Here is a 144,179-nt window from a genome sequence, read left to right as displayed (position 1 = left end):
ATGTTAAGAGCTATGAGCTGTGCTGTGCCCGCTCTGAGCAGCAGATCCTGAGTGATAGGGGCAACTGTGTGTTTTTAATACATTTTTGTGTGTGTGTGATTGTGGTATGTGGACCACTCTAAAGTACCCCTTGCTTAGGTCTAAAGGAGGTTCTGTATATACCAGCCATAATCAGGCTCCCCAGGAGAACCTATGGCTAACATTTTGGAATATTTCCTTCTCACTGTTTTCTATACCTTGTTTTCACTTATGAGAATATGCCCCATGAACAGTCTTGCATCCTGCTTTGTTGGTAAAACAGAAGTTAGCAGTCTAACTTCTGCATTCTATAAATTCTGTAAGGGCACATATTGCCCAGTCACGGAAGTTCACACCCTCAGTGATGGAGGAAAAAGCACATTGCTCTCATTATGGTGACTACAGTAGAGATTAAACATAAGACACCAGTCAAAGAAATTAAATAAATAAAAATCTGTAAATATATCCAAAGCACAGTGTTAGATGCAGCAGAGGGCTTTCAGAGAAGTATAAGACAGTCTCCATCTTCATGAGAGCTAGCTTACAAACCAGTTACCTGGCTTTGTTCTCAGCAAAAAGATGACTAAAGACTAAACTCTCAGCAAGAGGGATTAATAGAGCATTGGAATGGTCTTGACTGTTCTGCCAAATGATCAGCTAATCTGTAGCACAAATTTACAATGGAAAGTTGGGACTTTTAGAGAGAATATAGTCCTAGAAACTGCTTAGGAGGATGTTAGGGCTTTGTCAATTTGTACCAGTATGAGGAGCTACTATTTACTGGGGATATCACAGACGACATACTTTATATTTCTTTCATTTAAAATCTGACCTTGAAATGCAAATTTAAAATTTCGTTTGAATTTGATATTTGAATACTTATTATTTTCTTTGATCAATAACCTCATATGGGACTATCTACACCCCAATTTTTAAAATAAAGACTCAATATTTTTTAGAGCAATTTTAGAATCACAGCAAAACTGAAGAGAAGGTACAGCGATATTCCATATACCCCCTGCTCCCAGACATGAACAATCTCCCCCATTATCAACATCCCCCACTGGAGTGATATATTTGTTACGACTGATGAGCCTACATTGACACAGCATAATTACCCCAAGTCCATTGTTTACGTTAGGTTTCCCCCTTGGTGTACATTCTGTGGGTTTTGGCAAGTATGAAATGATATGGATCCGTCATTATGGTATCATACAGAGTAGTTTCACTGCCCTAAAAATTCTCTATGCTCTGCCTCCTTATCCTCCCTATTGGTCAACCTCTGGCAACCACTGAACTTTTTATTGTCTCCATAGTTCCACCTTTTCCAAAATGTCATACAGTTGGAATCATATAGTATGTAATCTTTTCATATTGGCTTCTTTCATTTAGTAATATGCATTTAAGTTTCCTCCATGTCTTTCCATGGCTTGACAGCTCATTTCTTTTTAGCACTAAGTAATAATCCATTGTCTGAACGTTCTAGCATTTGTTTATCTAATCATTTGCTGAAGGACATCTTGGTTGCTTCTAAGTTTTGGCAATTATGAATAAGGCTGCTATAAACATTCTCATAGGTTTTTGTGTGGACATAAGTTTTCAACTCCTTTGGGTAAATACCTAGGAGATGGTTGCTGGATCATATGATAAGGGTATGTTTAGTTTTGTAAGATATTGTTAACGTATCTTCCATTTAGGACTGAGTTCCCTCTTGAATTCATTTTTGTGAAGTACGTAAGGTCTGTGTGTATACTCATTAATTTGCCTATGGTTGTCCAGTTGTTCCATTTGTTGAAAAGATTATCTTTGCTCCATATATTTCCTGTGTTCATTTGTCAAAGACCAGTTGACCCACAATCAGTTGTTATTCCTATTAAGACTGACAGAAAGCATGCATTAAGTGCCTAATTGTATACAGCATTGTTTTGGGTGCTGCCAAGGTGTCAGGCCTATGCACTATGCCACATTCAGGTGGAATAAGATTTGAGGTCCACCGAGTACAAAGGAAAAGAAATGCCTTGCCAGTTTTAAACATTTGTCACCAAATTATTCCTAAAGCAGGATCATTGCTTGCTTAACACTAGGCACAATTTTGAAAAAATGAGAATGACTGCTGTTAACCCATTACCTGCTGTATTAGTTACCAATTGCTACTGTTACAAATTACCGTAAACTAGTAGCTTAATGCAATGCAAATTTACTCTCTCACAGTTCTGGACATCAGGAATCTAAAATGAAGGTGTCAGTGGGGTTATGTTCTTTCTCAAGACTTCAGGGGAGAAATCGTTTGTCTTTTTCAGCTTCTAGAGGCCCCTTCATCTCATCACTCTGACCTTGTGCTTCTGTCTTCACAATTCCTCCTACTCACTCTGATCCTCCTGCCTCCCTCGTATGGTGGTGAGAGGAGCAGCAGAGGCCAGGAAGCCAGTTTCTCAAAGGGTCTCACATGCCTTGATCCACAGACACCTAGGCTGTGCTCTACCTGCCACCAAAATGCCCAAGAGGAAGGTCAACTCCACCAAAGGGCAATGAAGAAGGAACCCAAATGGAGATCAGCAAAGTTGTCAGCTAAACCTGTTCCTATGTAAGTGGAAACATAGCCTCAAAAAGGCAACAGGAAAGGATAAATCTTCAGACAAAAATACGTAAGCAAAAGGGAAAAGAAAAGCAAAGGGAAAACAGAAGAAAGTGGTAACTGAGAAACTAAAGATTAAACCATCACCAGCATAGCTCAACATAATAAAGGCCATATATGACAATCCCACAGCTAACATCATACTCAATGGTGAAAAGCTAAGAGCATGTCCTCTAAGGTCAGGAACAAGACAAGGATGCCCACTCTTGTCACTTTTAGTCAACATAGTCTTGGAAGTCCTAGACACAGCAATCAGAGGAGAAAAAGAAATAACAGGAATCCAAATTGGAAAAGAAGTAAAACTGTTTGCAGATGACATGATACTATACATAGAAAATCCTAAAGAAGCTATCAGAACTACTAGAGCTCATCAATGAATTCAGTAAAGTTGCAGGGTACAAAATTCATACATAGAAATCAGTTGCATTTCCATACACTAACAACAAAATAGCAGAAAAAGAAATTAAGGAAACAATCCCACTTACCATCACATCAAAAAGAATAAAATACCAAGGAATAAACCTACCTAAGAAGGCCAAGGACCTGTACTCCAAAAACTATAAGACACCTATGAAAGAAATTGAAGACAACACAAACAGATGGAAAAAAAACACCGTGTTCCTGGATTGGAAGAATAAATATTGTTAAAATGGCCATACTACTCAAGGCAATATACAGATTCAATGCAATCCCTATGAAATTAGCAATGACATTTTTCATAGAACCGAAGCAAAAAATGTTAAAATTTGTATGGAAACATGCAGGCCAGTGGCATGCAGGGGCACAGCTGGAGGGGCTCGCCCTGAGTGCGAGCACAGCAGTAGAGGTCAACTGCAGGGATCTAGTCTGGCATTTTACACTCAAGCAGCCTCAGAGGCCTAGGCTGGCTGCTGGTATGGAGCCTTGGCAATGATCGGGGTGGGGAAGAATGAAAGGAAGGGACTCAGGTGTCTGATATCAGCGATGTGAATACCTGTGGGGCAAAAAAATACCCTGTGAAATCTGCAGAAGGGTGCACAGCATCTGTGCTGGCCATTGGTTTCTTCCGTGGCAAAAGCTGCTGGGGTCCTCTGCAGAGCAGGTCACTGGGAACCATGGTCGATTCTACTGTATGGCTGATATTGGTAGCCCCTGCCTTTCCTTGTTCCTAGCTGTTCTCTTGTGTCTCACGTTTACCGATCTCTGGGTGGTGTGAAACCAAACCAGCAGGTCCTCCACGCTGTGCAACAAAAGGCTGGGCAAGCTGGTTACTCACCCTGATCTCCCTTTCCCAGTGAGGGGAACTCTTTTCTAGCTGGGAAATCTCTTCTTGGTGCTGAGCAACGCTGGCTTGGGGGATGGGATGACACAAACAAAATGAAGCTGTCTTCCTTCCCGCTTTGTGAGGTTATTCTCAGGTATTTTGGTCCACAGTTTGCTAAAGTTTCTTAAGTGGTCTCCTGAGCTCTCCCAGAGGTGTTCTTGTTAGTGGATAGATGCTTAATTGTTGATTTTGTGGGTGATAGATGATGAGGTCTCCTACTCTGCCATTTTTGGTCCACATGCAATCTTTTCTTTGGCATTTATTTTTTATATTTTTATTTTTAACTTTTTAAAATTGAGTAATAGTCAGTTTTCAACGTTGTGTTAATTTCTGCTGTACAGCATAATGTTTCAGTTATACATATATATTCCTTTTCATATTCTTTTTCATTATCAGCTATTACAAGGTATTGAATGTAGTTCCCTGTGCTATGCAGTAGACCTTGTTGTTTATTTTATACACAGTAGTTAGTATCTGCAAATTCCAAACTCCCAAATTATCCCTCCACACCTCCTCTTACCCCCACTGGTAACCATAAGTTTGTTTTCTATGTCTGTGAGTCTCTTTCTGTTTTGTAGATAAGTTCATTGGTCTCATTTTTTTAGATTCCACATGTAAGTGGTATCATGTGGTATCTTTCTTTCTCTTTCTGGCTTACTTCACTTAGAATGACATTCTCCAGGGCCATCCATGTTGCTGCAAATGGCATTATTTTATCATTTTTTATGGCAGATTAGTATTCCATTGTATAAATATACCACAACTTCTTTATACAGTTGTCTATAGACGGACATTTAAGTTATTTCCATGTCTTGGCTATTGTAGTGCTGCTATGAACATTGGGGTGCACGTATCTTTTTGAATTAGGGCTCCCTTTGGATATATGCCCAGGAGTGGGATTGCTGGATCATATGATTAAAAATAAAATACTCAGGAGTAAATCTGACCAAGGAAGTGAAAGACTTATATGTGGAGAACTACAAAACACTGATTAAGGAAATTAAAGATGACTTAAAGAAATGGAAAGATATCCCATGTTCCTGAATTGGAAAAATTAGTATAGTTAAAATGGCCATTCTACCCAAAGCAATCTACAGATTTAATGCAATCCCTATCAAATTACTCAGGACATTTTTCACAGAACTATAACAAATAATCCCAGAATTTATATGGAATCACAAAAGATCCAGAATTGCCAAAGTAATACTGAAGAAAAAAGAATGAAGCTGGAGGAATAACCCTCCCAGACTTCAGAAAATACTACAGAGCTACAGCAATTAAACAGCATGATATTGGCACAAAAGCAGACATATGGATCAATGGAACAGAATGGAGAGCCCAGAAATGAACCTACAAACTTTTGGTCAATTAATCTTTGACAAAGGAGACAAGAACATACAATGGAGTAAAGACAGTCTCTTCAGCAAATGGTGTTGGGGTAACTGGACAGCTGCATATAAATAAATGAAATTAGAATACTCCATCACACCATATACAAAAATAAACTCAAAATGGCTTAAAGACTTAAGCAAAAGGCAAGACACGATCAACCTCCTAGAAGAAAACATAGGCAAAACATTAGCTGACATAAATCTCAGCAGTGTTCTCCTAGGGCAGTCTACCCAGGTAATAGAGATAAGAGCAAAAATAAACAAATGGGACCTAATTAAACTTATAAGCTTTTGCACAGCAAAGGAAGCCATAAGTAAAACAAAAAAACAACCTACAGAATGGGAGAAAATATTTGCAACAGATGAGACAGACAAGAGTTTAATTTCCAGAATATATAAACAGCTCATACAACCTAATAAGAAAAAAACAAACAGCCCAATCCAAAAATGGGCAGAAGACCTAAACAAGCAATTCTCCAAGGAAGACATACAAATGATCAAAAAGCACATGAAAAAATGCTCAATATCACTAATTATCAGAGAAATGCAAATCAAAACTACAATGAGGTATCACCTCACATCAGTCAGAGTGGCCATCATTCAAAAGTCCATAAACAATAAATGCTGGAGAGGCTGTGCAGAAAAGGGAACCCCCCTACACTCTTGGTGGGAATGTACTTTGGTGCAGCCATTCTGGAAAACAGAATGGAGATTTCTCAAAAGACTAAAAATAGACTTACCATATGACCAAATACTTTTTACAGTTAAAAAAAAATGTATTTCCTTACCAAGTTCTCAACTTCCTCATTTCTCTGAGTGATATTACCACTTTTCTAGTTTTCTAAGCTTGCGATCTTGATGTCATCTTGGTCTCTTTGACATTGATCTCTTCTTATATCTAGTCTGTTATTACCATTGTTCTTTTCTTCAAAGTGTCCACAGATTGGGTTCCTGTCATTAACTCTGCCATGACTCTCACTCAGGTCTGATCACTGTGGGTTACTCCAACAGCTGCCTGACAAAGCTCCATGCTCCCAGACCATTCTCCCACCAACCCTCCAACATCATTGTCACAGTGATGTTCCTAAGAAAACAACTTCATTATGTCACTCCCTGCTCAAGCTCCTACAGTGGCATTAAGTTCAGGCTGCTTTGTCTGTTTTAAAGGCAGTAAACTACCTGATTTCTTCTCATCTATGTAACATTATTTTAGGCTTCTTTCCCGCATTCTTCTCTGCTCCAAGGGCTGTCTTCAGTGTTAGTCTTACAGTAAGTCCACTTATACCACTCTTTTAAAATCAAACTTTCTTTTTGTTTTATATTTTATCTCAGCTGGTATAATTATACATGCTCAATGATCATACATTTGTTTTCTATATCATGTGTCTGATATGCTGTTTAAAAAGGACAACATACCATTTGAATTGCTTTTCAGTTAAGATTTTTTTAGTGTTGTCAGGAAATAGAGCTTCTCAGTTTTAATGTGGAGTTCAGTTAACAAAAGGTGGCATTACCTCACAGGAAGTAACAAGGTATCTACCCAGGACCCCGTGAGCACTTCTAAATATGTGTTAACGGCTCTGCCAGAATCTGGAATTAGATCTGTTCCATTTGTTTACAATTCATTCGTTCATTTATGATTCAGCTTTTACAAGGCCAAGAAGATATATGAATAAATTAATTTGGCAATGATTTAAAAAAATTGTTAGCCTTACAAGGCATGCTGTTTCTCTAATCTATGCCATTGCTTTTCATTCATGTAATGCCTTTGCAAAGCCATTTCCTATTGCACTTCAAAGCATATATGGTCTACTTTTATTCCCTATGTTTATTAGTTTTTACTTCCCCCAACCACATGCTAAATTTCTTGAATACAGGATCTTTGGCTTGTAATTTTGTGAGAATCCTATGATTTGGGGTAGATGAGTGCTTGCTGTTTTATGAAATAAGACAAAGTAATAGGAATACACAAACTGAAATATGTGGAGACAGATTTTTATCAGAGCCCTTAGGAAGAGAATGCTTTGCACCCAGGAAGAAATCTCTCATAGAAGTTGTTAAATACCAGAATAGCAAGAGTGCAGCTATTTAAATAGTTCCTTATGCATCTTTTGCATTGCGGTGTGCAAAATCAGGCCAGCATACTTTCAGGGCAAAATGCTACCCAGGTGAATCTGTTTCTCATTTTAAATAATTCTCAAAATACGTGAAATACTCAATAAGTATTCCCTCTTCTCCTAAGGATCCAGATGACGTTCAAACCCTAGATACCCACTGGTGCAGGGTATATGAAATGCTCTTACTGTTACTAAGTTTAGAAGCTATTTTCAAAATGGGCTTTAAGTCTAGTAATAAACAGAAGTTTTTCACTTTTTGGAGGGCTTAAGAGGGACAGTTTCACACCTTATAATAGTTTCATAAATGGATAATTTGACACTAAGTTGGGAATGCAAATCATACTACTGTAAGCTGATGGGGCAGCCAGAAGGTTAACCCTAGCATCTGGTATGCCTTTCTCTTGCATTTGGGATGGGTATTAGAATTGTAACATTGACCATTGTATGTTTAAGAACACAATATGTCAAAGAAGGTCAGGTAAACAAGAACTAGAGAAAAAGAGAGAGATAGACATAGAGAGACAGAGTTAGAGATGGAAAGACAGAGAGAGAGAAGAGAGAATATAACATCAGAGGAAAATGCAATGATATCTCAGGCCATAGGAATATTGAGAAATTTTATAGAGAAGTACATAAGTTGAAGACAACAAGGATTTTTTTGGTTATGAATAATAAATAAATAAAATCATACAAATTAGCTCATTTCCCTCTCCTATTTATAGACATTTATTTAAATAAGTTTTTCACAAATAAATATCAAATTTGTAGCTAACATGGCCAAGTGCATCTCTACTTTCTGTTCTCTTCCTTTTCACTAACTTTAGATGAGTTAAATAGGCATGTAGGGTCTTTATTTAAACTGATACTCCTCTAATTCCTGCTAAAGCAATCTGGAAGAGAGGCGTATTAAAAGTGTTTAGAGGACTCCTGATAGTAAAGTGCTATGCTAGTAATGAAAGTTAAAACTTAAAAATATTCACAATTGCACCACATTTAATTAGCAATGCCACATCATTGCTGGCACCAGAAAGCCTTGAATAAACTATTGTTGTGGGTTTGCTGATAGACAGCTTGTCAGGAAATGATCAGTATTGGCAATGATTTGGGGCTAATTTCATGGATGTTTTCCAGTTTCCGTGATCTTCCTTTCCCCCTTTCCAAACAAAAGTGCTTCTGAAAATTTCTGTTTAACATCTTTCACTTCGAATAAAGAAAACACAAAACATTCGCCTTGCAGCTGGTATTGGTGAAATTACTTCTCTGGAGGGACCAGCAGATGAGGGGTCTTGTTTGAGAAGCACCAGGCAGAAGGTTGCATTCTGTATCAGAGCCCATGCTCAGACCTGCAACTTGAGCTCTGTCTCTTGCCCCTCTTTCTGTCTACACACACACACACACACACACACACGCACGCACGCACACGCACACACACACACACACACACCATCTAAATGAACACAGATGGCTGGCACCCAGAGTAGGCATCTAGCAAAACAGCCTCAGGCCTCTCTGGTTGCTGTCATTTCATTCTACAAATAGAGTCCCTTCAAGATGCCTGTGTTGTTTCTTAATCTGAGATCACTCCTGTTTGGGTGTTTATCTACTTCCTGTTGAGAAATGTACCAGAAGCATCAGAAAGATACACAGAGATTGATTTGACTAAAATAAAACATTCCTTTAAACTTACTGGTTATATAGTATTATATTTAATGAAAGTCATATTATGATAAAATCCATACCAGTTTCTAACAGGCAATATTTTTTTTTCCTCCAGACCTGTATAACGTCACCTGATCTATTTGTTTCTCTGTGTGAAATAAGTTAATTCTTCAAATGTAATATAAAAGAGGATAAACCCAAACTTCACAAAGGCTGAAAAGCAATCTAAATCTTTATACCCCCCCAAAACCAAATGGAACATATGTTTTTCCCCATTTTTTTCTGTATAAGGTATGCAAACAATTACCTGGATTTGGAGGGCATAATTATAAAGGGGTTGATATCTAAAAGGTTATTATTGATTTATAGAGTTCTTTAGTTTAATCGAAGACAGATTCAGAAATAAGAAAAAAAATTACTGCTTTCCCCAGGAACAATAAATGTCTCAAAGGGGAAATGTAAGATCTGAGTAATTTTTATAAGACATACGTAGTACAGTTTGTGGATCTAGGTGTTTCTCACTTGAACAACTTCTGTGCAGTGAACATTTGGTAGGGCCAGCTCACTCACTGTAGTACATTTACATGCCTCAAAATGCAGCGATTAAATTTCTAGGGTAATTTTTGTTAAATCTGAATTCCTCATTTTCCATTATGAATTTATAATCCTTAGTCAGCGGATTAAATACATATAACAAGTATAAAATATTTATTTAAACAATAACTTCAGTTTAATTCACTCCCCACCACATGTGAATGTTCTCTCTGTGTGTCTCCAGCGCACACCCCCCCCACCACATGTTCGTTCATCTAATGTTGGACAATGTGATATTGCTTAATATTAGCATATGATTGTGTAATAAAAATTAAACCTTGCTTGAGTTCAGTGGGCTAGGTTTCTTCACCTCTCTAATTAGGGCATTTTAGTAGTATATAGACCTTTGAAAGAAAGAACCATCATTTTAGATTAACCATTATTTTGAAACTAATGAGGATGTTCCCATAAAGGCCTTGAATTCAGGGATGATAAGTGCACCCCCATTGTTAGAAAAGACTAAAAAACCATCCAAACGTGGCAGACACTGGGCTGTCATTGAGCTGAACTATTTTAACTAAAATTTATTTGATGCTAGTAAGTGCCTCATAAATACCCAGTGAAGTATAGGTTATATTATTACTATTATAATTTTGTGTGTGTGCCAAACATTCTCCTAAGGACCTTACATGGATTACTTCACTTAATCCTAAGAAATGCTCCCTGAAGTAAGTACTATCACCTCCAGTTTAAAGTCAGCTTAGAGAGGCTGAGTGACCTCTCAGGGTCACTGGCACGGCTATAATTTAACCCCCTGATTCCAAAGCCTATACTCTAAGCCACTGTAGAATATTGCATCTCTATCACAAAGAAAATTTTCCTTGAAATGGCTTCACAAAGTAAATGTGGATTTTTAACATAAAGGTTTTTGTTTGCTTGCTATGGATAAGTAGAATTAGTATGGAATACTGGTTAAGAATGCAGATCTGGAAGTGAGACAGCCTGGGTTTAAATCCAGGCTCTGTCACTTACTACCTAGGTGACTTTGAGGAAATGACTGAAATTCTGTGTGCCTCAGTTCTCTACCTGTAAAAATGGATCATAGACTTGTGAGATCCACTTAATATGTAAAACGAGTTAACACATGTAAACACACATAAACCCTGAACATGTAAATACATATAACACATGTAAAGGTTTAACACATGTAAAATGTTAAGAACAGTATCTAGTTTCCAGCAAATGCCCAAAAAAGCACAAGCAACTATTATCTGGGTTATGTCAAATATCCTGATATGTTTTCCACTCCTGTATTTTCCAGTGAAATAATAAATTGCAGGTCAACAGAAAATGATTTCATGCTCAAATCCATTAGCATTCTATAGTCATTCATTCAACACATGTCTGAGTGCCTTCTGTGTGTATGACATTGTACTTGGTACTGGTCACAGTGTTCTGAGTTAGGTGCCAAATGAATGTGGACTAACTATATTACTCCACTGTAAGAGACATTCTACAGTAGGTGATTCATTCTGATTCAGCCCTAGAAATGACTTGGATTTCTCAGTTTCTTTAAGGCCTCCCCAATCTAAGACCCAGCAGTGCTATTTCCATTAAATAATAGATTGGCAAAGTCTCCGAACACACAAGCATTGATCAAATGCCAAATTAAATAACTCAGAACAGTTAGCAGCAGACTATGCTGACATTATTTCTCTCCCAGAAGCATAAGCTTATCATTAGTTAAGCAAGGTCCCCAAAATGGCTATGATCAGTTCACTTATTAACAACATGCCTAGTAAGTTGTTATACTCTTTGATCCCAATTATATAAGTCCTTCCAAGGACTTATCAATGTATGCGCTGTTCTGTTTTATAGTTATTATTGGTTCTGAACAATAAGCATTTGGTGTCTAAGTGAGCTCTGGATCTCTGTGTCCACTGTATGTTACAGCACAGACTTGAACATGAAAACCTGTTTGCTATTCTGAAAGCATCTTCATGATGGTTGCCCATATCACCACTTTCACTCTTATCCCAGTAGACAAAAAGCACTAATTACCTTTTGCAGGAGAAAACGATTAGTTTAGGAAAACTCACTAGTTTTGTTTTCATCTTGGAGAAAGTACATTACTGATTACATAAATCATTGAGACAGATAAAACATTGAGATAAACTAGCCAATGTAAATCTTCCTGGAGGTTTCCATTTCTCTTAGGTGTCTGGTATGCTGAAGTAATACAGTGTTTCCTAAACTCTTAGCATCATTTTTTTTAGCATTAGAAGGATCCTTAATGGCCAGGGTCTTCAAGAACATTAGAAATTCCAGGACCAACAGATATTCTGAAAGTGCTTGCCTCAAAATTTTCTTAAATAAGGATCATTGCTGTGACAACTGCATGAACACTGACAATGGTTGTTGTTAAGTTTGCATAGTGTCAGGGTTCACCACGATCTTTTTTTTTTTTTGCAAGAAGACAAGGGATGAATTGACCATTAATACTGCCTGTGGGTACTCCCCAAGTCTCTAATCCTGCAGTGCCTAGAACTGCCAACTTCCTGTTGGGTTTGCCAGGGAGCCCACTGGTACATGCTTACAGTTTTCTTCATGTTCCCCCTCAGGGTGTCCACATTAAGAATTGTTATGCGTTTTTGGGAAACTGGCATCTTTATCATTATGTAAGGCTCCTCTTTTACACTGATAATTTTTTGCTATAAGGTCTACTCTGTCTGAAATTAATATAGCTCCTCTCATTTTCTTTTGATTAGTGTTAGCATGGTATATCTGTTTCTGTCCATTTACTTTTAATATACCTGTGTCTTTATATTTCAGGTGTGTTTCTTATAGACAATATACGGTTGGATCATATTTTCTGATCCATTTTGACAATCTTTGTGTTTTCATTAGTGCACTTAAACTGTGGATATTTAAACTGATTACTGATATAGTTTGATTAACATCTATCATATTTGTTACAGTGTTCTATTAGTTGCCCTTTTTCTTTGTTCTTATTTTCTTCTTTGTTCTTTTTCTGCCTTTTGTGGTTTTAATTGAGCATCTTATATGATGCCATTTTCTCTCCTTTCTCAGCATGTCTGTTGTAATTCTTTTTCACTTTTTTAATTGGTTACCCTAAGGTTTTCAATATACATTTACAGTTCTTTCATGTCGACTTTCAGATAACGTGATACCACTTCACAGGTAGTGTGAATACCTTATAACAAAATAATCCTAATTCCTCCCTCCTATCCCTTACATTGTTTGTCTTTCATTTCACATGTATCAGTTTACATAAGTGTATATGCAAGCATCACAATCAAATACGTAGTTGCTATTATTATTTTGATCAAACCGTTACCTGCTTAGATGAATTAGGAATAAGAAAAATATAAATTTTTTATTTTAATCTTCACTTGTGCCTTTTTTGATGTTCTTTCTTTCTTTATGTAGACCTGAGGGCTTTTTTTTAAACCTGTCTCATTTTCCTTCTCTCTAAAGGACTTTTAGCATTTCTTGCTAGCTAGGAAGAGCTACTGGCAACAAATTCCCTCAACTTTTGTTTGAGAAAGTCTTAATTTCTCCCTCACTTTTTAAGGACAATTTTGCAGGGTACAAAATATTAAGCTGTTGGGTTTTTTCTCTCAACACTCTAAATATTTCACTCCATTCTCTTCTTGCTTGCATGGTTTCTGAAGAGAAGGTAGGTGTAACTCTTGTCTTTGCTCCTCTATAAGTAAGGTGTTATTTCCTCCAGCTTCTTTCTAAAAAAAATTTTTTATCTTTGATTATCTGTGATTTGAAAATGACACACAGCTATGTAGGTATTTTTGTTCTGTTTTTTCTTATTTATCCCACTTGCATTCCCTGAGCTTCCTGGACACGTGGTTTGGTTTTGACACTACTTTGGGGGAAGTTCTCAGTCATTATTGTTTCAAATGTTTCTTCTTTTACTTTTCCTCTTTTTTCTCCTCCTGGTATTCCCATTATGTGTATGTTGCACTTTTTTGTGGTTACCCCATAGTTCCTGGAAATTTTGTTCTGGGTCTTCAGTCTTTCTTTTTCTTTGCTTCCCAGTTTCAGAGGATCCTGCCTGACATATCCTCAAGCCCAGAGATTCTTTTCTCAGCTATGTCCAGTCCACTAATAAGTCCGTCACAGTTGTTCTTCATTACTGTCGTAGTGTTTTTGATCTCCTGAATTTCTTTTCAGTTCTTAGAATTTCTATCTCTTGCTTGTGTTCTTTACCTGTCCTTACACGCTGTCTACTTTATCGGTTAGTCCTTAGCATAGTCATCATGGTTGTTTTAAATTCCTGGTCTGATAATTCCAACATTCTCACAATATCTGAGTCTGGTTTTGATGCTTCCTTTGTCTCTTCGAACTGTGGATTTTTTTTTTTTGCCTTTTTATATGTCTTGTAATTTTTCCTTGACAGCCAGACATGTTAAACTGGGTAAAAGGAATTGCTGTCAATAAGCCTTTAGTAATGTGGGTGTGGGAGGAAGAGAAGTGTTCTGCAGCCCTACAATTATTAGATATCAGTATTTTAGTGAGTCTGTGCCTCTGGATAGTGAACTCTACGCATGTTGCTCGGTTCTCTCATTCCCGCTGGGTGGGAGAGGACGGTCAGCACGGCCTGGGGGTGAGTATTTCCCTCACTCCTCATGGAAGTCTAGATCCAGTTGGAGCTGGGTATTTCCCCTTCCTCAGGTAGGTTAGTCTCTGATAAAACTCTAGCCTGTTAGGCTCTGGTTAAACTGTTTCTCCTGCGGGCAGATCTTATTCAGAAGAACAGAATGCCCTGGCATATTACAAAATGCTTCCTTTTCCCTTCCCCCTGCTGGAAACATGAGAGGATTTTTCTCCAAAATTCCCTCTGAGGACCTGACAGAGCTCGTGCAGGTAAAACTCACAAAATTACAGAGGCTCCCCCATGACTGGGCCCCTCTGGAGTTGAACTCTAATAGTTGTTCACATTGAGCCTTGAGCAGTTCATCAATTACAGTGCAGGTTTCCATTCTATGGCCCTGGTTTCCATACAGGTTGCTACTTTGATTCTGCCCTAGTAAGCTGGAATGCACTGTATTGCCTGTTGGTCTCTCCAGTTTTGGTTTGCCTTGTGACTTCCCTTCTCTGACGGCTCTAAGAAGAGTTGTTGATTTTTCAGTTTGCTTAGCTTTTGACTTATTTATTGTTAGGACAGAATGGCAATTTCTAAGCTTTATTGCATGTCAGCCCAGAAACTGGAAGCCTACGATTGTGTATTTTAGAAGAGTATTTTGTGGTGGCATGTGGAACTCAAGCTGGTGTACACAGGGAAAAGAGGGTGGTGCAGAATTGGGAAGAGTCTCTACAATAAAAAAATGAATGAAATAAAAGCAGAAGGAAAAGGAACAAGATTAGAAACAAGAGATGGAGATGGAGAGGTGTTTGGGATTGGAAAAATGAACATTCAGGGGGAATCAACATTACCTTTAACTTAAAAAATAAAATGTATTTATGTATTATTTATATAATATAAAGTTGCTACAATTCAGTGAGAAATAGGGAAGACTAGGAAAGAAAAAAGAAGTAGAAGGAGAAGGAAGAGAGGCAATCATATTACAACTAAACATAGTAAAACACGTTTGGTGGCAGGAGCAGGATGGGAAACAGTTTAGGGTCAATAAGAATAGTGCAATTACAAAATACCCCACTCATGTATACATGACCTAAGTGATGAAGCCAGGAATAAAGCCCAGATTTCCCAGTTGCTGGCCCTGGGCCTTATGTATTAAATCATGTTGCCTCTGCTGTCAGATAATCATCTTGCATCTGGAACATAAATACAGCCAATTCAACTGTGCATCTTGATCTTATCATGTGGTTAGCAATCCATGCTGTTATTATTGCCAATAGGACTGCATCCCATTAATACCAGTTCCCTTTTTGGCAACAAATCTAGTGGCATAAGGTGCATAAATAGAATATAGAATGTGGTCAAAGGAAATCATTGTCATTCCAAATACCACAAGCCATGAGAGGAAGCTCCCAGGTAGTGCTACTGTGGAGAATCATCAGGAAGTCAAAGGGAAAAACTGGGAAATTTTCTTGTAAGTTAAGATTTGTTCAGCTTTGGTAACTCTAAATCAGGTGGGAATTTTTTAAAGTGTAATGATTTTATTAGAAGTCTAGTTTTTAATTAAATGCCAGTCTTTACTATAAGAGATCATCTTTACTATCTTCAGTGCTCAAGTGAAGTCCACACAATCTGCATTTACATTGCTTAGATTTCCTTTTCACATTACTGACTACTGGATGCCACACACACTGGAGAACTGATGAGCAGAATTAGTTATTTGATGCATGATGAGTGATCAACATCAGTGCAAGTTTTGACATGGAATAATAAACTCTATGGCTTGTGTTTCCCCTCCAAATACATTGCCTCCATGTTCAAAATGCTAAATTGTCTTGAAAACCTAAACTAAACCTTGTACACCCATGTTCATAGCAGCATTATCTACAGTAGCAACCTAAGTGTCCATGTTGGATGAATGGGTAAATAAAATGTGGTATAAACATACAATGGAACATTATTTAGCCTTAAAAAGCAAGGAAATTCTGATACATGCTCCATGAATGAACTTTAAAGACATTATGTGAAGTGAACTGAGCCAGTCATAAAAGGATGAATATTGAATAATTCCACTTCTGTGAGGTTCCTGGAGTAATCAGATTCACGGAGATAGAAAGCAGAATAGTGTTTTCCAGGGAGCTGGGAAGAAGAGACTAGGGAGTTAGTGTTCAATGGGTACAGAGTTTTAGTTGGGAAAGATGAAAAACTGGAGATGGATGATGGTAATGGTTGCCTAACAGTGTGAATGTACTAAATGCCACTAACCTGTACACTTAAAATGGTTAAAATGATAAATTTTATGTTATGTGTAGGTTATCACAATTTAGAAAACCCTAAGGTACATTTTATCAATCACTTTTCATTTTAACATATTAACTCTTCAGTTGGCCACAGGAAGTTTGATTTTGCTGTTTATGACATTGATATTCATACTACAAATAGTTTCTCAATGGCTACATAGCCTTTGAAGTTTTTTGGTTGTGCAAAGGAAACCAATACTAATACATCTCAAAAGAGAAGCTAGGAGTTGGGTCAAAATCCAAATAATATAATCTGGACCACCATATAGCATGCCAATATCAGGAAAGATAAAATTAACATGATGTAATTTTATGACATAAGGTCTGTTTCTGAGGTTCTTGCCCGGAAATGCTATTTTGAAAGTCCAAATGAGATATTTTGGAAGAAGTCATTGCAAATAGTTTGGGTGTTTCATCTCCTGGCATTGTCTTTCTTCCCTCAATGCTCCTTTGAGATCTCTGAATTAAAGAGAGTATTAGTTGGGTGAATTTATGCCCTAACAGCTGACTGGCCCACAGTAACTGGGTGAACCAGAAGGGCTCTCAGTACACAAATCATGCAAAGATTGCCTCTACCTAGAAGCACCTGTGGTCACTGGAGCCACCATCAGTCTGGGCTACACGTTAGACTAAGGAAGACTGACATTATCTTGTGTTTCTGATTCAAGCAAGTGTCCCTGGCAGACTCTTAATTGTTGCCTGAGAGTGTTATGTGAGAGAGAGCTGAGCATCAACACCTTGGGAATTAGAAAACAAATAGAATCATAATTCTTAGAATTTAACTGGTCTCAAGGAATAATCTGGTGAGGCCCTGACTTCACAGATTCATTCATTCATTCAGTCAGTCAGTCATTTTATTGTTATTAATCACCTACTATGTATTGGGCACTGTGTTGGTTCAGTCTAGGGGGGAAACAATGATTATAATAAAGTAATATTACCAGTTTAAGAGAGATACAACATTTTATAAGAATTCAAACAGAGATCATTTTTGACTGAGGAATAATTTTTTAAAAAGGCTTCATGGAAAGGGACATTGCAATTAGGAGAGAGTATGAGAAGACCACCCCCAGGAAATTCACTTAGGAAGAATCCATGGTGTCTGTTCAAGCTGTCCAAGGAATATACCTATGGGTTGAAGTACATAGTAAAACTTGGAAGAGGCAATATGGCTGGAAAGTTAGGTTGGGGGACATGGAATGTCCAACAGAAGATTTTTCAAGAATACATGGAATTTGTGAAAAAAAAAAGGGGTGATTATAGCCAAAGGTATAGCTAGCTGAGTTCTTAAATCAGGGAGCAAATGAGAAGAGGGGTTGTAAATGGATGGTGGTGTGGAGAGTCAATGCATAAAGGGGACATTTCTCTTTTGATTGTCTCCTCTCTGGATCTCATAGTCTGACTGACCATTGATGTCAGAATCACATTTTTAACACATTGCCCCGTGCTTTCACAAAACAGAGCTTTCCTCTAAAACAGCATTTCTCAAAAAAAAATTTTTTAATGCATCACCCAGGGATCTTGTTAAAACTCAGATTCTGATTCAATAGTCTGAGGCAAGGCCCAAGATTCTGCATTTCTGGAAAGCTCCCTGGTGCTGCTGTCATGGCTCATGGATGGATTTGTTGAGTAACCAGGCTCTCAAATCATATCATCAGAGTCAAGTTCTCAACAAACATCTCAGCCACATACTCCTTTATAAGTTGTTAAAAAGAAATAACTTTTGGAAAAAGTGCTCGTGGGGCACACAATGATTCCTCCTACAAGCACAACTGCTCCTCTCCCCACTCCTGGCTCAGGATCGCCATTGACTAGTGTGTTCTGTGTCAGGAAAATGAATTGGGCTTTGGTAGAATGGACTAGAGCAGGAAGAGCCTGACTGTAGAGGCTGTTGTCCAGGTGAGAGATGACAAGGGCCCCTTGATGAGGGATCACAGAAGCACACATAACATGGGATGCTTGGAAGAAGTGAGATTCTTGTGGTAGACTCCATCTGAGTTTTATAACAATTTAAAAAATCAAATTAGCTAGCATACATGAACCACTATGCTAATGAGCCCTCACCACCTGCCTCATTCCACCTCAGGCTGCAGGTAGCCTGTGAGCAGGCTTGGATCAATTAGTCAATGTAATTGAAGCCAAATATAATTAATTATATAATTTGGGGCTGTTTGAGTTTAATTTCACTAAATCACATTATGAAACTGGGGCATTATGAAGGATTAGTGAGAAAAGGGAAATAAGCTTGAGTAAAGTTTTCCCAGGAGCTATAATACATGTATTATTTCTTGACCTGATACCCTTAGGAGAAGTGCAAATGCTCTAAATTCCCTCATTATTATTGATAAAAATCCTGGTGTCCTGTACACTTAGAAGTTTGTGGTCAAGCAGTTCCTTGTGAAAAAGCATAGATGGGTTGTTGCACCTGATGGGATGGGAAGCTGGTGAGGAGAAAGGGCAGGACAAAGAGTCAGAAAGGCATCTGGATTTTAATATTGACTCACAAGGAGCCATTAAAATAAATACAGAAGGAAGGCAAAGAAGTTAGAGTGGGAATGAAGTGCATAAATTGGACTTTCTTAATTGCTTCCATGATATAAGCGGCACTATGGGTTGAACTGCATTCCCCCAGATATTGAAGTCCTAACTCCCAGTTGCTGTGAATGTGACCTTATTTGAAAATAGGGTCTTTGTAGATGATCAAATTAAGATGAAGTCATTAGGGTGGGCTGAAATCCAATATGGCTGTCTCCCTATAAAAAGGGAAAATTTATATACAGAGACAGATAGACACACATAGAGGAAAGATGAGGTGAAGACACAGAGAAAGTGCCATCTTCATGACAAGGAAAGCCTGAGGATACCAAAAGGCAGGAGAGGGGCATGGAACCGATTCTCCTTCACAGCTGTCAGAAGAAATCAACCCTGCCAACACCTTAATTTTGGACTTCTAGCCTCCAGAAATGTGAGACAATGATTTTCTTGTTTATTCCATCCAACTTGAAGAAATTTGTTATAGCAGCCCCAGGAAACTCATACAAATAATATGTTACTATACAAAAAACTCCAATACTAGAGAAGTACAAAGTACAGAAATTAAAAGAGAAACTCTTGTCCTTGCCAGATAGTTTGAAGGGGCTGGTGCTTCTTTCAGGACTTTACATACTTAAAAATATCTTTGTTATAAAAATGAGATTGCACCATAGATATTACTCTTTAACTTTTTTTTTAATTAAGTAAATATATCATGGACATTCTCCCACATCATCCATATAGTTCTGCTCCTTCATTTTAATGGCTACCTGGATTCCATTTTATGGCTGTATCATATGATTTATGATCTATATTAGAATTTGCTACTACAAACAATGCTGCAATTAATGTATTTATTCAAATACCCTTATGCTCTTCTGAGAGTGCTGTTCTAAGATGGATTGTAGAAGTGGAATTGCCAAAGGTTCTTGCGTTTAAGAGATTGATAAGAATTGTCCAATTGCTCTTTAAAAATGTTGCAATTACCCTCCAGACGTGGTATGAGATGGCCCTTATCCCACACTCTTTTTAACATACATATTAACAATCTCTTTAAACTTTTGCCAACCTAAAAGAAAAAGAATCTCATTATTTTTAACACCATATGTCCATGGTCACTAGTAAGACTGAGAAACTTCTCGTATTTTTGGCCATTTGAAGTTCTTATTTTGAGAATTTCCTATCCATGCTCTTTGCTCTTCTCTAATAGCTTTCTTTTTTTCTATTGATTAACATAAGTTTTTTTATGTGTGGGATAGTAACAAATAGTTATGAATATTTCCTCCCATATCTATAGTTAGGTTTGTTAATTATAGGGCAGGTGTTTTCTCCATCATAATGTTTTGTGGTCTTTTACTATGTTACAGTGTGTTCTGCCTGTAGTATATTTAATTTGACAGTAGTCACATCTATCAGTCTTTCCGTTTGTGATATTTACTTTTTATGTCATACTTAGGCTTTAGATGGATACATATAGAGGCAAAAGCATACTTGCATACACTTTAAATGTGTAACTACCTGTACTATAAGGAACTGAAGGCATTAGGCCAGGTGGTACAGGGACAGTTGTCATGTAGGATGGTGTTAGAAATTAGAGGAACGTAGTATAAGCTAGTGTCAGAACGGTGATTTCTCTGGTTGAGGCAAATCACAATCTACCAAATGTGTATAATGTGTGTTAGTAGCCCATTCTCTAATGTCATTGGATATATATACTGAAGATATGTGTTGAGGGGAAGTCACCCCATATTCCCTCTACTCAAATGTCGGCTGGGAGGAAAGGGTCTACTACTGCCTACTGTCACCAGTTAGCAACAGGCATAAAGTATTCCAGCCTATATAGTAAACTGGGAGTTTATAAACTGAAATATTTAAGTAAAATCCATGTACATATTAAAATGAGAAAAGAGTGATAGAATGATGAGAACAACAAAAGCGTCATCTTACTAAGTCAAGAACAAAAGGGTTAAGGCTGGCCAACAGAGCCACAATGTCTGCGGCAGTTGCAGACACAACCAAGTGACTTCTGGTGTAAACATCTGCCCACTGTCCACAACTCTAGTTACTGGAATTGGGATATCACTGCTGCCAGTCACACACCACCAAGTTCCTTTGCTCTGAATTTATATTCATCATGCAACCTTCAGTTCATAGTTTTGTTTCCTAAGTAGATTGCCCTACTCGGAAGACAATGCTCAAATTAACCAGCATCAGTATTCTGATTAGCTTGGCAGATATGTGTCTCTTTGTGAATTATTCAGTCCTTCACAAATTGTTCCTATAGTCACTGGGAAAAGTTTGTAAGTGAATAGATGCAATGTCCTGTATGGTCCATTATGTGCCTCCATCATCCATATGCCTCCATCACATATTATTCTGTCCTTATGCTATCAAACACTACATAGCTTTTCCTTTTCTTTTGCACAGCATTCCGTGTAATACACATATGCTGGAGATTATTGTGAAAAAAAGTAGAGAAGAGGGATAAGGGTCATGAAGGACACAGGAGGTGAAGCACTTCATAGTTTATCAAGATATGAAAACTGGCACCTAGTTTTTTATGCCCTGGAAATAATAATTCGTGGTCTCATGTGACTTAGGGTCCCATAAGTAGTTTTTCCAAGGCCTAAGAAAATGTGGCTGAATAAAAATTCCTACATCTGCAGAATTGAGATACATTCTGGTCCTTTGATACCTCTCATAAATGCCCTCCAAAGGTACTATGATTAATCGACCTGGTAAAATATACATGTGAATATTCACAAGTGGAGGCAAATCAGTGACTTGGGGTTATTTGGTGTAAAGAAACTAGTGATTGGTGACGACTGTAATGTGAACAATCTTGAAGGTGGAGAAAGGGAGATAAGAGCCACAGAGGAAGGAAATGTCATTTTTTTCAACAAAAAATTTTTGAGCACTTACTATGCTCCAGGTACTGCTTTAGGCATTTGGGATACAACAATGAGCAATAAAAATCCAACTTCCTCCCCTCTTAGAACTTTATTCTGGCAGAAAGAGGCAAACAATAAACAACAGACGTACTAAGTAAGTAGATTATATCTGTGATTATGAAACTGTTAAAAGCAAACAAAGTAAAAATCCTTAACGCCTCCCTGTGCTGGCTAAAAAGGTAAAGGTATGTACAGGTGTACATTTATCCACCCAGGTAATGGACGGTTCTTCCTAGAGTTTTAGATCACATGCAGGGAGTAAAAAGAGCAAGGTTATTCGGTGACTGATAGTGAAGAAGATCACCTGACACTTGTGTTTTTGCAAGGAAAGGAGACAGGTGGGCAAAAAAAAAAAAAAAAAAAAAAAAGAACGGGCCTCTTGATGGACTTTTAATGAGCAATTTGGCTCTTATCTTATGGAAAGTGAAATCCACTCCAGTCCAATAGAGCCTGCCAAGAAGATCCTGCTAGAAAGGATTTTGATGGATTGATGGGGGTGAAGCTTCAGGAAGCCAAAAGGAAGATGTTATAATCACTCTAGTTGAGGGGACTACAGTGGAAGCAGGGGTCACAGATGAATGCATGACGCTAGAGGATGCCATGGGTCACTCATCACTTGTCATTTTGCGGCCTGAGATGGACTTTGGCAGGGGACTGAGTGAAATAACAATGTCCCCAGCCCACACCTTCTCCGCCACATACTTCTGTGATTTCTGACTAGTTATAGGGTCAGCTGGGGGCTCTGTTTCCTCGTCTATAGAAGTGAGAAATAATACCTGGCCCATCTACTTCACAGGGCTTTTGTGAGAACCAAATGAGGTACCAGGGAAACTGTTCTGTAAGTAATCAAATGCTCTCCAAAGAGAAGATATTCTTATTCTCAAGGCTTTTTTATTCTCATCAAATACCTGATATAATGTTTGATTCCTTTTAGTTCACACCTGGAAATAATCTGGATTTTCAGAACAAGAGTAACCTCAGTCCTGCCAGTTCACAATCCAATTTCCCCCACAAAAGCTTGTAATGGCCAAAGGGTAGGGAGAAGGTTCAGAGGAAAATCTAGTACCATCGTATAGGTTAGGAAGCAGCACAGGAAGAAAATCCATGCTCTACTTCTTTTTAGAACAGACAGAAGTAAGTGTCATGTCTATGTTTGGGGGATATCTTCCAGCATCTGCTCCCAGATTTTGATTTTTCTGCGGCTTCTGAGAAGACAGAGGCTGCCAGTAGGCAGGGCTCACCTCTGCCCTGGCTCTCCTCTTCCGGGTTCTTATCCAATGTGAGCTTGGCCAGGTGAACTCAGCTGCAGGCTTGCCTTTCTCCTCCACTGCTGATTTTCCTGAGAGCCCCATAATTCTCAAGGTCAGACCTTCCCATGCAATGCTAAAGCTGACAAATGTAATCTCTCAAGCAAACAGGTTATTTTGCTGTAAAACCTCACAAAGAAAGGGGAGAGACATTTCTCTTGGCTTGAAATTTTAAGCTACTTTGAGTCCAAGCTCACAGGGAGTCTCTATGATTTTCTTCAAGGGGGCCTAAGAGCAAAAAAGAAGCACTTTCTGTCTCTTATTGAATATCCCCATTTCCAACCTCAGTCAGGCTACTCAAACAACACTCCCTCCAGGTTTTATCAGCTTAAACCTGGCACAGACGTGTGGTGTGTGAAAGGATGTAGGTTGTTATTCAGTGCCTCTGGCATATCATGTTAAGATGAAAAACATAAGTTTGCTACTTACAGGGGAACTGTCAGTCCGAGGTCATCATTCCCCAGCAGGCCACAGAATAAGCCACACCACAAATAATGTTCTGGGTGTGGGACAAGCGTCTGGTTAGTGTCTCCATTTGGGAGAAGCAAAGAGAACAGCATTTCCTCCAAATACCAGATCAATCATTTAGAGGCAATTCATCTTCTACTAAAATGATCTCAAGTTCACGACTAATAAGACCACAGCTGCCTTTTTATGGTTGAGTTACCCACACACAACTCGGCACCATATTCTAGGTCAGGTCACAACTGCGTAATAGGCCTCAAACTTGGCAGTTTCATGTTCTTATGTCTTTTCCTTGCCCAACCCACACTGAATTACACACTGACCAAAGCTCCCCCGGAGTCACATGGAATGAGGATTTGGCTCTAAATGTCCAAATTTGCTGCCCAAAATGGAGGCCTCCCCGGCCAACTAAGGTTTTCCATTCCACTTCCAGAGGGCTGCCATGCTCTTTCCAGAGCCCTACACAGAATTCAGTAGGTGGCCTTTTCCTGCTGATGGTCCAGGTTATGCACTCATAGATAGGGGAATCACAGATGGCCCTGAAATTATAAAACGACCCCAAATTCAAGAGAAAATGAGACTCATTTGTTTACAGAATGAACTTGAACTGCAAGGAGCACAGAGAGAAACAGATCTTAGGGAGAGAGAAGGAAAAGAGTAAATAAAAGTTTGTCTTGGTTTCCCCTCTTTTCAAAATCAATTTTGCGAAATTGTTAATTATCCTTGAAAGGATGTGAAGTGCAGTAAGGAGGAAGTCAATGTTAGCATTTCGGATATCCTGGCATATGTCACATGCAGCCTCTGGGACATCCAAGATGACATGGACTGACATGTTGCTCCAAGCACACATTCTACATAACCGTTACATTTGCGTAATTGATCCGTTCCTGGCATGTAAAGCCCTGACCTCTGGGTGCTGAGGGATTAAAATATCAGTTTAAACCATTATCCTTATGTAGGTGGATGTTAACTTCTTCTATTTGGCTGTGTCCCTGGAATTTTAGTTTGCTCTAAAAATGTAACACTCGAGTCAAACAGTGGGCACTGGTCTGAGGACCAGCACACTGGGGCTCACTGCTCTCTCTCCTGCCTCTCCATTTTGATCTCATATTTTTATATTGCACCATTAGCACTCTACACTGGGACAATGGCCTTAGCCATGGTCACATGCAGAGCTGAGCACCAGCACCCTGCCTTGTACATAAAGAAGCTGAGTAAATGACACTAAGATGCTTACACCCTTCTTCTTGGGTCTCATCTTTATCAAGAATTCATACTGCTTGTTTCCACTAGATTTCTTCTGATTAAAAATCTATAATGATGTACAATGGCTTAACTTCATGTTATTTTTCTTGGATATCTTCATTCAACTCTTTGACCAAAATAATGAACAAAAAGACATAGAGGACAGAGCTCTGTGATGTTTCACTATAGATATTCTAATTTCTACCTAAATTTGTAGATTCAGCCTATGGTTTGTTGTTGTTGTTGTTGTTGATAAAAATCTCAATCAAAATTAAGTCAGTGTGAATTTATTGACATCAAGAAACTTGAATAAAAGAGGAAAACATTGTTCCAACCTTCAAAGAACTTCCAATCTGATGAGGGTATGTGTTTGTGTACCAGATGGAGGCAGGGGTAAGGGATTGGGGGAGTTGGGGACATGAAGGGTAGGGAAAGTGTTTAAATGAATATTTAAAGGCCACAGTTTACCAAAGAAGTGCAAAATGCCTCCAGGTTCGAAAGAAGGGAAAGTCTCCATTTGCTTGAGGAAATTCAGAGCAGCTTTATGAAGCAACATATACCTTGCTTCCCACATCTCTGCATATCATCATTTCCATGTCTTTCCTCCACAACTTTTTTGGGGGGTGGTTGGACCATCAGCTTATTTCAGCTTTTCCCTTTCCTGACCACAGCACCCACCTGGCCATTCTTCTACTTCAGCACCTAGCACATCTTCTCTTTTACCTGCTATCATCCTCAAAAACTCTAACAATCAAAATGTTAACACTGTAGTATGCTGGCTCCTCCCTTTATTATCAACTCCAAACACAGCTGCCCACTTACAGAGTCATACCTCAACTTTCAACACCACTTGAAATTGATTTACTCCAAAAATGCAACTTAGAAACTCCTCTGTTGGATGCTACCCATCACCCCTCTCCCATTTCTCTTATCATTTTACATTTAACAAACCTTGGTTCTTGTCCACATTGTGATCTTCATTCTGTCCCTTTACCCTTCACAATCTTCTACTACATCCACTCCAATTTTGGCCTTTGTTATTTTCTTCCTTAGCCTGGAGTTTCTGGTTAGCCTATCTAACAATGCATTTGCTTGCCAGGTAGCATCTCTTGACATGCTGCCATTATACCTCTGTCAACTTCAACTGCCATGCCTCAATGAGGGCTTCATAGCTACACTTCCAGGCCTTTTATTCACCTCTTGACAATTCCATGAAGCATGTCCAACATTTACTGTTTCATTTACAGCTCTCCTCAAAATTCACAACATCACCTTTAGGAAAGGATCTTTGCTTTCAATTCACTGAAAAGATATAGACCAAATGTAAATATTCTACATCTGCATTGTCCAACATGGTATCCACTGAGCATGTATGGCTGTTGAACACTTGAAATGTGGCGAGTGAGACTGAGGTACTGAATTTTAAATTTTATTTAATTTTAATTAAAATTTAAATAGCAACATGTAGCTAGTGGCTACTCTATCAGACATCACAGAGGCCAGTGTTGTCCAACAGAAATATGATAGCTTCATAAGTAATTTCAAATTATCTAGTAGCTACATTAAAAAAGAAAAAAATAGTAGAAATTAATTTCACATAATTAATAATATCACTTTCACATAGTTAATGTATTTTATTCAAATACATGAAAATGTTATCATTTTAATATATAATCAATATAAAATTATTAATGAGATATTTTGTATTTTATACCAAGTTTTCAATATCTGATATGCTTTATGCTTCTAGCACGTCTCAATTCAGACATTAGATTTTCATAGAAAATATTTGATCTGTATTAATTTCACAAACTTTCTAGTTGAAAACATAAATTCACACACCAAGCTGTTCCAGAGACACTTAAAAAGTTTTCCACTAACTTAATCAAGTATCAGGTTTTTGTTTTCAATATCAATTAATTAAAATTAAATAAAATTAAAAATTTATTTCCTCAGGCACATTGGCTACACTTCAAGGATTTAGCAGCCATATGCGGCCAGTGGCTGCCATATATGAATATGCGGAAAGGATGGTGTGACGTTCTCTCCAGCCTCAAGTCTCTCAATATATGGGGTCTTGCTCTTCCTTCAGTAGGCTTTCTAAGGAAGGCACATCTTACTTAACCCCTCTCATCCCTACTGCTCCTCTAAACCCTCCCGACTAACCTCAGTGTCTTAATGTAAGCATCCCCACCGCACCCTTCTCATCCCCATCAGCGGTTTCTCCTTGTCATGATCCCTCCTCTTTTTCTGCGGCAGTCGCTCTACAGGCCAGCAGCAGCAGCAGCAGCAGCAGCGTTACCTGAAGACGTGTTAGAAGTTAATCTTCAGCCTCAGCCTCACTTAAACTGAATCAGAAACTTTAGTGGTTCGGCCCAACTGTCTGTGTTTTCACAAGCCCTTTAGGTAATCCTGATCCATGCTACAGTTTGAGAACCACTAGTTTATAGAAAAATGTATTTGAAAGATATACAAAAGCTAATAAAAGTGGTTACCTCTGTATAGGGTGGGGGCAGGGGCAAAAGTGGATGGACAGAAGCCTAGAAGTGAGATTTATTACGTTGTTACGATTTTGGCATCATTTAAATGTTCAACTCAAATTTCTTAAAAAGAGGAGAATATTTATAATATATTGGACTGATGGACTCTTCCCCATCCCCAGTTACGTTTTGTTTGGTGTTGGGTGGGGCTTGAACCTAGTAAATTTTAAGAGCTCTCCATGTGGTCCTATAAAGGACACAATTCAGTATTTTCTAGTATTCTTAGAGTTGAGCAACTGTCACCTTAATCAATTTTACAACATTTTCATCACCCCATGTGTACTAACAGTTACTCCCACTGTCCCCCAACCTCCCTCAAGACTTATTATTTCTTAGATTTCTTAGACTTGGATTATTTCTTATTTTGTAACCAGCAATTTAAGAAATAATGTCATTAACCATGATATACTTAAGTAAATTATATTTTTCAGACATTCACATTAATTTTGGCAATAATAAAATAACACTCTGGGTCATAGGTACTTCCCTAGGCCTAAAACTTTTTTTTAACTTTTCAAAATATGTAGAGTATGCAAAATTTTTGCAAACAATAGTCAAAGCTGCTTTGACCTGGAGGTGAACTGGGTCCTCACCTTAGAGAGAAAAGGATCTCTTTATTCCCAACTACTAGTAAAAGGTCCAGATTTACACAGAAGCAAGCCAGGGAATTCTGAATGAAAGGCCTCCACCCAAACCAAAACAAAAGGGGGAAAAATGGGGCCCAGAAGCTTCCTTTGACTCAGACTGTGCTGAGTATCCTAGAAAAAGGCAGGGGAAAGCCAGTAGGACAAACAAAAGACTGGAATATTTAACTCAGCCTTGAAGGGAACTTTCCAAACAGCGCCTTCCTTGATCTCCTAGGCCCGGAGGATGATAAAATGGTTTGTGGGCTCTGGCTGGTGCCACAGGGATGAGAGGCTGCACGTGAACCCCCACCACTCCCCACCCGCCTCTGAGGATGGCTTTGTTCTTCCCAGCCCTCAGGGCTTGTGTTCTGTGGGAGGCTGGGACAGTTTTTGTTATCGACTAGACATATCAGTTTCAATGACAATCATCCTCCTAAAACACACACACACACACACACACACACACACACACGTTATTTCTCATGATTTCCTCCCTAGCTCTGAAATGTAAGTTTTAAAGAGAAAGGACAAAAAGATGTAAGAGAAGAAAAAAACTATATAATCAGAGAACTTAAATGATGACCCATAGAATCATCTCTTAAATGGTGCCATGGTATTTGCTTCCAGAACAAAAAGAAATACATTTCCTCAGAGCGTGCACCAGGTTGCTACATTAAAAAATCTTGAGAGGAAAGATATAATAGACATTTTGAGAAGGAAGGGAAATACCACATACAACGAAATGAAATGAGAAAGGAGGGTGGTGGAGGGAAAAGGAAAAAAAATCCCTAGCTAACAACATGTTCTTTCCTTCCTTCCCAACACAATGACACACATGAGTTAATGAAGCCAGTGAGTTCTGAGACTGATGTAAAAGTTCCAAAAAAAATACTCTTCAGCAAAGGCCCCTGGGTAAATGGTGTCATTTCTAATTTCTCCAGTTCCCGTGATTTAGAGCAGATCCAGGATCTGAAATTCACACCAGCTCTTTGTGCACCAGGGTACAGGGCAGCCAGGGCCCAGGCCTGGGGAGCAGGAACGCAGACTTCCTCTGTGATTTCACCACCGCAGCCCTGCTTTGTCTCATGTTTAAAATAATTTGCCAGGTAAAAACAAACTTCTCAGAATCACAGAGTGAAAAATGTACTTAACAATTCAATCCCTGTAAGTTTGGGATTGACAGAGAAAGTGCAGCCAAGGCTAATTAAATTACCCAACATGTACTTGAATGGTGGTTTTGCTGGTGAGTTTATTAATTCACATCGTTATCATTGTTATTATTACTGCAACTCTGTAAATTATGCTTTTCATGAGATAGCAAAATGTGCAGGCTATTAGCTCCTTGACATACCCTGCTTAGCTGTTGGTTTCTCTCCTGAGTATCATTCTTAGAAAGCAAACTTTATTTGTCCTAAGTCCCATATTCCCAGATGGCACGTTCCAAGTTATTTTTGTTTATTACTTTTTGGAAATAATTAAAATCTATGGGTAATTTTTGTTTTCCTTCTTCCGTAGAAATAAGTATGGTTCATGATGCCAGCTCCCTGCAGGGTAGTTCCCCTGAACTTAGCTGATCTGTAAAGCTCAGACTCCAGATTTAAATCCAGTGGAATCAGAACTGCTCTTTATCCCTCAGGGACAATTTATGGTATATGTATAGGAGTTTTTGCAGTTAGATTGGCCCCATGTTAAGAAAGATTAATTGCCACTTGTATATATGCTCATTTGCTGGAAATTGGAGGCAAATTTGAGAGGACCTGACTGAGATGAGGAAAATTTTGCTACAAAATATATTGGGCAAGCAAGTCAAGTCTTCTTGATTCAGGAAGAGTCCCCCTAAAGTTGTGAGATATGCTTCCTAACTCTGGGATAAAACAATTTTGACTTCTAAGCCATGCTACCCAAAGTGTACTCTCTGAACCAAAAGCAGGCATCAGCTAGGAGCTTGTTAGAAACGCAGAATCTCAAATCCATCCCAGACCTACTGAATCAGAATCTGCGCTTCATCACCAACCCCAGTGGAGCCACATGCAAATTAAAGCGTGAGGAGGGCTGCCAGAGGCTGGAGGAGAACAGAGACGAGACTTCTCATCCTCCCCTTCTGCAACAGCAGCCTCCTGCCACCATGACTTGCTGCAAACCTTGAAGTATACAACTTTGGCAAACTTAGAAATTACACTGTAATGGATATTTCTATACGGAAGGGACTTAACGCAATCTACTCAGGATCTTCCTCAAAAAAAAAACCAATATATATGAAACATCTATTGCCCAGATGGTCTATCCTGCAACTCATGCTGGTTTGGAGGGAAAAATGAAGTATGTTGAATGATCATTAGATAACTGACCTCATACTCTGATTCAATCACCTTTTTGCGCCATGCTCTAGTGACTGCTCATGTTGTAGAATGAAAAATCATTAGGATAGGGTGGCCTGCAGGCATTGCTTTCCCCCAAAACACTCTCTAAGGAAAAAAAGAATAAAAGATTGCATTAAACAAATATTTTTAAATGCTTATTAAAACATTTAAAAATATTAATTTGTAAAGTGAAAAATACCAATTTTGAATCTTTCTTCCATACCATTTCGGCTTCTTTGGATTTCATACCATGCCAAAAGTAGGTTATTCCAAAATCCACTTCGACTGATAACACCATTGTGTATTTACTTTGTGGATCACAGTTACAAAGCACTTTTGCATATAACAATGATATTTCTCTTTTAATTTTCATCGTAAATTAAGAAAAATCAATTTTCTCTCCCTCACTCATAAAAATGTTCATCCCAAAGAATTAGGAATTTCAATAATTATAAGTATGATAAAATTCTTTGCATTGAAAAGAATTCACACTATTGTAGTTCTTGGTGGAAAAAAATTGTAGTTCTTGGAGAACAGTTCTCACTGAGAATTATTTTGAGCACCGAAAAGTAGCATTTCTAAAAAGGACCATCACTTTACAGAAATAGTTTTCTGGGTGTTTTACACTAACTTCAATCATCTTTGGGGAGAAACAAATAAAATGTTTTTCATGTATAGTAACTGTGATCCTCTTTTAAAACAAATATACACCTGGAGTTTAAAAATTGCCTTGGGCATTTGTATAGGAAGGGCCTTCACTGTGGAACTAATGCATTCTGAATTACTGTGGAGGAGCTCTGGGAATCCCTAGCTTCTAGCATAAAAATAATTGTTCTGTTCCTCCCTGAAACACTTTGCAGAAGACAGTACTTTGCTAATGCAAAAATTCTCAACTGATATTCATGGATATCTGTGGACACTACATTCTGTTTTGTTTTAGAATTGTTTCTAGAGTGATTGCTCTTCATGGCTCTAGCTGATGTTACAGATGCAGCATGGCAATGAGGAAAGACCAAGATCATGGTGGGGTCAGTCTCTGGGCTCACAGCTGAGAAAGAACAAAACTGTAGGAAAGGCTCTGCAAGACAAGTTTGTCTGGATTGAGAAAAACAGCCTAGAAAGGAGGGGACGTGAAAATAGGGGTAGGGTGACAGTGGGTGGATAGAGGTGGAAGGGAGGCAGCAGGGTGGATATTAGCAACAACATAAGGGATTATGGGGAAAGAGTTGCTGCTCTGGTCGAGGGTAGGGTAGGCTGTAAAACATTGCCCAGGAAATATCAGAGCTTATCAATATCTACACAGGTGAAGACATCATGGAAGTCTAGTCTAGTCATCTAGGGAACTCGGGAACTGAATCCAGGTCAAGGACTGCTGGATGGAGTCTGAATAAGCATCATAATCCCAGGGATGGGTTCTGAGAAGTCTGTCTGACAAAACATGTTGGGAGATAAGAGATGTCCTTAGTTGGGGATGGGTTGGAATACAAAGGATGATAAACCCCAGAAAGTTGCTCAGGAGTCATAAGACATACTCCTCTAGTATCATGGTCTTAACTGAGGGACAAAAAAATCCCATTCCCAGTGGCCAAAGACGAGAAAACAATTCACTATTCCTAAGCAGGAAAAAAAGAATAAAAGATTGCATTTCAGCAGAACCCCTGATGGAGCTGAAGAAATACTGGTCCATTATAAACCATGTAGAACACTGAAGAGTAGATTTGAAAAAGCTGAAATGGACTGGGGGTGGGCAGGAGCAGATGCAAAGAGGTCAAGCTATATAAACACAAAAGAACAATCCATGTGGGGTGGAGTGGGGAGAAATATTCCTAGCCCTGCTAAACTGAGCTAAATCTCAAAGACTGTGATAATCACGGGAGGAAGGGAAAAGGAACATTTATTTAGCACACAGATTGTTCTTAGGCACCATGATAGATGCTCACGATAAGCAAAACTGTTGGAATAATCTGGATCTGGATCACAGAATTTAGCTATGAGGGGAAGGAGAAAGCCGACCTTCTAGAGACTTTAGTTATCTTAGAGCTAAAGATGTGTTGGAGCTATTATTGTGTATAAAACGGTCATAAGGGATAAGATGATGACCAAGTAATACAACATGAAAGCACTTTGAAAATTATAACTGTGGAAAACATATATCAAAATGTATCCTGTGATAGGAAAAATATGAGTGAAAATTCTTTGTGTGAGATCCAGCCTAATGGCTTTGCATTGAAAATGCACAATAATTGTTCATATGTCTATCAATCTTTGAAAGAAAACTTCCTGAGAGTTGAAATAAGAATACATGACAAGGATCAGAACTCGTAGATGCTCAGTGTTAAAGAAATTTTAACATTTACCCTATTATTACCGATAGTTAATATGGCAAGAATCTAGACATTTCAGCATTTCTATGTGCATTTCTAGAAAATATTGTGAATGTCAATCCTATACTTTCTCTGTCTATAAGAATCAAGGTACTATTTAACTCCCAATATTTTTATCACTTTGGATTTTTATCCCTATTAAGTGTTTTTACAGATCTAATTGAAATGCCACCCTCTTCTCTGTGAAGACTTCCTTACTTCTGGGAATTCAGTCTCCATTTTCTCAGCCCACTCTTGGAGTGCTGTAAGTGTGTGCATCACCCATTAGGTTTTGAGCAGCTCGATACAGGAACTATCTTAATAAATCCTTAAAGGCTTGCAGTATGTGGCACACACTATGTAATTAATAAGTATCTGTTAAATAAATGAAGAAAAAAACAAGTTGAGAGTGTGAGATGTGTGTGCTAATTGAAACCAACTGCATAGACCCAATGCCAGAACCAAATGTAAAGTTTCACTACTATTATAAGATTAGTAAAGGTATTTTCATGGATAACTTCCTCCTCCTGCAAGTGTTGGTTTAAGTGTTATCATCATCTTGCTATCTTGACCATCTCCACTAAAAATGAACCCCCAACCCCAGCCCTGCACTCTCATTCCTCACTTACCCTGTTATATTTATTCCAACAGTATTTATTAATGTTTGCTCATTGCTTTTCTTCTTCAATGGACTATAAAACTACAAAAGCAAGAGTTTTTTCTGTTTTGTTCACTTTTATATCCTGAATGCCTAAAATAGGAGCAGGCACATACTAGATGCTCAATGCATATTTGTTGAATAAATACATTAATAAATAAAAACCTGGTCAAAAGCGTTCATTTTTTGTTTTGTTGATGGGGAAAGCAGACTCAAAGATTCAGGTAAGTTTATAGATTTGCACATTAGTGGGTTACAAAGGAGATGGATAGGATTATTTTATGACTTTCAAGGTGGGCATCAAGTGTCAGAATATAGGACACATCCATCATGGGACAATACAGGTTTAATGCAATGTATTCTGATAAAGATGTTTCATAGGATAGAGCTAATTCTAATAAAGCTTTTAAAATACCAATAATAGTTACTTCTGATGAATGATCTTTAGGCTAACACCATAGGTGTACCATATTTTCCAGGATGTTTTTCCAGCAACCATTTTAGTTGAATACTTTTACATAAGTACAACATAATCATTATTTAGTACTTGCTGTTTTAAAGCCATTATTGAGGCTAAATCCATCAAGATGAAGAGATATGACATGCATTTATGTTGCCTAAACTTTTGTGAAATTTTGGTAAAGAAGTCCACTCTGTCAAAAATAATTACCACGTTCCTGAGCCAGTTCCACAGATACACACTTCCTTCTCTTATCACTGCTATATATGGGAATCCCCTACCAGAGAGTGTGGTGCTAGCCACTGAGAACGCCGAAAGAGATGAGTTGTGGTCTCTGCTTCACCCTGTTGGGGAGTTGGGAAATGCTCATAAGCAGCATTGGGAACCAGGTTGAGGGCCATAGGAGTAGTGCGGATAAGAAGAGTGGATAGAATTTCAGAGGAAGAAGTGAGAATGAAGGTTGACGGAGGTTATGCTGGAGGAGTTAAATTTTGATCTAAATTTTGACAGGCTTCGGCAAAATGAAGAGGAAAGAGTTTTTCTTCTAGGCTAGCCACATCTTCTAACTGGTCTTCCAGTGTATCGGGGGGAAAAATTCCTCATTCTCAATACTTCTTGATTGTTTCCCTACAAAATAGCTGTGAGTATACTCTGCCTTCAACGTGCTGACTCCCTGAAATGTTTTACGTGATGCAAATTTCTAATTTAAGAAAGTTGGAATTTCTTCTCATGTTAACTAAGTATGCTGATCATATAAATTTTATCAAAAACAGAATTTTAAGACGAAATTAATTTGTTTTCAACGTCTTCCATGTGACCATCCAAATGTGAGAGGATTTTATTTCCCCTAATACAAACAGGCTAAAACATATTTAAAGGGACAATTCATTAATATTTAAAAAATCTTTTCTGGGATGAGCCTGAAGTTTTGTTTTTATTGACTTTTTCAAATAAACTCATTTGTGTGTGTGTGTGTGTGTGTGTGTGTGTATGTGTGTGTGTATGTGTGTGTGTGTGCATAGTAAAGGTAGTATGAGGAAAATATAAAAATACAGAAATGCTTAAAAAAGTCTTTGATCCCACTTCATACTGACTGCTAATATTTGGTAAGAGTAACCAATATCCAGTTATTGGATGTATGCTTGGGCCCCAGATGACACTTAAGGCTGTCTTCATGGGGCCATTACAAAATAAAATGTTTACTTGGAGATTTGAGCACTGCTCTCCTGCTTTTCTTTCTTAATCCTTCAGATGAAATATTTCTTAACCTCCCTTGCAGGGGAGCATGTTAAAATAATGCATGATCATTGTTGCCAACATCCCGCCCAGTGAATTGATAAATGGAACATCCAGTCATATTCCTTGCACCTGCATGAGGCGGTCTTCTCTAACATGCTTAGCCAGAGTGTAGTGGATGCATCTGCTTTACAAGTTAACTGGCAGAATTTGTTTATAAACCCGCTGAAGAGCTAAATGAAGCAAACTGCATTATCGTGCTTGCTAATTACATTTCATTTCTGCTGAAAGCTTATTATAGATACAGCCTGAAAACTTGACTTTTAAATTTTGTTTACATCCACTTCTGCTTTTACTTCTGACTCTGGAAGATGTTTTTCCCCCATAAAACTGAGAAGAAGGATTAAAGCAGTTAATTGGAGGAGGCTGTGGTATTGATTAATATCCCCTCCACTGCATTTGTTAATAAGAAAAGACCTCTACTTGGCGTAGATTGGTATCACTTTTTGTACTAATGGATGCTTCACCTGTCCAGAATGCACGGACGTCTTTCACTTTCCTTTAACTCACCAATTCCTAAGCAAAGATTGTTTCTTATAGACACGGCAACATGACTGTCCGGGCAAAACAAGCTGATACCCAAAACCACAGACATCTGAACAAGCCACATTCTTAACAGTGTCATGTCAATTGAGATGTGTTCTCATCCTTTTTCGTCAAAATAAAGTTGTGCCTAGCATTTCATTAACTGCTAGCTGTCTGTGTGTTCACGAATGACAGGACCTGTGCTGGCCTCAGCTCCATTGCTAGTTGATCCATCCCACATTTCCCCTAAAAAGCAGCTTTTCCCCTCTCCATCTCCATCAACCTACAAAAGGGAAAGATTATCATTACCCACTACCTTCAGGAGCACTCACCTGCAAAATCCCCGCACTGTACAACTATACCGAATCTCTAGGTTGTTTAGATCACTACTGGCCTAACTCGTTTTATTGTACTTCACTTTACTGTGCTTTGCAGATACTGCGTTTGTTTTTTTTTAAAATAAATTGAAGGTTGGTGGCAACCCTGCATAGAGCAAATTTGCTGTCACCGTTTTTCCAACAGCATTTGATCACTTTGTGTCTCTGTCATATTTTGGAAATCACAATATTTCAAGCTTTTCCATTATTATTGTATTTGTTACGGTGATCTGTGATCAGTGATCTTTGATGTTACTATTGTAAAAAGATTATGACTTGCTAAAGGCTCAGTATGGTTGGGATCTTTTTTTTAGCAATGAAGTATTTTTAAGTTAAGATATATACTTTTTTTGGACATAATGCTATTGCACACTTAATAGACTATAATATGGTACAAACAGAACTTTTATAAGTACTGGGAAACCAGGAAATTCATGTGGCTTGCTTTATTGTGATATTTGCTTTATTATGGGGGCCTGAAACTGAACCCACAATATCTCTAAGATATGCCTGTTCACTCATTTACAATTTCTCTCTGATAAAATTAGAATCCCCCACATTTAAAGAAAAATTATAGTACAGTTGTTTTACAACGTTTCAGGTGTACAACAAAGCAATCCACTTAAACATATACATATTCTTTTTGAGATTCTTTCCCATTATAGGTTATTACAAGATATTGAATATAGTTCCCTATGCTATACAGTGGGTCCTTGTTGTTTATCTATTTTATATAAAGTATTATATATCTGTTAACCCCAAATTTCTAATTTATCCTCCCTTCTTTCCTTTTTGGAAAGCATTAGTTTGTTTTCTATGTTGGGGAGTCTATTTCTGTTTTGTACATAAGTTCATTTGGATCATTTTTTTGAGTCCACATATAAGTGATAGCATATGATATTTGTCTTTGACTTACCTCACTTAGTATGAATATCTCTGGATCTATGCATGTTGCTGCAAACAGCATTATTTCATTCTTTTTTATGGTTGAGTAATAGTCCATTGTGTGTGTGTGTGTGTCTTTTCCAGATGTATTTCCATCTGGATCATATGGTAAGTCTATTTTTAGTTTTTTAAGGAAACTTCAAACTGTCCTCCACAATGGCTGCACCAATTTACATTCCCACCAACAGTGTAGGAGGGATCCCTTTTCTCCACATCTTCTGCAGCACTTATTATTTGTAGACTTTTTGATGATGGCCATTCTTATCAGTACAAGGTGATAGCTTTGTTGAAGTTTTGATTTGTATTTCTCTAATAATTAGCAACAATGAGCATCTTTTCAAGTGCTTCTTGGGCATTGGTATGTCTTCTTTGGATAAATGTCTATTTAGGTCTTCTGCCCATTTTTTGATTGGGTTGTCTGTTTTTTTGTTTTTGTTTTTGGTTTTTTTTTTTTGATATTGAGCTATATGAGCTGTCTGTATATTTTGGAAATTAATTCCTGTGGGTCACACTGTTAGCAAATATTTTCTCCCAGTCTGAAGATTGTCTTTTTGTTTTGATTATGGTTTCCTTTGCTGTGCAAAAGCTTTTAAGTTTCTGTAGGCCCCATTTGTTTATTTATTTATTTTTTTGTTTCCATTACTCTAGGAGATGGCTCCAAAAAAATATTGTTGTGATTTATGTCAGAGAGTGTTCTGCCTATGTTTTCTTCTAAGAGTTTTAGAATATCTGGTCTTACATTTAAATCTTTAAGCCATTTATTTTTGTATATGTTTATTTTTATTTTTGTATAAGTTTGTTTTTGTATATGGTGTTAGAGAATGTTCTAATTTCCTTCTTTTACATGTAGCTGTCCAGTTTTGCCAGCACCACTTATTGAAGGGACTGTCTTTTCTCTATTGTATATTCTTGCCTCCTTTGTCATAGGTTGACCACAGTGCATTTGTTTATTTCTGGCTTTCTATCCTGTTCCATGGGCCTATGTGTCTGTTTTTGGCTATTTGAGGTCTTTTGTGTTTCCATACAAATTAAAAAATGTTTTTGTTCCAGTTCTGTGAAAAATGCCACTTAAAATTTGATAGGGATTGCTCTGAATCTGTAGATTGCCTTGGGTAGTATGGTTATTTTAACAATATCAATTCTTTCAATCCAAGAATACTATATATCTTTCCATTTGTTTGTGTCATCTTCAATTTCTTTCATCAGCATCTTTTAATTTTCGGCGTACAGGTCTTTTGGCTCCTTAGGTAGGTTTATTCCTAGGTATTTTACCCTTTTTGTGGAATTCCCCACATTTGTGGATTATAGTTACTTCCTCCTTGGCTTCTCCATTCTGCTATGCCTACAGATGCTATCTCAGAAGATTATCATATCCTCATAATGGTGACAGACACATCAGGCAATGAATTTGGGGGACATGAAAAACAGAGGTCTTTTTATTGTCTTCATAGATCTCCCTAGATAGCAATTTTAAAAGTCTGTTGGGTCCACTTCAAGAGGTCTATAGGGTTAAAACTTCTTTCACAAAAATACTAAGGTATTTTCTGCTTTTTACATTGTTGACATTTGAACTGATGGTATAAAAGCAATGGTGGATATAAGTGCCAGTGCCTTAGCTGAAATAGAAGCAGTGGCACTAAATTGCTAGTAGTTGTATTTTTCATTACTATGTACTTGAAGAAAAAAAGTGTCACTTAAGAATGTCTTCAATGAAGTAGTAAAAATTGCTTTATTAGATCCCTTGAATATGCTTTTTTTTTCAGTGTGACAAAATGGTAAGTCCATATAAGGTTCTTTTGCTGCATACTGAAGTACAACATGCGTATGTGAAGATATTTGGGTTGAGAGCTAAACTAGCTGGTTTTTTTTACCCCCATAGGATGCCACTTTTGCTTGAAAGAATGACTGACAAACCATGGTTATTCATACTTGGGTATTTGGCAGACACTTTGTCAAAAATGAACAAAAGTGAGCTTGTCACTTCAAGGAAAACATCTGACAGTATTTGTTGCTGACAATAAAATTTGAGCTATCAAGCAAAAATTAGAATTTTGGAAAATTTGTATCTGCCACTGTGAGCTTGACAGCTTCCCAGTACTTAAAGGCTTTTTTGATAAGACGGGTATGGAATTAATGGATGTGATTTGTTTATACTGTATTATAAAATGTATCAACATTTAGAAAATCTGTATAACTTAGTAAAGAAACAGTTTCCAAATGACCAATGTATGTTACAAAATCAGATATGAGTAAAAGATCCATTCCATGTGCAAAATATTTGTTAAGTCCATCAGCTCTAATGTGTTATTTACAGCCAAAGTTTCCTTATTGACTTCCTGTCTGATGATCCTTCCATTGATGTAAGTGAGGTATTAAAGTCCCCTACTATTATTGTATTGCTGTCTATTTCTCCCTTTAGATCTGTTAATATTTGCTTTATATACTTAGGTGCTCCTATGTTGGGTGCATGACTATTTACAAATGTTATATCTTGTTGGATTAATGCCTTTATCATTATGTAATGCCCTTCTTTTTCTCTTATTATATTCTTTGTTTTAAAGTCTGTTTTGTCTGAAAACAGTATAGCCACTCCAGCTTTCTTTTGGTTTCTATTTGTATGGAATATCTTTTCTCATCCCATTACTTTCAGTCTGTGTGTTTCCTTACATCTAAAGTGAGTCTCTTGTAGGCAGCACGTTGATGGATCTTGTTTTGTTTTGTTTTTTATCCTTTCAGCCACTTTGTGTCTTTTGATTAGAGAATTTAGTCCATTTACGCTTAAAGTAATTATTAATAAGTATGTGCTTAGTGCCATTTTTGTTAACTGTTTTCTGGCTGTTTTTAAATTTCCTCTCCATTTATTTTTTTTCTTCTCTTGCTGTCTTTGTGGTTTGATGACTTTCTTTAGTGGTATGTTTATATCTCTTTCTCTTTATCTTTTATAAATACAGGTTTTTGCTTTGTGGTTACCATGAGGCTAACATATAATAATTTATAACTATAACAGTCTATTTTAAGTTAATAACAACTTAAGGTCGATCCCATTAAGCCTTTTTTCTGAGGTTTTATCTTGTTCCTTCATTTGGAACATATTCCTCTATTTCTTCATTTTGCTTGACTCTCTGTGTTGGTTTCTATACAGTAGGTGAAACAAAAACCTCTCTGAGTCTTAAAGGAGTGGCTTCATGTAGGAGATGAAACTTGTCTTTCAACCCTGCCTCAGCTCTTGGTTGTCTCTCAAATCTTTTTACTTGTTCCAGCAGCCTATTATATTTTTAATAGCTCTCAATAGTTGAGTATGTGCCAAGACCTGTCAGTGTCCCAAAGGAAAGGATCTCAGCACTAGATTGAGGCTAACTAGAAGCTAGACCTTCAGGCATCAGTTTTTTAAAGTATGCAAATTTATGCAGTCCTGTGGCACTACAAGAAAAGCCCCACTGGCCGTCAAAGCTAGATAATCTGCAGGTGTCCCCTGAGTGGCAGTCACAGAGACTGGGGCTCCAGACAAGTGAATAAACTCTTTTCTGGGTGATACCAGTGAGCTGGAGCAAGGGAGAGGGCGAGTGCCAAGACAGCATCTATAGCCTATATTCCTTGAGAGCAGCTCTGTAGGACACTAAATAAGTGCCAGACCTGAAGCCTGCTCCTCAGGCCAAAGCTCCAGGACAAGCAAAAAGTCCTCCTTCACAGAAATACTGGTGAGTGTGTCTCTGTCTACTATTTGGGCAGTGCCCTGAAGTGGCAGTCTACAAAGAACCTTCTCTCACATTGCTACAGTCCTGTAGAGCCCAGGAACGTAAGCCAACGTCACTCCCCACAGACACCAGAGACAGGCTATCAGGGAGCATTCCCTGGGCAGCAGCTCCAAAACCTGGGATACCAGCTATACAAACCAAGGCCCCAGACACATGTAACGCTCCCCTCCAGGAGACACTGGTGCTCTGCAGCACGGCAGAGGGTAAATGCAAAGATAGTGTCCACCTTCTAAGGTCCCTGGAAATGATTAGTCAGCCCCAAAATGTGTGTTTAATTAAAAGCCTGCCCTCAGGGCACCATCATGATAATTAGCTAATAGGCCTCCCTCACAGAAAGACCAAGCTCCTGGGTCTGTTGTCTCTTGAGGTGTCCTGAGGGTGATAGCTGTTTAAGAACTCTTTCTCCATTGATTATAGTCCTATGGGGCCCATGAGCATAAGCTCAACTGGCCACAAGAGTCAGGCAATGTAGAGGTATCTCCTGGCAGCAGTTGTAAAATTTGAAGCACTAGCCAAAGGTATGAGCTCTTTTCTGGGTGATAACAATTATTACAGTCCCATGGGACTAGGAATGCAAGATTCCCTGGCCTCCAGAGCCAGGAAATCAAGAGGCATCCCCTAGGTGGCTGTGGCAAAACTCAGGGTACCAGATGTGTATTAAAGCTCCCTTCCAGGAGATACTGGAACACAGCAAAGGGAGAGTTCACAGATGGTGTCTACCAGATGTTTATAAAACATTCTATCCAAAAGCTACAGAATATACAATCTCCTCAAGAGCACACGGAACATTTTCCATAATACATCATATTTTAGGCCATAAAACAAGTCTTAATAAATTTAAGAGGATTGAAATTATAGCAACCAACTTTTCTGACCACAATGATTTGACACTAGAAATTAACTACATGAAGAAAACTGGAAAACTCACAAATTATGTAGAGATTAAATAACACACTACTGAACAACCAATGGGTAAAAGAAGAAATCTAAATAAAAATTAAAAAAAAAACCTTGAGACAAATGAAAATGGAAATGTAACGTACCAAAATTTATTGGATACAGCAACAACACCTCTAAGAAGGAAGTTCATAGTGCTAAATGCCTACATCCAGAAACAAGAAAAGTCTCAAATAAACAACCTAACTTTACAGTTCAAAGAACTAAAAAAGAAGAATAAACAAAGGCCAAATTTGGTAGAAGGGAGGAAATAACAAAGAGCATAAATAAATGAAATAAAGATGCAGGAGACAATAGAAAGGATTAATGGAACTAAGAGCTGGTTCTTTGAAAACTTAAACAAAGGGTACAAATCCTTAGCTAGACTTACCAAGAAAAAAAAGAGAGGGCTCAAATAAATAACATCAGAAATGAAAGAGGAGATGTTACAAGTGATCCCAGAGGAAGACAAAGGATAAAAAGAGATTACTATGAACAATTAAGCACTAAAAAAACCAACCTAGAATAAATGGATAGGTTCAAAGAAACATACAACCTACCAGAAGTAAATCATGAAGAAATAGAAAATATGAACAGATTAATTACTAGTAAGGAGATTGAAGCAGTAATCAAAAAATTCCCAACAAACAAAATTCCAAGACAAAGTGAATTTTACCAAACCTTTAAAGAAGAAATAATACCTATCCTTCTCAAATTCTTCCAAAAAATGTAATAGAAGGGAATTCTTCCAAACTCATTTTTGAGGCCTGCATTACCCTGATATGAAAACCAGACAAGGATGCCTCACGAAAAGAAAATTACAGGGCAATATCTCTGATGAACACAGATGCCAAAATCCTCAACAAAATACTAAAAAACTGAATTCAAGAATACATTAAAAGGATTATACACCATGATCAAACAGGATTTATTCCAGGGGTGCAAGGATGGTTCAATATCTGCAAATCAGTCAATGTGATACACCACATTTACAAAATAAGAGATAAAAATTATGTGGTCATCTGAATAGATTTAGAAAAAGCATTTGACAAAATTCAATATCCATTTATAATAAAAACAAAGCAGGTATAGAAAAAATATACCTCAATACAATAAAGGCCATATATAACAAGCCCACAGCTAACACCATACTCAATGGTGAAAGGCTGAAAGCTTTTCTTGGAAGATAAGGAACAAGTAAGGATGCTCATTTTTGCCACTTTTATTCAACATAATATTGGAAATCCTAGCCAGAGCAATTAGGCAAGAAAAATAAACAAAAGGTATCTAAATTGAAAAGGAAGAAGTAAAAGTGTGACTTTTTGTAGATGACATATTACATATGGAAAACCCTAATGATGCCAGAAAGCTGTTAGAATTAAGAAACAAAGTTAGTAAGGTTGCAATACAAAATCAATACACAAAAATCTGTTGCATTTCTATCCACTTAGAATAAACTATCAAAAAGAGTAATTAAAAAATCCCACTTACAATTGCACCAAAAAGAATATAATAATAGGAATGAATTTAATCAAGAGGTGAGATTGAAATGTTGAAAACTACAAGACATTAAAAAAAGAACTTAAAGAAGACACAGATAAATGAAAATATATTCCATGCTTATACATTGGAAGAATTAATATTGTAAAAATGTCCATAATAGCCAAAGTAATACACAGATTCAGTGCAATCTCTATGAAAATTCCAATGGCATTTTTCACAATAATAGAACAAAAATCCTAAAATTTGTATGAAATCATAAAAGACCCCAAATAACCAAAGCAATCTTGAGAAAGAAGAACAAAGATGGAGGCATCACATTTCCTGATTTCAAACTATATTACAAGTATATTATAGTAATTTAAATAGTGTGATATTAGCAATAGAACAGATTCATAGATCAATGGATTAGAATGGAGAGCCCAGAAATAAACCCACACATATATGACCTATTAATTTATGACAAAGGAGCCAAGAATATACGATGGAGAAAGGACAGTCTCTTCAATAAATGGTGTTAGGACAATTGAACACCCACATGCAAAAGAATGAAACTGGACCACTAACTCACACCATGCACAAAAATTAACTCAAAATGGATTAAAGACTTGAATGTAAGATGTGATGCCATAAAATTCCTAGAAGAAAACCTATGCAGTCAGCTCCTTGACATAGGTCTTGGCAATGATTTTTACATCTGACACCAAAAGTAAAATCAACAAAAGCAAAAATAAACAAGTCTGACTACATCAAACTAAAAAGTTTCTACACAGCAAAGGAAATCATCAACAGAATAGAAAGGCAACCTATTGAATGGGAGAAAAATTTTCCAAATCACTTATCTGATAAGAGGCTAATAAGGGGCTAGTATCAAAGTATATAAATAACTCATACAATAGCAAAAGAACAGGCAATTTGATTTAAAAATGCAGATTTGAATAGACATTTTCCCAAAGAAGACATATAGATGGCCAAGAGGTACATGAAAAGATACTCAAAATCATTAATTATCAGGGAAATGTAAATCTAAACCACATTAAGATATCACCTCACACCTGTTAGAATGGCCATTATTGTAAGAAAAGAGGTAAATGTTGGTAAGAATATTTAGAAAAGGTTAACTTTGTACACTGTTGGTAGAAATGTAAATTGGTATAGCTACTATGGAAAACAGTATGGAGATCCCTCAAAAAAATAAAAATAGAATTACCATATGATCCAGCAATTCTACTTCCTGGCATTTATCTGAAGAAAACTAATTCAAAAATATGTTTACAATAGTCCAGATATGGATGCCATGATCCACCAACAGATGAATGGGTAAAGACAAGTGGTATATACACAAAATGGAATACTACTCAGCCATAAAAAGAACGGAATTTTGCCATTTGGAGCAACAGGTATGAACTTGGAGGGTATTATGCTTGCTTAAAATAAGTCAGACAGAGAAAGACGAATACTATATGATATTACTAATATGTAGAATCAAAAAAATAGAACAAATAATGAATATAACAAACAAGAAACAGAATCACAAATACAGAGGAGAAACTGGTGCTTACCAGTGGGCAGAGGGAAGGAGGGAGAAACAAGATAGTGGCAGGACATTAAGAAGCACTAACTACTAAGTGTAAAATAAACAATTTACAAGGATATATTCTACATCACAGGGAATATAACAAATATTTTATAATAACTATAAATATAATATAATCTTTAAAATCTTTAAAATTGTGAATCACTATATTATACACCTGAAACTTATATAATATTGTACATCAACTATACCTCAATAAAATGTTCACTGAAGCATTAGTTACAATAGCCAAGATGTGGAAACAACTTACGTGTTGTTCATGGATAAAGAAAGATATATATATTTATATGTATATTATATATACACACACATGTATATACACACACACACATACATATATATATAGTGTAATATTATTTTATATATATATATATACATATATATATAAAGTGTAATATTAGTCAGCCATAAAAAGAAAGAAATCTTGCCATTTGCAACAACATGAATGGATCCTTATCAGGTACACTAAAGTTTTCAGTATATTAAAAACTCATTCTTACAACCAAAAAATCATTTATTTAAGAAGGCAGATATAGCTAACTTCAGGTCTCTTCTTTCCTAACATATGAATTTAATGCTATAAAGTGTCCTCTAAGCCCTCCATTTGTTGCATACCACAAATTTTGATGTCATATTTTTATTTAATTCACAATATTAAGAATTTTTTCTCTTGTGACTTCTTTGACCCATGTATTATTTAGAGGTGTATTATTTCTTTTCCAAATATTAAGGAATATTTTCTAGCTATCTTTCTGCTATTGATTTCTAGTTTAATTCTACTGTGATCTGAGAACATGCTTTTAATGATTTCTATACTTTTAGTTCTTTATAGCTCCAAAATCTTTCAGTAAAGATTGTGATCCTGAGAAAAACATGTATTCTGCTGTTGTTGGATGGAATACTCTATGTACATCAATAAGATCAAGTTGATTGATCATGCTTTTCAAGTCATTTAATTGTATTTGTTTTCTTCCTGCTTAACACATCACTTACTAACAGCAGGGCGTTAAAGTCTCCAAGTGTAATAGTGGATTTGTCTACTTCTCTTGAACTTCTGGGTTTTTGCCTCATGTATTTTGATGCTCTTCTGTTAGGTGTATACATTGTCAAGGATTGTTAAGTCTTCTTGGAGAAATGCCTCTTTATCATTATGTAATATTTTTCTTCATCCCTGATAACTTTCCTTGTTCTGAAGTCAGCTTTGTCTGAAATTCATATAACTATTCCAACACTCTTTCAATTAGTCTAAGTATGGCATATCTTTTTCCATCCCTTTACTTTAAACCCATTTGATTCTTTCCTTTTAAAGTAGATATCTTGTGGACGACATAGTTGGGTCCTATTTTTTTAATCCACTCTGACAATCTCTGTCTTATAATTAGTGTATTAGGCCAGTCACATTTAAAGTGGCTATTGATATAGTTAGATTAATATCTACTATATTTGTAACTTTTCAATTTATTGCATTTTTTGTTTATTATATCCTCTTTCTACCGCCCCTGATTTTAAGAATTTTGTCATTCCTTATTTCATCTATTAGAGTATCAATTTTACTTCTTTTAGAAAAAATTTAGTCATTGCCCTAGAATTTACAATTTTAACTAACATCAGTCCACCTTCAAATAATACTGCTACTAACATTTAGTACAGATGGCTTGTCACAGAGGATTACCACCTTCTCTCTACTGTCCCTTGACATTGCTGCCATTCATTTCTCTTATCCGTATGCTATAATCACCTAATACGCTGTTATCATAGTTGCTTTTAAAAATTGGTTATCTTTTCGATCAATATTGAATAAGAGAAATGAAAGAGTTTATTCTACTTTCATTTATTCCTTCTTGGACACTCTTCCTTTTTATATACATCGAAGTTTCTGACCTGTATTATTTACTTTCTTCTTGAAGAGCTTCTTTTAACATTTCTTGCAGGGTGAGTCTACCGGTGATGAATTCTTTCAGTTTTATATGGGAAAGTCTGTTTGTTCTTCATTGTTTGAAGGATAATTTTGCTCGATATTGAATTCTAAGTTGGTGTGGTTTGTCCTTCCAACACTTTAAATATTTAACTGCACTTTCGTCTTGCTTGGGTGGTTTTTGATGATAAGTATGCTGTAATTCTTATCCTTATTCTTCTATAGGTTAGGCTACCCCTCTTCCCAAACTTTGACTTGTTTCAAAGGTTTCTCTTTGACTGATTTACTGCAGTTTGAATATGATATGCCTAGATGGGTTGGGTTTTTTTTTTCCAGATGGGGGTTTATTTTGTTTTTAGTATTTGTCCTGCTTGGTGTCCTCTGAGGTCCCTAGATCTGTAACTTGGTGTCTATCGTTAATTTTCGTAAATGCTCAGTCACTATTACTTCAAATATTTCTTCTGCTTTATCCATGATTTCTTCTCCTTCTAGTATTCCAGTTATGCATATTTTATGTCTTTTCAATTTTTCCCACAGTTCTTTTCAGTTCTATTCTGTTTGTTTTGCTTTCATCCTTGTTCACCTTTGCATTTTAATTTGGGAAGTTTCTATTGGCCTGTCTTCAAGTTCATTGATTCTTTTGTTGTTCATGTTGGGTATATTGATAAGCCCATCAAAGACATATTAAATTTCTGTTATAAGCATAAGTCAGAGATTCTGTGGGTTCAGTTCCAGGCCACCACAATGAAGCAAATACCAAAATAAAGTAAGTTTCACAAATTTTTTTGTTTCCCAGTACGTATAAAAGTTATATTCCCATGATACTGTAGTCTAGTAAGTATGCAAACAGCATTATGTCTAAAAATATATGTATATATCTTAGTTAAAAAATACTTTATTGCTAAAAAATGCTAACTATCATCTGAGCTTTCAGTGAGTCATAATCTTTTTGCTGGTGGAGGATTTGCAATATTGTAAGAATTACAAAAGTGTGACAGAGAGACATGATGTGAACAAATGCTTTTGGAAAAATGGCACTGGTAGACTTGCTTGATGCAGGATTGCCACAAACTTCAATTTGTAAAAACTGCAGCATCTGTGAAGCACAATAAAATGAGGCACGTCTTTATAGTATTCTTGATTTCTAGTATTTTCTTTCGAGTCTTTCTTAGACTTTCCATCTCCCTGTTTATATTACCCAAATATTCTCGCATGTTATCTACATTTTCCATTAGAACTCTCAGCATATTAATCACATTTATTTTGAATTCCCTGACTGACAGTTCCAAAAGCTGTGCCATTTCTGACTCTGATTTTGATGCTGATTGTCTTCAGATTATGTTTTTCTCCTTAACTTTTAGGATGTTTTGTAAATTTTTCCTGAAAACCAGGCATATTGTATTCATTAATACAAATTAAAGTAAATAGGCCTTTAGTGTGAAGTTTTATGCTAATCTGGCTAATAGTTGGACTGTGTTTAGTGTTTTCTATAGTTATAGATGTGGCTTCATCTTCCTTTAGTGTCTTTGGTTTTGTCTCTCCTCTTGACTTTGGGCTTCTCTAAATACTCCTCCTTAGAGAGCGTTTGTGTCTTGTAGCTCTTTCAGCTGTAATCTTCTATCACACTGGAGCCGTGTTAATTTGGTGCCAAAATATGGAAGAGGGGGAGCATTCTAAAATCTCATGATTAACTCCTATCTTATAGGGCCGTGACTTTGATCTGTAAATTTCATAAATGTTTCTCCCAAGGTATAGCTCCCTCTCCCCCTTTGGTGCAAAAGAAAGGCTAGAGGGGACTGGAGTGGGAGAAATGCCCTTCCCTCAGCTGGAATAAAGCCCTAGTAAAATCTTTCTCCTTGAGAGTAGGACTTTACTATGGAGAACACTCTGGTCATATTTTACAGTGATTAGTCTTCCATTTCTCTTGCCAGACTGTGATGGATATTTCTCAAATTTTCAGTCTGAGAACATGGTGGGGTTCCTGGAATTAAAACCCTTGGAAATGCAGGAATCCCCTAGACAATTATGTATGATTGTGACTTCCTTCTTGCTAGCAGACTTTCTCTTTTTCTTTCTCTGATGAAGCAAGCTGTCATATTGGAGACTCCCATCTAGCAAGGCACTGAAGGTGACCTCTAGCCCTCAAGGAACTGAATCCTATCAACAACCAAATGAGTTGATCCTTCCCCAGCTGAAACTTTAGATGAGACCAGAGACTCTGGGCTAACACACCAATTACTGGCTTTTGAAAGAACATGAAGCAGAGGACCCAGTTAAGCCATGATCCATTCCTGACACACAGAAACCATAAAATAATACATATTTGTTGTTTTAAGTGACTAAGTTTTGGGGTAATTTACTATACACAATAGATAACTCATACATTATGTACCAGAAGTAACAAGTTGGGCAAAAATTCCTTTACAAGTTTAATTTTTAAATGAATATATCCATTCAACAAGACATTTTTTTCTCCTATAATATGCCATATATATACCCAAAGGTAACAGACAGAAGAGAAATGATCCAAAAGCCAAAATGCGGCCAGTAGTCTTCTGAATGATGCAATTATGAGCAATTTGTATTTTTTTAATTTACTGTTTAGGCCAATTTTTAATATTCTGTAAGATACATATCATTTTTATAAATACATTTTAAGTCTCTAAATGACAACTGCATTTTATGTTTATGTTTTATCAATATGAATTCGAAATTTTTCTTAATTACCTTTCGCCACTCTTGCCTAAACATAATGTTTTATGCATCACAGTATGAACTTAACAAAATCATTCACTCCTGGTTCCCATATTATGGATTAATCAGTTTTAAATCATTATAATGAAATGAGAAGCTCTTAAGTTTTTAAAAGTCTTTAGGAAACACAATCCCATGACCACCTTTGCCAGCCTGCCCTTTTATTTCATAACTTGTATAAATTGTCCATATGTTTAACATAAACATTTCAATTCCAAATAAACCTAATTTTGGGGAGGGGGTTTCATCATATCCACCAATAATAGAGAATAATGAGAGTTCAGTTACAGTACTGAACACCTACTATACCTCTGCCTCCGTAAAATTTATTAATGTCTGTCCTACTTTTTTTAAGATCAGATGAGCATACTGTAAATATAAAGCACTACAGAGAAACAAGTAACTATTTAAATAAAATATCTTTGTTTTCTCACTATAGATGCTCAATGAATTCTTTAAAAACAGTATTATTCTTTTATCTAACAAAGTATCTTTAATGTTTAATGTTAGTGAGTATTAATGAAATTTGGAAGGCTTGTTCATTCATGATCCTTTACTCTTAACTACTTCTCTATAAAGTCCTAATTACTCAACCTCACCAACGGTGTTTTCAAGACCTGAATTTCAATAGGCACATGAAAAAATGCTCAATATCACTAATTATCAGAGAAATGCAGATCAAAACTACAATGAGGTATCACCTCACACCAGTCAGAATGGTCATCATTCAAAAATCCACAAATGACAAATGCCAGAGAGGCTGCAGATAAAAGGGAACCCTCCTACACTGCTGGTGGGAATGCAGTTTGGTGCAGCCACTGTGGAAAACAGTATGGAGGTTCCTCAAAAGACTAGGAATAGACTTACCATATGACACAAGAATCCCACTCCTGGGCATATATCCAGAAGGAACCCTACTTCAGGATGACACCTGCACCCCAATGTTCATAGCAGCACTATTTACAATAGCCAAGACATGGAAACAGCCTAAATGTCCATCAACAGATGACTGAATAAAGAAGATGTATATTTATACAATGGAATACTACTCAGCCATAAAAACTGACAACAAAACGCCATTTACAGCAACATGGATGCTCCTGGAGAAAGTCATTCTAAGTGAAGTAAGCCAGAAAGAGAAAGAAAAATACCATATGAGATGGCTCATATGTGGAATCTAAAAAAAAAAACAAACACACAAAGCATAAGTACAAAACAGAAATAGACTCATAGACATAGAATACAAACTTGTGGTTGCCAAGGGGGCAAGGGGTGGGAAGAGATAGACTGGGATTTCAAAATTGTAGAATAGATAAACAAGATTATACTGTATAGCACAGGGAAGTATATATAAGAGCTTATGGTAGCTCACAGAGAAAAAAATGTGACAATGAATATATATAAGTTCATGTATAACTAAAAAATTGTGCTCTACACTGGAATTTGACACAACATTGTAAAATGATTATAAATCAATAAAAAAATGTTAAAAAAAAGACCTGAATTTCACAAATGGGACAGAACTGCCTATTAGTCCTGTTAGTGACATGGGCTACTTGCTTGACAAGGAGGGAAAATAAATTTCCTTCTATTTATCATTCTGGAAGCTGCATAATCAAGATTTCCAGCTCTCAGTATTTCCTACCTACCAGATGCTTAATAAATTTTCTACATCACAGTTGTTTTACAGTCTACATGGACTGTCCCCATGGAAGGCAAACATTCTACTTGGAATAGTAAACATTTTGTTTTTATATCCTCTCTTTCCCAGTGTACCACTCTCTCTCTTTCCTTGCCCTATTCAACTTCATTCCATCTGTCCTTCTCAACTACTACTCATATTTCATATGTATTTGAAAGTAAACTCACTTTTGGGAAATTTTATTCTATTTCTTTATTCTTTTCTCAGGTATTTTAATGATTTACTTAAAAAATCTTTAAAGCATCATATATATATATATGGGGGGAGAGAGAGAGAGAGAAAGACCAGTAACACAAAGGGAAAACAAAGGCCAAATAATGAAGATGACTAGGGGATGGATAACATAATGAAGAGTTAAAGATGGCACAGTTAAACAAGATAACCTTGGAGAAATGAAACTAATGTGACTGAGCAGAGAATTTAGCTGAGTTTCAAGACAGCTGAATTAAAAAAGACACTGTGTTAGAAACTTTGCATTGGCTAACAAAGGAAATATGTAAGTTTTACTTTCTAATGTGAGGCTGATCTAGAAGTCTCTATGGCCTACAGTGTGGCATGAAATCATTCCTTTAGATGGTTGATTGCTATGCAGTTACTCTAGGACTTCAGCAATTGATTTACACATGCATTGAATTGCTGCTTCATGCCAGGCACTGTGGTAGGCTGGGGAAGTGTAGAGAAGAACAAGGCAGAACGTGCCTCCAAGGTCCTCCAGAATCTTATTATAGAAAAGGAAGTCCATCTACTAGCAGTAGTAGTAGGAATAAGATAGCACAATAGTTGAAGCTTTTACCAGATACAGAACTATACAAAAGTGGAGCTTAATTTAATTAAGTGCAGGAGGGAAGAGGAGTGGGAGGACAGGAAAGGGGTTGTATTAGCAAGAACTTCCCAGATAAGGGGATTCCTGAGAAAAGACTTACTAACCAGAGGAAACAGCTTTGAGAATCCATAAAGACTGAAACACAAGATGACTTTGTGGGGCAGCCTGCAGGCCTGCACTGCCCAAGCATAAAGGGGGGAGGGGAGGTCTGGACCAATCCTGCACCATGCTCAGGGGCTTGGAAGATTCCTTTCGGTGGTGAGGAGCCATGGATGATTTTTAAGCCAGGAAGACACATGGCCAGACTTGCTTTCAGAAAGACTGTTTTGGTGGCACAGAAGAGAATAGAGGCAGGGGAATGAGATAGAAGGATCTCATAACTCTCATAACTCACCTAGGGCACTGGTGGAGGGCAGGGACAGAATAGAGAGGACAGATGTCAGAAATTTGGCTGAGCGTGGTTAGTCTCACCCTCTGCTCTACCCCAAGCCCCATGCTAGCTTTAGTGTCTCTTGTGTCTGTTTCATAACTTATGATGGGGTCATTCTCTTGTAGGGCCTTCCCTGGTCCCGCCAAAACCTCTGGAATGGAGGAGAGTTAGGAAATGGATGCACTCTTTTCTATACCCTTCAACTCATGGCATTTGGAGCTTTTTTTAAAATGATCCAAAAGGAGACCTGACTCCCAGATCCTGGGGTTGCAGAAGTGCTGTTCTTTTATTGAATTGATATTTCAAAAATTTAGCCCAATGTTTTCTAACATTCCGACTAATTTTATTTAAAGAATAGTAACAGTTCATATTTTTTGAGAAAGATTAAAAGAAGGAATTCACAAGCTGTTCAGAGTCCCTGATGCTTTGAAAGTAGCAGTTCCTAAAGCTGAAGTAGTAAAACTCAACAGCTTGCTAAAATATTGCCATATGAGAGAAAAAAAATTTTAAGACCGAGGAATTAGTGCGCTGCCAGCCATAAAAGACTATTTGTTAGCACTTGGCTGGCATCAAGTTTTACATTATTGCTAACAAGAAGCTGATAACGTGATTTCTGAAAGATTTTCAATGCTTGGCAAATACATTCACTCTTCAGTGTTTTATACTTCAATGCTAAATATTTCCAGAAAATCTAGGCTTCTTCAACATTTATCTTAGCTATTTTAGAGTCATGCATATTGAACTTTCACTACTTAATACTTACGCATTCCAAAGGCTGGACATATTTGGCCCAAGATATAAATGCAAACAATAGGATGACTGGGACGACCGTTCCTATTCTCTGCTCTAAATCTTACAGCTTAATAGTTTCACTCTGCAACAACTGATAAAGCTGAAAAGAGATTCGGGATCCAAACTGTCATGCTTACATTTCAATGATTGGTCTAGTAATGCTAGGGACTAACTAATCCTCTTCCTGCCTCTTTCAGAAATGACCTCTGAAGAATGAGACCTGAGAATCTAATTAGTTTGCACATTTGTGCCTCATCTTTTGAATCAGCCTGTAGGATGAGCAGCTGCTCTGCAGACTTCTCTGTTTCTCTAGAAGCAGCAGCTTGCTCTGGCTTCTGGGGCAGGGAGTTGCTCCTTAGCCAAGCCTGTCAGTCACTTTGAATTTGAGAATGACCAATGAGGCAAATTCAGGTAAGGGAGACCCTCCAGATGTCAAGAGTGATTGTACCTACTGCTAAATGTGGGGATTCAACAATGAATAAGATGGGAAACAAACTGAATAATTTGGCAAAATGGGTAAAGGTGATCAAAGGGTATAAACTTTCAGTTATAAGATAAACAAGTTCTGGAGATATGCGCAGTGTGGTGATCATAGTTAATAATACTGTATTGCATATTTGAAAGTTGCTAAGAGAGTAGATTTTAAAACTTCTCATCACAATAAAATTGGTAATTATGTGCGATGATGGATGCTAACTAAACTTACTGTGATGATCATTTCATAATATATACATGTATCAAGTTGTTATGCTGTACACCTAGAACTAATACAATGTTATTTGTCAATTACATGTTGATTGAAAAATAGAGATGAGAAGTTTGGAAGGCAATGGGAGATGGAGGAAAGTGTTTTACAGGTCAGAGAACATCAGTGGGAGTGGTTATCTATGCAACTGTAAGCTTCTTAAGAGCACAGTACTATATTTCCACTCCTCTTTTTCTCCCCTATAGGGTCTATTCCACTGCCTTGCATATTAAAAAGGAAAAAGAAAAAAAATGAGCAAGACAGTTCCTGTCTTCATGGAACTTACTATTTGAAGGGAAGCAAATGAGTAAACAATTGCAGGACAAAGTATAAATGCAACACACAGGTTCCTCATCTAGAACAGAACACACACTCCTCACACTCTTAAACTAATTATCACATTCCTCCTTTGCTTACACAAGCATCTCCAGAACTTGTGAAGTAATATGACCTTTGAAAAATATTTATATAGTTCTCTGCCACCCTTCACATGAAGAAAATGCTGATCGTTTTTAGTACCTACTTCTTACGCACCGACAAAAACCAGCAGAGTTCTCTCAAGTGTTTCTGAATTTATGTTTAGGTTTGACTAATTAATTGAACAGGAAAAAGAAGGATTAGTCACTATATAGTTTTACAACTCATCAGCAACTCCAGGACTCCATTAGTTAAAGCTGGAACATTCCACAGACACGATCCTCAAGAGGACATTGAACAGACTTTGTTCTGTGATTTGTTTCAGAATGAAATTCTACCTGCCCTTCTTTGCTGATAAATGTGATTCAACACAATTTGAATACTTTAAAGCATCAGATGAGGGTTGAGCTGTTGTTTAAGGATAAACTGCCATGCCCTAGCCCAAAGCACATTTCCTCTGTGGTCATAACCCTTCATCTTGTTGGTCAGAAGCCAAGGAGTTTATTTGCTATCACCAGTAACCACCTACCCACCATGAGGGAACATCCTCTCCATTGTCCCTGGCATGAAGTGTATAGGTGCTATATGGGGAACCTACAAATTCTCTAAAGCAAATTGCAGCAGAGAAGCCAGAAGTGTGCATGTAGTCTGCAGGAACTGATGAAGTCTTCTCGGAACATCTGCTTTTTATTGAGACAGCAATTACAGTATAGCTGTGAGGGAAGCTGGGGAAGACACTCCAACTCACCAAAGCTTGAATATTTAAGCTGAGCCACAATGTCATGTGTATTTTGGAACTGAGTTTTCTTACATCTCCATGTTAATTTTTCCTTGACTGACAGTCCAGAAGACATGAAGGAATCCTGTAAGCAAAACCCCTTAGAACTGCCTAAGTTAAAGACAGTCTTTTATGTATGAATATGGGCTTGGAACCTTTGGTTATGCTTTTTTTCATCTGCTAAGACTCCTAGGAATGAACATTATTGTGGTCAGTTTAGTCCCATGCCACTCATGGTCCCAAGGAAAAAGCAGAGTTGTCACATTTGAAAAGCAGCATATGTTTTCCTAGTAATTATATCTTATATGTTTACTATTCAAAAATGCAGGTGTGAGTTTTTGAACAGTGGCCAATGACAATGTGCCTGACTGGCAGCAGTTCCTAAGTGAGTCATGTTTCACTGTGTGTCGGTTTTTATAACTGTTTTCACTACTAATTTAGCTCTGTGATGCAGTGTGCAATTAGTTCTATTATGGAAGCAGCTGTCTTCGGTTTGACAATGACGCCTTCCCCTCTGGCTTGCACAGAGTGTTGTGGTTCTGCGGATGTGATGATGGGAGTTGTAAAGTGGTACCTAGATGAGCCACAGTGGGCCCGGATCTTCTGCACACATGAGGTTCCTGCTTACTTACTGCTACTCTAATGCTGTTTCTCACAGCTCAGTTAAAAAGGGGGTTGCAAAGGAAGTTGCTCCTTGCAACATATGTCCTGTGGAGACTGGTGACTAGTCCACTTGTACCCCTCCCTCCAGCCCTGTTGTTAATAAAAAATTTACTTGTAAGTGATATATTAGGTCAAAGATGAGATGGAGGGGTATGGTGGACAGAACAAGATGGTTATATTTGGTTCACTTTCTAATACTGAGCCATGGATTTAAGGAATCAAGGTGAAGCCTCAATGCAGCAAAAGCCAATGATATGAACAATGTAAGAATTAGGCTTAATGTTTACAGCTAAATGGGATGTGACAATATTCTATGGCTTCTACAGCTCTTTGAAAAAGCATCCTATTGTCTTGAGAGTTTCCATGTTAATTTTCAGTCCCAAGTCCCTCCTGACACCCAGAATTCTCCAGGAATCCTAGAGCAATACCCATTCTGAGTCTGTCTGTCCTAAGTATGGTCAACAGTTTCAGCACTTCCTTCCAAATATAATTCCAAGCATAATCCCCTAGTCTGTCTTAGACCCTTGTACTCGAAGTATGGTCCCCAAACTGGGAGTATTAGCAATACCCCAAATCCTGTTAGAAACACAGGATCTCCAACCTCACTTCAGATCTACTAGTCAGAATCTGCACTTTAACAAGATCCTCAGGCAATCTGCACATTAAGGTTTGAGAAGCTCTATTTTAGAACTTTATTATTTGACTGCTCCTTGTTAGTGGTTGCTAATGAGCATGACTATTTTACTGAATTCAGAACATTTATGATCAACTAAAATATCTGGTTCTTTCATTTGTTTATATTTTTATTGACCACCTCTCCCCCTTATATTTTAGTAAGCTCTCTGAGCACAGGTACTTTCTCTGTTTTGTTTATTACAGTATTTGCAGCAAGTAGAATAGGGCCCCCACATACGAACATTCAACAAATGTTTCTTGAATTAAACAAATGAGTAAACAACCCATTGTAGACAAAATGTGCGTGCAGTAATATAGACTTGGCAGATCAAGTTCCATAATCCCAAGGCATTGCATCAGAACCTCAGTACATCATGCTTGGGGCAGGCAGGTGAGAGGTTTGATAGCCCCAGAGGAAACCTTGGCAAAGAGTGGTGGCTCCGACTTTCTTCCCTTGACTTTTTGAGAACAGTAATTAGTCTTGCTATAAGATGTAATGCATTCCAGTTGAACCAAACAGTCCTTGATGATACTAACCCATGGACAGCTGGAAAAGCAACCAGTGAGGTCCAGAAGCCTGAGGCTTGGCAGGCTGACCACATTGTTCTGGGTTGCCTGGGAATGTCTTGATTTCAGAGCTGAAAGTCCCATGTCACAGAAAACCCCTCAGTCCCAGGCGAACTGGGACCATTGGTCACCCTACTTGACCATTTGCTAGAGTACCATATCTGCTGAGAGTCCTGTCAGAGGGTGCAGGATTGGAGCCTCTGACAGACATTTAGATTTTTAGGGCACTTTTGTGGTTCAACCAAGAACGTCCAACAACAAAACTTACCTAGAGACGGCTCTCTTAAGTCCACCCATGGGATGGTGGCTTAAGTCCCCTTAATTTCACAAAGGAATTTTTTATTTCCATCTTTTTTTTTTTTATAAAAATGGAGAGGGACAGACCTTTTTCTCAAAATAGGATGGCTCACTTAAAATCACCATCTTAGAAATCTTAGTTTTTTCATCAGATGCTACTTCAAAGGTGCTAATATTTGAATTATCTTGGAGGTACACTGCCCCAGGGCCCAAGCAAAACCTTTCTAGAAATGCTTTCACACATTAAAGACACAGGGGTTATTTTCCTAAATTAAATTCATTCCCAGATACAATTTTTATGACTGCCATTTCCAAACATACTTATTTAGTTCTTCTTTCCTCTTACAAATAAACAAAAAGATGGATAGGATGGGATGGGATGGGATGGGATGGGGTTGGACTGTGGGGTTATAGATGATCTCATTGTTAAGTGCTATAATTCAATTGGATTTTTTTTATATACAGCAATATTCAGCTATGTAACTAAATACTGTTACCTACTGATTTAATCTATAAATGATCTGAGCTTCACATTTTTCTCATGAAACTATTGCCATGGTGGCCAGTGGTCACCATTCATAGAACATGGAACTGTTCAAATCTGGAGTTTACTGAATTCAAAAATAGATTTTTATCGACATCTAGGGTTTAAATATTTTAATGTATTTCTTAAAAGAAGTCCAGCAAGATATTATAGAAGGTTTGGGAAATAGATAGGATGGAAATCATTTAAAACAACAATTGTTCTGCTTCAACTGTTGTAATATAACAGTCATTTTATATATTCCCAACACTCTTCTTTAAAATACTATTATCTCACAGACTTTATATAAAAAACACTAAACATGATACATAGTTACATAATTGAAAAAGGCTAAATAAACCTATTCCCCAGACTCACATTTAATTGTTTGACATACCTGAGTGACTTTAGAATAGCTAAGTACCAGATTACAGAGCACTTGATAATGACAAATGCAATTACCAACTGAAGTGCATTAGTATTTTCTAAACTGCATTTATTACTTTGATTGCAAAATGATTTATGATTCCATTCACAAAGCATGATTTTATTCTTGCTCACTCACTCATCTGTTGGATACTTGTAGACTGTTTGCTTGTGATTACAGCAATATTCTTAACTGTGATGCTGCAACAAACTGGTATGTCAGGATCAATTATGAAGTGTGTTGAAAGAATTTGGAACTAATTATAGGAAAGGGGTCCAAAGTTTACAAATAATTTACTTTTAACATAAATTAGAGTAGCTCCAGATTATCCAAGTCATTTCATCATGTTGTGTTTTCTTGAGACAGCAAAAAGGAATGGGTTTTGAGCTAGCAGGGCAGGACTGACCATAGCTTATTCTCTACATTTTTGAGCAGCAGTCTGGGGAGTGTGACTCTTAGAAAGGTAGTCTTTCCTGGGTAGAAAGAACTGTTAAGAACGACTGGCCTATGCTGTCAAAAAGAAAGAATTACGAAGCAGTAAACTTAGGATGCTGCATATAAAATTCAGTTTACTCCTGCACTGAAGTGCAATGGAAAGAAGAAACTTGCATCAATGTTCATTCAGAGACAGTAAAGCATTTATCAGACACCTTGTGTGGAAGTTCAGGTCCTACAAGAAGCATTCACCTTAAGAGAGTCATAGTGACTCCAACTATTTACCTGTGTTTTCTTGACTTTCTTCACTTTGACATTCAGAGCACTGTTGTTGGTATTGTTTTTAGTTTAAATAAATTGAACATTTTTTTTAATATAAAGAAGCATTCACCAAAATGGAATAGACATGCAAGAGATTTATTGGGGGAAATGGTTATGAAGGATTGAAGGCCAGGGAGTAGGAATACCCAGGGAGAGCCTTCAGAACAATGCAGGTCTGACACTCATGAAAGGAGAAGGAAGCATGATTAGGTGTAAAGTTTTCTGACCACACTGCAACTCTGAGAAAGGTTAGCTAAGTGAATCAAGAGCCCCTTAGTATAGTGGGCTGAATGGTGTCCGCTCCCTGCTCCAGAAGCTATGTCGGCCTGGAATCTGTGTATGTGACCTTATGTGAAAAAAAGGTCTTTGCAAATACAACAAAGAATATCAAGATGAGATAATTCTGGATTATCCATGTGGTCCCTAGATCAAATGACAAGTGTCCTGATAAGAAGAGAAGACACAGACAGAGGAGAAGGTCATGTAAAAACAGAGGAAGATACTGGAGTTATATAGCCACAAGCCAAGAAACACAAAGATTGCTGGCAGACACCAGAAGCTAGGAAAGAAGAATGAAATGGATTCTTCCTCAGAGCTTCTGGAAGGAACCAATCCTGCTAACATCTTGATATCAGACTTCCGGACCCTAAACTGTGAGAGAATATATTTTTGTTGTTTTACGTCATCCAGTTTGCAGTAATTTGTTATGGCAGTCACAAGAAACCAGTATAGTGAGTCCACATTGCTCATTAGAGATGCTCTGCATCCCACAGGAATAGGCCAGCACAGCACTGTCATGTCATTAGTTTGGAGAAGCCCAAGAGAAACATGGCCTCACCATGAATACAGCCAAAGGAGTGGCAACAGGGGCTATCATTTAACTATGCTCCCCACAAGTGTCTCTTGAAGATCTAGGTGATTCAGCTCTACAACTGCCATGTTATGAAATCTCAAAGGAGCAAAGAGTATAGAGAATGCAGTCTTTGCCTTCCAGAAGTTTAGTTGGTAAACCAATGGATGTGGCACACATGGGAATACAAGCACGTAGGTGATAAAGCAGGATTACTTTGTGCAGGCATTCTGAAGAAATCTAAAACCATGGAAGGGTCAGTCCAGAATGAGTTGGATCTGGGAAGGCTCCCCAAATGAAGGAAGTGGTACACTCAGATCAATGTGTAGGAAGTAGGACAAATGGAATGAGTGCAGGCATAAAGCAGTAGGGTTACAGAAGAAAGCAAAGAGCTTGGAATAGTTGTTTCTTGAAAAACTGTCTGCAAAGAAAGAGATCAAGGAGGAAGAGGTTTCACAAGGCAGGGAGAAAATTTGAAGGGAAAAGTGGGCAGAAACATAAAGAGGCAAGAAGGCTTTCTAGAACCCTACATTTATTTATTTCATTAAAAAAAAAAATCTCCCAGGTATCTTGAGACCCAGAGAAGGATCCATATGGAAAGAATCCAGGAAGCCCTAGTCTGCTGAAATGACAAAAATTCAATCAGGATCCCAAAGAAATTGTTACATTTATCAAAAAATAAATATGGAGCATGGTATTTAGAGCTTGCAGTCATATTTATTGACTAATATTGGGTAAGCCACTTAAAATTCTGAGGTAGATTTTTATGTATTAAACAGAGATTGTAAAATGTTTATGTCAGAGTTACTGAGAGGATTAAATGAACCAGAGTATGTTAATGCACAGTTAGTTACTACGCTTCATGGAGACACATGCAATCATCTAAATTTAAGTTAAAAACAGTTATTCATAATCCCATGACCCCAAAACAACTACCATTAACTTTTTAATATATAAATCCTTCCATATTTTTTCAATTCATATGTGGGGATCTTTATTGATATTTTTCCTGTCTTATTGCCCCTTACTTTCACTCCCTGAACAAATGAATTACCCAGAACATGTTTTTCCCCCTACAAAATGTATTGTGGACATTCTTTTGTGTTAGTAAATAAAAATGTATAGCATTTTTGATGGGCAGGTATAATAGGTTGCTAGAGCTCAACCATGCCTTCTTTTGGGACACCCAGGAAAGTATACATCCCAGCTGCCTTGAAGTTAGGCAGAGCCATGTGACTAGTTCTGGTCAATGAGTTCTAAGTGGAAATGTGTGTCACTTATAGGCTGAGGCAGTGAAGAGCCTTTGCATTGCCCTCCAGCCCCGCTACAGTGGCGTTTCATAGAAATGATAGAGCTATAGAATGGAAATAGCCTAAGAAAAGAGGTGCCCTGAGGAGATCACCAGACTTCCAATAGATTTTGTATGAGCAAGGAAAAAAGTTAGATGTAAAGCCTTCATGATTTTAGAATTTGCTTGATATAGCAACATAGTCTAGCTTATCCTGACTAATGTGCAGGGTAATATTCCATTACCCATTACTATGTGTGGACACTTAGGTTGTTTCAAATTCCTTATTAATATATGCAATTCTGCATTGAATAACTATCTATCTATCTATCACCTATCTATATACATTTTAAAATTTATTGATTATATCCTTAGAATAAATTCCTAGAAATAAAATTTCTGGCTCAAAAGGCATGTACACTAAATTTTGATAGAGATTGACTAATTGCTCCCCCATAGAGTTTGTACCCAAATCGCAAAGCCTTATACCTGTTTGACAAAACTATGTATTATCAACCAAATTTTAAAAAATAGTATCTTTGATTGCTAATGAGGTTTAATTTTTTTCATATATTTATTGGCCACCTAAATTTCTTCAGTAAATTACAATTAATGTCTTATAGTATTTTTTTTCATGTGGCTGTTTGTTTTATAGTATTACTAGTACTTGACATGTCAATAATATCAACCCTTCCTCTGCTTATATGTCCCAAATATGTTCCCTGTTTGTTGCTTATCTTTTAATCTTACTTTTAATGTTTTGCCATATGGGCATCATTACTTTTTACACAGTTAAAACTGAGCTCCCTTCATAGTTTCTCGTCTGCATGTCTTGATTAGCTTTCTAATCCTTTCTGTCTCAGGTTTAAAAAAAAAATTCACTTACATTTTATTCAAGTACTGGTAGCATGCTATATTTTGTAGTTAAATTATTAATCCATCTGGCAGTTGTATGATAGGGCTCCTATGTCATATATTAAATAATCTATCATTTTCCATTTGATTTAAAATAACACCTTATCATATAAGAAATTCCTATATATTTTAATATGTTTATATACTTCTTATTTAGTTAATCTTGCTGTCTATTCCTAAGCCAACATATGCTATTTTATTTATTATACATTTAGAATTTACTAAACGTAGCGCAAATCTTCTACCCCATTACTCTTTTTAAAGAAATTTAGAACTTTCATAGCTATATTTCTACATTAATCCTTCAAGATAAATTAGAATAAATTTGTGAAATTCTATATAACAAAATATTCATTATGCAAATGAAATTGTCTGCAGAACTGCTCAAGTTGAAGCAACAGAGATGAGGGTGGGGGGCTAAAGTCCCATCTACTTGTCCACCTTGGATCCCAGCTGCAAATTCTGAGAAGTAATTTGAGAAACCACTGCTCCTGTTCTAAAGGACATCCTGTCCCATCAGAAAATGTCATGGGGCAGTTAGAAACAGAGGCGACACATGGTCTTTTTTTCAGTACTAATAGCCTTGGTCCCCTCACAACATAGCAGAGGTTTCCACAACTTTGGATGCCAATAGCCTTCTGCTGCTTCTTATTGTGGTGCCCATCCATCATGACTTGATCTCCTTTACCCTTTTATCTGCTTTTCAGCTGCCCTAAATAATATCTTTACTGCCCTAATATTTGAACATCTGTTCCACATTTAAGATTTTCACTTAACGGTAGCATTGGAACCATTTAAGTAACTATTTCCATACTCAGCTGAAGGGAATATAAAATGTGAAACATTAAAGATGTGCCATAGACAGAGAGGTGACAAGTAAGTGGAGGCTCACTTTTCTTGGGTAAAAGAGAAATCTCTGTGGTGGTCTGATTTTCTTAAGTTACATTTACATGTCCTTAACATCTGAGGTAGAAAAATAAGGAATCCATGCTTCTACCTATGTCTGGTACATTTGTATTATCATTATTCACTAAAAAGGGTAGGACATTTTCCACTGGTTTCTTTTTACACCTATAGCACAGAATAAGGATGGCCCCATTAGTCACTATTTACTGAAGACATTCTAGTCCTGGTAATGATCAAATGTAGATACAAGTCATGCCATTAATTATGATTCCTATGGACCACATGTAATTCTTTTAGTCAAATTAAAGTTTAGAGAAAGCTGAATGGAAAACCATCCTTTCCTTGTTGTGATGAATTTAAAATACATACAATACAAATGTAAAAATCACTTAATTTGTTAAAGCAAGGTGATGGAACATAAGTCTTAGTGAGCAGGTTGAGTTACTTTTATTGGGATTTATTAGAAGTTTGAAGGTCTGCTATTCATTTATTCATCATTCATTCATATTTATTGAATGTCTAATATAAAGTACTGTTCTGTGTGCTTCGGATATAGTGCTAGGGATATGTAGCAGAAGGAAAAGTTCATGCTATAATGGAGCTAAACAGTTATTGGGGATAAACTTTTAAAAATTGATAAATAATAAATTTTAAAAATCACACACTGAATGATAAGTGCTGTAACTAAGAATTAGAGTAATATGATGGACATTGCCTCCTTTGAATTGGATGCTCATGGAAACTTCTCTGTGAACATTACTTTAAGAAAGACACCCAGAGGGAGAGAGAACGAGAGCGGGAGCACGAGCAGGGCTCAGGCCGCGCAGAGGACAAACCCAGCTCACCAGGTGACAGCTCCAAGAAGCGAGGTCCCAAGCCCCGGAAGGAGCTCCTGGACCCCTCACAGAGGCCCTTGGGAGAACCCAGTGATGGCCTCGGAGATTACCTCAAGGGCAGGAAGCTGGACGACGCTGCTTCCGGGGCAGGAAAGTTCCCAGCTGGCCACAGTGTGATCCAGCTGGCTCGAAGGCAGGACTCAGACCTGGCCCAATGTGGTGTGGCCAGCCCCAGCCCAGCTGAGGCCACGGGCAAACTGGCTGTGGACACCTTTCCAGCCAGGGTCATAAAGCACAGGGCCGCCTTCCTGGAGGCCAAAGGCCAGGGCACCCTGGACCCTGGTGGCCCCCGGGTCCGGCATGGCTCAGGCACCCCCAGCTCTGTGGGGGGTTTGTATCGGGACATGGGGGCTCAAGGGGGAAGGCCCTCCCTCATCGCCAGGATCCCAGTGGCCAGAATCCTGGGGGACCCAGAGGAAGAATCCTGGAGCCCCTCTCTGACCAACCTGGAGAAGGTGGTGGTCACCGATGTGACCTCAAACTTTTTGACCGTCACCATTAAGGAAAGTAACACGGACCAAGGCTTTTTTAAAGAGAAAAGATTAATTGCTGGGTGGGTGATTCCAGGACAAGAGAGCAGGAGAGAGAGTGAGAGTGCAAACTTGGTATAATGCTTTTTATTTCTGGGTGGGAGGCGGCCTTCTGGCTGGTCCTGTCCTGTCCCTGACTTCACACACCCCAGCTCCTTTCATTCCTCCCCCTCAGTTTTGGTTGGAAAGATTATCTCTAGAGTTATATTTTCTATTAGATGTAAATATGTTATTTAAGAAAAAAATCTAAATATATATATTTCAACTCTTAAAAAAAAAAAAAGAAAGAAAGACACCCATATGAATATCAAGAAAAGAATCTTACAGGTAGACAGAAAAATGAGAGAAGTTGGAAAAGGTTGGTGAGTCCTGTAAGGCCATTGTGACTGTAATGTAGTAAACAAGAATGAACATAGTACAAGATGAGTTTCAATAGTTATGTAGGGTTCAGATCACAGAGGGCTTTGCAAACTGGATTAAGGAGTTTGAATTGCATTCCAAGTGTAAAGGAAAGCCATTGGAAGATTGTAAGTAGATGAGTGAAATGTTCTGATTTACATGTAAAGCACTCTGGTGGCTAAATAGAGAACTGATTAAGAGAGGCAAGAGTGATAATGGAGTAGTGAAGGAGGAAAACAACAATACTGGGGAGAGAGACAATTTGTCAGAGGGATGCTCATGAGTAGACAAGGTGAAACGCAGAAGGATGGCGTTAAAACATACTGTTCACTCATGACAGGAAGGAAACAGGCTAGTCTAGATTCAAGTAGGTGAGAAGAGTGGCATTGGAAGAGTTTGGAAGATTACTTGGAAGAATTGTTCTGATTGCTTCTGTTTTTCTCAGTGAAACAGGAAGCAAGGGCAGCACTGAGAGTGAGGATGGGGAATGATGTGCTGGAGGTATGAGAAAGGGGGGAAAATGTAAAAGAGTAACATAGAAGAATGGGACCATAAATGGTCATGGAGACTGCAATATGATTGCCAGACAGCACCAAAAAAAATCCTCTTAATGCTAATGGTCATGAATTTAAAATGAGACCAGTCAATATGGATGTGTTTTTCTCTAGTTAAATTCAGCTACATGGCGGTACATGGAGAATGCAGAAAAACTAGAATTTACCAAGATTGACATTTGTCAAAGCCAGAGAAGAACAAGGGAATTGAACATATATGCAAGAGGGTGTTTTAATATAAGACCATGGGCTATAAGCTGGGTAAGGGTAGAACTGAGGAAATTGAGTGGACTGGTGAGCATGAGTCAGTGAAAAGCACATATGATTGACAGCTTGCAGATCCCAGAGGAACAGAAGAATTACTAGCATTAGAATACTAGGAGTGAGCTAGAAAGATAGGTGATAGGCAGAGCAGAAATGTTGAAACTGAGGGTATGGAGTAATTTCAGTTATTGGTAATGATAAGGATTAAGATATAAAGATGGGAGTGACTGATTGAAGTAGAGGAAAAGAGAAGAAGAGAGAGTAAGGAACTGAGAGTGCAGCTTCTAATTAGATATTAGAATTGCCAAGAATTATGACAGGAGTTATGGACAAGCATAAACAACTCTAATAAAACATAGTAGATAAAAGAAAAACAATGAAACCAGAAACAAAAAGATTAATAGGGAGGCAGAGAATGGAGATTGAACACATATATGTAAAGTTGATATTCTTGATAGAGAACAAGCATAATCAAATCAAAAGCATACAGTAAAAATGTAATTGAGTAACTTCCATTTCCAGAAATACAGCAGGCTAGATCTCAAAAGGGGCAGCTAAAAGGTTGGGGAAATTCTTAAAAAATACTATTTAACATAGATTTGTATAAAAATAACAAATTATTTTTAATTTCTTAGCTCAAATTATTGAGCTAACATGAAAATAAGGAATCCATATATTCCCAAAGCAAATGAAAACTAGAACCCTTAGAGATGAGTGAATTTCAAAGTTGCCTCTTCCCTGAGGAATCCTACATGCCCTGGCTACCTTATGGCTCCAATTTGATGGGTATAAGGGCTGCAGAAGATGAAAGCAGAAACCTGAGGCCAGCCCTAAATGGAGGATCCATTAGGGGATCTCCACAAAATGATGATCCCTTAAGGCCATACCCTCAATACATGGCTACATGATCAACAAAATCCCACTATACATAAAGGGCAAGAAAATATGCCTGTCTTGAATCCAGCATTAGATGGAAAGAAAAAAAAATATAATCTATCTTGAGAATTACCAGCCACAAGTCTACCTTTCCTTTGGTTTTTATTAATTCATGTTACAAGAAGGTATATGGTCCAAATGAAAAACATGCAAATTACACAGAATAACAGCAAACAACAAATCCCAAACCCACAAACAACAACCAAAATTAAGAAGTTAGATTTAAGGTGGTTATGTCAGAAGGGGATGAAAATCCTCCCTGGAGCAACTCAGTTTCAACCCTAGTTCAAAGAATTCCCACTCAAAGTCCAAATAAAAATAAATTACTTACGGTAAAAATTACAAGATTTATAAGAAATCAGTGTCCTATGGGTTTTCTAGCAGGAGAAAAAAATAGAAAAAAATACATGCAGAAAGCCTTCAGATGTTAAGATTATCAGACATAGAATATAACATAATTATGTTTAATATTTTCAAAAATATTTTTAAGTATATAGAAAATACTATACAGGGAATATAACACCTTAAAGAATAATCAAGAAGATGTGAAAAAGAAGTAAATAGAACTTCTAGAAATGAAAATAATATACTTGATTAAAAATTGAACAAAAGTTTTAAACAGACAAGGAGAGAATCAATAATCTGGAAGTCAGTTTCAAAAAATTATAAAAATACAATCCAGAGATACAAATAATATGAAAAATAGATTATGAGGCATGGAGAATTTACCATGAAGGGGTAGCATAAATTGAGTTGGAGTTTCAGAAGGTAAGAAGGAGGGATTATCTGATGAGGTAGTGGCTGTAAATTTTCTAATACTATGAAAAAACACCACTTCTTAGATCCAAGAAGTCCAGTAAATCCCAAACACTATAAGTAAAATCATACCCACACCTAAACACGTGGCAGGTAAACTTTAATTACAAAAAATAAAAACAACAAACAAATGAAAACAATGAGACATAAGATACAAAAACAGCCTGGGAGAAAAGACAGATCACATACATATAAAAACAGCACTTAGACTGAGAGCTGACTTATCAGCAATAATAGTAGAAGCAAAGCATAGTAGAATACTATACCAAGAATATTTATGTCAACATAAAATTGTATACCCAACAAAACTGTTTTTCAATAAGATGAATAAATTGAGAAAGTTTGACTGAGTTTCTTTATTAATATAAGGCTTAGTTAAGTCCCTGTATTTTTTTTGTATTGAAGTACAGTCAATTACGTTGTGTCAATTTCTGGTACACAGCACAATGTCCCAGTCATGCATATACATACATATATTCGTTTTCATATTTTTTTAGTCCCTGTATTAATGTTAGACTTTGTTAAGAATCTATGTTAAAACATCAAGTATAACTATTAAATGAATTGACATAAAATGTTTAACTTCCAAAACAATAGAAGATAAAAAATGAAGTGAGAAAAAAATTCAAACCTGTCAATAACCCTTTCCCTATACATAAACAGAAACTCACCTGGATTATCTATACATTCAATATAAATTTAGTAAATATCTCATAATTTTTTCTGATACTTCATAAGTTTAGGCTAAATCCATAAATGCCTTTCAATTCTGATTTTGTTTTGTTATGCTTTCCTTAATACATTCTGATATAGAGGTTTCACTAGCTTAATAAAATAACTGGAGTAACTTTTGTATCTTTCTAGTTTCCAATACAGAAATCTCTATTAGAGATTTCTTAAATACAGATTATTTAAAATCTGAGAGTTTAGTAACATTACCTGTTTGGGAAGAATATCTTCTTGGATGTAGAAAGTTTGGAGATAGTCAATGATAAATTCAATTTTTTAGAAGTTATTCATCCACACCCTATTTAATCTTGAGTCAATTTTGATGATTTTATGCTATTCTAAATTTTTTCCATTATATCTGTATCAGTTTCACTGTCTTAAAGTTGATCTTCATCTCCTGATTTTATACATCAGAGTGAATAAAGTTCTCAAAATTTATCTCCCATGTTAGGAAGTGGTAGGCATCATTTAAAAGAAGCAATAGAATTTAGCAGGCAGAAAACCTAACATGAGATATCTACTTGGCCATGGCCAACCAGAAAAAAATACTATATTGTCTAGCCCTCCTTGCAAAGGGATGAGTAGTCATATGATTGTACTCTGGCTATTAGCCAGTGAATGGAAGTGGCATGTTTAGCTTTAGAAATTCTTGTTTAAAGAAAGAGTTATGTTTTTTCTTTACCCCTTCCTCAATTCTGCTGGCTAGAATGTGAATATTATGGTTGGAGCATCTATTTTGGATCATTAAATGACCTTGGGAATGGAGCCATGCATGGAAGAACAGTAAGGTGGAAGAAGTGAATTCCCTGAGGACTTTATACAACAGAGATGCTACCTAGCCTTTGATTCTCTGTGTCTGGATTTTAATATAAGAGAGAGAAACATGAGATCTTTTCTATGCCACTGCTGTTGGGAGTTTTTAAAGTACTTGCTAATAAACTCAATCATAATGCAATACTGATAGGATAATTGGGATAATTTATCTGGTGATTCTTTTTTTGCTCTTATTCATGTTTGTATTCTTCAAATTTTACAATAGTGCACTTAAACTTTAAGCATAAATAATGTTTATTGATTTAAACATTAAAAATATAAACAACTAAAAGTTACTGATTTCACTACTTAGGTAATTAATTTTGAATTTTGATGTACATTTTAAAAAAGAAATACAGGTTAAATGAAACAAAAACTAGTCCTTTCTCCCTACAAATTCAGTTAGAAAACAATCCAGGAATCTTGATCAGAGTAGGGGCATTTTACTTGGAGGTCTGGATTTCAGTCAAACCTACTATCCTAGGATATTATACTTAAAAAAAAAAAACAACTTTTCTACTCAAAGATAAACTTGATTTTTAAGAATGTCATTTCAAACATGTAAAGTCCTCAGAGTGGGCTAATGGTTTTGGCTTTTGGTGGGGAAAATGAATTTACAAGTAAAGAGTTAGGTATTTTGTGCTCTGAAAGTTTGTAACCTTTACTTGTGGGTTGAAAGATCAGAAGGCATTTGCCCTGTAAATGCCCCAAAGAAGCCATTATAGTCTAAAGGTCAATGTTCTGTGAAACACAATTTTAGTAAGTGGAGTTTGTGATAAAGGAAGGAAGGAAGGAAGGAAGGAAGGAAGGAAGGAAGGAAGGAAGGAAAGAAGAAAGAAATTCTCCAAGTTCAAGCCATACAGAAGTGCTCTATAATGTTCCAGAAATAAATTCCTTCAGAGTTCTTTAGCTTATTTAGCCAAATAGGACACCATGATATGTTTTTACTCTTAATCTAGGTTTTGCAATTTAATAGTCTAAAATTTGAATAATCATCACACACACTTATTCACATACACACACACACACACACAGAGTGCTAATTCTACCAATGAATAAAAGGCTTAAAAAAGCTTTAACAAGACTTTAAAAATCCTATATCCATTAAAGATTCTTGTTAAAAACGAAGCTGTCCTAAGTTGTTCCCTATCTCTATTAAGTAAAGTTTGAAAAGAAAACAGTGCAAAGAGAGTATAAATATCAACCTCTCAAAAAATGTTCACATGGTTCCTCCTTAAGAGTTAGCCCAAACACACAGTATCCTTGTCATATTGGATTAGTTGACAAAAAGTTTAGAAATAATAATACAGAAATCAACCACAGAAAAACAAATGAGAAAAAAAAACTGCATGAAAACTAAACAACATGCTAATAAAAAAAAAAAAAAGGCCAATGTTGAAATCAAAGAAAAAAAACAATCTCTTTAAAAACCAAACCCAAAGCAATAAAATACTTAGGAATAAATCTGACTAAGGAAGTGTAAGATTTATATGTGGAGAACTACAAAACAATGATTAAGGAAATTAAAGATAACTTAAAGAAATGGAAAGATATTCCATGCTCTTGGATTGGAAGAATTAATATTGTTAAAATGGCCATACTAACCAAGGCAATATACAGATTTAATGTGATCCCTATCAAATTACCCAGGACATTTTTCACAGAGCCAGAACAAATAATCCTAAAATTTATACAGAATCACAAAAGACCCAGAATGCCAAAGTAATACTGAAGAAAAAAGAATGAAGCTGGAGGAATAACCCTCACAGATAATACTACAAAGCTACAGTAATCAAAAAAGCATGGTATTGGCACAAAAACAGATATATGGATCAATGGAACAGAATAGAGAGACCAGAAATAAACTCACAGACCTACAGTCAATTAATCTTTGACAAAGGAAGCAAGAATATTCAGTGGAGAAAAATCAGTCTCTTCATCATGTGGTGGTGGGAAAACTTCACAGCCACATATAAATCAACGAGGTTAGAACACTCCCTCACACCATACATAAAAATAAACTCAAAACAGCTTAAAGACTTAAATATAAGACAAGACACCATAAACATCCTAGAAGAAACATAGGCACAACATTTTCTGATGTAAATCTTAGCAATGTTCTCCTAGGGAAGTCTATCCAGGAAATAGAAATAAAAGGAAAAATAAACAAATGGGACTCAATTAAACATATAAGCTTTTGCACAGCAAAGGAAACCACAAGCAAAACAAAAAGACAACCTATGGAATGGGAGAAAATATTTGCAAATCATGCAACTTAATTTCCAGAATATATGAACAGTTCATACAAATTAATAACAAAAAAACAAACAACCCAATCCAAAAATGAGCAGAAGACTTAAACAACTAATTCTCCAATGAAGACATACAAATGGCCAACAGGCACATGAAAGAAAATGCTCAAAATTGCTAATTATCAGAGAAATGCAAATCAAAACTACAATGAGGTATCACCACACATTGGTCAGAATGGCCATCATTCATAAGTCCACAAACGATAAATGCTGGAGAGGATGTGGAGGAAAGGGAATCTTCCTACACTGCTGGGGAAATGTAGTTTGGTACAGCCATTATGGAAAACAGAATGGAGATTTCTCAAAAAACTAAAAATAGACTTACCCTATGATCCAACAATCCCACTGGGCATGTATCTGGAGGGAACTTTAATTCAAAAAGATACATGCACCCCAATGTTCATAGCAGCACTATTTACAGTAGGCAAGACATGGAAATAACCTAAATGTCTGTCAACAGATGACTGGATAAAGAAGTTGTAGTATATTTATATAATGGAATACTACTCAGTCATAAAAAGAATAAAATAATGCCATCTGCAGCAACATGGGTGGACCTGGAGATCATTATTCTATGTGAAATAAGCCAGAAAGAGAAAGAAAAACACCATATGATATCGCTTATATGTGGAATATTAAAAAAAAGAAAAAAGACACTAATGAACTGATCTACAAAACAGAAACAGACTCACAGACATAGTAAACAAACTTACAGTTACTGGGGAGAAAGGGGGTGGGAAGGGATAAATTGGGAGTTCAAGATTTGCAAATATTAGCTAGTATATGTAAAACAGATAAACTACAAGCTGCTTCTTTTTTTTCTCATTTTAATTTTAATCGAAGCATTGCTATTCATTTTTTTAAGTCTTTTCTTACAAGCACCAAATTTTAATATCTGTATCAATTTGGGGGGGGGAAGAAATTCCATCAAGAACTTCCCTCCAGAAGAAAACAATGTTTATCCCTCCAAACAACCCAATTCAAAGTCTACCAAAACAAAAAAAGCCCACAAAGAAAAAAAATAACAAAAATCACATTCTAGAGGTTCAGTGCATTTAGCAGCCTTCACTGTGCTGTCTAATCATCCTTCAGCTGACTTTCAAAAAAATAACACCCTAGTTCATCAAAATATACATTTTCTATTTGATTTTTAAATTAAAAAAATAATTAAAAAAAGAAACTTGAAGGAATTCACAATCAATTGCCTGACTCGTTTCGATGTCACATACAGCACATGAAGGTCAGGAAGGCTATTTGCAGCACACATGATTAGGGGAAATTGATTTTCAAGGTTTAGCTTTCTTCCAAACAGTGTAAAATACCCACAATTCCAAGTATGAAGGGACACAGACAATCTCCTTCGAGAATTCCACAGGACAATACAGGCGCCCCAGCTGTTCTTCATAGAGTGACAGGGCTTCCGTCAAATTGACACAGTTCCCCTGTGTAAAATATTTCCCATCCTGTTTCAATACTTTCATTGAGAGGTCAAGAATCAGTCTGAGAAACTCCCATGTGGAATCTTCTTCTGGAGATGTGGAGATTGGAACAGTTGTCAAATCATTAATCACATAATCAAACTCTCTCCCTTCTTTGGCGTACCTCTTCAGGACTGGAATACAGTCTTCTATTAGAACCTGATAGCAGTCTCCTTTAAGATTGTCTAAGACATCGCCACACGTTTTTCGCATGTATTTCTTACATCCGTCAATCACCATTTGGTCAATCTCTACCATAGTGACCATCTTTGGTTTCAGTTTGACTATTTCACATAATATGCCCCCATCTCCACCTCCCAGAATGAGTACATCTTTGCCGGTGTAATCTTCCTTGCCACTGCCCATGATGGCCCGGGTATACGCCAAGTCACTTTCTGCCAAATTAACATCCCCACTAAGGATGAGAATGTTTCCAAATTGTTTCGAGTGTAAAATTTTAATGTTCTGGTAAGGTGAGTCTTCATCATACACCACTTCATCTATGTCGTACTCAACCAGACGGCCATCGGCAGTGGGCCAGTATCTGTCAACGGCCCCTCCTCGAACTATGGGTGGTAAGCGCTTCACCCGCTCAGTACTGCCCTGACTCAATTCTTTCATTCTTTCTTCTACTTTGTTCAAAAGACTGTCAACTTCTTTGCCTTGCGCATCCCCGTCGTAACTCTGAAGGTCCAGCAACACCAGTCCATGTGGGTAAATTCTCAAATTGGCAAAGCTGCCGTTTTTGTTTATGTAGGTCGCTAAATAGCCATGGTCCTGCCAGGTGTGCACCGACTCCGTCATCCCCTTCTCCTGGAAAATGGACTGGAGGCCTTTCAGAATGGTCTCACCATCAGCTTTGGCGCCGAGCATGAAGTCGAGGGTGCTGTGCCGTGCTGCTGCCATAGTGAGGCGAGGCCCTGTGCCATGCCTAGGGCAGGCGGCCGGGGAGACAGGGGGCCGCGAGGCGTGTCAGGCTGCGGCCGGCGGGGAGTGCGCTGCGCCGGGGAGGCCCAGTACAAGCTGCTTCTGTATAGCACAGGGAACTATATTCAATAGGGAACTATAAATGAAAAAAATATGAAAACAAATATATGTTTGTATATATATATATATGACTGAAACATTATGCTGTATACCAGAAATTGATACACTGTCAACTGACTAGATAATCAATAAAAAAAAAAGAAATAATAATACAAATTACTGTCAGCAATATACCTGTGTGCTTTAGTTAAGATCATGTTGCCCTGGGCTTGATCAAACATCTGCTGTTTATTAACTGTGTGACATTAATTAATGTACTTAATTGCTCTGGTTTCAATTTATATTTTGAAGTAATTATTTTATTCTATAAAAGTAATATAGACGGGTGAAAAATTTAAACATACAATATAGTGTGGTAATAAAGTATGTGTTCACCTCACCTTGGCCCCTGGTGGCCTTCCACAGAGACAAATACTATTAACCTCTTGAGATGATTCACCCAGAGAGGTCATATGTGGATACAATCATACATGCATACATATTTTAGTATATCTCAATCTGATAGCTTTAAATGAGATATTATTGTTATTTTAATGAATATTTCTTTAGTGACTGACAAGCCTGAACATATCTTCATTTAATGAAAAGCTGCTTGAATTTACTTTTCTATAAACTGGCTGCTCATATTGTCTTCCCATTGTCCTCCTGGTTTTTAAATATTTTTTTCTAATTGATTCCTAAGAATACTTAATATATTCAAAATGATAGCCCTTTATTATATATAGTATGTTACAAATATTGCTCCCAGCTTGCCACTGACTTAATTTATAGAATTCTATTATAAGGCAGGAATGTTTAACTTTTAGGTAGACATATTTATCATCTTTTATGGCTTCAAGTTTTCATGTCATATTTAAAAAGACTCTTCTCATTCCAAAATTAATTTTTAAATTCTTATATAATTTCTTTTAGTACCTTTAGAGTTTACTTTTGCAAAGTTTAAATCTCTGATCCTATTGGATTTCATTTTAGTATAAAGACTGGGATAGGAATTAATTTATTATTTTACAGGAGGCCAGGCAACTGTTCATCATTAGTTACTGAATAAATCATTTTTGTGGGGGTGGAAGGCATGAATTTGAAATGCTTCTTTTATAACAAGCCGCACTACCATGAGGCTTTTGGTTTCTGTCTCAACTTTTCCTTTCTTCCACTGATGTTCTATTTATTGATGTACCCAGTGAAATTTGCTTTAATTAATGTAGCATTATATTTTAATATCTTGTAGAACTAATCTCACCTCAGAAATCTGTTTCTAAATTGTTATCTATTCTAAAAATTATTTGCACATCAGTTTCATTGGAACAATATTAATGTAAAGATTAATAAAGGGAGATTTGCCAACTTTATTGTCTTATTTAAAAAATATATCATTATATTTGTTCAATTCTTATTTTGTCCCTCTGTATTCTTTTAAAGTCCTTTATATCTATCTTGATCATGTCTTGTTTATTCCTATTACATTTTATCATTTTGTTCCTATAACAAATACTACTTTTATTTCTTTATATTTTAAAATACCTTCACATTATATGCAAGAAAATAATCGGTTTGTGTGTATAATGTTATAGCCAGCTCTTTTACTTACTGTTGGTAATGATTTTTTCCAGCTATACAATTTAATCATATATGTAAGTAATGATAATTCCATGTCGTCACTTCAAACTTTCGTATTTAATTGTTTCTCCTTTCTAATTGCACATCTAGGACTTCTATAACAATGATAAATAATAATTGTAATAGCAGACATTATTATCTTTCTCCTGTTAAAAGTATTTCTTGAAGTTTCATTATTAAGCACATGCAGGCTTTTGGTTGTAAATCAGACAGATATTAAAAATAACTGTTACTGTTTTATAAAGAGTTTTTATTAGCAATGGAGACTGACTTAAATATCTCTACACTCCTTCTGGATATGATCATATTATTTCTCCCTTCTGATACAATAGTAATTTAAGTTAATTTAATAATTGTCCTAATAGTCCCAGTTTCCTTTCTTAGTCATGATGTATTAATTAATGTTGGATTCTAATTGCCAATATATTATTTTGGATTTTTCAATCAATATTGACAAGAAAGATTGATACATAGTGTTCTTTTGCTATGCTGTCGGATTTTGGTATGATTATTATGATATGAAAAGTGGAAGTTTTTCTTTAATCTCTGCTCTGGAATCATTTCAATAGCATTGGAACTTTCTGTTCCTTAAAATTTTTGATAGGCTTCATATGTAGTACAGTCTGGGCCTGCTGCCTGCAACTTTTGGACAACTTTTATCATTTCTCTAAAATGGTCTATGTAGATTTTCTATACATTTTGAAGTTACTTTTGGTGATTTAACTTCCTAGAAATATCCATTTTGTTCAGATTTTTCAAATCCAGAGGTATCCATTTGAACAAAGACACATCTTGAATCCTTCAATAACTGTGTTTATGTTCTCAACTTAATTTCTCATTTTAGATATTTGTGCTTCTTCATCTCTCACCATAAAAAAATTATCAGTGGTTTACCTATCTGATTAAAATTTTAAATGACAATTTCTTGAATTTATTAGTTTTATCCTTTTTTTGTTGCTGTAGCTATTCTAAAACTTTACATTTTCTTTACATTTCCTTATTTCTGATTTCTTCAGATTTATTTTGTTGATGGCCACAATTTCTTATTTTGAATTGAATTTTAGTTCTTTATACTCCTTATTCACAATTTTTCTTTGAAGTTTGATTTTTTACCTCTGATCACCTTTTTCTGTTCTACAGATTTCAATATGTAGTGTTTTCAGTATTTTGGGTTTTGATTTCTTCTTCCATCTGAGTGTTTTAAATAAGATTAAAAAATTTTAGAGCGCCCTAAGGTTTTTTTAATTTTAGTAGTACAGATATTAATTACTAGTTTTATTTCATGTGGATAAAACAAATAAAACTAACAATTTTGAAAGGTATTCAGATTTTTATGGCCTAATGAGTGGTCATTTTTTAAAATAAAAGGGTTGATATTTTTATTGCAATCAGGTTAAATGTATGCATGATAGTTGTAATCTTTTTGACATTCAAATTGTCCAATCCCTTCCAGTGAGAATAACTTTAAATTGGTTTAGAATTCTTTCTAAATTAAAAAAATGGTCACAAAGTATTTCAAACATACGTAAAAGTGTAGAGGACAGAACAACACATCCCCTCATGTACACATCATCTAGTTTTTTTATAATGTGATTTAATTTAATTTGTTTTTTGGTTATTCTTTAAAAAAGTGTATTGGGGAAAAAAGCATATTTTATGTAGGAAGTTTAATATATATCAATTAGATCTATTCAATTTTATTTTTATATTTCATATTTTTACTTATTTTGGTCTACTTATGAGTTGAAGAAGATGAACATTGATTATTATATATTGTGTGGGAACACACACAGATACTTATTTTTATAAGTTTGTTATAGTTTTGCTTTAGGAATCTTTATGCTATGTTAAGTATTCATGACTATTGTACCTTCCTGAGGATTATGGCATTTGTCATAACACAATGCCTTCTTAGTCTTGTTTAATATTTCTTTGCTGTGAATTCAACCTTGTCTAATATCTTAGCCCCTGCATAATTTTATATTTTCATATGAATGATATAATGTGTTCATCCTTTTTCTCTCAGCCATTCTGAGACACTTGGTTTTAGAAGCATCTCTTATGTTTAGCATATAGTTGAATTTTTATTTGTGGTTCAATCTGGAAGTCTTTTCACAGATGAATCTGTAAAATCAGCCTTTGCTGTGTGTTTGTTTCAAGTCTGCCATTGTATTTTAATTCTGACTTTTAGTTCTACTTTTGTCTTTTCTATTTTACTGTACTGTCTGGGTTTATTATGCTTTGCTTTTTTAAAAACTAGTGGCTAATATATTTAATTTAGCTAGTTCAACATTAACCTCTTAATTTCTAGGAACATGTCTAAAGATATACAAATAAAGATCAGATTATTTTCGAAGTAATAAGAATACTGCATATGCAACTTGAAAGAGAAATCAGATTCATTACTGGAAATCTGAGGTTCTTTCTCATGAAATATACCAGCGTGGGGGGGAGGTAAAAAAAATTTAACTTGTGTACACTTTCTATTTAATCATCTACCACACTTCTCTAAAGTAAGACTATACTTTGCTTTTATACATGTATTCTCATAAATCTATTTTTCCTTTTGCCTTTTACATTCTACTCACTTGTCTAGGCTTGCTTTACTTTGTTTTTGTACATACATTGTCCTTTGAAATTTGAAAATTTTGTTATCTTTTTTTTACAGTTTCCAGTGTTTACCTTTATAAAAACATTGTTTTAATATATTTAATTGTATATTAAGACATATTATGATGACATTCCACTTTGAATGACAAATATACTTTCACTTCTTTCCACTTCTCTTTCCTCCATTTCACCATTCAATTATCATCCTTAGTTCTTCTAGTACTTTTCTTTGCAACTTTAAATGATATTCTGAACTCCATTTTAGGTAATATGACAAACAAGCTATCATGAAATTTGTTTCTAGTGCAGAACAATTAGAAATGTTGGCTGCAATATTTGGCCCTTAAGTGAATAACTGAACTGGCAAGAAATTGAGCCCCCGTGAGAAAGTAGTCCCAAAGAGTAAACATAGTACTGTCATTGGCAGCAATTCCAGGGGCATCCAGTATTTGCTGATGGCCTAGAGCTTGGGCCTTCATGGATCACTTCTGTTTGGGTATTGAAGGCTAGGGAAGAAGTTTTGGATGAGAGACTGCTGCATGAATCCAGAACCTCCCAAAGTGACTCTTTTGATGAAAGGGTTAAGACATTACTATTATATTATATTCTTAATGATAATTAATTAATTAATAATGTATGAATTAACTGACGCACAAAACACTCAGCAGAAGGAAAGAAATGTTTAGCTATCTTAGACTTGGTTCTAGGTAGAGGGGTTTGGGGAAATTTTCCCCTGAGAATTCAAAACCATAAGCAAGTCTTTCCAAGGATTTGGAGATGGATTTCAAAGAATTCAGTGACCTGAAAAACCCAGGGCTAAGAATTTAATTTGAACTAGTCCTGGTTAGGCAATGCCCTTAGGTGACTGTCAGAAGCAAAAACAAATCATACCTAAGGAAAACACTTTAAACTTGAGCCTCAAAAAATTCCTACAGCCAAAATTCCAAAGAACATGAGTTAATGAAAAATATCATATTAAGTGAGGAAATAAGCCACCATGAGCAAGAGTTAATAGAATGGAAAAGAAACACCCCATTATATATTAGGCCCACTAAGACTACTGGGCTAGAAATTATTATATATAGGATATAAAATAGGAATGCTTGTAATGCTTAAAGAAATATGAGACTCAAGTAAAACTAAGAAACAAAAGACTATGAAAAATGACCAGGCAAAATTAAAAATGTACCAAAGAGCTTTTAGAAATCAAATTAGAAAGTCAGAGGACTAAATAATAGATTGGACTCTGACAGCTGATTGAAAATAGTGAAGAGAAAGTCAGTGAACATGGAGAGTAGACTAAGGAGGTCTAATAAAAGTCTGAGCAGATTTCCTGAGGGAGATGACAGAATTAGGGAAGGGCAAAATGACACTGGCTGAGAATTTTGCAGAGTGATGAAACACAAACCCTCAGATTCACAATCCCAATGAAATTCAAATAAGTTAGAGAAAAATTTTAAAAGACACCTAAATACACAATGAAACTGCAAATTGCCAAAGACAAAGAGAAGTTCTTAAAAAGAGCTAGAGAGTTAAAAAACATACACACAGAGATAACTTAAAAGGAATGACAATTTGATTGAGACCATCAGAAGATGGAATGGTATCTTCAAAATGCTAAGAGAAAATTATTGTCAACCTAGAGTCGCATAGCCAGTGAAACATCTTCCAATATGAAATTAGCACATTTCTCACAAACTAAAAGATTTTTCTTCTAAAAAAAAAAGTTAAGAGCTTTGAGACAAAAAAAAAAAAAAAAAGAGATTCCAAATGGAAGGGAGGAAGGGCTGAGATAAGAGAGAGAATGCTAAGAAGAGACACTAGCAAACATGCAGGTAAATCTGTATTGAGAACAATCATGTCTTGGTTGTGGTGTTAATAATAGAATTTTTTTCATAGAGCATCTTAGAAGACTATCCTATTTTATGAAACACTCAGGGAAATACTGTTAATTAACGCTGGTGGGGTGTCAGAACCAGCCTCTCTGCTGGTGTGGTTAGTGAGTACAGGAGTCTACCCACTTACTCTAAAGTACTCATTTTATGGATAAAATTATTAGTTATAATAGTGTTCACCAGTCTGGAGATCAATTTGTTGAACTGTGAGTGTTATGGGTATGCCTTATAACAAGCTAGGCACCATAGCCATGCAAAACTATGAGAATTAATCTCTTAAATCTTGGTAGAGTTGCAGTAAGGACCAGAGGAGAACATGGCAAAGAATATAATACAAACCCAGTTATATCACCATTGAATTTTTACTTTCTTAACTACCATGATAAAATTCTAAGGCTCCTTTGTTTTTTTAAAAATAAGAAAAGTCATTATAATGCCATCATGAGATCATTTCTAGCCCAGTGGTGCCAGTCATTACTACCAGCTGAAATATAGTTATGCCTTTCAGCTGTGGCTTAGTAATGACATTAAGTCTGAATTTTCTTGCAAAAGCAATTTATTCATGTCACCACTTACTGCTGTAGCTTGTTTATGGCTTTTTAAAATGGGATCTGTTTCACCATTTGGTTCTTTCTTCAGCACATTTTGCCTTTTGTAAAACACATTTCCGCCAATGCAATCATAAATGACGACAAAGGAGAACTGAACTAGAATATAAAGTTACTTCCCAAAGTATTTATACATGATGAGCAGATATACAAAGACGAAAGGGGAAGCACATTGCAACCACAGAAGAAATGTTCAGAATCCTATAAAAATCCTGAATTGTGATATCAAAACCCTCAAGTAACTACTTTTTGTTCATGCCTATCTCCAGCTGTTAAAGTTGAAATATAATTACTGAAGTTAATCAATGCTCATATAATGTGAAATGTTTTTATTTTGCCTCTTGAAAAGGAAAAACAAGGTAAAATAAAACCTCAAGTTCTGTATCTTGATTGTGGTGGTGAATGTGATAAAATGATATAGAACTATATACATCCTTTATACCAAGTTCAGTTTCCTGCTTTAGATACTGTAGTATCATTACCTGAAGTGTAACGAAGGAGGGAAATTGGTGAAGGGTACACAGGATTTCTCTGTATGATCCCCAAAACTTCCTGTGTATCTATAATAACTTCCAAATAAAAAGTTTTTCTTTAATCTATTTCCTCACATCTCAATTTTAAAAAGGATAAAGACAGGGATTTTCCTTCAGCCATGAGAAAAATGCAGTGCAAGCTTGGCCTTCTGATCTCCATCGTGAGGGTTCACCACCTCTTCCAGATGGTCTCATCTTTCCTTCAAAATGCCAACTGCCAGTGTAAGAAGGATTCTTCCCACCTGGACTTACAGATGCAAATCTCAAAGCCAATACACATCTCAGCAAAGCAGATACTGAAAGCTTGTGAAAAGAGCAACATAAAGGGCTAAGAAACCCAACTTATTTTGCCTGTCAGTTCATCCTTGTCACAATTAAATAACCTGCTACTGCCCATCAAATCACTAACCCCATTATGCATATAATCTCACTGAATCCTCTCTACTCACCATGGGACTGGGAAGATCATACTTATCAACTTTCGACCACAGGCCCAGGCACCATCGTTTGGTCAGAGATTCAAAATTCATTTAATTTCTAGTGTCCAAAACACATTTGAGTAGCCAGATAAAAATTCTGCTTAGAGAACTCACAGAGGAGGAGATTTGAGCCCAGGATCTTTAATATTGAGATTTTTTTGTTTCCCATGTGCTGAGCATTGTTACGTATATTGCAAGGAATATCTCCTCTGATTTCAACAACGTATGAAATAAGCCCTGTTATCACTGTTACCTCTTTCCTCCTTGACAGAGAAGGAAACTGAGGCTTGAAGAAGTCAGGCAAGTACAAGATCTGGGATTTAAACCTAGGGATTGCTCAATTCATAGCTCTCCTCTTACTGACTTTGCTATTGTAGTCATCACTAAGAACACCATGGATGTGATAAAGCAATATCTTCAGGTGTAGATATTACCCAGGTTCAAGTTTCCAAATAACCAATAACTGCAGAATACTAGAGAGTGTTTTAGACTGCATTACTTCATCTACTTGTACAATAGAGAACGTTACCAAATGACCTTAAAAAATTGCATAGTCATATAAGTTTTATTAATATTATATAATCATATTATTATTAACATTTATTAGTATTATACATATTTTTAACAAAATTTAAAAGTTTTTTTTAATCATAGGACCTCTCAGAAATGGTAATATTCAATTATGTATTGTAAATGTCCAAGATGGGAGTATATATATATTTCTTAAGCATACTTAACCACGGAAATTTCCCCACCCCCTTCCATGGCACACCTTTCAAATTTTTAGACATTAATTTTCATAGAATTCAGTTGGAGAAACAATATCCTCCTCTATCTGGGTGATGCTTTTGTTCTCTTCCCCCAGAGAAGTCTTGATTTTGTGTCATCGCTGCTTCTGATCCATTACTACTCCTGCATTCCACTATTTTCTTTAAGCTTTTCTTTTTATTTCTTGTTCCTTTTTTCTTCCTTTTGGGAAATATCCCTCTCTGATTCTCAGCTTGGGCAAGAGTGGGTTTGGTGCTAGCCTCAGGGAGCACTGAGTGTGTACTTTGCTTCTGGCTCGTCCAGATAGTAGCTCTGTTCTCACACTGCATCTGGGACTCTTTCTGGCTATTTTTTGTATTGCTTTGCAACCAAGATTTTTTTTCCCCTAGAAGAACTCTTCTAAAGCAACTGATGTTATTTTACTGGTGTTGATAATACCAGAAAACTGTACAGTGCCTAATAAATGAATAGATCCTTTACTTATAATATATTAAATTATATATAATATACATTTACTTATACTAGAACTTTGCCTGGTAAATTTAACATTTTCTTACAGACATTGAAGAGACAGTAAACATAACATTGAACGATGTGGAAAACTAGATAAAATGATGGTTGAGAAAACTTTTATGCCAGTAAATCCAGTCCCTATATTTTGTCATGTTAACTAAGAAGTTCACCCCTTAAAGCACCAAAAAGAAACACTTGTAATTGCCTTACATTTCTTCAAACCAATTAAAAAGAAAGGCACTTCATTGTGGGAACTTCAGATTATAATAACAACAATTTAATAAGATAGGCATATTATTTGACAATAAAAACCCATTCCATTGTAATCATAGAAGTACCAAAACTCCTATTCTTTCCATTTTGAACTCTATTTATTATAAGAGTAAGGAAGAAAAACAGTGGTAATTATTAATAGCAGACTGAGGCCAAAGATAACATAAAGAAAAAAATTTTATTGTAAGATTTGGATATATTTCAATTCATACATAGGGTGGATATTAGCACACATATTAGGATACTTGAAATACGTTAAATTCTAATATGAATCAAAATAATTTGTAGCACATTTCTTAAATTTATTATTATTTTAATTGGCTTATAGTATAGAATTTGTGATGAAATCATGATGAAACTATAAAATCACATTCAATTGATTTTGTAACTATTTTGCTAAAATTATGAGCCATTAAAAATAAAAATGAAAACATTCTGCTACTGTAATTATGATTTTGAAAAGAAATTGCCTTTAGTACATTTTTCTTGGACTCTGAAAATTATCTGAAGTATTTGTTTCCTAATATTTTGCTTATGACAGTCCAGTTTAAAGCAAAGTCCCTTCCTCCTTGAAATAGGCTAATTTTAATCAGACTACCCTTCTTTCATTTGTTATTCTCATATGGCTTCACTAGTTTTAAGTGACTGTATATGACTTGAGTAATGGAAAGTGTTTTAGAGGGTCATGCACAAAAATAACAAATGCTAAGTAAGGCAGAAAACAATGGAGTTTCATATTTATAAACAAAGAAATTTTATATTTTACTAAAATGTGAAAAAAGGCATGAAAACCCTATTCAGGTTAATATTTCTTGCAAAAATAACTTACTTTTACCTATTATTTAAGTTGATCTTCTCATATTTTTTCCCAATACCAAAACTGAAATACAATTCATTCCTTTGCTTCCCAATAAAATGTAATTCACAGAAAACACACATATATAAATCAACTTTGGGTTTACTCAACTCTAGGATTGCTAAATAAAATACAGGGTACTTAGTTAAATTTGAGTTTCAGATAAACAATTTTTAAATTATATTTATATCCCAAATATTGCATGGGGGCATACTTACACTAAAAAATAATTCATTCTTTATCTGAAATTCAGGTTCAACTAGGCATGTGGTATTTTTATTTGCTAAATTTGGCTCTACTTAATGCCTTTAATTTTATTTCTAAAAGTCAAGAAAATTCCACATAGTAACACTCTTTTTTGTTACATAAAAATCCAGATACAGGAAACTAGTTTCATATACAGAACATGTCAAAGGAAACATAATGATAATATATACAGAGGTCCAAAATAGCAGGAATTTCCAGCTATTTCTAACTGGGTCATGAAAGATAGTAGAATTCTAGAAAAAAAAAAACATTGCTTCAAACAATCACACTGCAGTAATTAATAAAAGTTTAGCACCTTCATTCTAATTTAAATTAGAGTGCCTGAGAAAACTAGCACATAATTTGTCAAGCTCTAAGGCAATTACTTAAAAAGAGGAGCAGGTGTAATTGAGCATGCAATCTTGTCATCTTGTCATTCCCAGAGCAGGGTAGATTCTGCCATTGAGGAAGTGTAACTATGCCAAAGCATTTGTTGAAATCCTATTTGTGGGTGCTCTGGGGAAGGAGGAGATTGTCACAGGGAGAGTCAGGATTGTGAACATAGAAACATGGCCCCAAAGATCAATTAATATTAGAAAGTACCCTGACCAGGGCTGAAAAGTAATACTTTACTTGATGAAACCCACCAAATTAAATGAATATCAGAACCAGGAGTTAGAAGATATGTTACTTGTTTAGAGAAGTGATCAAGATTTTAAAAAATAGCAATACTTGGCAATTTAATTGTGATTACTTGCCAGGTGTTCTTGTTATGCCTGCCAGTTCCCTCTTTTGTTTTTCATGGGTTTTTAAAAAAATCTTAATTCTCTTTTTAACTACACAAGATTTACAAAATTCAGCTATTTGGTAGGCCTGCAATATTTATTTTGCTTGATTTCCCTTTTGATCATTTCTTAACATGAACAGCAATATCTTTAACGCCACCTGAAGAGTTACCTACACTTCATGATAAAAGACTTTCAATTAACTTCTGAAGTTTTAAAGTAATGAACTGTCAACTAACGGAAGAGTGAACTCTGAACCTCAAGCAAACTGAACTTCAAGTTAGCACATCTGCCTCCATCTAACAGAATTCAAAATACTTCCCTGGAGTTAATATATGCATTATATATTTTCAAGGAGAATTAAATGACAGGTTCTACAAAGGTTGCCTTAATCAGAGTACTGTAAAAAGTTATTTAGCGAGAATATAGCTCGAAACATGCACCTCATACAAAACTGGTGATTTCACTGGTGGGATTTCATTGGATGATTTCCAAATGCTGATGTTGGGATCAGTTTTGCTCAACACTTCCCTCACCCTGAATAACCTGGGTCCTTAGACAACTTATAGTTTCTTATGTTGGGTCTTTCTTGGGGCTTCTCCTGAATATGCAGGGCTCTTCCTTTCCCCTTTAAATGTATTTCAATTCAAATCCTTTCTTCACTGAAACAGCATGAAAGGGACCTCCAGGCCATGGTGAAGATTTCTTTTTCCTTTCAAGACAACAGGCATTTGCTAAGTTTCAGGGAAACACCTGTATTAATTGTATATCCTGCTCATGTGTTGCTTTTGTTTGCAATAAAAGAATTCATCTCAGGTGAGTTAACCTTGCTTTTTAGAGAGGGCACCTGCAGTTATCTTGGTGCGGATTATAAATCAAAACATGTTGAGCCTTTAAAGAGGGAAATAAAGAGGTGCTGACAAGAGGGGATGCCGGTAGGATTAGGCGACTTTCTCACCACTTGTATTATCAGGACAGAGAACAACTGAGTCACATTAAATTACAGGGGGAGAAGGAGTCCCAGAAATTTCACAGATGGGAGGTTGACTGGCATCTTCAGTAAGCCTGGGAAGAGGAGGGGTCTGCTTGGTCTGAAAACCCTCCTTAGCCTCAGGCTTCTATAATTGACCAAGATTTTTCAGCTTGTGATTTGATCCAGCCATACCCTGTTAGAGGCACTTGCCCCCAACTGAGACCAAGGCTGGAGTGAATAAGAATTAGGTGACTCACTGGTATGTACAATACATGCATTCACATCTATTAGGATAAATGACACATCGCTCACTTTAAGCACAGGCAGCTGGAGATTGTCATATTCTGAAAATGACAACTGTTATTTATTTATTGAGAATATTTATACAGGTTCTTCTTGGGCACAGAGAATGCATTTTCAGCAACACTATGACACTGGGTTGTCACGTGCCTAGAGCAGAACCAGCGGAGACCAAGCACATGGACTCGGGGCAGCAATCTGCACGAGTGTAGGTTTAGAAGGTTGAACGCGGCAGGTTTTTAAGTGGGGCCCACGTCATTATCTTAACAGGGTTTCAAGCTACTCTGAGGAAAAAAGAATTGTTTTTTCCACACAGTATGGTTTCGTTAACTGCCAAAGGGCTGGTTTTGAGGTATTGAATAATGTGGTCAAAGGGTTCACACAATGCAGCTAGAGGGCAGGTTGGGCAGCTGGTAAAGGAGGGATGGAGAAAGATTTAGGAGCAGAAGTCATGTTTCTTATCTCTGCTTCGTACATCACAGTCCTTGGAGCTGTAGGCAGTCTCTTTTTTGCTCTTTGTTACAATTTTCCTAGTATTAAAAGAAACACACTTTCTTAAGATGGCTTTTCTCCTAGTTTGGGTCCCAGTTTAAATTGCCCATTTCTGGGTCCCATCCCAGATCTATTTCATCAGAATGTCTGAGAGTGGTGTCTTGGAATCTGCAGTTTACCAAGTTTCCTCAGGTGTTTCTTTTGTACGCCAGAGATTGAGCACTTGCAAGGATCATGGAAGAATAGAGTAAGGCTACATAAACAAATGTGTTCTGAGCTTCATAGATTCTAAGCGCTGGTTCACACTGCATTTACAATGATAAATATTGCTTGATGGTAACTCAGATTAATGCAATTTATCTACACACACCCCTAATTTCTAAAGGCTCATTGTACTCTCCTAATTATACATGTAAGTGTGAAGGAATAAGTCTGATTTTTTCCAGATAATACTTCAAGTATATACACACGTTTTAGAAAAATTCAGTTAAACATAAAATATTTCTCTTACAGTCCCCCTTAGAACTAGTTTTTTGGTACATTGGCCTATTCCTCAGTCCCAGGAATGGAATTTGTGGATCCCAGTATGCTGTATGGGAGATTGACCTGTCTCCTATTGCCACAGTAAATCCTGGAGAATAATCCTTCTTAGAAATAGGCTAATGTCTCTTGGAAATGGAATTTTAGCATCTGTACTGAACTGCATATATGTTTAAATTTCAGGCAATTATTTTATTTGGAAAAGACTAAAGAAATCCAATATCAAAGTGACATTTTCTCTTTATTGCCACTAAAAATATTTTTTCTTATTACCAAAAGATCCTTATTAGCAAAAAAAAAAACCCTTTAAAGATACAAATAAGTATTTTTCAATAAAAATTAAAATCTTACTATTACATCTGCCAAAGACAGCTACTATAAACACCTTAGTACGTGTGCATCCATACCTATATATGTGAAGATTTTTTTTTAAGCAAACTGGAATTTTTCCATTCATATTGTATCCTGCTTGTTTCATGCAAAAATATATTGTAACCAACTTTCAAATAGATAAATATACTGTTATGGAACATTTTAGATGTTGCATGCATCTGCTGTGTGGATTTGTGATAATGTATTTGACCAACACCTGACTTTTAAATATTTAGGTTATTTCCAATTTTGCTATTATAAGTGAGATAATGTTGTCAGCCAAAAAGAATTTGCTGAATGGTCTATCTCTTGTGTGAAAAGGATTCATACAACTGTGACAACTAAACACTATTAGAAGTAGGTTGTAAATAAGCTGATGGGTCCTGACATCAGGCTGAAAGGGGGACAGTCCCCAAGAGTCATTCCCTCTCATTTCCCTGACTCCCAATCAAGAGCTCTTCCCATTCCATTCCCCATCCCTTTTCCTCTGAGGATTCCGGGGATATGAGAGACACCCCCAACCTCGCTCCCACACTCCTCTCCCCAATATTAGCTTGAAGATTTCATCTCTAAATTTACATTTAAATGGAAATGTAAATTTAATAGCTATGTACTCAGCCATATACTGCAGTGAGCAGAGAAGCACTGAGGAGTGAGGCTCGACCTATCCCCAAGGGCACACTGAGTCACACCTACTGGGTCATCACTCAGAGGCACATTTTTCAGGACTTTAATGAAGCTTAAGCTTCAAGGCCTCTTACTTGCATGGTACAGTCTAAATAGTTCGCTTTTTAAAATTACAAAATTATTCCAACATGGAGAAACAAATTTGGAAAGATACTTTGGGATGATTCAAAAAAACGTGTAAAAATTTATCCATAGTGTCATCTTGATTTGAATGTCTATGAAGGGTATCATTTTTATCATTTGTGTGTTTTAAAACTAAAAGGAAATTAAGAAAAATTAATGGAATATGAAAGTAAAAGCAATAAATATGACTGATAAAATCAATAGAAATTCTGATACAAAGTAGCAATATAAACAAAAAAACGAGATGAAAACAAAAGCAGTAATTAAGAAAGGGATATATTTCAATGGTGTCATCTACAAGGTGGTTAATGAATATATTTCAGTTCTAAGTATGTTTAAGATTAGTCATTGCAAAATAAAACTTGAAATACCCTGAAAGCTTATATATGAAAAAGTTTAACATTTTTTCCAAATATAACAAGAATTCTAAAATTTTTATAACATTACCAAGCTGTAAAGCTGAAACTTTTCTTAAATTATTAGTAATAAATTTTTTTTTCAATTAATGTTGCTAGAGGAAAGATTGAATTTCTTTTCTCTATAAAATACTTGTAAGGCTATTGGCATATGAAGAGGCAGAGTCTGCTACCTGCCCTCATACCCCTTAAAAGTAAGAAAAAAAGTCGAGAGAAGAATCAGGCAGTTCATTTTAAAGTCTTTTTGCTGTTGTTACGGTCTTAGATTTTGTAATGTTTACACATTTGTCAGCTTTCTAAACTTTGTAATTTCTTTCTCATCCTAGAGAAATTCATTTTTGTACCTAATTTTATATCCATAAACTTTCCCATTTTTTTTGTCAAAGAGGGACTGCCCTGAACTTATATGAGCTTCAGATCCTAGATACCCAGATTCAACCCTGATGTTGTCTAAACCCAAACATCTCAATTGCATCAATATTCATTCACACCAAGAAGGTGTTTGTGGCCAACAAAGAGGAGTGTAGACCTGTTGAAGATCAAAGAATGGGGAAAGCATTGCAGCCTTTGGAGGGACTGGGTGTTGTCTGGAAGGGGCCATACAGAAAATGTACACAAGATGCAGTGGATTTGAGAAACCCTTTGTAGACAGGTAAAGTAACTTTCCTAAGCATCATGTTAGGTCCCTAAGTGGTGCTTAAACATATCACAAAGGTAGCAGATGAAGGATCAGATTGTTAAGGAACAACTTGCTTGTAAAACCCAAAGAGCAGTGGTTGATCTGATAACTCGAGGATTCTTAATAGCTCAACACAAATAAACCACTTGTAAGTGCCCCTGGGCTGGCCTGCCTCACAACCCTTTTCACATGGCAGTAATACATGGCCAGTAATTACCATAATGAGCCACCAGAAGGCATCTATTTGTTCGCCCTGGAAGAGCTTGCATCTGGCTTTTAGGTGTGAAGCTAGGAGAGGCAAATGACAAGGAGTATTTGAATATACATTTCCTCGGGCAGCTACTTATTTGAACAGCTGCTTAGGAGGTACACAGCAACATCAAGTGTCGGTCAAATTCAGGAGGCTGTGTGCATCTTGATTTCTATTTTTTTTCTTTGAAGTACAGGACCAGCCTATTTTCTCCCCGGGTAATAATTTCTCCAAATTAAAAGTAGTTACCCGACTTAAAACCTGTGACAAGTCTATTGTGTTGACCTCTGCAGCTGGGAGAGGGTGGAGGTTGCCAGGGAAATGAGCTCTAGAAATGAAACATGGAGCACCCTCAGAAGTCACATGCCAAATTGTTTGGTTTTAGATTAAGTTTCATAGGAAAACTGATCCAGAGCTTTCTTTTTCTATCTTTTATTTTTTTGTCAAAACAAAGAATATATAACAAAGGCAACATTTTTAGCCATCTGCTGAAAATACAGGAATATTTTCATCAAAATAACAAATTGGTGGTTTGTTGTGTCAGCTTGTACGTTTAATAGTTCCAATGATCTGCATTCCCTAGATACCAGATGGAGGCAAGCTTGCCATCTAAAGAAAAGAAAGGAATCTAGGTACATGAGAACTGAGTTTAAAGTGACATTGGAGCTAGCACTGTGACTGGAGAATGGGGAATGTTTTGGGGGAAAGTCTGAATCTTTGTAATTGTGTGGCCAGGAATCGAAACAGACTGTGCTCTTCTTTACCACTGAACACACTGTCACAGTCAGGGCTAGATCGTTCAGTCCCTTAACATTTCTGCTTCCGAAAAAATGTTAGAAATGCTGTATATTTCATGAGCCATTGGCAAGATATAGGACATAATGCCTCTACGACTCACAAACATAAAACAAAGGTCACAGGTATTTCTTATCGACCTAAAGTTTGCCTTAGATAAAGAGACTTCTATGGAACCTGGAAGAGGCGTATCAGAGTTCTGCCTTGACATTCATGGATCACTGAGCAGTTCCAAATGCTTCTAAGAAGATTATCAGGTGGTTGTGCTTTCTGAAGTTTCCTGATTTCTCTTTTTACCTAGAGGTCAAACTGTAGGCATTTGTTAGCTTATCCTAAAGATATTAGCAAGACCCAAGATGACACAGTGTAAAAATAAAATACAGGTCAGTAATTCCCTGTATGAATCTATAGGATTCCCCTATAGATGCATCAGCTTGCAGCTTTCTTTTGGACTACTGCATTTTGTTTCATTTTTCTGGTATAATAAAGAACTTTAAAATTATACATACATGGCTAATATGGTCACCTAGTTCAAAGGTATAAAAGCTGTCTACAGTAGAATGTCTCCTCATCCCTCGTCCCAATCTGCCCATTCTCCCTGCCCTAAATAACCACTGTTATTAGTTTTTTAGTATTCTTCTTGTATTTCTTTTTTATATCTGAGTAAGTACATATATATTGTTCCCACCTATTTTTAGGCAAGGGTAATATACTCTGCATACTGTTCTGTATCTTACTTCTTCATTTAATACTATATCTTGGAGTTTTTTTTATCTCAGTACATGGTTTTCTCTTTCATGTTTACAGCTGATTAGTATCTCATTGTTTTAATGGATTATAGGGTATTTAATCCAAACTGCAGCATTTTTAAGTTCTGGTCACTCTTAGAAACACTCTAAAAATATGATCTGGCAAGCTCCATGTACTTTCATTTGTATTAAACTTTGAACAAAATTTTTATTTGCCTGTAGCCTGAATTTTTAAGACTCCAGAAAATATAGTGGGCCTGTGGAATCAGGGATTATTTGAAAGAATAACCTGATTTATGAGTCTGAGTTAGATAAAATGCATGAAATTAGAACACAGAATCAACGAAAAACATTTAAGATGTTACTAGTCCTCCACAGGCTTTTGTCTTGGGTTGCCTATTTTCTACGGAGTGTTTGTCATGCCCATCTCATTTTCTTTACATATTGTATAAACATCCAGACTTACTTTGATTTTTTCCAAACATGGGAACAGCTGCCCTGTAGGGCTTTGTCTCTCAGACCACAGAACTAGTGTTTCTTTAAGGTCTTTCTACCTCTCTGATCCTACTTTTACATTTAATTAAGGTAATCCTTCAATCTACATCCTCTTCCAGACCTCATTCTCCTTTCTTTCTAAGTTGTTATCCATGTTCCACCTGAAGCAGGAGATCATATTGCAGTTTTGGTCCTAAGCTCATTAAAGAAGAATGCATCTGGCATTTCTCTGGGAGGGAAATGGGCTTTCAAGTTCTAATTGGAAAGATCTGAAGAGTGTAGAACTACGGTGTCTTTCTGACCATGGGCCGCAGACCACTGAGTTTATATGTTCACTACGTAGAAAACGTAGGGTCTATGATGGCAGTTGTTTGCTTGTTAAATAAAATTAGGGTTTTTTTTTTTTTTTAACCTCCATCCTGATGTGGCCAAAAACTGTGTAGGCATGTGTGGTCTCTTATTGAGATTAATATAATTTGTTTCTCTTCAAAGAAATTGTATGAGGTTTGTGGATAACCCTAAAGTATTAGAAAAGTTCACACAAAGAGGAATACAACCAAGAGTGAAGCTGTGTCATCAGAAAGCAAGAGAAACAGAAAAGGAAGGAAGAAAAAACGGAAGGGAGGGAGGAAGAGAGGGTGGGAAGAAGGTATGAATCTCTTGGGACTGAAGTTGCTGCCTTTGTCTTTGCCTCCCATTAAGATGAAAGATTTAGGGCTTTATCAGGGGTACAGAGCTAAAGTATGAGCACTTAGTTTTGCCTGAAGGAAAAAGCTAATGAGTAATGTTCTCTCTCTCCCTCTTTCTCTCTCTCTTTTTTTTTAACAAAGGTATTGGCAACTCAAAGTTTTTACTGCAGAAATTGAAAGGAAAGAGAACTAGCAAAAAAACAAATAAATAATAATAATAATAATAATAATAATAATAATAATAATAATAATAATAATAATAATAATAGTTTCCTACCTACATGTTTACCTAATATGCGTGGGTCCCTCCAACACTCTCTTATGTGTCCATATGCCCATCTGCCACTGACCTCACCCTCAAGCACATGTAATAAGTGTTTGCTGCTGTTACTGAGAACAGGTGATATTACTTCCCCACAGGTTCTACACATGACATGATAATGTTATCCTTGCATGTATTATAAGTATTAAGCTAAATTTCTTACAATGCTTCCTTTCCCAGGCTCCCTTTAAAAATGACATCTATTTTGCTTTTACAAGACTTTAAAAGAGAACAAGAGGACCAGCAGATTCCCATCCTGCCCTTCTGACCCACACCCATCCTGGGGTCAGCCCCCTGGCCTGTTGTTATAGAGTCACTAGAAAATAGGTGCCAGATCCCCTTCTGTTGGTTTAAATCCTGGCTCTGCATGTATTTATTTTCACCTGTTGAAAGTGCAGTTCTACTAACGGACTGAACCAAACATAAAGATCCCTACTGAAATAATCATAAAAGGATTTATTTCCCTAAGAACTTGTTAGCTTATCTAAACATCTGCTACTCCAAAGTGATTACTTGGGAATTTCCAGGTCACACAGGAACATGCAAGTCTGTGGCTACTGGATGCATTTAGACAAAAACCAGTAACCAAACATTTTGAGATGAGGCAGAGAATGTTTTAAAAATTAGTCCATGTTTAAGGAACTCAAAAAATGTGAATTTACATACTTTTAAATGCCATTCCTGCTTTTGTTTTATTTTGATCAATCGATATAATTGGCTTTGCTGCTGAAGTCTAAGGTAGCAAATATACAGACATCATGAAAGTCTTTGAAAGTAAAGACCAAAAGATTAACTCTTATACAGCAACATCAACAACTTTTTTTCTTTAAGTGAGACAGGGAAACAGAATTTTTTTTAATGTTTTGGGCAGAAGTGTTTGAGGAGAGACTTCAAAATCTAGGAAATACTTATGGTATACACAGTAGGTTGAAGAAAAGTCATAATATTTTGAAAATAATATGTTCAAAAAGAGTAATGGCAATGTTGAAAGTGATTTATGAGAAAAGGAAGAACAAAATTCCCTAGAATGGTAAGAGCAAACATTTGGCTTGGGGAAAAAAGGGAAGCAATCATCAATTGAACACCTACTATATGCCAAGCATCTGGCATTTATTATCCAGTTTAATCCTCAAAGTGGATGACTCCTATTTAACAGACAAGGCATCTAGAGTTCAGTGAGGGTAAGTGCCCAAGGTAAGTGACATAGCCAGATTTCAACTATCTGCTCGGGAGCTCACCATGCCATGCCCTATCTGTTTTGCTAAAGTTACTGCAAAACATGAGGTAAAGTAACAGTGATGTCCTTTTATCATGTGAGTGCTATGGCTCCTGGTGCTTTGTTCTGGCCTCAACTACTCCAGCAGGGAGGGAGGCAGGAATCACAGTGGGTAAGTAGCATTCTTCCTGGATTTCTCCATAGGCCCTTTGTCTGCCGGTTGAAGGTGCAGTGCAGTCCCCTGTGTTAGAGCAAGTTTGGAGAGAGCAGGGAAAGAAGTAGGAAGTAGAGAAGAAGCCCAGGATATGCCTAGAATCTATACCCTCCATACGCTAAGTTTTGTTTACGATCTGCTTTGATAATTTGAAGGAGATGCTTGTATAGACTGGCTACACCAGGGACATTGGGGAAAGAGAGATGCAGGGGTGCCATTGCTTCTTATAACCAGAGGCCACCAATAGGGTGCCCAGAGGCTTGGTCTGTGTGTTGTTTTATTTAGCCTACACAGTGTTTAAGTAGTTGCCAACATTTAAAAATTCATTCCACAAATGATCTATTGGGCATGTGTCTGGCACAGTTATAGGAATTTAATATTCACTGAGGACTCAGACAAATCTTCCCTCATGGAGCTTACATTCTAGCCAGGAGAGACAACAATAAATCATGAACATAATAAATGATTAACACATAGTATCTTAGGAAGTGAGAGATAAGGGAGAAACAGTAAATTAGGACAATGGGGATTTTGAAGAAAGGTGGGGTAGGTTGCTAAAGGCCTAAGAAAGTGGCATTTGAATAAACACTTATAGGAGGTGACAGAGTTAAACCATGTGAACATGAGGGTATAAGGAATGTTCTAGGCCGAGAGGATAAGTCAGCTAAAGTCCCTACGGTGGTAGTACTTGTGCTTGTTAGCAAGGCGGACAGTGGGCCTAGACATATAGACAGGTTATATGCTCTCCAGTGCATCAGTATCTCCTCCAGGCTAGTTTTACTCATTCATATCACCTGCCTGGAGTCTGGGGCACTTGAGTTTGCCAATCCTGGTATAGATTTATACATACCAATAGTACTAATGTTTCTATTTCTAATTTAAGGGTAGTAACTCCTACCTTGAACCAATCTAGCTTTTTCCCTAAATGTTAAGATTGGGAGATCCAGCCAGAATCTTCATGGAGAAGATATCTGGTCCATTGGTAGATCTGAGTCTGACATTCTTACCTAAAGAAATAGGAGAAAGATGGTACTGAGAATGACATACAAAGTATGAATTAGTGAGTATTTTAACCTTTTTTCCATTTAAGAAATCAAAGTACCACCTCAATCTTGATCTTTAAAATAGTAGGAAAGATCTAAGATATAATACAATGAAAGATCATGTACAAAGAGAAGGCAAAGAAATTAAACAGAGAATGATGGATTGAGGAATAATCTACTCAGTTAAATCTGAAAGATTGAAGTCCTAGGGATCAAGCATGATTACTTTGCTTTCTTAGCAGCATATAAGTATGTATTAATTGTAAGATAAAAAATAATAAGTTTACTTTTTAACCTGACAATTTACTTGGAATGTGGCTTCATGTGCAGAGCAAATAGGAAACTGCGAATAAGTTGTAACTTCAAAGAATTGCGCTTGGCTATAAGGCTTTGAGCAAGAGATTCTTTTCTCCTTTGAGATTTCAAATATACAACCCTGACTAAGATTCTGTGTTCATTGGTCTTCTTTTTTTTTTTTTCTTTTTTTTTTTTTTTGTAATTGGGTTTATTCATTCATTTCTATTTGGAGGAGGTGCTGGGGATTGAACTTGGGACCTCGTGCAGGTCAAGCATGTTCTCTACCACTTGAGCTATATCCTCCCCTCTGTTCATTGGTCTTAAAGGCAATCTTAAGAAACTTCTAAGTGGGAGATTAGTTAGCTGTCCAGTGAACAAACAGCTGAATGCTTACCATGTGGTTCTATAGGCTGGTTGAAAAGAAGAAGAAGAATTGCAGTTGAGGCTTACGATCATTCTCAAGACTAACCCATGGAGTAGTAGTGAGCTTTGGAGGAGAATGTGGCAGCCACGCAGGTCCTTCTTCCTAACACATTAATATCTACTCTTTGAAAGAGAAATGGTCACCACATTTTGCGTATTTCCCCACTCTGACCTCTCTCCCTGAGCAAATGCCATCTTCTCAAATGCATACACATAAAATGGTGTTTAATATTCTCTAGTGCCAGATCCCTTTGCTTGCTCCATTTGTTAGTTTTTTGTTTGCAACTCCTGCCTTCCTTGGGAAATGGTATCTCAAACAATTGGTAAATGATTCCTGGAGCAAAAGTCACCAAGTGAAATCTCTCCCAACAGCTCTCCTCCCCAACTCTAGCCCCTCCTCAGTAGTTATCTGGTCTTCAATCTTTTCAGTTTTTTTTTTTAATATTAACATGTTTGGGTTAGTAGACAGATTTTAAAACCCATTCACCAAACTTTTATTTCTCACATTTAATTGACATTGAAATTTACACAACAGCTTTTTTGACCTCAGGCCCACTCAGATACCATCAATTTTGTATTTGTGGCTACATGTGAAATGGTAAGATCATTGACCTTGATAATAAAATTTAAAATTTTTCAAAGAAAGTTTTTAAAATAGATTTTATATTTTAATTTTGATTATAAAGCATTCAATAGATGACAAGTGGGGTTTAAAAACCAAGACATGAGCAAATTCCCATTTCATTTAGCAAAGAGTTAAAGCAGCAGGAGATGTCCAGCATGAATACATGCATGAGAAAGCCACCAGGACCAGGTCTATGGCCTGTTCTACAAGTTTTATCACCAGCAATGGGAGTGCCAAGCTGCAGGAGAACCCTTAAAGATCTTTAAAATATTCATTTTGTAGCAATTATGACATACAGTAGGAGCAAGAGACTTTCTATGCTGGATTATACCTGGCTTTCACACATTCCTCTGGTGTGTCTGGAACAGTCTCTTAGGCAGAGTTTGGGAAGACATTGTGGTTGTCCCCAGTTCATCAGCATCTACAGGTTGATACCTTCCAAATTCCCCAGTGTCCATTCATGTTACATTATGGATTTTACATTCTTAAAGCTAGCAGTCTTGCCTGTGTATGTTTTAGTCATTGCCACATCTTTGTATAGAGTTCTGTAAGTTTTATAAGTTTACAAGTTTTTTCAGTATTCTAACAGTTAAGTTTAATCCAATATACATCAGAGGTCATCTAGTAGGTAGTTAGGATCATAAACTGTGGTGCCAGATTGGCTAGAATCAAACCCCAGATTTGCCACTCTGAGATCTTAGGCAAATTACTTTACCTCCCATATGTGAACTGGGGATAATAATCATATTTTTCTTGCAGTATTGTGAGGATTAAATAAGCTAACATATAAATTACATATAATTCATTAGTTTATTGGTTTTAATAATAACCTCTTTCAACATATGCCTCTCCATGTTACAGTCCTACTTTAAAATAAAATTTACCCATCTGGAAGACTATCAGTTCCTCCAGTTACTCTGATTGCTCTTCTATCTTCAGTTCTATATAGTCATTCACGAGGTGCAGAGACCAGAATTAAATTCAAATGAACTATGGTGTTTTGATTTTTTTTTCCAAAATAAATATTTACCAGGGAAACTATGATGGTTAATTTTATATGTCAATTTGATAGGGCCCAGAGATGCCCAGTTAGCTGGTTAAACATTATTTCTGGACGTGTCTTTGAAGGTGTTTCCAGAAGTGACCAGCATTTGAGGTGGTAGACTGAGTAAAGCAGATGGCCCTGCCCAGTGTGGGTGGGTACCATCCACTCCACTAAGGGCTTCAACAGAATAAAAAGTTGGATGAAGGTTGAACTCACTCTCTGCCTGCCTGCTGAAATGGGGCCTAAATATTCTATGATTTATGATCTGGGACATAGATCTTCCATAAACCCTCTGTATTCCTGTTTCTCAGGCCTTCAAGCATGGACTGGGACCTGCACCATCAGTTCTCTGCCTTTCAGACCTTTGAACTATACCACCGGCTTTGCTAGGTCTCTAGCTTTCAAATGGCAGACTGTAGGATTTCACAACCTCAATAAATTTATGTGCCAATATCTTATAATAAATCTCTTTATATAGATAGACAGACAGACAGACATATAAATATACCCTATCTGCTCTGTTTCTATGGAGAACCCTGACTAATATAAAAACCAACAATGGAAAACAACAGTAAGATCACAGAGGGGCCTGGATTTGCAAATCATAACCTGTTGACACAAAAGTAACTCCGCTTTCCACATAGGGAATTAGATAACAACCCTTGGGGAGTGGGCCAGGAGATCCCCCCAGACCTCACCATGTCAGAGTTGAATGATAGACAAAGGCTCTCCAGATATAGGCCAAGATACACTTGAGTAGAAACTGGTTACAACCTGGTAAACTACTCGTTCCTTTCCAGAACCTACTTCCAAGTCTCTTTACCGTCAAATTGATTTGCATTGAGTTTTACACAAGATAGGATAGGGGACTTTTTTCCTCTTGAAATACATTTCCTACTGATACCTGGGATTTTTTTTATTGTAATGAGTAGAAACCTACTTAAGCTAACTTTAAGGAAATTAGATTTATACACGGCATAAGGACAACAAAAAATGTAGATAGTAAATACTGCTCAGACTCTAGTTAGCTATAGCCAGGAGGGTTATGAAACCAACTTCTTCAGAGCAGCTGAACCTACCACAGTGAGACCTGTGCAAGCCCTTCCTGCTGAGCAGGCACCCTGTGTCACCTGTTCTGCCTTTTTGGTAAGAAACAGGTCCACATCCACAGACAATAGGCTCAAATGGAGGATGTAGAAAGAATAGACAGTAAATTGTGACCCATCCATTACAGAATGATTTATTTATTTTCCAGAGACGATTTTTTTTCACCCAAGTCCTGAGATGTGTAATTAAAATAATGGGGGACTTATTTCTTTCACTGCATTGACGTTGAAGAGTAATCCCTGGGCATAAAGTAGGCTACATTCAACAACTCTTCAGATTCTCTCCTGGTTCAGATCTGACAGTTAGAAATCATTATCTTATCGGTACATTTGTACCATTTTTCCAATAATGTGTTATCATCTTACATCAGTCTACATGCAGCTTATTTCCCATTTTCTACCCACTCATATGGCCAACTTATTTCCTTTTAAAGTTTATTCTTATTGCCTCAGTATGTCACTACACAGAGAACTTTGCAGACAATTTTATTCCAGCAAGCATTTTTTCAAATCACTTATAATAATGTTAAGTAAGATTGATCCAGCACTAATTCCTGGTGTTTACACATTTCCATATACGAAGGTCTTCTCTCCCTCAGCCCTCCCTTCTTCTTTCCCCACCTCCCTTTATCAGCAAGTATTTATTAAGTACCTATTACGTGCCAGAAGTTATTTAAATGCTCAGAATACCTCAGTGAACTAAACAGATAAAAATATTGGCTCTCACAGAGCTTATATGTCGGTATGGAATGATAACCTATAACAGATAAACAAATAGCTGTATGATATGTCGTGTGGCTACAATGATAGGTACTGCTTTTCCCTTCACTTAGTTTCACAATTTGAATTAGTTCTTCAGTGATAAATTATTTTCCCCAAATTCACAGTATCTACCTCCGATTGGAAAAGAATCACTTTTTTGTCTTTTACATTTCATTTTTACAAGAGTTAGAATGATGAATCAGTGAAAAGGAAATAGAATGTTCATTCTTTTTTCAGGAGAGGTTTAGGGTAAAATGAATTCACTTAACAAACATTGATGAAACACATAAAAGAGGAAATTATAGCCTTGCTGTTAAAGACTTTATAATTTAATTATATAGACTAATAAGCAACCAGGTAATAACAGAATCCAGCAGCCCTCACTTCATATGCTTTAACTATGTCATCTCTAGCTGCCCACTATCGAGCCCACTGAACTTCATTCAGCAGTCCCTCCCTGTTCTCTGTGTCACCCTTGCTCTCTCCCTAGGTAGACATTGCATTGACTGGGCATTTCCCACACAGCTTTTTTCATGGTGGGATTTTGGCCTTGGACTTGGTTTCTGAGTCCCTGATCTAAATTTCTATCTAGTGTTTCAGTCTATTTCATGGGCACCTGCCCTTTTTATCCATTTAACAAAAATTTATTGAGCATCTACTTGGATAAGTCATTATGTCAGACGCTGAGGATATTAAAATAATAAAGAAATTGACTCCACCTTTGAGGAACTCAGAGTCTAATAAGGAGATGTACCCAGAAAAGTCATGAATGAGCAAGCTCAACACTCTAACAATGGTATGTGTGGGGCACGATGGGAATGAAAGAGGATGAAGCCACTACCACTGCCTGGAAGAGAAGAGGTCACAGGAAAGAATTCAGAGTATATCCCTAGTTGATTCTCAAAGGATGAATAAGAATTCACTAGGTAAGTGAGGAGGGAAAGACATGTCAAGCTAAGCAAAGTACATTAGCAAAGAAATGAAGATTTGTGAAAGAACTCTTATTAACACCCCAATGAAGAGACTGGAGGTTCTAACTCCAGTTTTTAGTGTTAAACTCCAGAATTTGAGTGTGTTGGTTAGGACTTTGCTTCTGAGCATTGTTACTCTCCCCGCCTATTGGCACAAGGCACAACTTCTACTTTGTTTTTAATTCTTTTGAAGAGTGTCAATCCTTTTGCATTTCAAACATAGTTGTATTGAGGTAATTTTCATATCATAATGGTCACCCGTTTAAAGTGTACAATGCAACAGTTTTTAGAATATTTACAGTTATGCAAACATCACCATAATCTAATTTTAGAACATTTTCATCATTCCAAAAAGAAGACTTATACCCACTAAGAGTCACTCCCCATCTCTTTCCCACATACACAGCCCTAGACAACCACTAATCTACTTTCTGTCTCTAAAGATTTGGACCTTTTATAAAAATGGAATCATACTATATATAAACTGGCTCCTTTCACTTCGTATGTTTTCAAAGTTTGTCCATGCTGTAGTATGTATCAATACTTCTCTTTTTACTGCAGAATAATATTCCAATGTATGAAAATAACACATTCATTCATCCATTCATCAATTTCTACTGAGTTGTTTCTACTTTTCACCTACTGTGAGTTAAGGCTACTAAGAACACTGGTGTACAAGTTTTTGTGCATTTTCACTTCTCTTGGGTATATACATAGGAGTAGCATTGCTGGTTCATGTGGCAACTCTGTTTAACTTTCTGGGTAACTGCCAAAGTATCTACCAAGGTCACTGCAATATTTTATATTCCCATCAGCAATATATGAGGGTTCCTATTTCTCTGCATCCTTTCCAGCACTTGTTATTGTTTTTCTTAAAAATTATAGCCATTCTAGTGAGTGTAAAGTGGCATACCATTGTTTCTATTTATGTTTCCTTAATGGCTAATGAATGACAAAAATTCAATATTACAATACCATGGTGTTATGATACAGCATTTAATTGAAATACTTGTACAAAAGTAATTGATAGCAGAGGATGGAGGCGGGGATCCTCTTGGAAGAAGGGCCTCAAAGCCTTATAAACAAAGCAGGAGGATAGTTTAGGGAGAAAGGATAGAGGCAGAAAGCACAAGACGTGTAAGAAACAATAAGGGGGCTTTAGTAGTGAGAAATGAGATTTTAACGTATGGTTGAAACCTGTTATTTTGTCTTTTGAGAAACAGTACCCTCCATACTTCCCTTGGGAAATGTTTCTCCTCACATTCCAACTACATGGTTCAGATGGGAGAATTCATGTTTTAGTGTGACCTCACCCTCACTCCTGACTAAAGTAGATTGGTCTAGGCATGGTAACCTGCCTCAATTAACTAATTAAAGACTTAATTAATGGACTAATTAAAGACTCTTTCCCAGTAATTGTGAACTTGAGAAAGAAAAAAAACATGTCAATCCCTTCCCACTGTGGAAACCATAAGTTATAAATTCCAGCAGCTTTTAATAATCAGGTATTCCACTCTGTGGAGAACTGTCTGTTCTTAAGGTGAATAATATGGATACCAAAGGTAAGCTAGATAAGAGAACAGAGGGATGCAAACTCCGGGCTGTGTTCAAATCTCTGGCTTAAATTGTTCTCAAGATTGACATACTTTAAGTAACAAGTTTTTTTTAATATGAAAGATCAAATGAATTCTTAAAATTAATCTATGCCATAAACCTTGCAAAAACGGTGTATCTCATCCTCTTCCAATACAGGATTAGATGTTTTGAGAGTCTTGGACAATGGCTCACAAAATTTAGTGAGGTTACCAGACTCTGCAATCCTTTGTGTAAAATACTGAGCTACGACCATGGGAAATTCTAAGATGTATACAGCACTGCTGATGGCCTTAAGTCATCTGAGGAGGAAGAGACAAAATAAGTAAAGAGGACTGTCAAGTCATTCACAACAATCATATCATGGAATATGGGCCAAAAACCATATAAGTGATGGAGACCAGAAGTACTATTTGGAGTTTGAAGAGGGAGGAAAGTTGGGAGCTATAGTAGGTGGTTAAAGGAAGATTCACTTTATAAAGTGGGTCTGGAAATTGAATAGGATTCAGGTTACTACAGATGAGTTCAGTGAGTACTGTCTGTTTTTTGAGCATATTACTTGTTTATTCTCATAAGAGCTTTTGGGTCAGCCTACCCTACAAATCAATCACAGATTCTTGTTTAAATAATTTTATCCCATTCTACTCTTGAACAACTCCTATCATATTCTTCTTTTAATTATAGGTTACTACAAGATATTGAATATAGTTCCCTGTGCTGCACAGAAGAAACTTGTTGTTTATCTATTTCAGATATAGTAGTTAATATTTCCAAATCTCAAACTCCCAATTTATCCCTTCCCATCCCCTTTTTGCCCCAGTAACCATAAGTTTGTTTACTATGTCTGTGAGTCTGTTTCTATTTTGTAGATAAGTTCATTAGTGTCTTTTTCTTTTTTTAGATTCCACATATGAGTGATATTGTATGGTGTTTTTCTTTCTTTTTCTGGCTTACTTCACTTAGAATGATGATCTCCAGGTCCACCCATGTTGCTGCAAATGGCATTATTTTATCCTTTTTATGGCTGAGTAGTATTCCATTGTATAAATATACCACAGCTTTTTTATCCAGTCATCTATTGATGGACATTTAGGTTGTTTCCATGTCTTACCTATTGTATATAGTGCTGCTATGAACATTGGGGTACATGTATCTTTCCAAACTAGAGTTCCCTCTGGATATATGCACAGGAGTGGGATTGCTGGATCACATAGGAAGTCTACTTTTAGTTTTTTGAGGAATCTCCATACTGTTTTCCATAATGGCTGCACCAAACTGTATTTCCCACCAACAGTGTAGGAGAGTTCCCTTTTCTTCACAGCCTCTCCAGCAATTATTATTTGTGGACTTTTTAAAGTATTTTCCTATATATACATCCTTGTTAAACTTTAATTTATGAATTAGGCACAGTAAGAGATTATCAACAATAACTAATAATAAAATAGCACAATTTTATAATAGAAGTTATGCAAATGTAGTGTCTTTCCTCTCTCAAAATATATTATTGTACAAATTTATGCCTTTTCACCTTAACTACACATTTATCATGCACTGTAGCCATAATTTTTGCAGTCTGAGGTGAGACAGCAAAACTAGCACAAATTTCATTTTTCTTCACAATTTCATGGATGGAAGATTTTTATCATAGATCTTAGCAACCTCAACATACAATTTTTTTTCTTTCTTTAAGTCTAGAACTTTCTCCTTTTCATATAAAGGAAGCAATTTATGGCTTCTCTCTGGCATACAATTATTGCCAGCATCATTACTCTTGTGCTTTGTGTCCATTATAAAGTAAAATAAGGGTGTCTTGAACACAAACACTGTGATACCACAACAGTCAGTCTGATGGCCAATACAGATACGAAGTGACTAATGGGAAGGATAAGCTGGACAAGGGATTATTCCTGGGCAGGACAGAGAGGGACAGTACAAAGATTTCATCATGCTACTCAGAACAGCACATTTAAAGCTTATGAACTGCCCCTACACCAGAGAACAAGGGCACAAGTTATAAATCTCAGAGTTGGGAGGAATGTTAGCTACCATCTAGGGAGAGGTAACCAAACCTAGCTGCACATCACAATAATCTGGATTAGTTTAAAATATTACAAATCCCCAGACTCATTTCCAGACCTAAAGAATCAGAATCTATAGTTTGGAGTTTGGGTCTGGGGGCTAGGGAGCTGTGGGGAGCAGTGGTGAAGATACAGTCTTTTAACTTAAAGAACTGAATTGTTTTAAAATAAAGTATAGAAAATAAAATAAAAAACACATTTACTGAAAACTAAAATGAGCAAATGTTAACATTTGATCATGGTTGTACAGAGAAAAAGTTGTATTTCAATAGAAAATGATGCATTGTCTCAACTCTAGAGGAGACCTCTTATCACCTTGTGATTCCATGGGAGCTAATATACAATTCTGTATATTGTAGGTATTGATAGCAATGCAAATGTCTACAGTTCTTATCTATAGACATACAAATTCTGTCTCTTCCTTTTATCCTGGAAAAACAATTTTATATACGTTTCAGTCGTCCTGATCTATAAGTACGTCCATTTATGGATTCTTCTTTGAACCCATAACGACATCTGCCTAGTACCCTCATTAATTAAGTTAAAGAAAATCGGTAATATGTGTTCATTTTATAATAACATGAGAGTCAGGATTTTATAGTTTTTTGAAAATTATCTTTTAACAGTTTCTTCAAATCTTTTAAAAAGTTAATCCTTACAGAAAATGTTAATATATACTAAATTTTCCCTTTGGTCTCATTTTGTTCCTCTCTTCCTTCTCTCTTCAGAGGTAACCACTATCATGAATTTAGTGTGGATCCAAGTCGTGTCTTTATATTTTTCTTAAATATATACATATTCAAAAATTTAATGTGTGGTGTTAATTTTTAAGACAGACAATGAGTGTAATACTCTATATGACACTATGCAACTTACTTTTTAATTTATCATGCTGCTGATACATGTAATCAACGTCTTTAATGGCCAGTAGTGTACTTGGTTTTTTTGCTTCTGTTTGAGACTAATTTCATAAATTATTTTTCTAGAATAACTATTAATTTGTTTCCCGATTTCCTGACCTCAAGTTTTTCAGTTTTCTATACTAATTTTTTCTTTACTGTATATAATTATGCCCACATTTTTCATTACTTAAAGAGTGCCTAATATTATTATTTCTCTACTAGCTAGCTTTATTTTATTTAGTGTTTGAATATTTCCTTCCATATTTTTATTTTCAACCTATCATGTCATTTTATTTTAAGTGTGACTTTTACAAATATAATATAGCTGTCTTTTTGAAAAATGCAATCACATAGTCCTTCTCTTTAGATGTATTTTATCCATTTACATTCATTGTAACTAATATATTTAGACTCACTAATACCAATTCATCTTGTGGTTTATTTTATTGTGTTTTTGTCTTTTTATCTCATTTCTTACCTTCTGTGGTATTTGTAAATATTCTTTCACTTTTTTCCTCTGCTGGTTTTGAAGCTGTAGACTGTATTTCTATTATTTTAGTGGTTACTCTTAAATTTTTCTAATAATGGCTATAGATATTTAGCACCTCTATTCTCCTCTATCAAACTATCCATTAAATAGTCCTTTTTTCCTACCCTTCACACTGTTCATTTTCCTTGTTACTCTTGTCTACACCAGTGGTCAGCAAACTACAGATGACAGGCCAAATCCTACCTGTTCCTGATTTTGTACACAGCTCATGAGCAAAGAATGATTTTCACATTTTTAATGTTTTTTTAAAACGAAAAGAAGAATAATAGTTGATGACATCAAAATTACACATAATTCAAATTTCCGTGTCCATAAATAAAGTCGTATGGGAACACAGCCACCCTCATTTGTTTACAGGTTATCTATGGCTGCTCTCCTGATACAATGACAGCGCTGAGTAGTTATAACAGAGACCATATGTTCCACAAAATCTGAAATATTTACTATATGACGACCCTTTACAGAAAGTTTTCTGACCCCTAGTCTAGACGTTAGAATGTCATTTTACTTTTAAACTTTTACCTTAACAAATTTAACCAAAAATTATAGTTGTTGCTCTCTTTGATAGATTTTAGTTAATAATATATAAAATATATTTCATCAATTTATGTGTTTCCATTTTTTCTTACCGCCCCCCCCATTGTTTCCTGTATCACATTGTATCTTATTCCTTCTAGGTCCACTTTTCTTTCTGCCAAAAAATGCACATTCTCTTACCAAGAATCTCTGGATGGTAAATTTTGTTCATTTTGTATTTCTCAAAGCGTCTTTAGTTTGTTCTCACTCCTGAAAGCAAGGTTGGCTGGATGTGTAACTTTAGGTTAGCAGTTATTTTCCCACAGCCCTCTGAAGATATTATTACTCTACTGTCTTCAAGTATTTGTTGTTGTCATGAGAAATATGCTTTAACCTAATTGCCTTTCTTTGAAGTTTTTAGCATACTTTTACATTCTGTTAGCTTTTGAGTTTTCTCCTTAATCCTTGAGATTTTGAAATTTCAGTATAATAAATCAAGTTGGGTTTTTTTTTAACCCCTCTCAGAACTTGATGTGTATTTTTAATCTAAAGACTGTTCTTTTTTCAATATTAGAACCCGTTTAGCTGTGATATTTCAAATACTGTTTCTCCACCATTCTCTTTTTTTCTCTCTCCCTGAGTCACATATTATATACATGTGGAAATCTCTCAGTGCCTCTTTGTCTTTTAATGTCTTATTCATATTCTTCATCTTTTTATTTCTCTGTGTTTGTTTAACTCTGGGTAATTTTCTCTATACCATTTTTCAATTCCTTATTTCTTTTTTAACTAATTTGAGTCCAGAAATCACTGTGCTTAGTAAGATTTTTATTCCAATAACTATATTTTGCATTTCCAGGATTTCTAATTGGTTTTTGGTTCACAGCAAGCTATTTTATTCTTATAATTCTCTCTCTGGATAAAACTATTTTCTGTATCTATTTGATGATCTAAAATACAGTAATTTTAAAGTCACTTTAAGAACTTTCTATCATATATATTTTTCTATGTGTGAATTTATCTATTTATATCCTATTTCTTTTGGCTTGGTTTCATTCTTGATGTCACATTTTCTAATGTGCTCTGAAAATTTAATCTGTATTTTCACCCTGAATGGAAAGTGTTTTCATTGTTTTATGTTTCTGGCCTGTGGTCTCACTTTGTAGCATATAGTTTTCCTGTTAATGTTCTCTAGTCCAGAGACAGAACCAGGTCTTAAATAAAGAGCTTGGAGCTCCAGTTTCAAGATGAATTGTGAATATCAAGATCCATTCACTCAGGCAGCAGGAAGCTCTGTCCAGACCACAAACTTTCTGAATGACATTTTCTATTTCTTCTTGCCATAGTTTACACTTTATGCAAGCCATAGCCAAAGACAGTAGTATCAGGTTTTTCACCCTTCCTTTCTTCCCAGCTTCCCTGCCCAGCTCCTGGTTTCAGGCAATGAGTCCAGCTCAGGTCTTCCACCATGTGTGGGAAGCTGTGGGTTTTCTACAATCTCATTACAGAACTTTAACTGTCTATCTCCTTCTGCTCAGAGGATCTAGTGTTCTTGCTCCACTTACAACTTTAGGCTTTTGTTCAATTCTCATCCACAGAGATATTCAAGTTGATTTTTACACAAATATATTGTATACACACACCCACACACACAAACGCCTTGTTTGGAGAGGAAGAGAGTTTAAAGCATAAGTTCAAAATTCAATTGTTTCTTCTTATAAGCCTATCTGAGTCTGATCTCTAACACAAGGGGCAGCAAACATTAGCCCATGAACCAGATTTGGACTGCCGGTGCATCATTGGAACACAGCCACATCTAGTCCTTTCCATATTGCATATGGCTACTTTCACTAAAAAATAAAGACTTGAGTAACTGTGACAGAAACTACCCAGCCTGCAAAGCCTAGAATATGTCCAGTCTGGCCTTTTATAGAAAAAGATTGCTGACCCTGTTGTAACAATGGAAAGTCTCTTCCCTCTTTATCTACTCTTCCTCATGTGGCTTTAAGTATCAGATACAAGATGACAATTCCTTGCACTTTGGCCTCATTTACATAGCTGAGTGTCTCATTTGGGTATACATACTAGACATCTTTAACTTAACATGTCCAAAATGAAAGCCCTGACATTTCCTCCATATCCTCCCTCCCCTACATCAAAGACTTACCTCCAGTAGTCTCCTCCATGTCAGCAAATGAAAATTCTAGCCTCCCCCTTGCTCATGTCAAAAATTTTAGACATCCTTGACTTCTTTCTTTCTCTCACACTCCATGTCTTTTCTACCAAAAAACTTTTAAAAATGCACCCAGAATCCATGAGTGAGCAATGGAATATGACCAGTTCCCTCCTCAGGGGCTTACTTGTCTCAGTCGTGAACCGGGTATGAGGAGAAGTGAGCCAGTGTGAAAGATGAAGTCAGTCTCACCGGGCAGTTTGATATGGAATCTTTTCCATAACCCAGGCTCAGACAGTCTGCTATCTTTGCTGTGCCTGTTGATGTTTTCTTATCTTTATGAGAAAAGGAAATATGTCAGCCTCCTAGTAAAGGCCTTTGGATTAAACTCTCAGAAGGAAACTGGCCTCACCTAATAAACTCACCAGAACATAAAAGGACGTGGAAGAGAATAATAAAACTAATGTGCTAATCAGTTCAATAAATGCCTGAAGCAGAACTTACATCAAATAATAGACAGGAAAGGATGCCTTATTTCAGAGCCTTGAGACACACAGGGATGAGAAAACATTTCCTCAGCTTTGAATTATGCAGGGAAAATAGTAATCCATTCAGGAAAATTACCTGACCATCAAGAGACACCAGCGGCAATTTCTAAACAGAGAGTGTCATTTTCTTTCCTATGTTCTTCCAGAGTCGATGGAAGCTCTCATATGGAAAGAGGGTACCTTTGGCTTCTTTCCCACTAGCTGCCTGAGCTATGTGAAGCCTGCCTTCTTGGTTTTGGCAATTCTCCTCTCCAGTCCTCCAGTTCCAGGTATCTAGCCGTAGGCAAAACTAGACAGTAGGGGAAGGTTTTCTTTGTCAAACATCCATCAGCCTCAAATCCCCTTTGACCACCTAATCAGTGGGAAGCCATGTATATCAATATAAAACCAATTCATACCACTGCATTAGCATATTCCTGTGTTAGCAGGAACGCATTTTCCTATCTAGAAATGTGGCATTTTCAAAGGGAATATGTAATATTTACATAATTATAAACATCGCAAAAGGTGGAATTCCAGCCTCAGCAGGTCCTACGTGGAATACAAGTACTCTGGGATCAGTGCCAGTCTTAAAATCCCTGAAAATGAAATTGCCTAGTTCTTCAGGCTGCCACAAATTAATTCCAGTTTAGTGGGAAAGAAACCCTGTTCCACTTTTTCTCCAGGAGGAACACCAAACCCTGACATCCTTCTACACAAGAAAGGAGAGATGTGAGCCCACTGAGGAAGCCCCAGGAAGGTGCAGCCAGTGGAACACCTCTCCCTACTCCGTCATTCCCGCTAATTAGCTCTGCCCACAGGCACGCCACAAACAGAGTGGATTCTGAGAGGGCTTGGAGAAAACCTTTGCCCACCAGAGTTGTTAACCTGCAAAAGTCCCTCATTGTAGTAATCAGACAAATCCAGAATGTGAGTCATTATAAAGGCTCTTAAGTAAATCAATGCCATGGAAAAGCGGGGACATGAAGAGAGCACTGTTCAAGATTGAAATAGATGTGTAAGGAACAATAACCAAATACAATGTATGGTCCTCCATTAGACCCTATTTGAACAAACCAGCCCTAAAAGATCTCTGGAGAACAACCAGGGAAGTTTGGATATAAGCCGTACATTAAATGATGTTAAGGAAGTAGTGTTAATTTTGTTAGGTGTGATCATTGTATTCTGGCTATGTAAGAGAATGTCCTTAATTTTTTGGTGATATATACAAATTATTAAGGGGTTGTGCTAGTTTCCTAGGGCTGCTATATCAAATCATCACAAACTTGGTAGCTTAAAACAACAGAAATTCATTCTCTCAGTTATAGAGGCCAGAAGTCTGCAGTCAAGATGCTGGCAGGACAGTGCTCTCTCTGACGGCTCTAGGGGAGAATCCTTCCTTGCTTCTTCCAGCTTCTGATAGCTGCAGGCATTCCTTGGCTTGTGACTACATGACTCCCATTTCTGCCTCCCATCTTCTCCTCAAATATATGTGCCTTTTTCTCTACTGTCTCTGTCAAATCTCCCTCTGATTTTCTCTTATAAAGACACTTGTCATTGGATTTAGCGCTCTGGAGGAAAATCCAGGATGATCTCTTCATCTCAAGATCCTTAAATTAATTACATCAGCAAAGAGCCTTTTCCAAATAAGATAACATTCAATCTTTTATCATATAAGGTGATATTCATAGATTCTGGGGATTAGGATGTGGACACACCTTTTGGGACCACCAATCAACCCATTACAGGGGTAAAGTATTTTCTGGAATTTATTTTTAAATGCTTCAATAAAAATGAATGTGAATGAAATAAATAAGACAAAAGGTTAATGATTGATAAATCTAGGTGGTAGATACACATGAGTTCACTGAACTGTTTCTTCTGGTTTTTCCATGCTTAAACTTTTCATAGTAAACCAAATTAAGATTCCTCATTTTGTCAAGAGAGCCTCACTTAAAGAGTTGTTTCAGTGTGGGAGGTTTACACCCTTCCAGGCTTGACACTGACTAGCTGTGGGATGGTGTGACAATTACTTAGTTTTTCCATCTATAAAATAGAGATAATAATAATACTAACTTCAGACGGTTGTTTTGAGAATTAAATGAAATAGTGCTCATGAGGTACCTGGCAAAATGATAAGTCTGACAAGTATTAGCTATTTCATTACTACGTTGACTTTTGTGGGATTTCTGCCTGTAAAATTCTGCTGTTAAAAAATATGATTACTCGTTTGGGATGCAGAGGTGGAATTTACACTTCAACCTTAGTAGCTACTACAGAAAAGATTCTTTCCAGGCTAGAAGAGTCACTGTTAGCTAAGAGAAACACTCCTAGGAAGGAGACACAGGGGGCCAGCAGTATGTGTGTGTGTGTTTGTGTGCGTGTGTGTGTTTGGGAGTGGGGAGCAGGAAGGAATACAGGGAGTAAGGTAGTTGCATAGGGGCAGATGTCAGGCCTGAGAGAAAAGTGAGGCAGGGCTGGGGAGACAGGGAGATTCTGAAAACAAAGACAACTCTTGTAGACCTTCAGGCAGTTTCCTAACAGCCATTGTTCAGTGTCCTGTTCTTAGCCCAGATGTTGAAGGAGTTAATGCAAATTCCCAAAATACTTACTATATCTAGGAGCTGCTTTAATGCTAAGTGACCATGACTTAACCTAAATGGAAATGTTACTTCTCAGGACTCAGTCCACACTAAAACACTTATTTAAGACCAACTCCCTCTGCCCCAGGAGGAAGTTGCTACTTGTGGAGTGTGGAGGCTCGGGTGCAACCATGCAGTTAGGAAACCCCACTGTCCCAAAGGGGAGTGGAGCTAGCCCCAGTCAGGTGGAGTGCTGTGGCTGCCACCTTCTCCTCTCATGACTCAGGGTGAATCTCCAGGCAATTCACACTTCATATTCAGTGTAACTTCATTTTTAGATCGACAGCAGGAAGACTTTTGCCTCCCTCACATCTCACTTAGTATCAGGCTTTCCCTCAACTCCTTGCAAGACCAGATGTTAGGACAAAAAGAAATGAAAGAACTGTGACAAAAACTTACAGATGAAGCCAGCAAGAGCAACAGGGGTGAAATGCCAAGGAGACATGCAGCTCCCTAAAAAGGTCCAGGTGCTTTTTTGAAACAAATTTTTGGAACTACTCCCTTGTGTTGTCACTTTCTACTCCACTTTCTACACTAAATAAATTAAAATGATAAAATAATAAGTCTCAAAGTTTAGGTTCTAAGATGCAAGGCTGAAACTCTTTGTGTAAAGAGTGCCATTAAAATGTTCATGTCACAAAAATCATGTACAGACATGGTAGGCCTGAGGCCAAACGTTAATTACTAATCAGCTCCCAGGTCATGCCAATACTTTTGGACCATATGCCACATTTTGAGTTGCAAGGGTCTAGAGCACTGGTTCTCAAATTTAACCACACTTTGGACTTACCCCGGGAGTATAAAATAAAGCTAAAGCCCCAGAGGTTATTTGTTCTTGAGTGTGACCAAGACATCTGAATTTTTTTAAGCTCTCCAGTGTTTCTAGCCTTTAGCAAAGTTTGAGAACCAGTGGTATAGAGGTTGTTGGTTTTCTTGGAAGGGCCAGACTCAAAGTGCTTTGGTCAATACCAAGTGACTCTACTGCCTGAATGTTAGAATTTTCTGGAGAGCTTTTAAATAATGCTGCTTGGGATCCACCCTCAGAAGTCCAGATTTAATTGGTGTAAGGAAGGGCTCAGACATTGGAATATTTCAAATTTCAGCTGATTCTTACATGCACCCAAGTTAAGAATCCCTATTGTAGATGTTACAAAAAGGAACTGAAAACTATCTTTAATTGTCACAGAAGGAGTAGACATAGTTGAGAGAGAGTCAGTTATGAATATGAATACACAAATAGTACAGCAACTACTGGCTTTGGTATTTCATAATAACAAATTAATTTTGGGGTAGAAGACAGTGGGATTAGAGAAGAGTTAAGCATGTATTTGGATTAGGACATCAATATTTAAACCCTCTTAAATCTGCTTATTTGCAGAGGTAAAAACAGTACAGTGTTTTACACGTAACGGTTACAAAGTCAATATTTAATGGCCTATTAGATAAAGGCAATATCATAACATTTCCTTGGGTGGATTCCATAGCAAAACAATAAAAGTATAGCAGTAATAGGGATACATTACACTACAAAGCTAGGAGGGAAAATCTCAAAGACAGGCCTGGAAATATTAAATGACATTGGGAGCCTGCAAAGTTGGGTTTTGATCAGTATCCACAACCAAATTGGCAGAGATCACCATGGGGATGAACTGTGGATATGAGGTTTGGATAGGAAGCATTACAGCCTCTAGCATAAGTGCACTTTGGATACATGTGGAAAAGACATATCCTGGACTTGGCTCTTAAGAATGGACAGGAATTGGTGTAGGCAGAATTCCTATGTAAACCAGTTTGTAATCATGATCATTACATAATTAAGACCATAAGTACCAAACTCTTATGAGGAGAAAGTTTAAATCATCCATCATGTTGCCCAGATTTGGACAGGTGAACTACAACAGAAGGTAGCTATCAGGGAGATTTGTAAGAACTGGAGATTTCTTAAACAACTTAGTGTAAGTCCCCCCGGTAAGCATGCCTTAGTTGAAGAAGATAAACACTAGTACAGAAATACTTTTAACTGGAAAAGCAAATGAGGGCAATGGAGAAAACAACATGGAGATGGACTCCTGACAAAATAGTGGCTTGATGGAATTAAAGATGAATATGGAAGCAGAGGTGCTCACTTAAGCATTATCTACAATGTCAACAAATGAGAAACAACCTAGATGTCCAACAATAGAGTATTGGGTTTATTTCTGTTGTTTTCTTTTCTTTTTTCCCTCAACTTATTTGAGGTATAATTGACAAACAAAATTGTGTATATTTAAAGTGTGCAATATGATTTGATATACATACACATTGTAAGAAGATTACCACAATCAAGTTAATTAACATATTCACTGAGGATCTGGTTTATTAAATTAGGGAGTATTATATCCTATGCAATCATGAACAATAACAATGCAGTAGAATGCAGTAGAATATTTATTATTATGGGAAAATATTAACGATGAATTATTGAAAGAAAGTGATATAAACAGTAAGTACAATGTGATCCTAACTGTACTAATACATAGAAAAGGAGTTAGGAAGATACAAATCAAATAGTTAATAATAAATGGGGAGATTACAGGTGATTCTATGTCTCTTCCCTGGAGCTTTTCTGTATTTCTGAGTTTATCACACATGCATCTATATTGTAATTAGAAAAATGTATTGTTTAAAATGCAAATGAGGAGAAAAGTATGGCAGGTCAAATCTAAAGAATGAGAAAGTCTAAATAAGAATTGATGCAGCGTCTTCTGTGTTTCTCCAACCAGAAGAGGTTCTTTTTTGTCCTAGAAGGGAGGGGTATATGTGACACCATCTGAGAATGTCACAGCAAGAAGGATGCTCAAGGAATAAAGGGTAGGTACCAATAAAATATGAATTTTTGGCTTTGGCCTTCTCTGTAAGATGCTAAGAAAAGTCTTGATCACAAATTATCTTGAAACAGGTAGACTGGAGAAATGTGGCCAAGTAGAGCTCATTAGAAACTGAGTGTGGAAGCAATGCCATATGAGGATATTTAAAATTAGCAAATGATGAGATGGTCAGGCCAGGCACCAAGTGCAGGCAGTGTGTGCTAATTTGCTTTTCACTGGTAGCTGTGAGTCATGGTCTCTGTGACCAAGTTGCTAGAGAAGAAGTAAGTTGATGAGCTTCCCATTCTCCTTGGAAGCTCATGGAGTATGAGGGTAGATAGGGAAAATGAAGGCTATTGAGTTGAACAAAGTCTGAGTAAACCCAGCAAACAGAGACAGCCAGAGGTACACATCGGGAGGTAGAGTAAGAATTAGGGTGATAAGAGGGAAGGAGATGAGAGCCAGGGAAAGGAAGGGAGTGCTCAGTTCAAACAGGGGCCATGCCTAGCTGGTCTGCAGGCAAAACAACTAGACTGAGGGCAGCCATAGGAGAGGCATCCCTTTCATCTTATGCAGAAGCACATTATCCAGCACTTGAACTAAGAGTGAACTGGGCTCCTCATTACGCTTTGCTAAGAGCCCAACATCCTGAAATTAAACAGAAAATACAATCACGTACGTAACCCATTGGCATCAAAATAAAGTTAAATAGAGGGAAATATAAACAGGAAAACATGACTTGCCAGCAATGAGAAGCATCGCAAAAGAAAATCATATAATGAAAGTTCTAAGGATGTAAACATACTAAAAGCACCCAGATGACACTTTGCTTGTGTCAGCTTCAGGTTGTGAATTGAAGAAGACCTCAAAAGCTTGGGACACACCATTCAATAGTTTGAGAGCTGAAATGAGAAGTGCATTCTATTTTTGATCAGGGTCAAGGGAAACATGTGTCAGTCTCTTTGTGAGGGTGAAGAACACACTGAGACAGCCAGAAAGACATGCGAGTAATGCCACTGACATTTAAAAATCTTCTTTTCCATGTCTAAGTACACCCTGGCGAACTCATGGTTTCCAGATAGAAGCAACACAGTCAGATGGTTTTCTCCGCAGCACTGGCCTAGGGACTGTGGAGAGCCAGGGAAAGTAGCTAACAATAGCCTTAGACTCATTGCTTCTGAGTCACAAAGGAGTAGAATTTTGAATCATCTCTTGCTTCTATACTTTTTTCCCCCCATTTTACCCTTCCTTCCCGCCCAGAGAATACTTGTCTCAATTGCAAGGAAGTACCTCCATCCTCCACTGAATCAGATGGAGAAATCTGGATTCTTCTGACCTTTGTAACATGCAGTACTAGGCAGACTATAATGTGAATAATGGACTAATCCAACAAATCACAATGCACAGCAATCACAGCCACCCTGTGAAACAGAGGGGAATAGTGTCTCCACCCGGTTCCCATTCTGAAGTCTGCGTTTCATGGCCTCTTTCACTAACCATGTTTCTTTAAACTTAGTCAGAGCTTACCCTTCTCTCATTAGACTTGGACAAGCTACTTTAGTGCTGGAAATTAGATCCAGAAAGAATCCAGGGCCATCTGGGAACAGCTGATTATGATCTCCTGTGGTGACTAGAGACACATATGTGTATATGCACACACTTTAGAGATCCTGGGTTATACATGCTACTTGCTTATCCTCTATTGAATTGATGAGAAAAACAATCCTGAGGGGAAAGGCAGGGAGCCTTTGGGGCTTCTCCCCTGTTATTAACTGCCCTGACAGTTAATAACCGCTGGCTGGTTACCATGTCCTGTGAATTTCTCCCACAGAGTTCCTCAGTGAGGTACAGATTCTGCCTTCCCACCCATAATGATCCAATCACCATGGTCTTCCCTTTGTTGAGTCCTTCCATTTTCAGTTTTTCTGGATGATTAGTAACCAGCAGTTCTAAGCTCTTCTCTTGACTTCTCTTAGGTGTTTGTGTTCCACTTAGGACACTCACCTCGCTCCACCTTTGTTATAACTCTTAAGGGTCTTATAATTCATAGCTTTCTAGACAGTAGGCACATGATGCAATGCCAACATCTGTTGAATTGATTGATTAAATTAGATTTTGAACATAGTGGCCTGCCAGAAATGGTTGGTTTTCCTGAAAAGACATTAATTCTTTTGACTGAAAAGAGAATACTATGAAAAAATTAAAAATGTATACTACAAAAGAAAAATACCCATTATACCAACACTTAGAGATAAGACTTATCCTTTTGAAGCTTACTTTCTTTTTTTCAAAAACACTGTAATCAAACCATTTACATTTTTCCCCAAATAAAAAATCATGTCAGAATCATTTACAAAATAATCCTTGTTCTTCCAACTGATCTGACCTGCCATCCTACTGAAATGGTTGAAATGCCACTTTACTTATATTGAAAAAGTTGTCAAAAGTAGTGTTCTCCACTTCCTCACCTCTCATTCTAACAGGAATCCATACTCACCGACCTCACCAAGATTGCTCTTTTCAACCTAAGCAATGACCTCCATTGTGTTCTTACCTTACTTGAACTGCTAGCCGTACTTATCACAGTTGACTATCCCTCCCTGACACACTTTCTTCTCTCCTTCCATGCCTAGCTGGTTTTCCTCCAGCCTCACCAACTACATCTTTTCTGTTTCCATTGCTGCCTTGCTCCTCTCTGCCTGCCCTCCAAATATTAGTGTCCAAAGCTCCTTTCCATTCAGTGGAAATACTGTAACAATATTAAATAATGATGAGTATCTTTGTCTTTTACATGACTTTAGAGTGAATGGCTCTAGTCTCCCTAATAAGTATGCTGTTAGATATTGATTTAATATAGGTTTCTTTATCAAAACAAGAGTAACATAACCTTCTCTCCTAGTTTAAGCACTTTCTTTTTAAGTAAGAAATGGATTCTGAATATTATCACATGCTTTTCCTACAACTATTGTGATGTGTGCTTTGGTTTCTTCCAATAATATACTGGCAAAAAAGGGCCATATAGCTTGTGGTAAGGGTGTGATTCTGTAGCCAGACCACCTGGCTCTGCCTTTACTCATTCTGTGACTTTGGGCAAGTTACTTATTTTTCCTGTACTTTAATTTCCTTGTCTGTAAAAGAGATACAATAATGGAATACACCTCATTTACTTTTGTGAGAACTCAGTTAATACATGAACCGATCTTAAACTATAACTAGTGCTATGGAAGTATTTGTAATTGCTTTTCAATCCTGAAAGTATCCCTACTTTATCATGCCCTCTTGCTGTTGAGTTTTCTCATTTGTATTTAGAAGTGGAAATGATGTCCAGTTTTTTTTCCATTATTCAATTTTTGTCAGGTTTCATATCAAAGCTATGTGGTCTTTATAAACGGAATTTAAAATTTCACATTTTTCCCCCTATGCTCTGAAACAATTAAAAAGAACTGAGAGTAATGTCTTCCTTAAAGGTTTGAAAGAACTCACTGAAAACTTCCAAGACTAGCTTTTCTGAGGTAACATTTTAAAAACTTGAAATTTTTATCTATAGTTATCAAGTTTTCTACTTCTTCTTATATTAATTTTTTGTTTTGTTTTGTTTGTTTGTTTATTATTTTGTAATGGAGGTTCAGGGGATTGAACCCAGGGCCTCGTGCATGCTAAGCACACACTCTACCACTGAGCTATACCCTCCTCCTTAAATTAATTTTGATAACATACTTTTCTTAAAACACTTTTTCAAGATTTTAATGTAGTATGCTCTTTCCTTAAAAATAAATCTACCCTTTATCTACCAATGTATTTCCTTTCTTATTCATAACTCTGGCTACTTTATTATATTTTTTCTTTGATTAAGCTAGCTAGTGAGTTAGTTATCAGTGTTTTTTTTCTCAGTCTGTTCTCAGGTTTATTTTCATCCTACCATCTTTCTATTTTCTGGTATATTAATTTTTGCTTTCACCTTTTAGTATTCCTGTCTTCAGCTTCTCTTAGAGTTGCTTTGTTGTGCTTTTTCTAACTTCTTGAGTTGAATGCTTAGTTATTTTAGTTGTTTAAGAATGAAAGTATTGAATGCTATGGGGTTTCCTCTGTGTACAGAAGACTATATTTCTTTACTTTTATCTTCTGCAATTTTTTATAGATGTATTATGTTTTAAATTCAACATGTACACATATGAAACCATTCCATATTTCTCTTCTTGTCTGATTAAAAAGTACCTTGCATCTTAAAAAAAAACACAAATAAACAAACCAAGAATTTAGCACAACTCCTCCCCCTGCCTCCTTTTCCCTTTCTGTTTTTGCTAACATAATTTGGAGTTGTAGGCACATATTGTTGTCTTAAATGTTCTGGTTTTACATTACATATTTTCCATTTTCAGTGGTCACTACTAAGTTTTTTTATAATAAAACTTCCCTATTATTGAGCTCTTAGTTTTTCTTTACTTTGATTAAACTTTAAATAGATCTTTGAAGACTGTTTTTTCAAAGTTCATTGATGGTACATTTCCTAAGTTCCTAAATATGAAAGAAAAGTCCTTCTATTTCCTTCACATGAAAAAGATATCCTTTGGCGGGAATAAAAATTTAAGTCACAATCTCTTAACCTCAAAACTCTAAATCTGCACTATCCAATATATAAGCACTAGCCACACAGAGCTATTTGAATTTAAATTAATTAAAATTAAATAAAATTAAAAATTCAGCTCATCAGTCACATTTCAAAGTCTCAATAGCTACATGAGGCTAGCAGCTGCCATACTGTACAGCACACATATAGAGCATCTGCTACATCACAGCACTAAGTCTAAATAGTGATCCACTGACTTCTAGAGTTCAGAGAGGGTTGAAGACACCCGTCTTTTATTCCTTCATAGAATAGATTTTTTTCTACCTAGAGTTATAGAATGTTAAATTTTTAGTTTTTAATTATGTAGATTTCAGTTTAGGATATCAATTGGCATATGCAAAGTAGTCTCAGCTCAGGAAAACTTTCTTCAGTTATGTCTTTAAAAATTGATTTTTTTCCTCCAGCTATTCTAGCTTCTTCCTTGGTTTGGGTCTCTTTTTTCTGTCTTCTTTTTTTTTTTCATTTCATTTTCACCTCTGTATTATTTTATCTTTCCAGGAAAGGTTCTCAGGTTAGTCCTTCATATCACTGAGTTTATTTCCAACATGTCAAATTATATTTTTTCTGTAATGAGGATTTTAGTCCTACTATTATTGTATTTTTAGTTCTTATAATTACTTCTTGTCAGAATCACCTACTTCTCCATCTCATCCCACTGTCTTTTTTTTTCCTTAATCTGTTTTCCTTATTACTTTGACTTCCGGTTTCATAGAGGCTATGTTTTCTTGATTTTAACTAGAAATTCCAAACAATTTTCTGAACTTTTTTCCAGAATCTTACAGTTGGTCATTTTCAGTGATAAGCAGTTTCTGTTCTTCCAAATTCTCAGCATGACATTTTCTTTCCTTTATTTTGCACTATTTTCCCATGGGCTCTCATTTGTTTGTTTTTTTTCCTTAGTTATCTTTAAATAAAGTAAGAACAGCAAAGAGCTTACATTTGACAATAAAGGACTGCCTTTTGCTCATCTCTTTTTCCTTGTTAACTGCATATGTCTAAATCTCCAGATGGAAGCCTGGGTGATGATGTTCACTCAATCTCAAGGTTTAACAGTCTCTGTCCCTACCCCCACAACTTTGTGGGGATTTCACTTCGTAGGATGTAATAAGCCACTGGGCACAGCCCTTTACTGGCCCATGGTTTCCTGGGGCTCACTTCTCTATATGACATGGAAGGGTGGAAGGCAGCTTGGACAGTGCTCAGGAAGCCTCCAGAAGCAGCAACTGTGTGGTGTAGATTTCTGGCTGGAGCAAGACTCTGTCTAATGAGGCAAAGCTTCGGAATGATACCAAAGAGAAGGCTGGATTATCTTTAAAAAAAAAAGTCCAGTTTTTTGGTTTTTTTTTTTTTAACTTTTCTAGTTTTTAAAATGTCCATTTTATTCCATATAACAGGTAACTAATATAATTTACATCTGAGGAAGCATTGGTCCACAAAACTGATACAGTTAGATCACCCAACCAAGCTCTATCAGCCTGGTAGATCCCAGAGACTGCTCCCAGATCGTGTCAATAGATTTTCTATAAGTCTTGCTATTTTTATATTTTTTCTGTGTCTTCATAGGTATTCAAGGGGGAAGCTGGAAGAGGCCACCTCAAGGCAGCCAATTCAATTCCACTTTTAACTGGATACCAACAGTTTTTATACACATTTTAATCTTTCATTGCTTTTTTCTTATTATAAAACAAGTTTATTTCTAACATAGAAAATACAATTAGATTTAAAAAAAATAATAATTCATGATCCTACCACCCAAAGATAACCACTATTAAGGCTTCCTGCTACATATTCTTTCTGGTTTTCTTAACGTGATCTTTATACTTTTATCATACAAATGTTAGAATATAAAAGAATTGTCCCTGTGTTCAAAAATAGGCAATAGGGTTTTGACATTCATTCAATGATCAATCAGTTGATTTATCTCCATTCTCTTATTATTTCTTAAACTTTGTCAGAACCACGTTAGGTGCAGACAATACAGAGATTGAAAATGTGAGGGGTTTTGTTCTGAGGGCATTGAAGGTCTGGCAGGGAAGATGGACAGGTTGATAGGTAAATACTGTACAATGGGATATCTCTGCTACTCTAGAGGCAGGAACAGAGAAGACTAACAGCAGGAGGGAGGGCACAACTCTCAGACAGAGCAGGTCTGAGAAGTACCCCCAAGGAGAGGAAACTGGACTGTGTCTTTAAGAATGACTAAGGGCCCTTCAGGTGGACAAGTTTGGTGTTGGGGACAGAGTGGGAAGGTAGTACATTCCAAGAAAAGAGAACAGCTTATGCAGAGCATGAAAGAGAGACCTGAGCATGTACAAGAAACTACAAATGATTTGACATGATTTGAGAGGTTAAGTTTATATACCATGCACAGAAGTTTGGTTTTCAATCTTGAGGCCACATGCAGACACTGAATGAGCTGAAGACGAGCAACCTCCTCTGACGTGCCTTATACATGGCCCACTCTGGATGGATGACTGGATTAGAGGCAGGTAGAAATAAGAGGCTAACAGGGGGACTAGGGAGCTGCTTCAGTAGTTCAGGCATAAGGTGATAAAGGTCTGAACTCAGGGTGTAGAAGTAGCATCTTCTCAGCCTAGCAGAATGCCATCTTTCACAGGTAGAGATGACAATACACCTAACTTCCATAAGAAGAAAATATATTCTGAGGATATTTAATCACGTATGGTTTCTTTCACACATTAGAATGTTTTACTGATTAATTATCTCTTGTCCATTCTTCACTGTCCCAGGATATATTCCCTCCTTATACATTTGATGATACTTCTTTCCAACAATGTCTTTCTCCATGGTCTAGACCAGTGGTCAGCAAACTACAGCCCTCATGCCAGATCTGGCCTGATGTTTCTTTTTGTGAAGTTTTGTTAGAACATAGCCCAGAACATTCATTTGCCTATTTGTCTCTGGCTGCTTTTGTATTACAATGGCAGAGTTGAGTAGCTGCAACAGAGACCACATGTGGCCCACAAAGCATAAAATATTTCCTATCTGGCCTTTTAAAGAAAAAATTTTGCTGACCTTTCATCTACTCTAGACTTATCCAAATCCGACTCATCCTTAAAAGCTCGATTCAGAGTTCCTCATGAATCCCCTGACCATAATCATCTTTCTCTTTCCCCTGAATTGGAGGTTGTTACTGTCTGGGTCACACGTTATTTTAATTATTTTAAAGTCTACTGTCTTGAGTTTCTTTTTTTCCTATAAACATAGTTTTTTTACATCAATTACAAATGTAAACTTTTTTGAAAACAAGGGCCATATATGCAAAGTACTTACTGGCTGTTAATAATATTCAAGGCACAATCCTAGGCACTATGGAGAATGCCTTTAGACTCCTCACTACCACTGCTTGTCCCCTCCTACCCCTACTGCCATCCTCACTATTGTGGGATACTTGGACACAAAGGCAGACACACTTGGTAGGCAGCTCTGTGAATTAAAGATGCAACTGGAGCCCCATCTAAGAACCTCACAACTTACCTCTTTTTGTTAACTGCTTTTGAAAAGGTGAATTAGCAGATATCTGAAAAGGCTAGTGCTCATTAGCATCATTATTCTCCAAAAAATAACTGCCTAGATCAAACCCCCAACCTTCACTGGCATTGAAGGAACTTGCTTTCCTTTCAAGCAATAGCTGGGTATTGACAAAAGCAACATATCAAGCATTGGGAAAAGCTGGAAAAGTGCACAAATACTCTTAGCAGATGTGTTTTAGGCTGTATATATGGAGACATTTACAAAGAAGTCACATATTTTAATCTCTTGTGTGCTCTCCAGCTTCCTCCCCTAATTTTTTGTTTCCATGCTTTCTCAGTGAAGTTTCCTTATGGATTAAGTGGCAAACTCTCCTAGGGGTGTAAGGTACTGTCACTGCACACACCCCTCATTTGTGAGCCAATTTTGCATAGTAATAAAGAATGCAGAGTCCGGAGTCAAACCAAATTATAAATCCCAGCTCATCTGCTCATCAACTTCCTTAACCTGTCTTAGTTTCTCATCTGTAAAATGGGGATAAAGACAGTACTCTCCCAGAGAGTGGATGTTAGGATTCCATAAGATAATACTGGTCAGGTTTTTAGAATAATGCCTGGAGCCCTCTGAACAATGCATCAATATCAGTTATTATTATTTTTGTTGTTATTATGTTATGGGACAAGTATTTTTTTTCCTAGAAAATATATTCAGTTACTATTTAGTCATATATGATTTCTGCCAGACACAGATTTGTTGGACTACCTGAAATAATGCTAGTGACCCAGGGTCCTAAATTTCTCAGCAGTGAGACCATGACACTTTTCTCTTTTGGAGGATGCACTGGAAAATAGGAAATAAGAACTCTAACTTTGAAACAAGTTGAATGCCAAAGCTTCTCGCAGGGACCCTAACCACTATTTTATTTTAAATAATGGAAAAAAATTAAAAACAAGGGAAAATAGCCTTTTGGTACAGACATCACATCCCTTGAACACAACATTGCAATTGTTTTTCTTTTCTTTTGAATAAAATAACAAGTATTATGTTAACATATCCAAAGACAACCTGGAATGTGCTATCCAGGCAGGAATAGAATTGCAAATGTTTGATCAGGATAGCAGGAAGCACACATTCTGCCACTCTACTCCCAAAATAGAAAACCTATTTAGCACTTTGTAAAACACACTAAATGAAGTTTGCTCTCTCCTGCAGATACAGATTTTACTTCATTTTGTGCCAGCAAAATTTTTGAAAATTGCATGAGGAGAGAGCAATTTTTGGCACTTTGGCTGGGAGTACAAAATGTTAGCAAATGGTGCTGAAAGGATCTTAAGTGTAATGTTGGAATAATATTCACACAACACTGGCTGCATCTTCATTTTTAACCTATTTACATATTCACAGGAAAAAAATGCTTAGTAGTTATTTGTCTAAAGGTGCCTATTTAAGGGGAAAATAGCATTCACAATTTTTGAATGCATTAGTCAAGAATGTTGCTGCATATAACAATTCATAAAGAAAAATATCATTTTAACTATCATAGAAGAATGTGGAAGGATATAGGTGGGAGAATTCTGGACATCAGTGTTAGCTCTGGACCCAGAAAGAAAACAAGAAGGGAAGGGAGTGAGAATCACAGGCTAAAAATTTCCACAGAGTAAGTAGGCATTGAGAGACTCACTAAAAAAGCTGAACAGAATTTCCAGAGTTCTAACATGGCTCTCCTAACTTGTGACCACTTGCTTAGTATAGAAGCCTCTCAAAAAGAGAAGCATGCTGTTCATCTGCATTAAAAACAAAAACAGAAACAAAAAACACATCATTTCATTCCTAATATATTTAACGGCTATATCCTATGTCCATTGCACAGCAATGGAAATTGTGGCATATATGTGGAAGTGTCTATATTTCTTGCTCACAAAGAAATTACAATCAAATTAGAGAGAGAATACTCTATTTATGAAACACTGAATAGACATTAGGAGGTGTAAAGAAGAAGTGCCAACCTCTGGCACAGAAGCAGAAGCTGAGATTTTTGGGAATCTATATCTGTAGGAAGTAGGTAAAGGTGTAAGATTGAGCAGAGGTGAAACTACAAATGTTCAATTATCTTGCAGACCACGGCAGGCTGAACTGTAATTCAGGCCTAACAAAGCCTTGGCCCACCCAGTGGGGCTGGGTGTTGAAGCACATACTGGCCATCAAAGTTATCTCACATTGGGCCAAAGGAATATTTTCACCCCTGCCTGGATCAGTCACTGGATGTGGACAATCCCGGGAAGGGTGTGACCTGAGGTGGGCAACTGAGATGGACCCTTCAGATGCTAAGAACTGAAGTCTCTGCTGACGGCCCTCCCAGATGTTGGGAAGCACACATGCTGGAAAGAGGCTCTGGGTGGAGCAGCTCCATCTACCATAACTCATTTGTAAGGCTCTTTGAGAACTTCTAATTAAAGCAGCTGTTAGTGGAAGTGAATGGAAACTCAGCAGAAAGATCTAGCAACGGACTCCTGGGGAGTTAACTATATACAGCTCAAGCACTGCATGTATACAGAGAGTTTAGTACAGAGACAGCTCATAAACTAATGTGTTTTTATTTAAACTAGAGGTTAGAAAATGAAGATGATTTTTGAGGTACAACAAAATATTCAGATGAAAATCGTCCCCCTAACTATGAAAAAGCCCCACAGTCGTCAACAAAAGATCTCCTAGTCAGTGGTAGCTGCATGGCTATACAAGGGGAATGATCACAAGCCAAAGCTGCGACTGAGAGATCTGTGTTTTTTGTCCTGAAGAAAAAGGCCACCAAACCTCTACAATCAGTGATATTGCTGACCTTCAGTGGAAAATACCGCTGGTCCAGTGTTGTGAGAGCAGTTAGTTTGATCCTTTGTGACTTTCAGATGGCCAGTCTTGACCGACTCTGAAGAAGGCCAACTATGTGACGTAGAAAAGCCTGCATTCTTTTCAAGTGCACCCAACTCATCAGTAAGCTAATAGTCCCAACCGTGCATGAAGCCATCACCACAGGGCATGTATGTGCATATCAGACAGCAGCAGGCCTTCTGTAGATTACTCTGTGCCCTGTATTTCATTGTGTCATTTGGCTCCAGTGTTCATTCTTCAAGAAGAGTCAAGATTTGACCACAATTGCACCAGCCCCATGGTCTCTAAAGCACTGCTTCCTTTTCATCCCACCAGTGCTCTGTGTAGTAGATAGTATTACTATTTTCATTTTTTTTCAAAACTGAATTTGAGAGAAGTCTAGAGATCTAAATTTAAAATTATTATATATTTTTTGGTAAACAGCAATTTGGTATGAACATAGGTCTGGGACTCCAAATCCATCCTTCTTCCCATTACAGCTGATTCATCCTCCTAACACTGTCCTTCAGTACATCCTGTGTATTTTCTGTAGCCCACCAGTTCTATTAAATATTAATAATGTTTCCCCCTAGACGATTCTATGGTCAAACAAGATTGGAAATCACTAAGTAAAACAAAGTTAAACAGAGTTATTTTTTAAACACAGGAAGTCTCAGAGCATGTTCATACTAATGTGCATTGTGAATCTATAAACAGCTCAAAGGCAGAGGTTACCATAACTGACTTGACCACAAAAATCTTTTCTCCTGTGGGCATCTTGCAAAACTAAGCATCCACAGAACAAATGATGGGAAGCTGCTGCATGAGATGCAATACAATCCTCTTTCAGCCAGATGTCAGAAAGTCCTCTTTGGTCTGGAGTGTTACACTGTTGCCAAGTTGATGAGAAAAAAGTTTCTCATCACTGACGGGCAACAGTTTCTAGCCTCCCAGGCATACAGTTTCTAGCCTCCCAGGCATGCTCTCCAGGCAGTCGGGGAGATACCTTGACAGTGGATCCTTCATCTGACTCAGTCATACGAAGCCAATGCTAGGAGACAAAGCCATTTGGGGAGACTGAGTTCCAGCAGCTTTAACATAAAAGATTAGAAAGATTTAGAAATCTGAAGACAGACAGATTACAAATAACCAAACAACTTTGTAGGGTTGCTCTGTCTCTGAAAGGCATTGCTTAGAATTCCAATGAGAAGCATTAGCTTCTAAATGAAAAAAGCAAGTGGAAGAACTTACATCACTCACACAAGCAGAGCTACAGATAAAATCCAGTATTCTCACCATGCAAAAAACTGGCCTGACAGCTACAAAATATATACATTTCCCTCTTTTTATTCCTACTTTTTAGACAGTGACCCTTTTTTTTTTTTTTTTTTTTTTTTTGGTATAAGCTTAGTCTCATCCATGCAATTTGATAGCAACTGCTTCCCAGATTTAGTCTGGCAGTAAGTTTGCCTATGGTGTGTTCAGGTGTGAGGGTCTGGGATTTATGTTTCCATTTGACTGTTGCCTTTGGACTTCTGTGCCCCTGGGTTACTAGGACTGAGAGGAAAGCAGTTACTCATGGAGAAAAATTAAGGGTGGGTGGGATGAATAACAACAAAGTCAGGAATCTAAGATGCCACAGTCTCCAACTCCTCCAGAAGAACAGCTTCAAACAGCATGTGGGTGGCAAGTCAAGGACTGGTTTTTATTAGTATTGCCATAAATTTCCCAAACCTCATAGGAAATGTCACCTCTGTGGCCAGAGTGGTAATAAATTAGGGATTAAGAGAACTTAAAATTCCACACTGGAAAAGGTGTTAGGCTCTTCCTTTAAGATTTCTATTTAAAATATTATATATATACATATGATTTCCCATATCTTATTAAAGTGGCAGATGATATTTTCCAAAGATAAACTATATTACTTAAAATAAGTATAATAAAATAACTGAGGAGAGCTTTCTGGAATATCCACACTATCAAGTGCAACTCATATTAGGTGGACTTGAGAGAAAGAACCATAGACATAGTCAAGGACCAGGTCATAGTGGACGCCAAAGTCTTTGTTCATGGGTAATGGCACGTGTGATCATCAAGACTGAAAAAGAAACTTCAACCTACAGGGCTGATGAAGAACAAGATGACAAAGGGTTTTAGGATGCAAAAAGGTGTGGTAAAAAGTTTTACCAAACCCAGTGTGGGAAGAAGCTAAAAATTATTCTATCCAGGGACTTCAGAGCACAGCAGATGGGCCTCATGTTTGAATATTTAACATATTTCTACTTTTTATTTTATTTCATATCGCTTCCCATATCTTTTTATTTCATAGGTTTTGGACAACATGTAAAATTGACATAATAAAGTTGTCTGAAAAGACATAATATCTCTCTTAATCTGCAGGTTTGTTTTCCATACAATTGAATCATTAACAATTTCATGGTAGAATGCATATTTGAGTCAAATAAGCTTTTTATGTTAAAATAATATTTGTTACTTCATTGTTTACTGGCCATTTGTATTTCTTGTAGTATGAATTTCCTGTTCATGTCTGTTACCCATTTGTTGTATGAGACCATTTGTATTTTTCTTATTCATTTTTATGAGCTAACTCCATATTAAGGTTAAAAATTCTATGTATTCTATACATGTTGCATATATTTTGGTAAACTAGCTTCAGAACATGATGAAATATCTTCTCTTTTTGCTAAAAATGGAGGAAAATCACAAAAAAATAATCACCAACACAAAAGAGAAGAGGGAAAATTTTATCTTTAACCAACCATTTTAGAGCAGATGGTACATAAATAACCCAATCCATTATTTGGGTCATTTCAATTTTATGGTAATCAAATATCAATTTTTCAAACTTTGCAAGCATAATAGATTCTATGTATGATACTATTTAAAATATCCAGTGAAATCTAAGCTATCTTAGAAAAAAACTTTCTTTTTTATCTTAAGCTGCATTTCCCAAAAGAAGTGTAGTTTTTTTCCCCTTTGTACTCCAATTGTTTGAAATGCAAAATGAAAAGTTAATTGTATGAATTAAACTTAAAACACACATACTCATACAGATGTTCACTCAAGCATGCATTGAAAAGAGTCTGTGAACAGAATAAATATGTTTCCCCCTTTCTCTTTTTATTTCCACTCTTTCTGTAATTTTGACAGCACCATTAGTGTTGATATACAAGCATGATTCAGGTGGATTTTCTAGCAACTATAGTACCATGGTTTTGGAGATTTCCTCAATTCTAATAAAAATAATGATAGAAATGGCTAATGTGCCAAGCAATGGGTTGCAATGCTTTCTGTGCATTAACTGATTTAATACAACAACCCTATGGTGGTGGGTATTGTAATTAGCTCCTTTATACGTAAGAACAAATGGAGGAACACCAGAGGCTTAAATAGTCACTTAACCAAAGTTACGTGGCTGGTAAATGGCAGGGCCATGAGTCCCAAGCAGGGCTCAAGGGCTCCATGTGCTGACTGACCATTATGGTACACTGCCTCTCAAAACACAGAATAAAACAATAATGGGAGTTATGATCATATCTGGCTTTTTAATACAGGAGGCAGATTCCTAACAGAAAAAAGGGAGGAAACATGACTGCTCCCTAAATTTGACTTATTTACAAATTAAGCACCTAAATAAGTATCAGGGTCTATAGAAATGATTATCTATACCTGAGTTCACATTATAACAGAGGAGACAGATACACTAACAAATAAATGTAATTTATTTTGACAGGCAGGATGGCATCCCAGAGGAGGTGACATTTCAGTTGAGGATGGGAGGAGATGTAGGAGAGCAGTGACTTTTGTGACCAGGACCCAGAAAAGGGAATGAGAATGGCATCAGGAGGGCAGTTGAAATTCGCCTTAGAAAGGAGGCGTCGTAGCGTTGATAGCAGTCCATATGGACTGAGTACATGTGATACGCTAGGTACAGTGCTAAGCATTCACTTTCTCATTTATTTCTCCCCCTAACTATGAAACCAATACCATTACTAACTCTGCATTACAGATGAGGATACTGAGACAGGTTACCAATCTTTCTGAGGTCACCATGCCGGGCAAGACGGGAACCCAGGCCCCCTCCTCCTAACCATTTTACAACACAGTCCCTTATTTATCTTCTGAAACAGAAAGGAATGAAGGAGCAATGAGAAAAGACAGAGATATGTTTGTGGGGAAAACTTACACTTGATGGTATCTGTATGTCTATAAATTTGGAAGCTAGGCTATTGTCCCAGAGGGGGGAGTATGATTAGGAGGGAGACGAGAAGAGAGTTGTAAAGCTTCACATCTAGTTAGAAGCTAACTACACAAGAGTAAGTCATTTGCAGAACAATTATGAGAGTGCAGTTGAGGAAGAAAGCCCTATATTTGTAAAGGAACACCTCAGCACAGTTACTCAATATTGTGCAGACAATGGCAACTGGCCACTATTTCCCAATCTCTTAGCCAGAGACCCCCATTGCTACATTCTTAGGGTTCTTAGTCCCTCATTCCTTAGCATTCTTCCCTCCAAGCTTGGCTCATCTCTCCAAGCTTGACTTAGCCCTTGTCTGATCATTGCTGCTTCAGCTGAATTCCTTCTTGCAGCCTCTGATATATCAAACACATCAACCTTCATCCTATCATGGCCTGCATGGTCCACCTGATCTGTCACCAACCATCCAAATCCCAGCATGACAATGTAATCCCCACGTCCATCCTGCCCTAATTAATTTTTGCATTTAAGCAGATTCCATGATAAATTATACAATTTTTCTTTAGTCCTCAAGAGTCTGTTTAGACCCAGTAAAACATAGTCATATTCTTTCACCTAAATGCAGGACCAGTGTTTAGAAATCTATCTTTGTAAATCAAAATCATCTATATTTATTTATTTAGTGATATAAGGTCAAGTGGGAAAAATAACCTCTGAATCCCATAAAGTCTGTAAGTGGAAAATGGATGAATAAGAATGCCACACTCTAGCACTGTTAACTAGTGTGCTCTTCAACTACTGGGGCTGATGTAGCCCAGCTGAAGCGTGCACATTATAAAAATGTGTTAAATATAAAAAGATAGATATAGATATAGATATTAGGCTTATTTATAAGTTGAGCCAATTTATAATTTGGGCAGTAGCTATGACTATAAAAATATGCAGTCTACAATATAAAATTGTTATTATATACCCTAAAGAAATATTGTCTTTAAGCCCTGAGAAATATGAAATATCTGTTATTCATCTCCACAGAGACAAGAAATTTAAATGGCAGCAAGAAAATTTAAGTTGGATGCACAGAAGAATATGGAAGAACAGTGAGAATGGTTAAACCAAGGAGCAAGTGAGAGCAGCCTTCCTATTTCACCAATGACCTGGACATTTTTTCTTAGATGATTTTAGAATTGCATTTATAGACTTGAGGCTATCTCAACACTATGGAGATGACTCTAAATTGGAGGTGGCTTATACCGGTAGGGGGTGTATTTCAAATGGAAATTTCCACTGCAGACAGAGATGCATGCTTAAGAATAGAGTACCTACAGAGATGAATGAACGTCATAAAACTAAATCTCCAACATCTTTCAATTTGTGATCCTAAACTTTAGCATCTTTATCAGGATTTGATGCCACTCTTTGATATTTTTGGTTCAGGCTATTTCCATCCTAAATAGAACAGGATTAAAAATAGGAACAGGAGAACCATCTCTTGTGACTCCAAAGGTGTCTGGGAGCAGGGTGGCTGCTCCCAGCTTCACCTCTCACTGGTAAAATCAAACAGAAGGAATTGCAAATTCTTTAGGGCCAGCTCTAGTGGGTTTTCTCAGTTGGCTGGAAAACCTCAAAGGTAAAGATTTAATTAGGAATTTAACATTGGCTTCGAAAAAGAAGTCACAATCTCTAAGTATTTCACACAGGGGAGAAGTCAAGCCACTCACAAAAGAGTTTCCTGCTGAAAATTCTTTAGTGGTAAGGAGTGTGTCTCGCTAATTGGGGTGATGGCCAAGAGGATGTTAGTGGCCAGCCCTTTGCCCAGGGTGGCTGCCTCCATTAGGAATGGCAATATGCCCTTTTTGTCTACTCTGAAAGGCGCCCAGTGGGGAGGCCTGAGGAGCTACTGGCTGCCTTTGTGGAGAGGGCAGGTCTGGGCAGGCCTTGGGCCAGCAGGGCTGAGCAGCCACCTGCTGATGGGGCCTTTCTTCTTCATGAAGGAGTCCAGGGGACTCTATTAGAGAAAGTGCTGCTTCAAGCAAGCCGTGGCCACCTTTAATGATTTCCAGGGAAGGAAATGAGTCCCCCAAATCAATTATGACACTCAATTAGGTTATTAGGTTGATGAATCCCAAGTGAAACCAGAGGATGACATGTGTGATTCAATGGCCTGCATCTCTCCCGGCTTCAGGCCCAGGAGTTACCATGTTAGCATCTTGCTGATATTCCCTTATGTACCCTTATAGTGCAATGGTTGGAGCCAGCCCAGTCCCAGGCACAGAGTAAGCACTCAGTAAAAATGGTTAAGTATAAATCTCAATGCCTTTCTTCTCTCTGGATTTGGTCAGTATCTAAGCACCCAATTGGGTGATCAGGAATGGTTGGTGTATATATTTTATATAGTGAAAAAGTGGGGAACATCTCTAATGTACACTCTTTCCATTTCTTTACTGATTAAATGGTTAAATCATATGGATGCTTTCAATAGTAAAAATGTCCAAATAATTTGTTCTCGTATGAACACATATAAAAATCTGAGAAAGAGTGCAGATAAAAAGAAACAAAGGTTAAATCCACACACAAGGACTATGCAATTCCTAGGAGAAGGGGCCCATAGCTTATCTCCATATTAGTAGGTAAGCCACAAAATGTGGCAGAGTTTCCGTGTGCAACTGTTGTTGAAGAGATTGCCTTGTCATCAGCTGTCTTTCCTTCATGCATAGCAAGAAGATTTCCCTGTTGTTCTGTAACCCTTTTGGGCTCCCTCTCTGTGCCTCTGATCCTGACCCTGCACCCAGCCACCACAGGGGTGCTGTGATTGGTTAAAAGAACACAGCTAAGGGCCCAACAAGCGAGCAAAACCCACCCTGAGCCCTGCTCACACAGGCGATGTTTTCTGCTCACTAAATCAAATCCTCATGAAAGGGGCTTTTTTTCCTAATTTGCAAAAAGGTGCTATACTATCCAGTGGAGGTCTGGTAGATGTGCTTAGTTGCATTATCGTGGTTGTCTCTAAATTATTTCTAACAATATAGGAACTTCATTGAAAGTGCTTGGTAGATGTCCATATCTGCAGAGCTGTACTGCACCAAACCCCAGAAAGAGACAAAAGAGACTATAGAGAAAGGACACATCCAAGATAAAGGCTCAGAATTTTCCAGCATTGTTCACAGACACCAGAAGCACGACACATGCCAAGAAAAATAAATAAAAAGAAATCCACAACTAAATACATTTTAGTGAAGATACAGAACACCAAAGACAAAGGGAAAATCTTAAAAGCAACAGGAAAAAATGACCCACAAATTACAGGGAGATTCTCCAATGCAATAAGGGAAGCCAGAAAACAGTGAAATAATATTTTCAAAGTGCAGGCAGAAAATAACTGCCAACTTACATCCTCGGAACAACTGTCTTTTAAGCACAAAGGCAAAAAAACAAAGACATTTTTGGCAAACAAAAGTTGAAATCATCACTAAAAGATCTTTACTAAAGGAATTTCCAAAGGATGATTGTCAGAAAGAGGGAAAATGATCCCAAGAAAGAAAATACAGCCTACACATGAAGAAAAGTGAGCACAGAAATGCTTAAACACAGAGGTAAACCTAAAAAACATTATCTGCATGAAATAGTAATAATTCAGATTTGATGGCTTAAAAAAGACAGAAACACTGAAGATGAGAGAGTGACTAGAATTAAATATGTTAAGGATCTGTGTATTCTTCCAAAGAGAGACAAAGGCATTGATTACTGACTTCTTTAAGCTTATTTCCTAATTTCAAGGGTGATCACTAAAACAACAGAAGTAAAATGAAAAGCTTTCAAATAAACAAAGGGAAGAAAATGGAATAAAAAGACAAACAAAATATTCCATCAACTGCAAAAGGCAGAAAGATAAATGGAAGAAGCAAAGAAAATATGAATCAAATAGAAGGAACAAAGTATGATGGTTAAAAAAAAAAGCCCAGATATATCGGTAATCACAGAAAGCATAATTGTATTAAACTTGCCAGATAAAAATAAAGGTATCAGACTAGATGAAAAATAAAATCCAACTACATTTTGTTTACAAGTGGTACACCAAAAACATACCTAAGGACATGAAACAGTGGGAAATAAAATGATAGGGAAAACTAACCAAGCAAATACTAATCAAAATAGAGTTGGGATAGCTATAATAATACAGATGAGATAGACTCTGAGACAAAAAACCATTCTTATGGATGGAGAATGTCCCAATATAACAACAAAAGTTTCAACTCCCCAGGATGATATAACAATTCTAAAATTGCATGTAAGTAATAAAATAGCTTCAAATGATATAAATCAAAAGTTGATAGAACCATAGAGAGAAATGGACAAATCCCTTCTCATAGTGTGAGATTTCAGCACACCTCTCTCAATTCTTGATAGGTCAAAGAGATTAAAAAAACAAAAAACTAGTAGAAATACAGCAGCATTTTGTTGTGCAATAATTTTATTTTTAAAAATCAGAAGTATAAATAACTGCTACTCTGAACATAAGGACTTGATCTAATCCCAGTAAAAAAGCAAAGGAACCTTATGCTTTATTTAAGCTGAGAAACCTCACGGTTGTTTTATATACATAATTTCCAGTAGGCATTGTGAAAATTTTAAACTATTTAGAGATCTTCTACATTACTAACTCAATTTCATCCACTGATCTAGTGAAACCCACAGACTTTAAATGTATTAACATAGAAGATTTGAACAATATAATTCATAAATTCAATTTAATTAATGTATAAAGAAATCTGTACCTAATAACTTAAGAATACACATTCTTCTGAAGAACTCATGGAATATTTATGAAAACTGCCAAATGTAGGCCATAGAGCAATTCTCAGGAAATTTCTAATAAATGGTATCTGACCACAACAGAATTAAGTTTTAAGTCAATATTATACAAAATGTAATTACAAAAAGAAGTAACTCAGGAATACTAGCAGCAAATACTTATGTTTCCTACTATTTCCCAGACCTGTTACTACATGTTTTACATATTAATTCGTTTTCTATTTACAATAGCCCTTTGAAATGAGCATAATTATACCCACATTTTAAAGGTGAAGAAACTGAGGCACAGGGAGGTGACATAAGTTTACACAGCTTGCAAATGACAGGATTCAAACCCAGGAAGTCTGGTGTCAGATTCCAAACTCAAAGCCCCTATTCTTTATTACTTCTCAAAAGACATGCAAAGTCTTTCTCGGTAAATCATAAAGCTTTATTGAAAGACACTATGATCTAATAAAAATATGGATATACTAAACTACTGGTTAGAAAGACCCCCAAATCATTAAGATATCAATTCTTCCCCCAAAATTGTTCCCTAAATTCAATACAATTTCAATCAAAATCTTAAAGTTGCTTCTAGGAATTCAACAAAGTGATGCTAAAATTCATATGAAAAGAACAAATGGTCAATAAAAAACTGGTTATAAAGAACTTTCAACTTGTGGAACAACTGCTCCATCAAAGTAAGGAATGAATTTGGTAAATAATTTTTACCTTTATCCTCACAGGTGGTCAGACACTAATTTTTACAATTCTAATTAAGTCTATAGATATAGTTGCTGTGGCCAGTTCTAGTTTAGAAGTATATAGAACTCCAAGACTTTTATACAGAGGGGGCTATACAATTTTTTTTTGCCAAATCAGGACAACTTTGAGAAGAAGGGGGAGCCCTATTTATAATTAAGTTACACCTGTCAAACCAGGATGGACAGTCATGCTACTTTCACTCTATTCTCCACTTTTTAAACAACTAGTGTGTTCTATGAGTTATGCCAACTATTTCTAGGCCAACTGACACTTTTCAAAAATTATTGGTAATTGACGGACTTAAGGATCATGGTATATATCTTTTTATGACACACGCACCTTGACCATTAAACCAGTTAGACACTCACATTTGAGCAGTGTATATGCAATGGTGCTTGAGACAATCATTCAGCAATCTCTTTTCTGGTTTCCAATCTGCTCCTGATTCAGCCCAGTTTCCATTCAGTTCTCCCTCATTTACAGTTCCACTCCTGCTCAGTGGACTCAGGATTTGCCTTTGGCTCTAAATTCTGAATTCTCAGTGCCCCTGCAGGCATTGGCCGCCAAACTTCCCACCGGTTGTCCCCACAATCCTCTATTCCAGAAAGGCAGCTCTACACTGCCCTCCCACTGGGAGCCAGTCCCTGACCCAGGCCTCAGGTTGTACTGTCGTCTGGCCAGAGATGGGTTTCAGACACAGCTTAGTCACAGACACTGCCACCCTGCAACACGAGGCCCTCCCAAAGTGGAGAAATGTGTGTGGGTTGGGTGGGGTTTCAGGGCAGGGGTGAAACAGATGACCTGTCTTAGAGGTATATGCCTATCCTTAAAAACATGCCCTGATTTCTCATTCCCATTCACTGTTCAAACTAATAGCTAAACTGGAAACCTAATAAAATGAAGGAAACGTAGTAACTTTGAACTTCTGAGAAGGTAAATATGAAAAGTTAGTTCGCCCTTTATAAATAGGAAAACACTCAGAGTTAATATTTAGCTTAGCTATAGTTATTTTCACTCACAAATTTCTCCAATTCTTTGCTAGACTAAGGAAGAAAACTACTTTTCAACTAAAGAAGAGAAAAATATTATTCAGCATTCACATGTTGGTGTCCAACCTTGGCTGTACACTGAAATCACATGGGGAGTTTTGGAAAAAAAAAATACCACTGTCTGGATTCCATGCCTAGAGATTCTGATTTAAGTGACCTGAAATGTGCCCAGCCATCAGGGGTTTCATAGCCCTCTAGATGATTCTAAAGTGATTAATGTAACTAATGTAATGTAGCGTTGAGGACGCTGACAACCTGTCACAAGACTTCATTGTATACTTGTACACAAGACTTCATTGACTCTTCCCAATAATCCTGTGAGATGCCAGCCCTGCAGATGAGGAAATTAGGGCTCAGAGAAGTTAAGTGAATTACCCCTGACCACGCAGCCAGTAAGGGTCTGAAACAAGATTTGAAGTTAAATCTGCATGACTTCAAAGTCTGTGTGCAGAACCACTAATGAGTGAGGAAGAGTTGCCGTTATGGGGAAGAACGCTCACACATGGGGAAGGCCCTGTTTAGCAACCTCAGTTTCCTACTCTAGAGCTGTTCCACTCCTGCTTGAAAACACAACCAAAGCCTAATCTCTAGAACCAACCTTGTTCTTAAAAAACCATATTGAGAGTTTGCCCAGTGCCTCTGTCAGCCTTGCTTCCCGGATCTGCTAACTGAGCTCTCACCTTCTGCCTTTGGGCTGAGGTGCTGACATGCCCCCTACTCCAGTAAGGATGAACAAAAAGCATGAGTCAGGGGATCGAAGTCTTGAATTCAAATCCTTCTCCGTCCTATTGTATCCCTGTGACTTTGGGCAAGTCAGTTAGCCCCTCTCTAAGTCTCAATTTCCACATTTATAAAAGATAAAAAACAAAACCTATATTGCAGGATTTTAGCTAGGAATGAATAAGGTAACAAATATAAAAAGCTAGCATAACAACCATCCCACAAAAGCTCAACAAAGAGTAGATATAATATAGCTACTATTGATATTGATGTAATGATTATTATTACCTAATACCCCATTCTAAAGGAGTAAGAGTATTGCTTTACTCTTTCAAAAATAGCTTGAATGTTGACATTGAAACCTACTCTTTGAGCCTCAGCCCCAAAGATGAACAGCCCAACCTCCATAATGCCTGAGACTTGTCTTTCAGAATTTCAGCCTGGTACCGACAGTCAGAACATGGTCTGCTGCAACTCCTGAAGACACGGAAGGTTTCCTCAATGCAAAGTCTATGCCCATTCAGATTACCTACCTCAGGGCTGTTCCAGATCACCGTGTGGTCGCAAGAAGTGTGCTCTCTCAGTTTCCAAGTCTCCAATCCGCTCCTCTCTGGCCCATCTTTCTATATCCATGGCAACACATGTTATGACTTCTGCCAAGTAAAAAGCATAATGTTAACACATTGATTTGTGCATTATAAAATGCAATACAATTGGTTTAAAAATTTGGGCCCAAGGATAAGGCATACTTTCCCAGTTTCCTAAAAGGGGCCCCAGCCTAACCCAAAACCACAAATGTGGTGGGGCCAAAACTCTCATTTATTCTAATCATTTCATAATCAACATAGATAAAGAGGCATAATTCCCTTGAAAGATTTTCAAGGCTTTCCTTAAAGTGTGTTTCCCTCACTATTGTGGTTCTAAACTATGGCCACGGCCTCAAGACCAAATTATAGCCTTTGGCGGCTGGTTTCAGTCTGGTGGTTACGGCAATGAATTTGGAGTCAGGAATCCTGGCATCTCAGCCAACTATTCCCTGGGTAACCACAAGCAAGTTAGCTGTTCTTGTCTCAGTTTTTCTATCAGTCAAATGGGGTAATTTTTCCTTTCTTCCAACTACTTCAAAGGCACATGTTACAGCAATTAATTACCGCATGACCCACTAAACTTGGAACTTTCTGTGCAGTAACAAAGCTACTGTCAGTTTTTTCCTTCAAAGTATAATAATTTAAGTTTAAGATACTGTAGGTTTTGAGTGTCCAGATGTTACAGCTGCAGGTTCATGTGGGGCTATTTATCCCTAGGGTGACTTAGCCATGTACCTAATTGCCTTATTGCTGGCTGATGGAGGTGGCAGTATCTTCCAAAACATTAAACCAAAGAGCTTGGGTTCAGCTCAAGAGAACAGCATTGCTAAATCACATGGGTGGCTTTCTTTAGTCTGAAATGCCCTGGCTTCCCTATAACATAAGCATCAGATACTATTTGAAAAATATTCTGAAGAATAGTTGGTATTTACAGGTAAACAAGGTCTGGTAAAAAAAACTTCCTGTCCTGTGTTGACACCAATATATTTCTTTGTTTGCTGCATTCCTATTACTTTTAGCTCTAATAGGATTCTTTTCTCCCTACTCCATGTTTTAATGATATTTTAACACTGAGAAATTCTATTAACTCTTTGCATACAACTATTGACAGAACTATGGGAAAGTGAGAATCCACCTAAAAACACTACTTTTAGAGTAGCTCTGAGAAAAACAACTTTAGGCTTCAGATTTTATAGCTGATAAAAGTGATAGCCATTGAGAAAAGAAAAAAATTATATAGTTAGCAGTTAACGTTATTTTTAAAATAACATAACAAATCATTATTTACATTACTGATTTTTCCTCCTTAGTGTTGTTTTATATGCATATCACTTCTGAATAAGAATATAAACGTTGACAGTTCAGCAGAATACTAAGGTGTTACCACATAATGTGGATTATGAATACACATTATCCTGTTTTCTAAAATGATTAGCCTGCAAATGAAATAGAAAGAAAATAACTCATCACACTCATTCTCTCCTGGTATAAATAAATAAACAATTAATTTTAGTACTGGGGATTTTAGCCAATGATAGTCCATAACTCAAGGAGTGATGGAAATGTTAGCTATCTTGATTGGGGTGGTGGTTTTAATGGTGTATATATCTGTCAAAATTCATCAGATTGTACTTCTGAAATATGTGTAATTTACTATGCAGGAATCAGACCATAATAAAGCTGTTAAAAAATAGTCCATAACTTTAATTAGCATGTTTCATTATTAATGCCTAAATATATATGTCCTAAAAGGGACTCAAAAAAGTTCTGTATTGCACACACATTAGATACAGGAGATTAATTCACTTTGAACCCATATAGTGTAGTGGAAAGATTATTCATTAAGTAGAAATTCAGCTTTCCAGGTTCTGGTTCAAGTCTGTATGAATTCCAAGTCTTGTCTTGGTTCTGCCACTAACTTTCTTTGTGACTTTGGGTGAATTTCTTCATATTTTTGGAATCCAGTTTCCTGATGGTTAAATGTTGAATTGTGTCTCCCTAACCAACCCACCCTGCAAAAACAAAAAGATATGTTGAAATCCTAACCCTCAGTACCTCAAAATATTTAGAAATAGGGCTCTAGTAAATGGGATTAGTTAAGATGAAGTCATACTGGAGTAGGTTATGATTCAATATAACTGATGTCATTGAAGACAGAGACACAGGGAGAATGCCATGTGACAAGAGACTAAATTTATGCGGGTGCGAGCCAAGGAATGCCAAAGACTGCTAAGCAAACCACCAGTAGCAAGGAAGAGACAAAGAAGGATTCCTCTACAGGTTTCAGAGAGAGCATGGCCCCGCCCACACCTTGATTTGAGATTTCTAGTCTCCAGAACTTTAAGACAATCAATTTCTGTTGTGTCGAGGCACCCAGTTTCTGGTACTTTGTTATGGCAGCCCTACTAAACTAAAATATGATCTTTAAATTGAGAGGGCTGGATTCTGAAAGCCTCATCCATAAATATATTTTTTTTATTTGAAATCAGGGGTTAACACAATTTTTCTGTCAAGGGCTAGATAATATTTTAGGCCTTGCAGGTCATGCACTCTCTGTCACAAGTACTCAACTCTGCTGGTCAAAAGCTGTTGTAGGTAACATGTAAATAAATGCAAGTGGCTGTGTTCCAATAAAACTTTATTTATGGGCACTAAAAACTGAATTTCATATAATTTATTCCTTTGATAACTATGTAAGTTTAAAAACCTAAAGCTCTAATCTGTTCTTAGAAACAATAATCAGTAGATAAATGTAAACTAAAAAAAAATGCAGTATACTGTCTATGTGTATTTACATGCAATATAATGTGTATGTGCAGTCGAACTGTAATAATTCTACCTAATAAAACTGAAAAAGGAAAAAAATTTTTCCTATGTCACAAAGTATTATTCTGTAAAAAAATTTCCATACCATTTAAAAATATATAAACCATTCCTAGCTCTCAGACCACACAAAAACAGATGGGCCTGGATTTGGTCTGTAGGCTGCAGTTTACTGAAGTCTGTTCCAAGTTGTTGACATAAGTTCAACAGACTTGGTAGAAAGCACAATAGAAAAGTAATATGCAGCCTTCCACCCAAGACACATGAGCTAAGCAGTGGATAACTTTCTGCAGGTGATAAAAATTGTATTCATGGAGCTGTATCTCTCTATAATAAAAATAGTTTTTATAAAACCACCTGAGAATCACATTTAAAAATAGAGTAATGGTTGTTTTAAAACTCCATTTCATTATTTTATCTCTTTACTTTAGCTGCCAAAGGTAGTTTGACCACTAAATACTATTAATGAAAACTATTCAAATACAAAAAATGAAAACTATTATCATTTATTGAGCACTTATTGAGTCTCAAGCACCCTGCTAAATGCTGTATATATCTACCTCATTAATCCTACAATAACCCCACAAGTTACACAGTCCTATATTGCCTTTACAGACGAGGCTTATAAAGATTAAGCTATGTGCCTGAGACCACACAGCTAGTACTTAACCGAGCCAGGAGTAAATGAGGTGATTCTGACACCAAGGTTCATTGATTAAGACACTTTATATACTGTTTTTAATTTCTTGTATTGGTTAATTTAAAATGTTCAATTTCCAAAAAATATGGTAATTTACTATAATAAGTTGTAATGTATTATTACTATAATTAATAACAAAACCTACATTTTAGTAATAACAAATTATAACCAATTAATTATCAAATACACTATTCACCATAGAATAGAAAGAATGGAAAGAAAATATACTATATTCATTAAATTAGATCAAATATAAAATTTGATTCATTTGCCTCAAATACTGGAATTACTAACAGCCTAACCTTAGTCTTAAACTGCTCAGCTCTGGAGAAAACATTGAGTACAACGTAAAACTAGATAGTGTTTTATAATATACTCTTTGATTACCACCCCATGAAAGAGAGTTGGAAAAAAAAAAACTAACCTGTTGATAGCATATGTGATTAAGTTCCTCATTCAGATTCATTGACAGATGGCAGAAAAGAAAAGAAAGGACAGAAATGCCAGGGAGATGGAGGATGGTGTAACCAAATACGAAACCATCTGGATCCTGTCCCTCTGTGACCTAGTGTTTGTGTTTAAGTTAAACCTTTTGTATCATCACCTGACAGATCACAGACTGAATTTCTAACCTGAAGCATTCTTTCAGCAAGCACAGAGCAGCAAAGTATTCTTTGAGGAAATTATACACTTCATGTATCTAAAGGTTAAGTCAATGAAATTATTAAAATAGTAGAACAGGATTTAAAGGCTTAACCTCCAAGGATGCCATCATACCTGGCACACGGAGAGCATACAATATGCCCAATATGAAATGTCCACAGAATGCAAACTTCGCAATCTGCTTTGTGTTACTTTCTAATAAACGTCAACGAGGAAAGTGTTTATAACCTGAAAAAGGGGGAGGGCGGGGTGGGGTGGGGCGGATCCAGTAGCTTGCCACATGGAAATACATCCTCTCTGTCAATTCCAAGAATATGTCAAATCAGTACAACTGCTCCGAGACTCTTGGTCTTCACTTCTGCATTTATTAAGTGCATGTGCTGTTTTTGGAATAACGAGCTGCATTTATGATGGTTGACATTAAATGGTTCAATAAGAATATCAGGCACAACATATTTCAATGAGATAAAATTCACAGTCATTTTGCCGTTGTACAAACTAAGACACATGGAATAAAAAACTTGCTTCAAAACAAGTTAGAAGTCAGCAATAAGATTCAAGTCTAGCTTCAGTTTCTTCTATTTAACTTCTCTGGAAAGGTTGAAAAGTGGAGCTTAATTTTGGTTCCATTGTTTCAATGGTGGCTAAAGATTATCAGTTCTTATTTCCAAAGCTACGAAAGAATTATGGAACTCTCACTACATCTTACTGGAAACCAGCTTTGGCCCATATAATTTGGCTCAACTGACATTATTAAGGACTTTACTAGATCTAGAGATGGAAAGACTGAATAAAGACAGACTCTACTCATGAGGACTTGAGATTTTAGTGAAGGGAGGGAAAAACCCTCAAAGCAGATAATTTCAGTTAAATGAAACTAAAAAACAAGATAAAGGTATTCAATGCAATGGGAAGCTGGGAAGGACATTGAGTCCAACTCGGGAGTCCAAAAGAGGGGATAATGCCCAAAATTAGTCCTAAAGGGTACTGAGGATTTAGCCAATTGAAGAAAGGAGGAAAGGGCATTCCAGTCTGGGAAATTGCATGAGCAAAGCCTAGAGGCTAGAAACAACACAGAATATGCTGGGAAAGCATGCTCTGGGGACAGAGAGCAGAGCCTGAAAACTCTAATTCATGCCTTCCTAAATAGAAAAAAATGAAATTTCTGAACAAGATTATTAAAAGCTTTAAATTCACAGTGTACACTGTAACTGGGAAACCTGTTGTTACTATATGATGCCCATATCAGGAAGGAGAATTTGATCCTAGAACTATCTTCTATAAAAATGGATTTATTTTTAGAAAACCAAAATACTCCTTTTGTCTCCTACTTGGTTACATAGCTCATACCAGTTCTCAGGTCAGTGCCCTCACTGAGTGAAATCTTGCTGTGACTCTAGGTAAGACAAATAGAAACTCAAAGTCCTCTCAAGTATAATTTTCTGAAAATTATTTACTGAACATCCTGCATACCCAGCATTTCTTCCCAGGGCTTCTAGGTGGTACTTCGCACTTGTATCCCCAAGTCACTTGCTACAAGGAAAGAAAAGTGGTGGGCAGAAAACTAAGAATGGTACGTATCCCTTTGCCCAAGGTCACCATTGGGTGCCAAGTTGTGGAATTTGGCAGGCAACTACCCAAAAGTTTGGAGGGGACATCCTCCATCATTAAGATACACTCAGACCCACCTAGGTTTTAGCCTTGAGGGGAGACACCCTCTGTGGGGAAAGGCAGTTGTCCAAGAACCTCCAGCTTCATCCCCATTGAGTTTTCATCCAGATTTCTATACTTTGATGATGGGTACTACCAGCCCCCCTGGATGGCACTTCTATAACTTGGGCACTGTAGCAGTGCAGGGTACCTTCAGTTCTCCAAATATGACAGGTTGAAGCTTCCAAAAACACTTAGTATGAAAGAACAACAGCAACAGTGGAAGGACAGTATCTAGTTAACAAAGTAATGGCTTCTCAAGATCCAAAATTCAATTCTTAGGATAAACACTAACTTCAAAAGGCAATACAACTTCTTTAGCACCTTACATTCATTCCTTTCTCCTGTCCTCTGTCCTGTGCTTATGAGATGCAATAACTCTTTCTCTTCTACACCTAGTCACCAAGGCCTTTTCTGGCCAAGACCAGGAAAACATTTTCAGTCTGCATTAGAGTTAGTAGTTAAATAGGCCCTGAGTCAGACTGCCTGGGCTTGAAAATGAGCTCCATCACTTACCAGCTGTGTGACCCTAAATAAACTACTCAGTCTCTTTGTGTCTGT

At 36.8% G+C, this 144,179-nt stretch overlaps 2 protein-coding genes across 2 annotated transcripts; one reads left to right on the top strand and one right to left on the bottom strand.

Moving 5' to 3' along the window:
* Nucleotides 1–53,825: 53,825 nt before the first annotated feature.
* Nucleotides 53,826–64,743, top strand: LOC140697252 (chromobox protein homolog 8-like). Its single transcript, XM_072964029.1, has 2 exons — nucleotides 53,826–53,840; nucleotides 64,003–64,743. Exons 1-2 carry the CDS (start codon nucleotides 53,826–53,828, stop codon nucleotides 64,741–64,743), a joined length of 756 nt encoding a protein of 251 aa, XP_072820130.1.
* Nucleotides 64,744–72,298: 7,555 nt separating this feature from the next.
* On the bottom strand, nucleotides 72,299–137,789 carry LOC102543981 (spermine synthase). Its single transcript, XM_006207656.3, has 2 exons — nucleotides 137,669–137,789; nucleotides 72,299–74,026 (listed from the first exon to the last, which is right to left on the bottom strand). The coding sequence occupies exon 2, from the start codon at nucleotides 73,867–73,869 to the stop codon at nucleotides 72,772–72,774; it is 1,098 nt and encodes a 365-aa protein (XP_006207718.2). The 5' UTR covers nucleotides 73,870–74,026; nucleotides 137,669–137,789; the 3' UTR covers nucleotides 72,299–72,771.
* Between the last annotated feature and the right edge of the window lie 6,390 nt (nucleotides 137,790–144,179).

The sequence above is a fragment of the Vicugna pacos genome, chromosome 7 (genome assembly GCF_048564905.1).
Source record: "Vicugna pacos chromosome 7, VicPac4, whole genome shotgun sequence".
NCBI classification, from domain to species: domain Eukaryota; kingdom Metazoa; phylum Chordata; class Mammalia; order Artiodactyla; family Camelidae; genus Vicugna; species Vicugna pacos.
Note: the sequence above shows the minus strand (reverse complement) of the source record. Positions and strands in the feature narration are given on the sequence as shown.

Excerpts from the sequence above, each read along its gene's own strand:
- LOC102543981 (XM_006207656.3), bottom strand. The coding sequence starts at position 73,869 with ATGGCAGCAGCACGGCACAGCACCCTCGACTTCATGCTCGGCGCCAAA.